Source organism: Paralichthys olivaceus, chromosome 4, assembly GCF_024713975.1.
Source record: "Paralichthys olivaceus isolate ysfri-2021 chromosome 4, ASM2471397v2, whole genome shotgun sequence".
Classification (NCBI taxonomy): domain Eukaryota; kingdom Metazoa; phylum Chordata; class Actinopteri; order Pleuronectiformes; family Paralichthyidae; genus Paralichthys; species Paralichthys olivaceus.
Window position 1 is genome coordinate 18,527,140 of NC_091096.1, and position 104,318 is coordinate 18,631,457.

At 41.1% G+C, this 104,318-nt stretch overlaps 9 protein-coding genes, 2 long non-coding RNA genes and 1 other non-coding gene across 19 annotated transcripts; 6 read left to right on the plus strand and 6 right to left on the minus strand.

Annotated features, from left to right (window-relative positions):
* Positions 1-737: 737 nt before the first annotated feature.
* On the minus strand, positions 738-8,829 carry zfand5a (zinc finger, AN1-type domain 5a). 2 transcript variants are annotated; one of them, XM_020093948.2, is made up of 6 exons: positions 8,438-8,829; positions 4,956-5,117; positions 3,758-3,860; positions 3,545-3,630; positions 2,899-3,021; positions 738-2,723 (listed from the first exon to the last, which is right to left on the minus strand). In XM_020093948.2, exons 2-6 carry the CDS (start codon positions 5,113-5,115, stop codon positions 2,575-2,577), a joined length of 621 nt encoding a protein of 206 aa, XP_019949507.1. In that variant the 5' UTR covers positions 5,116-5,117; positions 8,438-8,829; the 3' UTR covers positions 738-2,574. The 2 variants fall into 2 exon arrangements, with proteins under 2 accessions (XP_019949507.1, XP_019949509.1); XM_020093950.2 differs by having other exon boundaries at positions 8,366-8,741.
* A 7,659-nt stretch (positions 8,830-16,488) lies between these two features.
* tmc1 (transmembrane channel-like 1) lies at positions 16,489-27,086 on the plus strand. Its single transcript, XM_020093660.2, has 20 exons — positions 16,489-17,345; positions 18,889-18,912; positions 19,157-19,640; positions 19,747-19,941; positions 20,042-20,132; positions 20,225-20,306; positions 20,412-20,518; positions 21,088-21,186; positions 21,339-21,481; positions 21,564-21,708; positions 21,793-21,987; positions 22,472-22,651; positions 22,738-22,890; positions 23,585-23,713; positions 23,828-23,895; positions 24,006-24,245; positions 24,319-24,444; positions 24,572-24,650; positions 25,108-25,213; positions 25,488-27,086. The coding sequence occupies exons 1-20, from the start codon at positions 17,309-17,311 to the stop codon at positions 25,712-25,714; spliced, it is 2,910 nt and encodes a 969-aa protein (XP_019949219.2). The 5' UTR covers positions 16,489-17,308; the 3' UTR covers positions 25,715-27,086.
* Positions 27,087-28,865: 1,779 nt separating this feature from the next.
* On the plus strand, positions 28,866-38,958 carry tmc2b (transmembrane channel-like 2b). Its single transcript, XM_069524050.1, has 20 exons — positions 28,866-29,052; positions 29,166-29,207; positions 29,467-29,872; positions 31,071-31,217; positions 32,246-32,336; positions 32,443-32,524; positions 32,632-32,738; positions 32,839-32,937; positions 33,303-33,445; positions 33,537-33,684; positions 34,612-34,806; positions 34,904-35,083; positions 35,791-35,949; positions 36,088-36,216; positions 36,849-36,916; positions 37,191-37,430; positions 37,799-37,924; positions 38,257-38,335; positions 38,425-38,554; positions 38,656-38,958. Exons 1-20 carry the CDS (start codon positions 29,007-29,009, stop codon positions 38,859-38,861), a joined length of 2,823 nt encoding a protein of 940 aa, XP_069380151.1. The 5' UTR covers positions 28,866-29,006; the 3' UTR covers positions 38,862-38,958.
* Positions 34,172-34,243, plus strand: trnaa-cgc (transfer RNA alanine (anticodon CGC)). Its single transcript has one exon. It is a non-coding gene; the product is annotated as a tRNA-Ala (tRNA).
* On the minus strand, positions 38,954-49,555 carry LOC109633667 (aldehyde dehydrogenase 1A1). 4 transcript variants are annotated; one of them, XM_069524053.1, is made up of 16 exons: positions 49,489-49,555; positions 48,538-48,668; positions 45,326-45,436; positions 44,263-44,435; positions 43,416-43,520; positions 43,001-43,141; positions 42,740-42,869; positions 42,406-42,467; positions 41,880-42,008; positions 41,598-41,711; positions 41,333-41,435; positions 40,855-41,039; positions 40,599-40,763; positions 40,317-40,474; positions 40,063-40,137; positions 38,954-39,870 (listed from the first exon to the last, which is right to left on the minus strand). In XM_069524053.1, the coding sequence occupies exons 3-16, from the start codon at positions 45,384-45,386 to the stop codon at positions 39,798-39,800; spliced, it is 1,674 nt and encodes a 557-aa protein (XP_069380154.1). In that variant the 5' UTR covers positions 45,387-45,436; positions 48,538-48,668; positions 49,489-49,555; the 3' UTR covers positions 38,954-39,797. The 4 variants fall into 4 exon arrangements, with proteins under 4 accessions (XP_069380154.1, XP_069380153.1, XP_069380152.1 ...); XM_069524052.1 differs by having other exon boundaries at positions 48,510-48,668; XM_069524051.1 differs by having other exon boundaries at positions 45,326-48,399; positions 48,510-48,668.
* Positions 49,556-50,560: 1,005 nt separating this feature from the next.
* On the plus strand, positions 50,561-56,951 carry cyp1d1 (cytochrome P450, family 1, subfamily D, polypeptide 1). 3 transcript variants are annotated; one of them, XM_069524055.1, is made up of 9 exons: positions 50,561-50,757; positions 50,951-51,242; positions 51,332-51,744; positions 51,862-51,952; positions 52,812-52,935; positions 53,052-53,141; positions 54,370-54,493; positions 54,841-54,927; positions 55,037-56,951. In XM_069524055.1, exons 1-9 carry the CDS (start codon positions 50,702-50,704, stop codon positions 55,317-55,319), a joined length of 1,560 nt encoding a protein of 519 aa, XP_069380156.1. In that variant the 5' UTR covers positions 50,561-50,701; the 3' UTR covers positions 55,320-56,951. The 3 variants fall into 3 exon arrangements, with proteins under 3 accessions (XP_069380156.1, XP_069380157.1, XP_069380155.1); XM_069524056.1 differs by having other exon boundaries at positions 51,080-51,242; positions 51,332-51,952; positions 55,037-56,949; XM_069524054.1 differs by having other exon boundaries at positions 50,565-50,757; positions 51,332-51,952; positions 55,037-56,946.
* A 32-nt stretch (positions 56,952-56,983) lies between these two features.
* LOC138407496 (uncharacterized) lies at positions 56,984-62,786 on the minus strand. Its single transcript, XM_069524057.1, has 9 exons — positions 62,368-62,786; positions 61,428-61,814; positions 61,026-61,206; positions 60,681-60,918; positions 59,961-60,121; positions 59,762-59,866; positions 59,267-59,364; positions 59,096-59,174; positions 56,984-58,828 (listed from the first exon to the last, which is right to left on the minus strand). The coding sequence occupies exons 2-9, from the start codon at positions 61,631-61,633 to the stop codon at positions 58,778-58,780; spliced, it is 1,119 nt and encodes a 372-aa protein (XP_069380158.1). The 5' UTR covers positions 61,634-61,814; positions 62,368-62,786; the 3' UTR covers positions 56,984-58,777.
* A 178-nt stretch (positions 62,787-62,964) lies between these two features.
* On the minus strand, positions 62,965-63,701 carry LOC138407398 (uncharacterized). Its single transcript, XR_011240809.1, has 3 exons — positions 63,535-63,701; positions 63,218-63,381; positions 62,965-63,077 (listed from the first exon to the last, which is right to left on the minus strand). It is a non-coding gene; the product is annotated as an uncharacterized lncRNA (long non-coding RNA).
* A 305-nt stretch (positions 63,702-64,006) lies between these two features.
* Positions 64,007-64,504, minus strand: LOC138407399 (uncharacterized). The gene is made up of 3 exons (XR_011240810.1): positions 64,374-64,504; positions 64,200-64,260; positions 64,007-64,126 (listed from the first exon to the last, which is right to left on the minus strand). It is a non-coding gene; the product is annotated as an uncharacterized lncRNA (long non-coding RNA).
* A 1,714-nt stretch (positions 64,505-66,218) lies between these two features.
* kifl (kinesin family-like) lies at positions 66,219-70,847 on the minus strand. Of its 2 annotated transcripts, XM_069524058.1 has the most exons (5): positions 70,739-70,847; positions 68,214-69,745; positions 67,654-67,812; positions 66,791-66,979; positions 66,219-66,511 (listed from the first exon to the last, which is right to left on the minus strand). In XM_069524058.1, the coding sequence occupies exons 3-5, from the start codon at positions 67,754-67,756 to the stop codon at positions 66,483-66,485; spliced, it is 321 nt and encodes a 106-aa protein (XP_069380159.1). In that variant the 5' UTR covers positions 67,757-67,812; positions 68,214-69,745; positions 70,739-70,847; the 3' UTR covers positions 66,219-66,482. The 2 variants fall into 2 exon arrangements, with proteins under 2 accessions (XP_069380159.1, XP_069380160.1); XM_069524059.1 differs by lacking the exon at positions 68,214-69,745 and having other exon boundaries at positions 70,739-70,832.
* anxa1a (annexin A1a) lies at positions 70,494-76,342 on the plus strand. Its single transcript, XM_020094059.2, has 12 exons — positions 70,494-70,930; positions 71,579-71,659; positions 72,343-72,433; positions 72,829-72,923; positions 73,053-73,166; positions 73,628-73,718; positions 73,920-73,999; positions 75,039-75,183; positions 75,278-75,373; positions 75,455-75,513; positions 75,593-75,715; positions 75,851-76,342. The coding sequence occupies exons 2-12, from the start codon at positions 71,600-71,602 to the stop codon at positions 75,908-75,910; spliced, it is 1,014 nt and encodes a 337-aa protein (XP_019949618.1). The 5' UTR covers positions 70,494-70,930; positions 71,579-71,599; the 3' UTR covers positions 75,911-76,342.
* A 1,318-nt stretch (positions 76,343-77,660) lies between these two features.
* Positions 77,661-97,865, plus strand: mfsd3 (major facilitator superfamily domain containing 3). Its single transcript, XM_069524075.1, has 6 exons — positions 77,661-77,767; positions 78,274-79,102; positions 87,018-87,165; positions 91,498-91,598; positions 93,778-93,887; positions 95,877-97,865. Exons 2-6 carry the CDS (start codon positions 78,403-78,405, stop codon positions 96,081-96,083), a joined length of 1,266 nt encoding a protein of 421 aa, XP_069380176.1. The 5' UTR covers positions 77,661-77,767; positions 78,274-78,402; the 3' UTR covers positions 96,084-97,865.
* Positions 97,866-104,318: the final 6,453 nt, after the last annotated feature.

Below are 104,318 nucleotides of genomic sequence, written 5' to 3' on the forward strand. Positions count from 1 at the left end.
AGTTCGGCCAAGATAAGAGTGGAGCAGGATCGTTTTCTTCCAGGATTAACACTTCCTGCGTGACCCAGACATGGTTTGGTTTAAACGATCTCCTGAGTGAAGTTAACAGTCTGTGCTGCCAGGGCTCTGTATTAACATGAGGATGCTTAACAAGCCGGGTTAGGCTAGGTGAGGTATTATAGGGCAACGCTGAAACTCCTGACGTGTGCCTCCAACTCTATTCTTGCTCCACTGAAATTAGATCCATAGAGTTCACTCTTAACCATCTTATGCCGATTCCTCAGCGACCCGTCTTCACCAAACATTTCTGTTCATCATATTTACTATACTGAGGTGTAATGAACCAGATGACTCCATTTATTTAGAATCTAGGACAAGATGGTGAATATCCCTTGTACGTTTGAAGGTCTTCTGCACAATTTAGGTGACTAACTACCAGTAGATGTTCACAGGTGTTAGAGGCCACCAGTGGATGTAAGGGACAAAACTTTGGATGTGAACCTTAGTGTCAGCAAGTGTTTGGGCCTTTTGATCAATGATACAGGCTGAACTTGAGGGTAAACTGAGGCTAACGGCAAATCTGGCTTGTAGGGCAGTACCATGAAAGCCATGTGGCCCACTCAGTAGATCAGACATCAATACCTCTATGCCTTTTTAAACTGAATGCTTACACACACTACAACTCAACAATATTAAGAAACAGTGAACTGTGTTAATCAATACACAATGAGGCTTGATAATGTCTCTCTGTACAGTTTTATTTACATGATACTATTCTGTCGTAATGCTGGATAGCAAGATTATATGTAATACATAAATATCAACACAGTTTGCTGTTTTTTCATTTTTTGTACAAATTTGCATATAACTAAGAATCAGAAAGGAAAAAAACTCAAACGGATACATACAGTTATCTTTTAAATGAAAAAAAAATAAACACACATCCTTAGGCAGAAAAAAAGGGGGATCAACACAAGTCACAAACATACATGGGTTTCACTGTATCAGGCAGCCATGAAAACACTTTTGCACAGGTAAGTGCACGAGCCGGCGCACAAATACACACACACACACCCACACACACGCACACCTCTACGGTGCTCAATAGCAGACACACGGACTAATAGCTGTTAGACAGATGAGAAGTTACATCTAATCTTGGAATCTATTATTTTTCATAAGTCATGCTCCTGTAGTTCTGTAAACATGTGCTGATAAACCGGGTAGCTCCACAGACAAAAGGGTTGGGGAACAACACACACACACACACACACATACATACACCCCCATCCTCCCACCCACACGCAGCTCACATGAACGTTCTGTTAGCGCATTTTTAAAAAATTAAACAGAAAAGAAAATGGTTCACATACTCTAATTCCACAAATGCACCGAATACATGCGCTAACATCAGTACAATATCGATGGAAGAGGAAAAAAGGTAACATAACAGATAATTGTCGCTCAGCAAATAAAATGTCTGAAACCCTAAGTTGAGTGATACCAAATATTTTCTGAAACACAAATGCAGATGAAGTGTAAGTCATGCATTTTCCCATTCATTCATGCCCCTACAATAACGTAGCCTAAAGTCACCTACCAGGCCTGCCAGGGAAGGGTGCCATCTTTCCTCTCAGGCTACTCATCAGTACACACAGCCCTGCACCAGGCGTCTAAGATTGCAATCTGAGCTCCAGACCAGATGGGGAAACTCCTTTACCCAATATATCCACTGAAAACGTTTATACCCAGTGAAACATGGAGTCATATGTTTGTCCCTGCCTAGCGTGATACCTCCAGCCATAATGGAAACAGCCTTGTCACAGTCAAGACCTGTTTATCACGGGGTCGCCTATCAAGATGATCCGTTGCTCTGCTGGGGTCAAAGCAAATGAACACAAAGAGAAACAGGAAGACAACAAAGCTTAACACAGCAGTGGTGAGGTAGGTAAAGCTAGGAAAGACAGAGACGAAGTAACACAGTCCCTTGTGCACAGAGGGGGGACAGATGTACGGCTCTCCAAACATTGACTCCAGTAGCAACAGAGCGCGGGACCAGAAGATCAAAGGTTGAGGGACAAAACTTGTGTGGACTGTCACTGTGTAGTCTGAATGCTGTGAAAGACCCGCCAGTGTCAGACACATGGCAGGGTCCGAGCAAAATGGCTGTCTACGGTTTGGCACAAAATGGCGCCTGGTTTAGGTGAGAGGAGCACAGCTTATCCTGGACAGTTAGCCTGGGCTGCTTTTGATAAGACAATACATATTCTTTAAAAAAAAAAAGGGGACTCAACAGCAGCAAAATCACACCACAGAAAATAGGATAAAACAAACTAATGAGTTAATCAAAAAGGAGAAAAGTGATCATTCATGCATCTCCCTCGGGCAGGATGTTTTCATTTTTTACTTATTTTTTTCCCATTGTTTTCTTGAGGTTGTCATTTTGGAAATCAAGTCCTTTCAATCCCCACTTGGCCACTCGTGCCAGTGCTCATTTCAAAAGGTTCGCACTCATACTCCAGTCTTTGTCAAAGGTGTTTTTCATTGATGTCGTCGCTCCTGGTTTTGTCAAATCTATATTCTCTGGATCTTGTCAGCCACCACAACAGGGTTCTCTTTACGGATCTTGGCAGCAGCCTCGGCCTTGTAATCGTAGGGGCAGTTGTGCTTGTCGGAGTACCGGTGGATGCCACAGAACAGGTTCCCACAGCGACAGTCGAACCCTGGAAACACAGACATATGGTGGTCAACACCCAGAACAAGAAGTGAAAAAGTACACTAGAGAGGTGCTGAGAAACTCTCTTTCCTCTGTCCAGTTAAACAATTACAGCTCTCAAAATAATAAGGATAATACTGTGATTGTCAATGTGTTGAATCAGATGCCCCTCCCCCGCTCACCTGTAAGGCCCACCCTTTTGCGGCACATGAAGCATCTGTTCTTCTTGGGTTTGTCACCTTTTCCATCTTCACTGCTGGAAGAGGCTACAGGGGTAGGACTAGAAGCAGCAGGTTGGCTTACAACTACAGATAAAGACAACAGGAGGAAAGAAAAAACATATTAGTCCTGCTAGGTTTATTTATTTGTAATCTTTTACTTGTGGTAGCAGCAGATGAGTTTTTTTCAGAGATCTGTGTTACATGCAAACATGCTGGCAACTGGAATGGTGTACTTTTGTCTAATGATAATTAGAGTGCTCCTTATCTCTAAATTGCCCTCTCTTGTTCTTGGCAGAAAATAGTACATGACTCTGAGAAAGCCTCTGGCAGGCTGCATCAAATCTGAGAAAGCCCTCTGGTGTGGAGGTATTTTTAAACCGGTTTATTTATAGACGGCCTCCCTTTCTTGAAGGCAGTAAGCAAAACCAACAGTTGGGCTTAAGGTATGCAGTGAGGCATCAAACTTAAACTGTGGCTACAGAGGGTCCTACGATGTTTGTCTTAAGAAGTCTGCATGTGAGGAGTCACCTGTGTGTGTCTAATGTCTTGTGTTTCTGCTAGCCTGTCTCTTGCTTTAACTGTGTTTACGTGCGTCTGTGAGTTTTACCAGGCTCTAGGGGTTCTGGCTTGTCTTCTCTCGAGATGCTCATCTCTGTCATTTGTTGAGTTACAGGAAGAGATCCTTGAACAGTTCTGAAGGTTTACATAAAAATTAAGAAAGGGAGGAATTAGCAGGAGAAAAGCAGGTAGTCAAGCATCAGTTCAAATGTTCTCCAACTTAAAGTACTACCTCGAACGGTCAAACTCATCCAATACTGACCTAGACATGTCTGGTGAGGAGGCAGGGGAGGCATCAACCTTGGCTAGACTGGCTTCTAGTCTCTGGATGGCCGAGGCCTCTGAGGTAGGACTAGTGGCGGAGGCTGGAAGAGAAAAGAGTGAACTCTGTTATACCAAAACTCAAAGAAAACAATCAACTTTGAAATTAATACAAGATTCAAGTAAAAAAAAAAGTATGCACAATAACAGGTGGAAAAGGAGACAAATACTTAATTTGAACCTTGCACTGATAGAGGTGTAATCTACTGGGGGTTGCAACCCTCCCATAATCAACAATGGCCTGTTATTATTATCTTTTTTTATTTAGTTGTTTAGAAGACGCTTTTATCCAAACTGACTTACAAGGGAGACATAACATTCAAGCTACATAGCAACAAAGATCAGACTATACAACCACTGAAATAATCATACAGTCACACTGGATGAAAAATATTGATTGTTACAAAACATGATAAAGTACCTGGTTTTCTCAATTCAGTGTAATTTTCAGCACCATCAAATAAAACCTTTTTAACCACAATTTTATAGTTGCTACTTTGGCTACTAGCTAGTTTGTATGATGTGTAAGAATGTGTAAGTATGATGTGCTATGTGATTATTTCTAAGGTATATCAAGTGTTTTATTAGTAACAAATAATAATACAGAATATCAACCCACCCCTTGTTAAACCCAAAGTTACGCTCTTGCTGACTGTATTGATTAAAAAAAACAAAAAACAATTAGCCGAATCTACCAAAGATTAATAATCTAACAGCTTTTCATCAAACGTTAAGATTTTTTTCTCTGCTCAAAGCTGAATCCAAGGATAAACTTTTTATGCCTTTGTCTTGTTTGAAGAACAAGGGTCTAACAGGTTACCAGCATCACAGTGTGTGGGAGACTTCCATGTTTGACCTTAGAAATGTCTAAAGAAGGGAACAACCCCCCCCAAAAGCCTGAACAGTGTCCTGAAGAAAAACAGCTGTCTCTCATTACACTGGGTGGAAAAACAGAGAGGGCTGGCAGGGGGGAGGAGAGCTGAGAAAACACTGACTCGACTTGAACTCTTCCTCGAATCCCTCCTTATCTCGAGCTGGAAATATATAACTTGAACTTCATTTCTATGTTAACACCATAAACACAAGGCAGCTGTGATCAGTTTGGATTGCACAATAACAGTTTTTGTGTAGCATCTTACCCATGGGGCTAAGGGGGCTCATACGGTCGCTGCTTTGCTGCCGTGTCAGGTGTTCCTTATAACATACGGAGCACATGCCATTGGTTCTTGGGTTGCCGTAGAAACCACAGCCCATGGCACAAAGCATGGGCACCGGGCTCTGGTTCGTCTCTTGGGCCATTGCTAACAGAATGAAAGAGAAGAATGACAATGCTTATTAGACATGGTCACACAGAGACACACAGAAATACATTTCCATCGCAAAACACATTTCCCTGTGTTCCCAAAGAAACTTGTTGCAGAGTCAACAGGGCTGACAGATAACAGCAGAGTCATATTGTGGAAATATAAGTGTGCTCGTCTGTTTTGACCTGCCCTTTAGAATGAATGCTTTAGTGAGCGCTTCTCCGCAGGACGTCTGGAGAACAAACAACACTCACTGTGTTCTGTTCAGCACCTTTGGCAGAAGCTGGTCTCTGTTCTGCCCCACAGCTTTGTTCACTGTTGTGTCCCCTCCTTCCCTTCCTTTCCCTCCCTCCAGCTCTTCCACCCCCTTTCACTATTTTGTATTGTTCTTCCAAACATTTGACCCACCTCTAATTTTCGTATCTGTTTACTGTGTTTATCAGTTGTTCTCCTTTTTCATGGCTAACCACGATCTTATAATTATTTCCTCAACACCTAAAAGGTATTAATGTTACATGTGAAAGAAAATAATAAAAGCTGAAGAATGGGCTTCCTCATTACCACAAATCTTTTGACGACTAATACAACACCACTGTGTGTCATGATTATCAAAACTCCTCATCGGGCTCTAAAGGTCCTCCCTCTGGACACAAAATAACGCTCTGACTCACACGAAGCAGCTCAGCCTCAAAAGAACAAACACATCACGTAAAAAAAAACATTTGGTCTGTTCCAAATGACGACATAGTGGATGAGAATGGACAAAGTAGGTCAGCAGTTTCACAAACAGTATTCCACTCCCTGTGGTTCTTGCCACAAAAGGTATTTCAAAACTTCCTGAGTCATGGCTCCGCACACATATGGCCAGGAAAAAAAGCATGTGCAAGTGTGTGTAACTTGGAAAAGCGTGAGTAACCATGTGACGTTGTCACCCTGTTTATGCTGCAATGCAATACAACAGGAAATTGCATCACGGGAAACACTGCCTTTAAGGCAACAGATCAAGAACAACTTGCTGAATGAACAAACAGAGGGACAGGAAGTCCTAGATTAGTTGGGCAAGAGGCAACTGATACCAAACTGATACTCAAACAAAACCACACACAACCAGCATCTACCAGTGTTCACATCAACAGTATCATATTTCCCTTGTAAACAACCTTTGGCCCTGTTGTGCTATAACATGGCAGCTGCTTACTCATCTAGATTCTGGTCACGGACACAAACAGGGGGCAGGCGAGCTTAGTGTTCCAGGAGAGGCTGACAGTTGTCTCACAACGTCCTGTCAGTTCATTCGGGCTGTACTGGCCTCACCAAAACACTAAACAAGAGCCATTAAATCTTGAGCAACCCCACACCACCACCGAACCTCTCCACCCCCTCTCCTCTTACCCCTGCATGCTATCACTGTCGTGCCAACAAAGGATTTCCTTGGAAAAGCCCACAAAGACCTTCTCTCCTGTCCAGTCACGTGTTCAACTGCTGACTTCTAAAAAAATACCAGACATGAGGCCTGAACCAGAGGTTGGTATGTGCCTTGCAACTCGAAAGGAATTTTTCTTCGCAAGCTATGAGCTTTACACCCAGCTCCACCAATTTTATTATAACATTGATGTCTGCATTTGAATTTTAGATACACATCTAAACCCCACGTGCTTGACAAGGCTTCTGGGGTAACACAGTTCCTCAAAGGGAATGATATGACTGAAACTAAGACTATGTCACAAATGACACCAAAAAGAACAAAGAACGACAGACTAACCATAGCTGTTGACTTTGTCACACAGAGGAACAATGGACAGCGTGTCTCAGCTGTCACGTTTGGCCCCAGCTGTCAAGACAAACAACGGGCATCTTAACTTCACCCTCAAGACCCCTCATCCGCAGGGAGGAGGTAGACAGTAAAAAAGAGACAGAAAGGGGGGACACATACCGCCCACGAAACAACATATATTTGTTTATGTTGTCATCACCACCAGAGTACATCAATAATCATCCTCAAATAATCGAAGGTTACATTACTGATCACGTGTGAACACCAGTGTTTTGTTCCTGACATTGACAGTAAGCGGAAACAACCCAAAATATGCCAGTTGGTGTGTTGTGTATTGTAAAACACAGCCTACAGGGTAAGTCAGGGGCTTTCCAGCACAGGGCAGGTCAGCAACCAGTCATTCAACAACCTACTCTCATAAAAAAAGACTCAGCAGGATCGTGTATGATCGAAATCGTTCCTTTAGGTGTGAGGATACATTTTGAAAAACCTAGGTGTGATGAATCTCCGGCTAACGAATAAAACAAAAGAGGGATAGACTGAGCTCCTGTATCAGCCACAAGCTCAGCTCGTATTTCAGGCCCTGCTGGGCTGAAAACTACTGAGTCACAAGGAAGGACAGAGGAGGAAAAGCTCACTGTCGTTTTGTTACAAGCAGTAAATTATAGAGTTTGAAAACAGGACACAGTGTCGCATAAAATCAGAGATCACAGCGAGGGAACACCAGCACTGATGTTTGGTGAAATAAACCCACAGTCTAGACATTGTGGTCCCTGCTCCCTTTGTTTCTGCTTTATCCCTTTGTCTGCCTTCTCTCTGCTTCCTGTTTAGACATCGTCCTCCTGCTCTCGATTATCCACCAATAACCATTTCTACGTGTTTCCAACAAACAGCAGCGATTATATAACAACACTTTGGCACTTGAGGACGACTTGGTGGAGCCACACAGGTCTTTAAAGGCCGAGCAAACCCGAAACTTAAAAAAACAACCAGGGCAAAAGGCTGCGTGCTGTGCTGGCACTTCGTTTAATATTTAGACACACGTAGACGATTCATTCTCTCGCCCTGTACTCGCCCATTCCGGCTTATGAATTTTCTACTTGTGGACAGGAATTAGCTGAGACTGCCCCATCCCCCAGCGAGCAGACAAACACAGACAGCTAGCAGCCATCTCTCCATCTATCCACCTCCCTCCCTTGTTTTCCCCCACCGAGCACACGGAGTCACGTTCGAGCGCTTGTGATATTTCCATTGAAGGCGGAGGAGGAAGAAGAGGAGGAGGAGGTGGTGACAAGTTCAACCAGCGACCAGATCGAATTAAAGAAGAAGGGGAGAGAACTTGTTTTGCCTCATCACGCACACACCACCTGACCTTTCGAGCCCCTGTTAAAGGTCGCCATGACACGAGCGACCGTCGAGCTTGGTTTTCTTTGGACCCCCCCCCCCCCTCTCTCTTTTCTTTTCTTTTTACCTCCACAAGCTGAACTTCAAAACTCATCCCCGTCGTTAAGAGAAAAACAAAACAATAATCCGAGATCATCACCTGCTGAAAATCGACGAGGTTTTCTCGCGAGACGTGTGGTCGTTTGTCTTGGCAGAAGAAGAAGAAGAAAAAATAGAGTCGCGGCGGAAGGTTTCTTGTTGTTGTTGTTGTTGTTTTAGGGTCCTGGTGGTTAGGTCCTTGTGTCCTCCGTCAGACAGCCTCAGGTCGGTTCACCTCTCCCTTCCTCTGCCCTCCTGCCTCTCTCTGCCTCTCTCTCTCTTCGTCTCCTCTTCCCTCTGGATGGATGTTTGTTTCCTTCTTTAGTAAGAGGGCTGGCGGATGATGTCACGGGTGAAACGACGTGTCGCCATTGGCTGCCCGCGGAGCCCCCGAGCGCTTTGTACAGTTCCGCGAGACGAGGAGGAGGAGGGTGGTCGGGTGCGCGCGTGCGCGTAGCCAAGGGCTCGCGTTATTACCTTATTACACATCCATTCGTCATCTTCCCACAAGGACACGAATCTTTTTTATTTTTTTATTTATTTTTCTATTGAGTAATCCACCCTAGACGAATGGGTGAATGAATAATGGTGCTGACAGGACTGGGTTTCCAAAGACTAAAAAAGAATGCTGTCACCAGGAGGGTGATCAGGGGACGTCTCATCCTGTGTCTGTGGGCGAGAGGAGGAACTATTTTGTTTGGTGGAAAACAGCCTCGCCCCTCCTGCCACAGTGTGATTACTTCTGTCAGAGGAACAAAACAAGCGCACATTTAGAGCCAGATAAGATGTACCAGCCTGTTTGTTGGTGGCTGCCTCACACTTGTTGTGTTTCCAGCAGGTAACAACAGAAAACAGGTTCGGGTGATAGCATTAACACTGTTTTCAAACTGATACTCTGATAAGACCAGGGTCCCAATCACTGATAACAATACTTTTATATAATCAAAATTGTTTACCTACTATCAAATGGAAGGTAATCTAACATTGCCTATGAATGTGTAATTATCAGTTGACTACTTCAGAATATGCTTAATTACCACTGGTCTGTTTTAAATACATGTTACAACACTATGTATCTGCTTATGACTATATATATAGATCTTTTATTCAGTGAGGTATTATCATAATGGTAATTGTCTCAAGTGTTCATGTGACCAACCAATCTTTTAGTAGCAAGACTTAAGGCAAGGATTGGCAAGTCAGGAAAAGTAAGCAAGGGTAGGCTACACACATACATACCATTCCCCACCCTCGGACCCTATCGAAGACAAACTGCTTGACAGATGAAGCAAAGATTTCCGTCGCTCATGTATGTTGATTAAAATGAAATGGTTGGTTGTGTTTATTACAGTCCTGAGGATCACAGGACACCATCTTTTTTTCCTTTTGTCTGCAGAAGACATTATTTATTGAAGGCTACCAGGATCATGTGAAGAGGATTTCAACAAATTAGATAAAATGTTTTTCAGAAACAACAACAACCAACCCTACCTTGAAATAAAGACGTTTCATTTGTAGTTTCAATACTAAAGGTACGCCCACCCGAGGACCCTTATTTACATAATGCATAGCCCCTGGCCCCCATTCTTAGCCAAAACCATCACAGTTGTTAAACCTATTACCTTTAGAACAAGCTTAATTCTTCCTCCAAATCCAAATCTTAGCCCTTAAACAATTTTATGGAAGAACTGGTCCAAGTGTGGCCAAAATGTCTTTTCTTTGGAAAAAAAACATTCTCAGCGTATCTCAAATATGTCCTCACAAATATAAATATGCACCACAAGTGCACACAAACATGCTTGTGTTGCTGCTGAGAGAGCAAACATGTCTTGTGGGACGTCACAAAAAACAAGAACTGAACAGCGTCTATAAATCGGGTTATATTGTAAGAAGAAAATGGTTGTGAAATCAATTTACGTCTCTGAAGGGAGCTGTTGTGGCAAACAGTGTCCTAACTACCACTGAGGGCACTTGAGGTCTTGTGCTTAGTGTTGTTTCAGGGAACATGGGGAGAGGGTGGATATCATTTGCAATCAGATATTCAAAAGTCTCAAATTCGACAGTTTTATGTCAAAAATATGAATAAAAATGAGGGACATTTCCTGAAGAATTCTTTGCCTAGTTTTCTACTACTGGCTTTGAGAGACATTTAGACTCAGTTGTGTTGGTAGATCAAATTTGCTTAATACATATTTAACTGTGAAATGAATAAACAAAAACTGGGAGAGATTTTTGTAGTCACTCAAAAAATGTAATGGGGGCACTGGATGAAACTGGGGACTCTGGCCTCAGTATGTCTAAAATCTGGTGTTGAACATATTTCTTGTGAAAGACTTAAACAAATCTTTTGGGCACTTATTCTTTATAAAGTATTACGTAGCCCCCCCATTTCTAACACCATCGGCCACCAGAGCATATCATGCGTTGGTCATATAGCTGAGAAGTATGAAAACGTGTAACTCGCAGTGAGTCATGGAGCTGTATGGTTCATCCTGCAGATCTAACAAGTCCCAGCGTATTCCACCACCTCGTCAGTGTAGTGACACACACAACCCCAGGCACTGCAGGCCACGCTCAGCAGAAAACAAATACTTGGGGTGGGGTGTTGTGTTTGTGTGCGAGTGTGTTTGAGGGAACATGTTGTCATCTGCCAGTGAGGGGATTCTTGGAAAGACGAGTACAGTCTGGAAGCCACTGGCTAACACAACCTGTTTTGCTCCAGTTTAAACCAGAGTGAAACTGAAAAAGCGAAGACAAGCAAAAGTAAAAGCAGGAACTACTGCTTATCTTCAACCGTCACAGCTTTATAGGGGAATGTATTTTTATTGTTTCAAATGTTTTATCATGAAGCATCATCTCAAAAATGACAAAACGTAGCGTTCTTAAAGTCAAACACACACATACACACATACGTTACAATTACATTCACATACATTAAATTCATGGAGACTAGTCTCACATGAATTATATTTATGACCTAACCCTAACTCATACCTTAACCTAACCCATATCAAACTGTAAAGCATGTCTTCACCTTAAATTGTAATTATTTTTATTTTGGGGACTTGCCCTTAGTCCCCATAAAGAAGTCAAATCCCCATAATATGACTATGTAAGCACATTTAGGTAATACCTGGACCACACCTGAGTAATACCTGGACCACACACCCACATATTTTAGGGGAATATATTCATCATAATATGTTATATTTGTTATCTTTATAAAATAAAGGAAACTGGTCAATAAAAGGTATAAAATGTGAAACACACATTGAGCGAGTGGAGGAGACCTGGCAACTGAACAAAAGTAAACTCATGGGGGATATTTGCTTAGAAACAAACTGATCAGGTTTGGTCGGATTGTTAATCTCTGATAACTGTTAAGACAGCTGGTGATTGGCATTTAAAAGGCATATACAGTCGGTGTTTCTTTCTAGTGTTGCATGAACAAAAGAGAAAAAGAGACACTCCCATACATTTCAGCAAATTAATCAGTAGCACATGATGGTAATATATTGTCTTCTTTGATAAGAGTGAGGTCATTTGCATACAATTTACTGCCAGTGTATCAAGGGTGGGGGGGTCTTAAAAAACAAGGAGCATTATTCTCTGATTAAGGAGACAATTTAATCAAACACAGGTAAACAATTTTTGAATATTGCTCATAAAAACTCATCATGTGGCCTCGTTGAGCAAAGTATCTTCCGAGGATCACCTACAGTAATCATGGGGTTCAGTTACAGGCATGAGCTGAAAAGCTTTTTCATATGTGAGTAAAGAAAACACAGGGAAGGGAGGGAGGGAGGGAGAATCTAGTCTGTGTTTTACACTGAGGCCTTTGTGTGTGTGTGTGTGTGTTGTGTTAACGCAGCCCTGTACTTAGCAGAAAAGAAGGAGTGTGTGAAATGTATGTCTGTTTAGTATGTGAAGGTTCATGGGTTTCACTGAGGGAGGGGGCAGCTGAGGAGAGAGTGGGAGGTGTTGAGTATCATTACCCATCCCCCCCGCTGTCATAGCTTGGCTTCCATATATATGTGTGCGTGTGTGTTTGTAGGTTTTGGTACCACTGAGTGTGTGTGTGTGTGGGGGTGGTTATGGTGCTGATGGTTGCATGGGAGGTGGAGACTGAGAAGGAGGGGGGGGGGGGACATTTTTCCTTTTACAAAAGTTGATGGACAAGTGAGCAGGTGATGTTGCCATCACAACAGATGCATACAATTTGTATTTCTTTTTTGTTGTTGTGTCGTGGGCTGTATGTGTGTGAGAGAGAGGGAGGGTGTGTGTGTGTGAGAGAGAGAGAGTGAGAGGGTGTATGTGTGTTTGTGAGAGAGAGAAATAGTGTGTGTGTGTGTATGGGGGTGCAAGGATTATTTCTGTGAATCTGGAACAGCCTGTCTGTAGTTACTAGGCAGATATTGGCCCACCCGACACACACGCACACACACAGACACACAGACACACAGACACACACGTGCAGGCACAGCTTGCCAGTGTCTGGCGTCAGTGTGGTGAGACACTGTTGATAAAGGGGCTAGTGGTGGAAATGGCAGCTTATCCATTTACATAAGCTGTGTGTGGGGCTTGATAAGCTCTGTACCAAGGTTGACTAAAACCATTGCTTCAAAACTTGATCCCCCGCCCTGCTCTGACAAAATTAAAGTTCACGTGCAGCCCCTTATTTGGCAAGTGACGACATATGTGTGTGTCTTTGTGTGTTGACATAAGTAAAGAGAAGCATTTTCTTGAACAGAGGGTGTCTGTCTGTGGTTCAGGGGAGAAGAGGGAGAGCTTTGTTGCGATTCCTCGATACTTTCAGTTCCATTCACACTGTTGTTGCTGTAATTGTTGAGGAGATGAAACACTGGAGGAAAGGTGAAACAAATTAAACACACAGAGTGATAGAGATATGAATAGAGGGCAAAAGAAACGGGTTTGATTCACTGTGATGTGCTGATTCAGCAGCCACTGACCATTCAGCCCCTCACTTGTGCTGCTACACGACTCCTCTCTCGACTCGTCTCGTGAATGTGTTTCTTGTTATTTCTGACCAGGGAGGAGTCCCCCCCTGAAACTTTCCCAGCTCACGCTCTCTGTCTAAGCTCTCTCCTTCTTCCTTTCTCCTCCCTTTTTCACACACACAGACACACAAACTTCACCCTACATGGGCATCTGGGTGATTGCTGGACTAACACATTGTGTGAAAAAAGTGTGTGTTTGTGCAAATGTGGCTCTTGTGTAAAGTTGCAGGAAAAGTAATGCTTATGCTTTTACCAAGGTGCTCATGTGTGTTTACAGGCTGTCCTGTGTGGGTTTGTCCTCTGCAGCCGATATATGACACTGCATGGTCGCTTGCGTGCCTGTGTGTGGCGAACAAATGTGAACCCCTGCATGTGAGTGTGTGTGCGTGTGCATGTGTGAAGGGGAGACAGAGTGAGTGCGTGTACATGTGTGTGCAGCAGATGTCCTGTGTTCTCCTCCTCAGACTGGCTGCTCTTTGTTGCTGCTCCCTCGTGCAGACGGGCCTAGCCACGTGCTTCTCTGTCTGTGAGGACAAGCCACGCCCCCGTCTGTATAATCTGTCAATTGCAGCAGCAAAACCCCGCCCTTTGGACGACCCACAGTGGGACAGGGACCGCCCCCCTGCTCGATGACGCGGTTTTACTCACGCATACTGACCATGCTCTATCTCTCTTTGCTCCCCCTCTCTCACACCTACACACTGTCTATCTGTGGCAGCGTCAGAGCACGGGGTGTAAAATGTCTCTCCTGCACTTGATTTCTTGCAGATTTCTTACTTCTCGACTTACACCACAACAGTCAGCTCTCTGCGGAAACACTAGAAACAGGAAGGAGGAACTGAGTAAAGGGGAAAATAAGAGAAGATAAAAAAAAAAGTCCAGCAATGGGCCCTTTGTTTCCAAGTAAAGACACGTGGCTGTTTTAATTTACCACTGTTATTTTCATTTTAATAACTTATCATAAACTTTATCAAAATTCAAAGATGTCTATTTTTTAACCTCTCCCCAATCAATCAGCAGTCTTCCAGATAAGCAGCCTGTATCACAGTGAGAATGTACACGATACACTGGGCTGTGGACGTCTTTCATGAAAGGTCCCACTGATTGCTCCACTTTGAATTCTTCTGGCAGAAATGTGTTTGTTTGAGTGTGTTTACTGAGTAACGTGTATAACTCAAACTCTCTTCTCACCTTCCTTCTCCCTCCTTCGCTCTGACAAAAACAAGCCAGGTATTAACCCTCGAGGCCACAACTCCCTGCTGCTTTGCATTTAACGTCACTAGTAGTTGGAGCCAAGGAGACGTTGCAGAGCTGCTGTTTGACTCGTTACAGTACATTCAGTCACTTTGCAGGGCTCACTAGCCTTTTGTCACTCCAACAGATGGATGAATCACTGTCTATCGCCTGCACACTGATAGCTCTAAAGTATTTTAGTGTTTCAACAGACAGACAAAAAAAAAGTACAGACAAACTATGCTGTGTATGCACAGCAATACACTCCTATCACTTCTAGCCCAGAAAACCATATGTACTCTAAAACACATTCATCTGAACAGACCTGGACAAAATGCACATTCAAACACATAACATTTGACATAACAACGGTCAATAAGGCCACATCACCTGTACAACTCCTCTTCAATGTTCTGGCTGATCATTCAAGTTTATAAAGGATACAAGAGTTTTCCCAATTAACCCCTTTCGTAGGTGAATACATTTCAGTTCACTTTTGCCAGAGTGCTAAGTAGATTAAATGAAAACGTTTTTGTGGATAATGCTGACAAAGCAGGTTGTTCTTAAAAAAACACACAAAATAGAGTCCTAACTTATGTTTTTAAGAGGGAAACACCTAAAATACAGTGACCATCCCTTAACATGGAGGAGGTGGAATTAATGTCCTAAACTGCAGCCAGCCACCGGGGGGGCGATTGAGACGCTTTGGCTTCACTTTTGGGGGGCTGTCATGTCTTCTATCTTTATCATCTATGAACTTCAGAAATCTGCACAAAAGGTAAATTTCTATTTGTGTTCTTCACTAACTGAGTGGATCAATATTTTAAAAAAATATAGTTTTATCTGTATCAGTTGTAAAATATCCTGTTGCTTCTTTGAAATGTTTTGTAGTCTGGCGTTAATCCTGATATATTATGTGCTGCATTGCCATATCCATTTCCAGTCACATGCATCTTGCAGTTGCTGCAGTTTGTTTCAATGCTACTCTGCTCAGATGGCCTTGATGACCTCCATCACCTCTGCGTTCAATGATTCCTCGAAATTGCAGCCAACTTTAGCACCAGGACACTGATATGTCTCCTGCTCTTTTCCGTCCACAAGCACACGAGTTCATACACATATAGACAAACAGACAGACATGATAGACTTTCTCCACATGTGCCAGCACAAACATACACAGACTCAGACACACATGCAGAAAACAAGTAGGTTTAGGATAAAAATAATCTTTCACAAGGCAGAGGTGTCTTTTTCTACTTATAGTATTGAACAACACTGCCCTCTGCAGGTTCATGGGCTTTGTGGGTTCATGCACAGCTTGTTGGCCAATGTCCTGTCAGTATGACCCCATACTCAAATACATTTTCAGGTAAAATTTGAAATATTTTGAATTTTATCATTAACTGTTGTTTTACTGATGGGACAGGGTTTAAACATGAAACAGGGAGAGAGAGCAGGGAAGACAAAGGACCAGGTTGGAACTGAATGTATTTAACATTGGAGTTAACCTTATACCAACCTTATCAACCCTTAAAATATCCTTAATCAATCCTTACACTAACCTTAAACCTAAAATGTATTAGTTCTCTAATGTGACTTTTTTTTTTACCATAGTTATTATACAACTACATATAAAAAAGCACACATTCAGATGTGTCATATGACTGCACTGATCCAGAAACCTACATAACCACACAAGTCTAAGACAAGACAATTTCTTCATCACACACAACTCACAGATGAATAGTTAGCATTATACTTTAAAAATAAGAGAAACAGACTGACTGATGCCTTTGAGCCTTTTTATTTATTAATATATACAATTTTTAATTAATTTACTTAAAGGAAGTATATGCAGTAAATGTTCCAGCTGGCAAAGTGTTGAATCGTGCACCTGCAGCTCTGGTGGTATGTACCCTGACTATTCGACTATCAGGTCACCCCTTCTTATTGAGATACAGTACAAACCTCTAATGAAAGCAAATTTTTAAAAAGCAAATTCAAATAAATAGTTGTTCAAGGACCAGTATCATGGTCTAGATGAATTTAGCTATTTTATTCACTGCCGCTGATTCAGATATGATGGGGATGTGGGTGTGACTGTACACTGATAACAGTCCCTAGATAGACAATGTCCTTATTTCATGAAGAAAAGCAGATTGTGGATCACAAGCACATTCAGCTACGTAAGGTGAATGTGACTGTTGAATATCTCCTGTTAGTGAACAGCTGAGTCATTTGTTATGATAGTATTAAGACAAAAGAGCCATGACCCACATTTAGGCCTACTGCTCTCACAGCCTTTGTGTTTTTTTTATTTGTCTCACACACATACTCACACTCAAAACATTCACAGACACACATTCACAGCTGCATAAAGGCTGTCATAACTGATCTGAATAATTGATTGCCAGTGAAATTGCGTGGCTCTAGGGTTTCCATGCCGTCTTTGTCCCTGTTTCGGGTCGATGGGTGGTGAGGAAAAAGTGAACTTCTCATGCGAGTTGCTCATCATTGTTCCAGCCCCTTGACACACACACACACACACACACACGCTGGCACACGCACACACACACACACACACACACACACTGTAAAGATGCAGCAGGTAGAAGACCACCTCATATGCCCACTGGATGCTGGAATGACTGTTGTAGGAGACACAGCACCATGAGAGGAAGATGCCTCGGGACGGTCTGATCACCGCTGAGAACGAGAGTAAGATATAACATATTCAAATTTAAAAAGACAATTTCTGCTCTGCTGTGCATATTTTTATAATGCTGTATGGTTTTTAATGGAGGATGTTCATTATGTGTACATGTTCAGATAAAACACGTCATAGATTTACCTGCCATTATCTGCTATATGTTTTGTTTATTTTTGTAGTTTGTGCCAACATGTTCATAAGGAGAATATACAGTATTTCAGATTATCAAAAATAAACAAGTCCGTTTAGTTTTATACGTATCTATTGATTTGTTTATTTCCCAGAGATAATTCAGAGAAACAGGAACTTGATACTCATGTACTGCATGCAGGATTTCTAGCCGGGGCTAAGTCCCTGTCCCTGCTCAGACCTTTCTAATTTTAAAAAGGTCCCAATTTTTTTAAATTTCTGTTGTTGTTACAACAGAAATAAAAGTTTAAAAAAGATGTTCGTAAATGATCGGTCTCTGAGTGTGCAGTGTGTGTTTTCGATATAGATATATTTTGTACTATATCTATTGTGTTTAGTGGAGCCTTAAGTTCAGTTAGAACATACAAGTGAAAAATGGTAAAGCTACTCCTTGAGTTTCTAAGTTCAATGATTGATAAAAAGCAATCCGTCCTCCACCACTAACACACATATACACTACTTTCTTGCATCCTCCTTCTTTCCCTGCATATTTGGGAGCTGGCCTCTGGCCCTTGTGTTTCCTCTGTCCTTGTGGGCTTAGCCGACCCGTCTCCCTTCATTAGACCATTGTTTGTCTCTTTTGTGCCGCTCTACTGCACATGGCCGTAATGACCCGGGTGCTTGCCACTCCGGTTACACTAAGGACACACATCAAAGGGCCAACTACATAAATATCTGTTCAGTCTGTCAGTGGTCCTTTTTGTTGTCCTCTTCATCCCCTTTAATGCAGTACAATAGTGCCAGGTACACAATGAGTCAGACTATGAACTCTGCCAGTGAAAGGGGTCATGACTGTTTTTATAGACATAATAAATGGACTGGATTTATGAAGTTGAGTTCATCAGAGCAGGCAGTTTTTGGTAATCCCATGGAGAAAGTTGCATATATATTTAATCATTAAAAATGCTAATAATACCAACAATAGGTTTTTTCGTACATTACAAAGTTCAAAACAAAGTCGCTTGCTTTACAGAAATATGATATAAATCATCTAAAATTAGAATATAAAATCGTACTAAAAGATTATGAATCATAATGAAAAAACATACAAAAAGGAAACAATATGAACCATGATGATGAGGTTATGATCACCTCATTTAACTGAACTGTTTAGAGTCTGACCAGAATGCTGCAGAAGATGCACTGATTTACTGTAATGCTATGACACATGAGGCATCTGTATCAGGTTTGGAAGTCTGAGACTAAATGTTAAAACTCTGAAGACAAAAGAAAAGTTGTGGCAGCATAAAATAGCAAATTGATTCCAATTCGTCACAAGATGAGAGAAGTGAAAATTAAAAGGTTTTGCAAATCACTTTTCCCTTTTTCAATTTTCCCATTGACATTGTGTTTATTTTACAGGTGACATTGAACTGGAATTTACAGGTGAGTTTTTTTTTTTTACATCATAACATAAATCACTGCTGCCACCATGTGCTTAATATTGCTTCATCACCTGGGACTCTACTTTTTCAATAGATACAATCCTATTTGCCCTTCTGTCATGACCTGTGTCCACCTGTGTATGAATGGGTGAATGTGGCTTCTACTGGTCGATAAGACAATTTATAATACACTCCAGTAATGTGTGCAGCATACTGAATAACTCAACATTCACGTTTTACTGCAGGTGTTGAGGATGAAGTTTCCACTCTTCAAGAGGAGCTTGACAGGGGACGACACAGAGGGAAAAGAAGGGATGGTGACAGAGAGAAAAAGAAGAGGGGGAATAGGAGGAGGAAAGGCGCATCTAAAGAAACGGTAGAAGGGGAAGAAGAATTGCAGAACAGGCTTGACAAAAGAGAAAGGAGGAGAAAGAGAGCAAAACGCGATCAAGAAGCAAAAGGACGAGAGAGGGATGAGGAGGAGCAGGCCAAAACAAAAAGTGGTAAGAAGGCAAAAACAAGGAAGAATGTCAAAAATGAGAAAACAAGAAAAATGGAGGAAAAGGAGGAGGAGGAACAAGGAGAGGCTGAAGAAAGAAAAACCAAGGGAAAAAGGAAGCATGGAGGTGCCATAAATGAAGAGAAAGAAGAAGATGGAGGTAAACACACAGTAAAGGAGAAAGCACAGGAAGTTAAGAAGAAAAAGCACAAGAAAGTAGTTGAAACAAGGTAAAGTATCATCTCACAATACCTGCAGTTTCCTGTACTGAAGAAACTAGTGGATCATGCTCATGTGGAGCTGCAACCTTAAACACATTACTCTCATGTGTCTCAGTTCAGAGCAGGAGATGAGTGAGGAAGCCAATGAAGAAGATGAGGAGGAGAATGTTGAGGAGAAGGAGTTGAGGCCAGAGTCTCTGTCGCCGGAGGAGCTGGAGAAACTGAAGGAGGCTGTGGACGAGAGGAAGAAACTGATCCAAAGTCTGAGGGGAAAACCCTGGCGAATGAAAAAGAAACTCATCACTTTGCGGTACTTTACTTTGTAGTATGACAAAAGTGGGACTGCCCCCCCAACTGCAATTCAAGATACCACCTGTAAATCTTTCAATCATTCGCCTGCTCTCTTACAGAGAGTCTCAGGAGTTTGTGGAGAAATATGAGGGAGCTCTGGGAAAAGGGAAAGGCAGAAGGCTCTATGCTTACAAGGTCATGATGACCAAGGCAAGGAATCACTGACTTTTATATACAATATAATTTAGATCATATTTTAAAGGAATCCAAGATGCATTTTCATTTGATTTATTTTTTATTAGAAATGGATGAAGTTTCAACGGGACTTTGAAAACTTCAAAACTGTTTGCATTCCATGGGAGATGAAAATAAAGGAGATTGAAAGTGGGTTTGTTTGTATATACATACATATAGAGTGAGTTTCCAATTTAAAGTGTTGAAGTTATTAGTGTAATGATCATCATTACTTTTATTCCCTCTGCCTGTCAGGTCATTTTGGCTCCTCAGTTGCTTCTTACTTTATCTTCCTGAGGTGGATGTATGGCATCAACATGATTCTGTTTGGTCTGACCTTTGGCCTGGTGATGGTTCCAGAGGTATGGTGCCATTTGTCATCAAAACTTCCTTATTATTAGTTTTGTCTCTCAGTCAGACATTATTCTGGTGGTCTTTGTAACTTACTTTTTCTCATTCTATATCCTTCCTTTTGGACACATAACCATATCTTCTTGTCAACCTTTCTGGCTATTGAAGTTTAGTTGTTAATTAAAAAACACTGCTTTCAGTATAGTAGGTATTGGATGTCTTGTAAATCTCCTTAACAGGGATGAGAGTACCCCAAGGACAAGGGCTTATTTTGTCCTGTTTTTATCAGTTTAGAATCAGTCCAACTCTCATCACACTGTTGATTGGTTGTAACTAAAATCAAATAATTTCTCTCTGCTACTGAGAGGGTTAGTCATGATTTATTTCATCATGTCTGGATTGCTGCAATTCTTTAAATTCCACCCAAGTAAACATGAATACAATGCCTCTTGAGGAGAAACCTCTTATTTAAAAATAATTTTATTGTCTTCACATACTGTTCAGTTCAAAATAATTTGTTTCCCTTTAAAGAGGGGACAACATTACATTAGTGTTGTTGTTGTTGTTGTTGTTGTTACAGGCATTGATGGGTAGGCCCTATGGCAGCATCTCAAGAAAAACTGTCCCCAGGGCAGAGGAGGCCAGTGCCATGGACTTTGCTGTCTTATGGGACTGTGGGGTAAGTTGACATCATGCTAACCTCACCCACTTTAAACAGTGTTGTATGTTGCCTTGTTACATATATCTGATTGGCAGTTCAAAAAAAAGAGGTTTGGCAGCTACAAATTTGAAAATCTGTGATATTACGGTGACAGAAATTTGTATTCACAGGGTTATGCTCAGTATTCCGTCCTTTTCTATGGTTACTACAACAACCAGCGTGCCATTGGCTGGCTTAAGTTCCGTATGCCTCTGTCATACTTCCTGGTCGGTGTGGGAACTGTGGCCTATAGCTACATGGTGGTCATAAGAACGTAAGTTTATTATGACTACAAACAATGAACTGATCTCTCTGAGGCTGTGTTCTGCTCAACCTGTGATGATCTCTTATCAAAGGATGGCCCGTAATTCAAACGAGTCAGGGGTTGGAGACGATAACAGCTTTAATTTCAGCTGGAAGATGTTCACCAGTTGGGACTACCTGATAGGAAACCCTGAAACTGCAGACAACAAGTTTGCCTCCATCACCACCAGTTTCAAGGTCAGTGCAGTGTTACTGTTTTTGTCTTTTTAAGTAAGTGTTGCCATTTCTGATACAATCAAAAACGTCCTCCTTCCTCTAAAGGAGGCCATCTTAGAGGAACAGGAGAGCCACAAGGACGATAACATCCACCTGACACGTTTTCTGCGGGTGCTGGCCAACTTCCTGGTCTTGTGTTGTTTGGCAGGAAGTGGATACCTCATCTACTTTGTAGTGCGTCGCTCTCAGAAGTTTGCCCTAGACGGACTGGATAATCACACCTGGTGGGAAAGGAATGAGGTAGAAATGAAAGATGGAGAAACAGGGAATCATTTACACTGTGTGGTGTGATTGTCTTTTTTAAAGCATTACCACAACAGAATCATTTTGAAAATTGCTGTGTCCTTTCCTTAGTGCATCACTTTGTGGTGGAATAGTTCTCTTGAGTAACACTCCAAAATCCTAACATCTTAGTATGTACGATCATTTATTTTGCTACTTTTCCAATAGTAAATAATAACAACTAACGCTAAATATGCTCAGTATCTGTTTTTATATATGTTTGGGACACAGCCACTGCGCTGTGTACTGGGAGTTATGGAGCTAAACCCATCCATAGGATTCTAGTATAAAGCCTGAGCCATAAAAATCAAATAGTGAAAATGTTTATATTGTCTATAACATGACTAGAAACATAACAATATACAGACCATAAAGTCCTCTATGCTGTCTATTTGTGTTCCCACATGTGATATGAGGTTTCTGAGAGCCATGTGTTTCTCAGGTAAACATGGTCATGTCTCTACTGGGGATGTTCTGCCCCATGCTGTTTGACGTCATCAGCGCCCTGGAGAACTACCACCCGCGTGTCGCCCTGCAGTGGCAGCTGGGTCGCATATTTGCCCTCTTCCTGGGAAACCTCTACACCTTCATCATCGCATTGATGGACGAGATCAACCTCAAAGTGAGAATGCGTTTGGACGTGTGAGATACTTTTGTAATGTCACATTTTGATTGATGGGAAAGCGTGTGTGTGTATTTCTGTCTCAGAGGGAGGAGGAAAAGATCATAAAGTATAATATAACCATGTGGGAAGTCAGTCTTTACAACAGCTCAGTATCAGAAAACAGCACTGCTCCTCCCGTCACTATCCAACCTGCTGATGTCCCCAGAGGGCCCTGCTGGGAGACCATGGTGGGACAGGTCAGTGTGACTACATGATTATATGACTGAGTACAAAGCAAAGTCAGCTAACATTTCCCCACACCATTTTCCCAATAACAATTTTATCTCATTTCAGTTCATAATTGTTTTTCTCTGTCATCAGCACTAAAGTGGCAAAGACAGTTTCTATGTAACTTTTCTAGTTGAGACAGCTTTTACTTTACTGGTCTTAAAACCTATACATTATGTCACAATTTTAATTTATTTTTTATTTTAACAACAATGATTTCTGATGGAAATATAAAATAAGATCTTATCACTTTTAGAAATCAAAAATCAGAAAAATACAAACTTCTTTTCAGTCTGAATGAAATGATTTGCTGTGTTTATTAGAATCCTGCGAGGGCCAGGCCAAGTCAGACGACTTTATTTATTGATGGCTAAAGTTACCAAACTATTACTGGCCTTCCCTTTAAATGAAATACAATGTATTTTGTATTGGGTTGGACATAAACTTAGTTTCACTGTGTCCTTAGAAGTAAACATTTACAATAAACACTGCAAACATGTTAACATAAATGTTACGTATTACCACTGTAACCTCAGGGGATTGTTGTGAGACAAACAGCTATTCTAGCTTTAATATTACAATTGCAATCAAATGTTACCAAATATTACAAATATGTTACCAATGTTATCAAATATATTGATCGTCATGTTTCATCCTCTGCAGGAGTTTGTCCGGCTGATCATATCTGATACCATGACAACCTACATCACGCTGCTCATTGGTGATTTCCTGAGAGCTGTGCTCGTTCGTTTTCTCAACTACTGCTGGTGTTGGGACCTGGAGGCAGGATTTGTGAGTCATCTTTTATAACTGATGACTGCGCACATGTTCAAGATCATTTTAGTGCACCTGGCTATGAGTCACAGCAGAGGGTTATCTTTGTCTCATTTGTGTTGTTTGTGAAAGCCTTCCTACTCAGAGTTTGATGTCAGTGGGAACGTCCTGAGCCTGATCTTCAATCAAGGAATGATATGGTAAAAAAATGAATGTCTCGTTTCTGTGCCTTAACCAGTGTGATATAATACTGTGATTGACAGCAACACTTGAGGCTTCTCCTCCAGTCCCTCTTTTCCTTGTCCTCCAGGATGGGTGCGTTCTATGCCCCCTGTCTCCCTGCCTTGAACGTCCTCCGGCTCCATGTGTCCATGTACCTGCAGTGCTGGGCGGTGATGTGCTGTAACGTGCCACAGGAAAGAGTCTTCAAGGCCTCCGGATCCAATAACTTTTACATGGCCATGTTGTTGGTCATCCTCTTCCTGTCCACCCTTCCAGCCATTTACACCATCGTTACCATTCCTCCTTCCTTTGACTGTGGACCCTTCAGGTAATTGGGCTCCTTCATGGGATGTGGATTTTACAGTGAGATGACTTTGATTCAATCATTCTCCTCTCCTCAGTGGGAAAAAACGTATGTTTGATGTCATCCAGGAGACGCTGGAGTCCGACTTCCCTGCCTGGTTTGGTAAAGTGTTCAGCTATGCTTCTAACCCTGGACTGGTGCTGCCCTTCATACTGCTCATGGTGTGAGTCAGCAAACACCCAGCAGCAGACGTCATGAACATACGTTATATCTTTAACACATTTTCTTTTAGTCGTATAGCTGCAGGTTTGATAATATGATGACAATATTAATGTTATTTTATATTTTAGACTAGCCATCTATTACTTGCAATCCACATCCAAGAGCTACAAAGAAGTTAATATGGAATTGAAGAAAAAACTACAAACGGTAACCAAAACTATATTGATTATTATAAAGTGATTTATGTTCTTTTGAATACGTCTGACACATGACAGTCACAATTTAGGTGAAGAGGGTGGAAAGATTTGTTCACGAAAAAACATAATTTCTAAATATAGAAGGGACATTTAACTTCTAGACAAGTAAAGGTAAAAAATTGCAGGAGCTTTCTTGTTTGTTATTTTATTTACCACATTTACTTTTCCAATACATTTTTTTAGCAGCGGTTTAAAAAATCAAACAAAATGCTCTGTGTGGTGTCTGGCTAACTGCTGTAGGTGTATTAGTATCATTGCTCCAGCAGAGGGCAGCAGAGTAACTGACAGTGCATCACTCATCAGTGTGTCACGAGCTGAATAAAACTCATCCGAGGACTAATGTATACTTTCTGAAACTTGTTTCTACATTTATTAACTAAAATAATTGATTGCGTGTCTCTTTCAAGCAAAATGAGGAAAACAAGAAGAAGAACAAAAGAGCAGCACTGAAAGCACAAATGGACCTGGAGGAGGCCCGAGGTGCAACATCAGAGACTGCACAGCAACAAGAGAGTGAGACTTCCCTTCTGTTCTTTTCTAATGAAATATAACATCAAATTACATCATTTGTCATTTCAATACTAATTTTATCCTAATTTACAAACTTTGTCTCTCGTCTCAAATCACAAAGGCCTGAAACTGACAACATGTAGAATAAAGATTTTTGAACAGTCTAAACTCTAGTTGAATACATCTGTTATTAATTCTTCCAGTGTACTTTTCCTGAGCTGCGTTATTATTTCCTACCAACGTCTGAAATGCCTCCTATCTTGACTTTCGCTTTCAGCAGATGGAGACGAACAACATGGCAGCAGTCACAAGCCGCATCATGGTAAGAACGGACGCAACCCTCAGCCTCCTATTGGAGACCAAGAACGCCAACCTCTGGCCACCAGGGCTCCTGTCTCCAGGCCCTATCACCACGACAACCACGGCACTCCCGGGTACCTGCCTGGGTTCTCTCTGCAAAGTGAACCGAGGGTGAACAGGGTGTCAAGCCTGCAGAGACACTGAGCTGTGAAAACAGCATGGCAGTGACAGAGACAGAAAACAAAGCACTTTACTGACAATTGGTGTTCAACTGCAAACAGTGAACTGAGAGGAATGAGACTTGAAATATTAATTTTTGTGAAAGGATCTATTCACAATTTAAAGAGACATGAGTGTTTAGATGAGATTAATTTAACTTTTTCCTCAAATGTTGCACAATGGTTCTTATGTCTGTCAGTGTTGTTTGAAAACACTAATCAGTAGTGAATTAAAACTGCAGTATTATTTTGAAATATGTAAAATGCATGTCTTTAAGCTACATTGGTCAAATGTGGGTGTGCTCTCCATTGTCACAGAAAATACAGAGATCAGTCCTGCTTGATTTAATCAGAGCAGCTCAATACAACAAAGCTATTATTACCTCTGCCAAGGAGGTTATGTTGTTGTCTGCATTTGTTTGTTTATCAACAGCATTATGGGGAAACTCCGGGACAGAAATTAAAAATTAAAGGTTTGGTGCTGATATGGATCAGAGGGCAGATCTAGGAATTAAAAACTAAAAAAACTAAAAAACATTTCTGTTGATTTCTCAGAGACTAATTGAACGATCCAGGGGAGTGATATTTACGAGTGTGTCGAATTTGGTGTGGATCCAAATAAAATCTGGATCTGGTGAATTTAAATGTGGTTTCACAAGGGGACAGTCGGGCCTAGGCGCAGTGATGAACTCTACCGAGTGACATTCTAGTTTTTTGGACTGCATACATTTTTCTGCATACTCCATTTTTGTCTTTAGAGACATATAGGATAATATTTTATTTGGTTTAAATTTCCTAATCATGTCAGTTATATTACAAACTATAATCATTTTAAACTACACAGACAAATCCTTTTCTTGTGGCTTCATGGAAATGCAATCTGTGACTGATAAGATCAATCACTCATCTCTGAATGGACTGACTGAAGTCTGTTATTTAGCTGTGAACATGTATATGACTCACTCAGACCTGGACACACTTACAGAGCGACACATTATCCTTCATTTGGATTCTAATTTAAATGTCACGTGTAAATCTGTTCACTGGTCTCCCATGACCCATATCATGTAGCTTGGTCGTCTAAAGTAAAAGCTGGATGACCATTGGCGTTCCAGTAGCTGATCTGCACTTGTACACTGAGTGGTCCTGTCAGTCAACCTGTCATCTAGCTCAGCTGTCAGTCTACGTGGTGCTGTGTCATTAGTCAGACTTTATCAACCGGAAATTCAATATATTGATGGTCATTGAAAAGTCTTGCTCGTATTTAATTGAAATTGAAGCTCCACACAATGTAAGGGTTACCTCTGAGGAGTAAGTGCTGGGTCTAAATCATTAAAGACAACACGTTGATAAGCCCATAATGCCACTGACATTAAATCACAGAGCCAATCAGATCCACTTCCATTGAGGCTCATGATCAATTCATGGCAACTAAGCATTAAATATTCATTCTGCAGTTATTTGAGATCATCATGATGATTTATTCTTTTACAAAGAGCCAAGGATTGTCAGTCACATTATTAAATGAGGACAGAGAGACACTATTAGGAGATAAGTAAATGTCCATCTACTCTGTAAATTGGAGACTCTTTTATAAATGTTCTCACTCTTATTTGTCCAGGTATGACCAACCACCTGCCCGCTGTTTCACCCCATTACTGGATTCGTTTTTTGGCTCTGTCCCAGTTTCCCTCCTTGTTGGTACAATGTGACAGAAAACTGAGCCCTGACAGGATGCACCTGACCGGATATCTCAATGTCAACTGTACCACAACGGGCATCTCTGGTTCACCAACACTACGGAAGGGCGAGGTGGGACATTGTGGGACTACAAGAGCCGATTTAACTCTTCGGATTGTGTTGTGTTTTGCTTATGAGAGCAAAGATTAACACTTAGGGTGGAAAGTTGGAATGTGTCTTGAGACTAAATGCATCCAGGCCTTCTTTAAGCCTACGTCCAGTACAGTGAGGAGGAGGCATGAAGAGTGTATGAATGCAGGAAGTGGAGGGGCACAATCAGGAGGAGGAGCTAAATGAGGAGGACGTGAAAAGCTTGTCTCTCAGGTACAAGCCCTCAAGCCAGCATTCGTATAACCCTCGCAAGTGTGGTGCTCTTTGTGTCAGCGTCCCTGCGTCTCCTATTTCCTCCTGCATTATTCAGGAGGGTCAGATCTGACATTTGACCATAACCGCCCAGGTAGTAGCTGCAGCTTTATGCATTAGAGCTGGAAACCCATCATGTTGACAATTCAGTCTACATCCTTCAGTCATTTCTGTTGTCCCCTTCCAGCACTGGTCTTTAAAAACACATTTTTTATATCTGTCTTAAAACAAAGATAAACATGGGTTCACAGGTTTGGACTATAAATTCTGAGTTAGTCAAATCTAGTGGCTTTATTCAAAAGTTATTGTCTTTTCATTGCAAAGTTTCCTATTTGTGTTTTCCATTTTTAATACAGCCATACCAAAAGTCTCAACATTTAATGTAACTTAGTCGGTCTAATAAAGCCTCATATATCCCCAACTAGGATCAATAAAGTTCATCTATCTCTCTATCTATCTATCTCTCTATCTATCTCTCTATCTATGTATCTATCAGCTTCAGCTGAACATTTTTTAATACACAGAATCACTATTTTGGATCCTGTTCCACATTACTTCATTGAAGTACAGTATAGCTTTAACAGGGCACTGTGGGCTGTATTTAAATACAGTGACATGTTTCACTTTGCTCTCAGAATTACTTAAGCTTCCATCCAACTTTAATGAGACCTGACCTTTATGTCTACATTTGCTCTGGTGTCTTGTTTCTGGGACACAGCTGAATGATTGCAAAAGTCCACCGTCCAAAGTCCAAAGTCCGACCGACTCAAAGTTATTTCCTTGTAAAATCACAAACATTAAATGATGGGACAGGTTGAATTTGAATAAATGTTGGGATTAAGCATGTGAAGTGTGTATGTGATCTTGTTGCTCCACTCAAATATTGATTAGCCGTTTGATTGACAAGTCCATTGTCTGACTGTTTCCTCGCCTGGCTCCTGATTATCATCCAATGATCGGAGTCTCTTTGACTGTTGTCAAGGAGCCAGGGCATTGAACAGCCTACGCCTGTGTGCATGTGTGTGTGTGTGTGTGTGTGTGTGTGTGTGTATGCATCCTGGCTTATTGACATGATACCCTCACAGGTGTATCAGCTGCTTACACTCAGTGCCTCATGGAGGGAGAGTCTGAAGTGAGCAGAAGAGGACAGAGAGAACTGAAGGAGAAACAGAAGGATGCCTCCAAAGAGGAAAAACAATGCAGTGATCAACGTTGAAGATGGTGAGAATTTATGTATTTATTTCAGCTTTAAATATTTACCTTAGTGCCTGATAATGATTTGGAAAAAATATTTTTTGAAATTGGGTTTTTATGTTTTTGTTCACATGTTCCAGTTGGGATGGAGGTTGATGCTGTGTCAGACAATGGAAGTGAAGGTGAGATTTGTAAAACATTTAACACAATGTGATGGTGCAAATTACTGCTGGGTTTAGTTCCTATGTCTTTTCTTCAAACCATTTGCATAATTTTCCCTATTATGATAGCTGAACTAAATGACTTTAGTATATTTTTACAACCCTTTCTAAATATTCTTTGTACTTATTATACAATAGAAATTTAGTATAAATGGTATTATCAGTGGGTAAAAGCTTCTGCCATTTGTGCACAAATGCAAACTGTGTATTTGTGTCTCAGATGAGGCCCGAAAGAGAAGTAAAAACAGAAGAGTCAAGCCACAACGTAGAGCCAAACAGGTCAGTGATGATGAGGATGACGAGGAGGATGAGGATGAGGATGAGGCACCACGGAAAAAAGGACGAAAGAAGAAGGCCAAGCCCAGAGACAGCGACGAAGATGACGAGGAAGACAACCGCAGTGTGAAAAGAAAAGGATCAAAGGCCTCCAGGAGGAGAGCTGCTAAGGAGGAGAGTGACGAGGAGAGTGAAGATGACAGACAGAAGAAAAAAAAGGGAGGAAGAGCGGTGACCAAAAAGGATAAAGAGGAGCAGAATAAGGGGAAGAAGGGGAATGTTAAAAAGAAAGAAGGGAAGGATAAAGATGGTGAGAAGGACAAGAAAAAGAAGAATGGGAAGTTGAACAGGTGCAGTATTCTCTGAGAGCTGCCTCTCACATACCTGCACGCTCCTCACACCTGTATTTACAGGCTTTCTCCACGCACCCATCCACATGCCTGACAGACTCTGCTTACATGAAGCTTATGTATGTGCCATTTAATAAGGAATAATGAATAATGAAATACTGTTAACTACATCAATATACAGAATACACAGTTCTTTCCCTGAATATATGATTTTTACAATATAACTGGTTGATTTTTTTTAAAGTACTGTAAAACTTCTTAGAGCTCAGGTGTCTATCAATTTATTTTTCAGTCATTTATATATCAATAGAGCATTAAGTTTATTATTCTTCATGTCAGTATGAAATGATTATGTCATCATCCAAAACATATGAAAGTCAGTTATGGTGGAAATATTTAGGTGGTGAAGATTTTAGGCTGTAATCCTCATCCATTACTTACTGCTGCCTTGAAACTAAAGCAATGGGACAAAACATTGGCTGCACTTTGAATGGTGGCAAACTACCAGTTCTGACTATACAGTGAAGATTTGAACATAACTCACAGGACAATATGCATCACAATTATTGATATAATAATGTAATTTGGGTAAAACATTTTGGGTAAAACATTTAGAAATGCCCCTGTGGCAGACAGCAGAATACATGCTGCCATTGCGGAAATTGGATAAACTAATTGTTTAAAACCTTTAATACGTTTTTGTTGAGGCCACTCTGGGGCAGTGGAAAAAAGCAGTAAAGACAACAATCACTTTACATGCACACCATTTTTCTGATACTAACCCGATTAAGACAATAGTCTGGATAAGACGCTGCAATGAAAACAGCATTTTCTGATCAACTTACCAAAAATAAGATCATAATTGGAATAAGTAATAACCGAATTAAAACATGTGGAGCACTCTGACCCAAGAGACATTATGTAGACATGTATCTAAACACCACAATCAAAATCTCTTATTCTGAATTAGATCAATAGTTGGAACATTAGTGCCATTTTGAATTCTGTTTTTGTTCTCTACCACATCCTGAGGGAAATATCCAGCCTCTTATCTGCTAAATGCACGACTTCACTCACTAGACGTTAATTGTGTGGTCCAGATTTTAGTTTCTATAATTTTGTACAGTTGTTCTCATACAGATAAGTTGTGATTCTGATGCAGTGCCTCGTCAAAGTGACAGCTCTCTCCCTTCAGCAGCTCCTCTTCTTCCTCTGATTCCGATGATGAATCGCTCTCGGAGGGAGAGATGGCAGCCCTGAAGGAACAGGTGGAGGAGAAGAAAAAACTGATCGCCACATTAAGGAACAAACCGTGGCGCATGAAGAGGAGGCTCGTACTGCTCAAGTAAAAACAAATATAAAAACAGAGGCCAACTGTGACTCACACGCTTGTGATAACTGTAATTTCTGGTTGTTGTTGTTGCACCTGCATTTTGTTCTTATTTTATTTTGGTGTTCTTCTTGTTTCTGATTCATTTGTTTCCACCTTTCTCAGTGTCTACCATCACTCATGTCATGTACATGTGATGTTGATCATTATTAAAACTTTGATTCATTGACTTTAGGTGTTTGATACTTCTCATTGTCAGTGCTTGTTTTTTTTAATTTTTTTATCAGAGATGTTTAAGAGAGAGGTCAGAGAAGGTTTCTCACGACCCTGGTTTGTCGTAACACAACTCAATAGTTTGAGGAAACTAGCTACAGGCAGTGAGCATGGTGGAGGGGACATGGCCTGATTAATCACAGTATCTCAGATGAACCTAATTCTGCACAGAAATAACTCATCAGACTTTAAAATCCTAAAAGAACCTGAGAAAGTGATTAGATCCAGGCAGATATTTGACAGGTTTTAAATTTAAATGTCATGTTCTCTCCACTGTGAGATGCACAATACAAACATCTATCAATCTCAGGAAAACACACAGACGCACACATGACTGCCTGTGGTTCAGCCTGTTAGACACCTTCAGTGTGACAAGGCTCTGAACAGTTCAGGCCACCTTGCTCAGGTCAAGGAGTTGTAGCTCAGTGTGTATGTGTGTGTGTGTGTGTGTGTGTGTGTGTGTGTGTGTGTGTGTGTGTGTGTGTGTGTGTGTGTGTGTGTGTGTGTGTGTGTGTGTGCGGTGTATGTTTCTCTATGTAAGCAAGGTTCTGGGAAGGGAACCCGATAAGTGTGCTGCATTCGTTTTTTCATGAGCTTGACACTGTTTAGTGCATGCAGTGAGCCACTGAGTTGCCAAGTCTTTGTAGTGTATCATCAATCAGTGAATTACACTACACCCTTCTGTTTTAACATCCTGTTACCACAGACTAATGCATTCATTGGTTGAAGAAGTCATGGTTTTCTATGATGTCTTCTGATTGGTCACACAGGGAGGCCCAAGACTTTGTTGAAAAGTTTGAAGGTGCTCTTGGGAAAGGAAAAGGCCGGAAGCTGTATGCATACAAAGTCATGATGACAAAGGTAATCTGTTCGTGTTATAACCTCGTTGACACCTAAAAATACAAAACTGCTAATTTCATTAATTTAAAATGTTGAAATAACCATTTCAAACTTTAACCCCCCCCAGAAACTGATCAAGTTTAAACGTGACTTTGAAAACTTCAAAACAGCCTGTATACCCTGGGAGAGGAAAATAAAAGATGTAGAAAGTTGGTATCACAACAACTTTATCTGAAAAAGAATCACTGAGATATGATCTTACTCTTTCTACTAACCGTCCTTATAATTCTGAATCAAGTTCTCTGTCTAATCCTAGGTCACTTTGGGTCATCAGTGGCTTCCTACTTTATTTTCCTGAGGTGGATGTATGGTCTGAACTTGGTTCTCTTTGGGTTAATGTTTGGCCTGGTGGTGCTGCCTGAGGTACAAACGTTGTCAGAATACACACTAACAGATGATACCTGATGTAGCAGACATTGTACATGTTTCCTCATATACACCACCCCCTCTCCTCTGTGTTTAGATCCTCATGGGTCTGCCCTATGGCTCCATTCCCAGGAAAACTGTGCCCCGAGAGGAGCAGCCCACAGCCATGGACTACTCTGTGCTCTTTGAATTTAGTGTGAGGATCTCAGCTCCATTTATCGGTTTATTTATCCTGCCTGACTCAACCTATGAAAACAAATCTAATTGATAGAAAAGACAATGTATGAAAACTGCATTTTAAATACCTGGCGTGGGTAAAGTGATGGCAAATAGTCCCTCACTTTTGATCCAGGCTTAGTATCGCTGTAGTGCTGACATAACTTTGTGGAGCCATTAGCCTGGTTTTAGCTTGGCTTTGTCTTCATCAAAATGTAATGTCACTATTGTGTTTCTTAACATTTTCTTAGTTTTGTTTAACCAAATGGTAAAGTTGCTTTGTACCTGCTTGAACGACTGTGATGTGTATCTGTAAGAATGGATATTTCTTTACCTCATCAACAGGGATACTGCAAGTACTCCTTTTTGTTCTACGGATTCTACAACAGCGAGCGAACCATCGGAGTGCTGCAGTTCAGACTCCCTCTTTCCTACCTGCTTGTGGGTGTTGGCATCTTTGGATACAGCCTGATGGTTGTCATTAGAACGTAGGCAAGATGAACACCAGCAAGAATTCAGATGTATAATGAATATACACAAATAGTTGATTTTTTTTGTTTGGTGTGTTTTGGTTTTCAGAATGGCTCGTAACTCAAATGAAGGAGGAGACGGGGCAGAGGAAGGAGAGTTCACCTTCAGCTGGAAGATGTTCACCAGCTGGGACTACCTGATAGGAAATCCTGAGACAGCAGACAATAAGTACGCCTCCATTACCACCAGCTTCAAGGTTAGCAGGTGTGTGTGTGTGTATTTGTGTTTGGAGGTTGATAATTTTTTGTCCATTGGTCTGTCCTGTTTTTGTGAACATAACACCTCATGAACACTTTGAGGGAATTTCTTCACATTTGGTACTTAAAATCTATTACATTACTTACTCATCAAACTTTTTTTATTTTTATTATTTGTCGGCTAGGGAATTCAAGGCCAACACTAACCCATTTTTGCTCTATTTTTGGTCTCTACCACATCCAATCACCAATTGTGTCATCCAGAATCTAGATTCCTCTATTTTGTATAGTATTGTATAGTATTCCTCTCATACAGATAAACTGAGTTTGTTTGAATTAGCTGATGTTGGTGTTGCTGCTGCAGTCTGATGTAGTGCCTTGTCAAAGTGACAGCTCTCTCCCTTCACACTTGAGTCCGTTTTATGAACGTTTTCTTAAAATTTGGCACAAACCTTCAACTTCACACACATACATTAGGTATATTGTGGGGATGTAGCTCAGTGGTAGAGCGCATGCTTCGCATGTATGAGGTCCTGGGTTCAATCCCCAGCATCTCCAGTCTTGTTAATGTGTCTGAGGTCAGCATGTGAGAAGAAACTGATATTGTTATCTTGATCAAATGTGAATGATGTCTCGCGGCTCAAGTGGTGTCCTATGGATGCACTGTATGAATGGGTTAATGACAAAAATAAAAGAGAAATGTAACATACTGTGAGTGATAATTCAACACTGGTTATATGCTATACAAATACAGACTTACTTATTTGAGCAGAATATATTAAAGTCTGCCTCTGGGGAATAAACCGATTAAGTGCAGTATTCATTTGAATATGAAATTATTTGAAACATGTCAAGTGCAAAATGATACACAAAACAGGTTTGAACCTTAATTTTATATATACATATTTATATTGTCCCTCCTGTAGGAATCCATAGTGGATGAACAGGAGAACCAGAAAGACGAGAACATTCATCTGCGAAGGTTCCTCCGGGTTCTCGCAAACGTTATGATCCTGTGCTGCCTGGGAGGCAGTGGATACCTCATCTACTTTGTGGTGAAACGTTCTCAGGAGTTTGCTAATATGAAGACAGATAATCTCTCATGGCTTGAAAAGAACGAGGTAGCTTGACACTAAACTTTGAAATTTGCTGGAAATGTGGCAGATCTGAGGCTTGATGATGAGATCGTGTCCCCTCCTCTCTTGTCCGATGTATCAGGTGGAGTTTGTGATGTCTCTACTGGGGCTGGTGTGTCCTCCTCTCTTTGAAACCATTGCAGAGTTGGAAGATTATCACCCTCGTATCGCTCTGAAGTGGCAGCTGGGTCGAATCTTTGCCCTCTTCCTGGGAAACCTTTACACCTTCCTCTTTGCCCTGTTTGATGAGGTCAATGCCAAGGTATGACCTGTGATCATAGGGTATTTATATGAAATTGGCCTGATATTGCCCATCTAAATTGGACGCTGTCTCACTTAAAATGAATTATTGTAAATTACAATTTAAGATTTTATAATCTGCATTTCTGACCTATTTTAAAATAATGCATTGACCCACAGTTATGTTGGGACAGCTATACAGCTGAGACATTGCCTAAATCTAAAGGAGACATATGCATTTTAATTTCTCCCTATCCTCTGTTGTGTTATATAGATTTTCTTGTTTGTAAAAAAGTAAATATTTTCCAGTTATAACCCTACTTCAAATTATAAACCTGAATATGAGCAGAAGATGGTTCCTTTCAATTGTGAGGTATTTGACAATATGGTTATTTGTTTGCTGGTGGTAAGCAAGAGAGAAGATTGATAATACTTATTTATTGGCTTTATATGTAAAGCTACAGTCACTAGCAGGTTACCAAAGGAAACAGGGACCAGTGTGGCTTTGTCTGAAAGTAGCAAGTTTCCTGTGTATGAGCAAATGAGTTAGCCGACTGTAGCTGTATTTAACAGACAGATATATAAACCATATTGATCTCATCTAACTCTCATCTGGAAAGTGATTAGAACTTCTCAATGCCCAACCATGCTGTACATAGTGTATTTGTTCAACATAAATAAGGTTTGCATGGCCTTGATTTTGTTGTTGATATATTTTCTGTTCTTTAGTTGGAGAGTGAGAAGTTAATCAAGAATGAGACTGAATGGCTTTTGAATCAGTACTATGCAAACTACAGCCTCCACTTCAACACGACAGACGTGCCTCCTCCGACTGTGGACCCAGCCGACGTCATCAGAGGACCCTGCTGGGAGACTGGAGTGGGAATAGTGAGTAACGGTAGAGTATAGAACTGCTGTCCAATGAGGGTGCAGACCTTTGCTTGATTTGCAGCATCATATCTCTACCTTACCCTCCTCAAACAGATGCCAAATTGATCTTATTTCTTTGCTTCTTTATCTGTGTAGGAATTTGTGAAGCTGATTGTGTCAGACATGCAAGTGACCTATATCACGATCCTGATTGGTGACTTCGTTCGAGCCGTTGTTGTGCGCTTCCTCAACTACTGCTGGTGCTGGGACCTGGAGGCTGGATTTGTGAGTACTTGTCAGTGTGTGTCAATAGATCACGTTGTCTCCTTGAGTATTACCTAAGCCAGGCATAATAAAGGAAATAAGAAAGATATTTCTTCCTTTGTGCATAAAGTGGAAATGTTGATCAATTCAAACTCAATCAAAAGGAAGAATTGTTTGCATTTGAGAATAGAAAAGAAGAAATGTCAAGCGACTGTGATTCCTCCTTCTTAACAGACCGTTGTCGGCTACACTCTCTTTAAATACCTAAAACTGATCACCACACTGTGTTTGTGTGCTAACGCAGACAGAATATCCTTGTTACTAAAACCAGTTCTTAAGCACAGCATCACCAATTCATCTACACAAGGCATCCAAGCCTTGCGTACCTACAGTTTTACAGCTGAAGTGTTTGTATTTGTTTTTATCATCGTTGTACTACGACCACGTCATTCAACTATAGCTGAACACTCACACTACAGCGCAGCTTGTATTGGTTTCAAGTCAACCTGATACCATACAATGACATCTGGCAGGACAGGTGATCCCTAACATGGAGCGAAAGAAGACACTGCATTGAGAAGTTAATTACAGAGAGAGAGAAATGCAAAGTGTATCAACTTGGCTTTACCATCATGTCTTTGTGTTTACACCAGCCTTCATATGGAGAGTTCGACATCAGTGGAAATGTCCTTGGACTTGTTTTCAATCAAGGAATGATTTGGTGAATCACTCTTTATTTTATGTCTCTTATAAATATGTCTACACTTCTGCTCTAAAGGCAGGGATTCTCAAATGGGTGACTCTAAGCTGCCCTCTAATGAAAAATGCTCATGTTTCTTGTTGCCTGCCTCCACTTTGTATATAATTATCAGAATATAAAGTAAAATCAAAAACATTAGATCACTAAATAGACAAGTCAGTATATTCATATACAGTATACTATGATTAGCTGAACACTGGCTGATGATTCTGTATTTTTGACTGGTTTTCCTCAGGATGGGGGCGTTCTATGCTCCAGGTCTAGTGGGTCTGAACGTGTTGCGTCTGCTTACCTCGATGTACTACCAGTGCTGGGCCGTGATGTCCTGTAACGTTCCTCACGAGCGAGTTTTCAAGGCCTCGCGCTCCAACAACTTCTACATGGGCCTGCTGCTGCTCGTGCTGTTCCTCAGTCTGCTGCCAGTCGTCTACACTATCATGACCCTGCCCCCTTCCTTCGACTGTGGACCGTTCAGGTCAGTATCACTGACAAAGGTAGTGACCATTGATGATGAAATTTGATTTAATATCTCAATTAGAATAGAATGATAGTTCACGGTGAGTTCTTCTTCAAGTATTTTATTGTCTACCTGAAAAGTTTTAGAACATCTAAAGTGAATTCATACAAATTTACTGGTGGTCTAGGCTCCTGAGTATTTGACACTAAACCACTCTGAGAAAACAAACATTTGGTTTCAAGAATCAATAAAGAAAGTTTTCATCTGCTGCCATTTATGCTCAAATATAATAACAACATCTTGTCTTACATATGTACTTTAGTGGACTGTTTTTTTCATCCAGTGATTTTATGCAACAACGTACTGTTTTTGACTCTTTCCTCCAGTGGTCAGGAGAAGATGTATGACGTGGTCATGGAGACGATAGAACAGGATCTACCCGCCTTCATAGGGAACATTTTTACGTACGCCACCAACCCTGGACTCATCATGCCTGCTGTCCTCCTCATGGTGTATGTATCATTTGTACAGGGGGTGAAATACTGTGCTATGTCTGTAAGAAAAGTAAATAGGGGATGAAATGCCAGTCCATGTACTGTAGAGGAAGGGAAATGTATCAAGGCATTACATGATAGCCTCTGAAATTCAGCTGTCAAAATGTCCCTGAGAATGTACAGGTTTTTTTCACATTGTTTGTATTTTTTTAGTTTTACATTTATAATTCTGTTAACTGACTTCACACATTTAGACACACACATTTAGAAACTGATAATCTTTGAAAATAAGATGCTGACTGGTTTACAATGGCTTTCACCTAAAAGAATGTTGTGTAATTCTATCACAGATTGGCTCTCTACTACCTGAACGCAGTATCAAAAGGATACCAACAAGCCAACAATGACCTTAAAAGGAAGATGCAAATGGTCAGTCCCCTCTGTTTCTCGATTTTTTCCAAATTTCCTTTGAGGAAGATTCAGTAAAAAACCGTCTGCTTTATGGACGGACACTTTAGGCTCGAGACGAGGAGAAGAACCGCAGGAACAACAAGGACAGCACTAATCAAGTGATGAAGGACCTGGAGGACTTGCTGCCGGACAAGTCTCTCATACCGCCTTCAGTCGAGGAGGAGCCACCCCCACCTGGTACTCTCACACACTCACACATTCCTTCATTGCACATGCTATCAGCCAGTTTGCACCTGACTATACTCGCCACTGTTTTTGTTCTCAATCTGTCTTCTCAGAAGTCGTAATTGAGAAGGGAGGCAAGTCTCCTAAAACGAAGCCAGGTGCAGCAGGGAAAGGGGTAAATCTGCAAAAAGAAGTGTCACTGGCTGCCCCCAACCCCAGAGGGCCAGTGACCCGTGCACCAGGGCCGAGAGGGGGGCCCCCTGGAAATGCCAGGGGGCCTCACCCAGGCAGAGGGAGGGGTCGGGGTGGGCCAAGGTAATAAGAGACATGGGTCATAGACCAAAACTCATATGATATATGATGATATGGAGGATGGAAGGACCACTGGGACGATGGAATAATAACAATGGATAATGTTTCACTAATTTATTATATTATTATAGTTATTTTACTGCATATATGAGAGGCATTGAAGTATTAGTATTATAAACATGCATTCACTATTGTACAGCTGAAAAAGTATATAGTTGCTGAAGTGTAAAGACAGAAATTATTGCTTTATGTTAAATACTATTAGAGCAAAAATGTTATGACACAGTACCAGGTTGTAATCATACAGACTGTATATAAAGATGGACAACTGGTCTCTACTTCCTCCCACAATTCAAAAATCCCATTCATTAATACAGAGGAGGCAGGATTTATGACCTATACTGCAACCAGCCGACAGGTGGCGATCAAGAAACTTCAGCTTCACTTTTGGGGAGCATTCATGTCCATCTTTATATACAGACATGGTTGTAATACTGATATACAGCATGGAGTGCGCATTGAAATCAGTGTAAAGTTTACCGGTTATCAAGATGGCTGAAGTTTTATTGATTTCATTTTGAAATCCCTGTAAATAGTTTGTTAAATGTCATTTGTCTATTTTTTGTATGAGGCCAATTAAAATGATTGTATAAGTGCTATTTAAGTTGTAACTTCAGAAAACAAAAAACAGGCTCACTACAGTGTTACAACTGGAAAAAACATACTCTCCACACAACTGTTAAGGTAAAATATCTCAGAAAATACAGGAGTAATTGGGGAAAAATAGGAAACATCTCAGCAGAAATGTGAAGAATAAATCTTCATGAAGTGACACAGATTCAATAATGGCTTCGAAACACACTTGTGAAAACGCCCCGCGGAAAGTCTGAAGCCATCAAGAATTTATAAGACAGAATAGAGTCAGTCCTGTGATATGATGATGTTACGAGTTCTTCTGTGAGATTTTGATGGTGACTGCCTTGACCTCTGTGTACTCCTGAAGAGCATATTCTCCCCTACAATAAAACAAACAAATGATTACATTGAGTTGTCATGACGTTTCCTCACATTACATGAGCAACATCTACCAGTCAAGTTGTAAAGTCACATGTAGCAAAGAACCGACCTACTACATGTGGTGGACATACTGTAAATACAGTGAGAATAAAGGGCTACTGCATGACAGATTAAACAGGGGTGACACTCACAGTTCCCTCCCATTGCCAGACATTTTGAAGCCACCAAACGGACACTGAGCACTCATGGCATTGTAGCAGTTCACCCTGGAAAAAAAGGCAACATTAGACTGACACTCATTTACCAAATGTATTCATTATTATGTACTAATATCATAAGTAATATTACAAAGTGTAATAAAACTTGAAGGAAAGTGTCTGTGATGATTTGCTGTGCAGATCCTACAGATCAGCTAAAAGCTGAACTGTAGAGATTCGATCCGTACCAGACCACGCCAGCCTGCAGCGCAGAAGAGACTGTCAGGGCTTTGTCGATGTCGTTGGTGAACACGCCTGCTGCCAGGCCGTAGTGTGTGCTGTTGGCTCTCTGGATGACTTCATGGATGCTACGGAAACACATGATCTGCTGCACTGGACCAAAAATCTGGATAAGAGTGTAAGAATTTCAGAGCACAGCGTTAAAATGAGGATGCAAATAATGTGGGTGCTTGTCATGTGCACCATGAATCATGGTTGCATATGTGCAGACGTGCATTAAAGCAGGGTACCTCTTCTTTGGCAATGCGCATATCATCTGTGACATCTGAGAAGATGGTGGGTTGGATAAAAAGTCCCTGCTGACCCCACGCGGATCCCCCACATTCCAGTGTGGCTCCCTCCCTCTTGCCGCTCTCTATCAGCTCCATTATCTTATCAAACTGCTTCTGGTCAATCTGCAGAAAACAGGATCAGTATTAGACAAGAGTTTTACTTCCTGACCAGCGAAACAACATCAGTTCTCACATAAATACGGTCCCTGTGTACCTGTGGCCCGTGATCCACCCCTGGCAGCAGGGGGTTTCCCAGGATTTTGGATGTGGCCCTCTCGACGCTGCGACGGACAAACTCCTCGTAGATCGGTTCCTCTACAAACACCCTGGATCCAGCCAGACAGCACTGGCCCTGGTTGAAGAACAGACCACTGTGGGCCTGCTCCACTGCGTACTCCACTGCAAGACAGACATGTTCACACTCAAGTCTGAACGGCTGTAGGTATATTGTTGCCATGAAGTAAGAAAGGTTGAACAGTATCATCAGTGTTTATTTGTGTGTATTTTATGTTCATGTTGACAACCTGCATATGAGTAATTTCAAAGAATCTAGCTCTCTTTAACAGTGCAGAGAAAAAGGCAACCCCTTCAATAGTGTTCAGTATGTTAATGCTGTAGCACATACTGAAGGTACAGCAAGATAACTACATTTTAAAAAAACTACCGTAAACTTAACAAGTATAAATACTCACAGTCACAGTCTGCAAAGACAATATTTGGATTTTTGCCGCCGAGTTCCAGTGTAACTCTCTTCAGATTGCTGTCGCCTGCAGCCTTCTGAATGAGTTTCCCAACCTAGCAGCCAAGATACACAGTTACTCCTCTACACAGGAGAGGAGAGGAGAGGAGAGGAGAGGAGAGGAGAGGAGAGGAGAGGAGAGGAGAGGAGAGGAGAGGAGAGGAGAGGAGAGGAGAGGAGAGCAGAGGAACTGTTTCTCGTGTCAGTAGAATACTTACAGCGGTAGATCCAGTGAAGGCGACTTTGTCTATGTCCATGTGATGAGAAATGGCACAGCCGGCTGTCTGACCGTAGCCCGGCACCACATTAACCACACCTGGAGGAAACCCGACCTGAACCCGGAGAATTGGAGGGAGCGATATAACAAACAGGCACCACACATGCACATGATCAGCTCATAATCTCAGAGCAGCTACGCAGGTCTCAACAATGTCTAAGTGAAAGTTTATAGCCGTTGTTAACATGTTCTTTGCTCTTACAAACAGTAATAATCCCAGTACCTCTTTTATGAGTGCAGCCATGTGCAGGGCTGATAATGGGGTCTGTTCAGCAGGTTTGATGACAACAGTGTTCCCACAGCACAGAGCAGGAGCAATCTTCCATGCAAACATCATCAGTGGGAAGTTCCACTGTCGTCCAATTTGCACACACATGTTCAGATGCAACAACATAAAGAGTTTCAATGAGTATAATTGATTTTAAGAAGCATTCAAATACAGGAGGATGTGGCATTAGCCAGACTCCGACAACAGCTACACTGATGTCAGGTAAAACAAGTTCAAACATATTGCCAGACTCAATATTCTATGCTGTAAAATTGTGTACAGATTACATTATTGTGTTGCATTGTTTGTAAGTGCTGTACAGATAAATACAATACACAAATACATATACAAATGTGAAACTTGATGAATATAGTTTAATGCCTAAGACTAAATATTCTTAACGGAATGTAAATATTTCAATGCTTTGCCTAAACTACATTCTTAAAGTGCTGCATATGACAGAATTGTTCTTTCTACTCACAGGAATGATCTGGCCACACACTCCAATGGGCTCATGTCGAGTGTAAGTAAAGTACTCTCCATCTAAAATATATATATGTGTATGGTTAACTCACTTTGAATAAACTGTGACATAAATGTCAGAATTGTTAAACATGGCTGTATACAGTATATAGAGAGTAGTAGTCAGAGTAGTTGATAAGTAAGTAAAGATACAAGATACAATATACAAACAATTAAATATTAAAAATTAATGTATACGATGTAAATAGAATACATATATGTAACAGTATTACACACACACTGAAAATATCTGTCTATAATCTTTATCTATAATTTAAACGACAACAACTCACCTACTGGGATGGTTTTGCCATGAACCTTGTCGGCCCAGCCTCCATAATATCTCAAAGTTTTGATTGTTGCCATCAGATCTACAAAATACGCCATGAGAAAAACTTTGCCGGAGTCCAGAGCCTCCAGGGTCTACAAACACAAAACACAAGAATCAATTAAAAAAGGAAGCCATTGTTTCATTGTATTGGTCTTTATTTTTTAAATCCAAATTGTATATATATGTTTGTGTGTGTGTGTGGGTGTGTCTGTGTGTTTCTCACTGCCAGTAGAAGCCGATCTCTCTCCACTAAGTCAGCAAGTCTATTAAGTAGATGACCTCGGTCTGAGGCGTCCATGGATCGCCATGGTGACCCCATCTGGAAGGCGGCTCGGGCGCTCCTCACCGCCTTGTCAACATCTTCCTAAAAGAGATTCAGTTTGAGTCAAGTCAAGTCTGTTTCTGGGCTCTAAAGCCCAAAATCCCAAATGACAAATCCAACAATTTGTGAAGCATAAAGCCTCTATCTTTAGAAACTGAATACGGATAAGGAAAAAACTCCCCATAAATGTATAATAAACAGGAAGAGTAACAGAGTAGGGATCCCTCCTGCAGGACAGAACACTCTACAGACACATTTGTACAAAAGGCAATGAACTGAGATAAGAATCACTTCTAATTGAACTGGTGATACTTACTGCATCAGCCTCCTCCACGTCACACAGCAGCTCTCCTGTGGCGGGATTATACACAGGAATCTTTTTCCCGCTGCATGACTCATGCCACTCGTTGTTGATGAACAACTGAGACACCAGAGGAGAATCAGAAAGAAATAACACACGCAGAAACAAATGATCAAGTTCCTTTTTCTTCCTCCTTTAAGTGGGGTCTCCCCGTCTTGTTGTCTCGGAGCAGATCAAAGTGGTTAACACACAGTGAAGTATATCAGCTCCTCTGATAAAACTAATAACAGGCTCGCTGGATTTAGAGGGAGGTGTTCTCCCTGATCTTTATTATGTGGTGCATCTGCATGCTGTAAATCATGTAGAGTATATTCAGGAAGCAGCTTTCATCAGTAAACCTACTGATAAAGGGCCAATAAAAAAAGTTTCCCTTAGTCATCTTGTTAAATCCACATTTCCATTCTCCTCTAATTACAAACAGACACAGCATATTTATTGTTTTCATTTTGGAAACAAACCAAATATAGTCAAATACTACACATCACTGTATTAAAGGGCAACTGAACCTCTGCATTATTCAGGCAAGAGGTGGAGAAATCGGGTGAAGGAAGTGATGTATTAACTTCACAGCTGAGATCATGTGATTTTCTTAAAAATACCCAGACACCAGGTAAAATATTTTTTCAATCAAAACTTGACATCTGAATGTAAAAGACCCACAAAGATCTGGCTGCAGTGGATGTGTCTGTGCACAGTGCTAATAATAATAGCTGGGAAAGATGAATCCACCATTTACTTACAGTGGTTGATTTACATATCCTTGTAAGATTATACGTGTGCTGCTTTAGCTCGTTTATCTTACCTTAGTGTGTTGAATTGTGGGCTCTGGGACTGGCATGGGCAGGGCCTGCATCTCAGGTCTGTCTACGCTCTGCGGACTGTGATTCTGGTTTGGAACCTGGTGGTTGCACCCGTTGCCAGACTGCTGCTGGTGGTCGTTGTCAGGCTGGGAGTTCATGTTTGCATGTTTTCCCTCTGAAAAACAGACACAAATGGAAGCCTGTGTCCAAAACCGAGCGTGTTTGTGTGCGTGCGTGTGTGCTTTCCAATGTACTGTAACGCATGTTGGTGTGACCCCTTGATTGTGAAAGTTAATCTTGTTATCTTGTTCACTGGGTGAGAATAGTTCCTTTCGTGTTGGCACAAGATGCCCTACCAACCCAGTGGAGTAACAGAGCCTGTGCCAAATTAGGTACTGGCATTGTCGGCAGGGTAACACCACAAGGGTCAGGGGTTACGACTGGCACCATAAAGTCGGGCTGGCTCTGAGCGGTGGACTGGACTGACCTCATTTGGACGAAGGGGATCAGAGAACAGCAGGATGCTGCTGAATACTACAGAGGTGTGCTTCATCAAATCCCCCCCCCCAAAAAACAAAGCTGTGATCAGAAATTAAGAATATTTCACCTGTCCTATTGTTTCCCCTCAATTTATATTTTCAATTTATGAAGCACAACAACTGTGTTTTTAACAGGTGCTATATACATTTATTTAAATTTAAGTTTATAATTATTACCATTACTTTTATTAGTAGTATTACATACACAGACACTCAAAACTACATTTAATCCATGCACACAGACAGAAAGAAAACAATGTATTGCCCCTTATCAAAGTTTTTTTGTGTCTCATCTTCTGTATTGATTAGTATTGAATACAAACAAATATTGGACTTAGATTTGCCTTGTTAAGGAGATTAAACACATAATTGGAGAAGAAGTATCAAGATTTAGTAGAATCAGTAAATCTTAACTTTAACCATCATTAATGAAGTAGCTTGTTGATCTTATCATAAGATGAACTGGGCCACAGTCGTTCACTGTAAAACACGAGAGGTTGCAAGAGTCTGTGTGAGGAGTCGTTACCTGTGGGAGAAGCTGATGAGGAGGCTCCAGCCTGGTAGATCCCCGCTCCGGTCACCGGCATGTTGCGGCTGCTCCTCTCTTCCTCTCACCGGCGGCGGAGCGGAGCCTCGTCTTTATAAGAAGAGGAGGAGACCGCATCATCCTTCACGTCTTTATAAGAGGAGGAGGAGGAGGAGGCAGTATCATCCATCACCCCCCCCCGTCTGATCACCGTTCACACTGAACCAATCCCACTTCACCCCACGTGTCCCCCCGCGAGGCAGACACCGCGCAGAAGACGTGTCGGTTAAAGCAGCGTGGCGTTCGGTGTGAGTTACACATTTGAAATATTATTAAAAAACATGTGAGCAATGATCAGGTCTCAGCTCATTTTACTGTGGTGGAGTTTAACCATCAGCAATTAGTTAAACTTGAGTCTTTCCATTAAATGCAACTTTAAAGCATACTGATCCTCACACTGTTTATATCACAGATAGACCTGCTGGTTACTTTGCTGATTGTGATTCTGCAAACAAATTACAAATACAATTTAATAAGGTGCATTCCAGTGGTGGATCCAGGATTTTTTTAATTGAGTTGCTCCAGTTTTAACAAAGGGGCAAATTATATGTCCAACATCCATGCACAAGTCCTAATTCAGTAAGGTGCACATTTAAAGGGATAGTTCACTGCAGTAACTGCAGCAGTAAGCAGTAGTGATGACACCACAGGAGCAGTATAGAAGCATTTTATGTTTTTTTTTACGTTTTAAGATGTGGTCGCCACTTATTTCAATTGGATTTGGTCGCAATTCTGTTTACCCCTGAAACTCCAAAGCTGTTTGGTGGACTCAAACACGCCATAGTGGTGAGGAGATAATGAGTGGATTTTCATATTTGGGTGAACTATCCCTTTAAGTGATTCATCGTTTACTGTTCTGCTCTATAGCTTTGAGGAATGCAACACAGTGTGAACTTAACATTTAAAAATATATTTATTGTTATGTTACAAGTGACATGTCTAGACTTTTAAAAACATGAACTTCAAACAACCACAAGCTGCTTTCGGTCAATTGTTACATTACTTCTGTTGTCCATGAATCATTTCAGCCCGACAGCCTGGACAGGCCCATCTACAAGGCAGCAAACATAATTGGGAAGATGCTTGCTTTGATAAGGGGCCTCCTGCTGCTTCACTGTCTCCCGCGAACAATGTGATCACATAACTTTGTCTGATGTGCCTATTTTGATCTAGAAATACACACATCGCTTTGAGAAATATCCCCTGGGACAACTCAACCTCTGTAATTAACCCTTGTTTAACAATGAAATGATCAGCAGAACTGCATTCAGGGAGTGTTGCAAAACACAGAGGAAACTGTCTTCACATACCGATGTGTATTGCTCTATTTTGTTGCCTTAAAACTTGTGCTATAAAGGCAAAGTTTTAAGCCTGAACGAGGATTATAACTCGTATTTAATCTTGATTTGCCTGCAGGTGTTTTGAGTCATGTACAGGTATGTTAAATCAGTAATTCTGCTCTAATGTCTGACTGTAAGCAACATGTTCTTCTTCTAGACATTTCAGCATCTAGTCCGTCTCCACAAAGTCTCTGTCTGCCAGAGTTAATGACAAGACCAGACTGCCTCAGCCTCGAGAGGACGTGGACCACTGGGTCAAAGGAGCTGTCGCTCGGCCTGACAGCACCGGGTGTCCCACGTTTGAGCCTGAGCCGAATCGACGGTTCGATGGAGAGTGAGAAAGAAAGGAGAATGAAAGGAATGAAAGATGGAGAGGGAGAGATAGTGAGAGAGCTCGGGAGGAAGAAGTAATACATGCATGTGTGAAAGGAGGGAAAAGGAGGGATGAAGGGTGCAAGAAGGAAGAGCAACAAAGGGCTTTGCTAATCAGTGAAAGGCAACAAGGTAAACATAGCAAATGATGAAAACTAAAAAGATGGCTGCTTGAATGAGAGGGACCTGGATCTGTCAGGTATTATATAGGTAGCTGTGGTTTTATGATGGTGATCCACATTGTCCCACACATTGTTCTTATATATTTCTTGGAGAGATGTTTTTATTAACCAGGTGCTGGATCTTACAGAGCAGGGCCGGTGTTGCTGAGGTCTGTCTGCCTGTCATGTCTATGGGCACGCAGCTCTCAGCAGTCACACCAACCTGCACTCACTGTGCATGGTGCACATTGCATGCATGTTCACAGAGCATTATCACATCATAATATAGTTAGCATTGTCTGACTGGGGTACAACATTTTCTCAGTATATGCATCACTCCTACAATGCTTTTCACACTATAGCCTGCACTCACTGTTACACTCAAGTGTTACAAGTACACATAGCAGGTCACTGACTTTACGGCAAAGTCTTCACTATTACATTTTCTCTGATTGGCAAGTTACATGAAGATGTTAAGGTGCCTTGATAAATCTGAAAACATTCAGGTGCTTTTCCATGTGCACAGTGGAAAAGCACTGCAGTATGACCAGATGCAGCTGATATTAGGAGACAGCCTCAACCCCTGATTAAAAACATAAAAGCTTTGGATATAAGTGTCCGTCTTTCTACAACAATGCAAGCATGGTTTGCAATTCACTACTACTACAACCCTGTATGAGGCTTATGTTGGGTTCTTGTTTATATAGGAGTGTGGGAATCATTTGGAATAAAACTGAGGATCCTGGTTTGAGTGTGGGAATAAATCTGTCTTGACACATTTGCACATCAGAAACAGAGCAGCTGCTGCCATGTTGTAAAAAAGCATGATTTAAGAAATTCAAGTCTCACCAGTGGGTATAATATATCCTGGCTCCAACACACACTGCTGGAAGGGATGGGCAATGGACGATTGGTAGGCAGATTAATCAAAGTGATCATCTGTTTGTAAAGATGTGCTTTTCTGTGACTGCAGGGTGATACTTAAGCAGTGGTACCCATGTGATTGCAAGCTGTAAGTAGCATGCGTAGGACATCTTGAAACGCACATGCATACGGGTCTGTTTGCCCCTCTAGAGATAACCAGAATTAATGTTTGACTGGGACACTTTCCTCTAAATCATGGAGAGCCACATGAATATATCTGTGGAAAAGAAAAAAGAGAAACTCTTTATAAATATATGTGTGTGTGTGTGTGTGTATGTATTTCTTTGCATACAGTGCATATCTCTATACTACACTAGTTCAATCTACCAGCAGTCTGAGACCGGTGTGGTCCTACTTAGCTTGGCAAAGAGAGACAGCTCATCCGAGTCCCCTTGAGCCTGAACTGAGGAGGACCAATGCGTGAAGATCCAGGTGAAGATCTGAGGTAATGCTGCTCCACTGGTAGCATCTCCACATGTCCACAGTCTGGAAGACAAACAGGATCAGATTTAATAGACAATGGATTAAACGAGAAATTGCAAAATTTCTATATAAATGATTTTTTTTAAACAAGCAACAAATACACAACCCATGTTTAGGTTCAGCATCGCACACAGTGCCGCAACTACATCAAATAGAAGTATTCATATATATTTTTGACTCAGACGTTTGCAAATTAGAATTGGATTTTATCACAACTGATGCTAGATACTGTCTAGCATCAGTTGTGATAAAGGACTTTTTTGCTTATTTAAGATCTGTGTCCTCAGTTATAGACACAAACAACTACAGTAAACACAATGATCACTTATAATAAATACAGATACAGATACAGATGCAGATGCACACCATACCATTAAATATTAGCTGTATAATCCCTAAAGAATGAAATGTACATTTACCATGTGGTCTTCAGTATGAGATAAAGGGCAGACACAGTTTAAGGGCACTAAATAATGCATTGTATGCATGATTGCAGGATGTGACATTTCAAAGACAGTGTGCAGTGTAAAGTGTTTTAAGATAAGATAAGATAATCCTGTATTAGACTTCATGACTATCTGAACCAAACAAACTCACGAGGACTGTCACTTGTTACCTTCCACTGCAAATAACACGATGCGTAACATTAGGAAACTTATGATCACACTAGTACGGCTAGCACCTGCTAGCTAACTAGTTAGCTACACCAACGTATTTGTAGCGGATTGAGCATCATTTATTAGAAACCACAGAAATGACCTGAACGCAGATAACCAGAAACAGTCCGTTCTTTACAACTCTCTTTAACTTTGTCAGAACTCACCATCAGTCTCTCAAGAGGACGCGTCTTCCGCTGTATCCTGGAGACCAGTCTTCTTCTGTGGTTTATCTGGACATCTAAGTGCTTTTACCGCCACCTAGCGTGCTGAGTTATAATTCGTTTTCAACGATGAGGGAAATATAAAGATACAGTCTATGGTTTGCAGACTGCATCAGGGTGATCACGAGGAGTCAGGGGGTGACAGGGACAGTTTGGAGAGCGGCAAGTGTGTCAAAGACATTAAAGTTAGATTCAAACATGGATACAAGAGAATAGCAGAGCACTGGGGGCAACACAACCAAAGGCCAAAAAAGAAGATGTCAGCAGAGACATTGATGTTCTGACAAACACAACATGCCTGATCCTGAGGGCTTGTGGATGTGATGATGAACTGTTTGTGTGTGAAATCACATCAGCACTATCACTATGGGGATCTGTAGCCTGAAAGCACAACCACAGTCAAACTGCAGGGGACATGAAGTCGAGCCAAACAGATAGAGAGCGTCCCCTTGTGGCACAATGTGAAAATTACACTGTTCATAAAACTGATGGGGTCTGTGACCCTGTGATGGAGTAATACTCAGATCCTTTCATTGTGTAAAATCATTATGTTCCATATTCAAGTTTTACTTACACCTAAGATGTCAAAGGTGGTGTAAGACTGAACTAATACAGCAATAGAAATATAAAAGCATTTTCATCATAACCATATATTTAACAATGTGTTATTGTTCCTCAAAAACAAGAATTTAAAAGCAAGCTGTAAAAACATACTTGCATTTAAGCTACACGTGTCCTTCCTTCAAAATGTATTATTTCTTAATATCAGTAAATCATTGTGGTGCACTTATGCTCCCAGGCAACCCTGTTTATTCTAAATCACATTTCTTAATATTTAAGGCCTTAAAAAAACATTTTATATTGTGCAACAAACAGCCTCCCCCGCTATAAGGGGCTATAGAACAGGAGAGGAGGGGCTCCTGTTATGAATGATTCCAGTCTGCGGTAAATGGGTCGATGCGGTCACTGGCTGACCTGAGGCCTGAGCCAAGTTTCTCGCCATGTCTGCCTCTCTATTGTGAGCGGGCAGCAGCTCCCTCTGCAGGGGGCCCGATTGCTGCTCAAAGGGACGTCCCGGACTGTGAGCCACTCTCACTAACACTGACAGGTTCCCCAGGATCAGACCTGAGACTCCTGCCTGTCTCTGCTTTGCTCTATGTTGTCTGGTTCTGACTCCTCGCTTTACACCAAAGTTACAGAGGAGCCTACATGGTGAGTTTTATTACAAAATTGATTCCCATATTTCTCTCTTTCTACCTTTGTCTATTTGTTTGGTTTTCATCCTTCTTTCCATTGCATACTTTTTACTTTTTGTAGAAAGATTCTCTCTACATTTTCAAACTAATTGAATGTTGGTCTCTTTTCTCTCTGAAACATAACTTTTCACTTCCTTTCTATGTCTCAGTATTTGCAGTTTACCAAGCAAGATGAAACTGACGTTTGGGACTCTGCCCATCAAAGAGAACCCATGCACTTCTATGTCTAGTGTCACTGTCGGTCTGTGTCTTCTCACCTTCCTCCTGATGGCCCTCAGGGGCCGAAAGAACTACCAACACACCTCCCAGGGGGACCACACTAAATATCCTCCTCTTCCTGGCCCCACACCGTGGCCCCTTGTCGGTAACCTGCTCCAGATGGGGGACCAGATTCATCTTTCTCTAACACATCTGAGGCTCCGCTACGGTGATGTTTTCAAGGTATATGAAATTAAATGTGTGAAACATTTAAGATGGTCTAATGATGAGGTATTTGCTCATTCTATCATGTGATCATTCCTGTACCTCAGATGCATCTGGGCTCTTTGACTGTTGTGGTCCTGAGTGGATACTCCACCATCAGACAGGCACTGGTCCGACAGGGGGATGCTTTTGCAGGGCGGCCTGACCTTTTCACCTTTTCTGCTGTGGCCAACGGGACCAGTATGACCTTCAGTGAGAAGTACGGACCGGCCTGGATGCTCCATAAGAAGCTATGCAAAAATGCCCTCAGGTCTTTCTCCCAGGCTGAGCCCAGGGGATCTGGTGCCACCTGCCTGCTGGAGGAGCATGTCTGTGCTGAGGCTGCTGAGATGGTGGAGGTGATTCGGGAGCAGGTTGCTGCTAAAAGGGAAATGGGCCAAGATGTGATGGGCATAGATCCAGTGATACCCTTGGTAACCTCAGTGGCAAATGTTGTATGTGCCCTCTGTTTTGGGAAAAGGTATGACTACAATGATAAGGAGTTTCTCACTATTGTCCACATCAACAACGAGGTCCTGAGGATCTTTGCAGCAGGGAACCTGGCTGATTTTTTCCCTGTGTTTCGTTACTTTCCGAGTCCATCTCTGAGGAAGATGGTGCAGCACATCCACAGGATGAATGGATTCATGGAGAGGAGCATTGAGGAGCACATCAACACCTTTGATAGGGTAAGGAGGCCAGTAGATTCACTGGTAGACCGGAATTTATATCAGTTAAGTGGGAGGACAATGCAAAAGAAAAGCATAATTACATGCAGCTACAGCAAAAATGAAATCACTATTGTTTTGCAGTCTATTTCTTGAAGAACAAAATCATCTTCTCAGTGTTTCAGGACCTGAGTACATCACATATTTTAAATCTAATGTATGACTGTTGGGCACTATACAGAAAAATACATGAGCAAAGCCGAAATTTAAAGTTTTGAAGGACACACAACAGAAAATTTATATTTCAAAGAAAAGTACAAACATATCTCATTAGTATCATGACATCACCATAATGAGTGGTGGTTTGGATGGTTTATATCTTGACTCTTGTCAATCTATTGCAAGGTGATCACAAAATACAAACATTATATATTAAGGACGGTCCCTTGTGGTGGATCACGTAACACAAAGTGTCATTTTCTATAGATCTGTCGCACTAATTTGCTGTCCATTATTCATCTGACATTGCACTCATGCAGTAGTAGTTGTGAGTGCGACTGTAGCCAAAAAATAACAAACAAGTTCCCTGGGAGGGACCTTTGTTCTTGTGCAGAGTGGATAAAATGTTCGCACACACTCTAATTAGGAATTGGCAACCCAGTGGAAGACACGCGTCGTACCATAACTGATTATACTGTCTCTTCTCTAATTATTGCTTTTAAATTTTGAACCACCATTTCAACACAATCACAAATCACCCTGTTGTTGACAAATATAGCTTAATGCTTAGGTGATGATGATGTCATCGGGGACTTAAGAAAGTCGAATGTTATAGTTCCTGTCATATTGTGTATGTGTGTGAATGTGTGTGTGATTGCAGAACTGTATCCGGGATATTACAGACGCTCTGATTGCACTTTGTGAGGACAGGGAGGAAAATAAGGAAACGTCTGTGCTCTCCAACTCTCAGATCATTCACACGGTCGTAGACATCTTTGGAGCAGGTTAGAAACAACACATTCTTGGATGACCAATAATGATAATGACTTGGAACTGATCATACTGATCGAAACCATTGATCTCTTTTCATTGCAGTCGTGTTCTTTGTTATTTTCTGAAGGATTTGACACCATCATTGCTGGTTTACAGTGGAGCCTGTTGTACCTCGTCAAGTTTCCTGACGTCCAGGACAGAATCCAGCAGGAGATAGGTACTGTCTTGTGTTTTAATATTATAATATAACATTATTTTTACATAACTAATGAGAAAATATTGTGGCTGTAGTTTATCGGTGATAGAAAACTAGTAGACATGTGAAAATGCATCTCTTTCTAAATAGTGTATGATCACAGGAGGAGCCAGGCACAGAAGTCTAGTATGAAGTGTCAGACATCAGAATTTTAGGCAAAATCACATTCAAAAAAACCCAACAATGTGCAGACCCCGGTGCCCTCCCCGCACAGACAAAATCTGACAGCCACGAGAGAAACCCACAAAAGATCAATCCAATTTGCTGATGCCAGAGCTACTTTTGAAGTCTGCTGACAGAAGTGCTGCTGTCTTCTGTTCCGAGGCACGTTGCATTTTTCACAGAGGGGAGGTGGGATGGGTTGGAGGGGGGGCACACTTAGAGAAGACACTGGCTGAATCAGGAAAAGAGGGAGAGAGAGAGAGAGAGAAGGGGGGCATGAACAGACAGAGAAAGACAGACAGAAAGGTCAGAGAGTTGATCCAGACCGACACAAAGACGGTAACACGCAAGGCATTGAACACATATGTAGATTAACACTCTTCACCTACTGTACGCATCACTTGAATCAGGGTTAAATTAATACAGTGAATTGACTGAGAAGCTTTTCATTCCATTCTGTAAAGCAGGTTCTCCACTTTAATGGAAACCTATTAGTGAACGAGCACGAGCAATTGATTTGAAAGACGAGCATATGTGCGAAAAGTTAGAAACTCAAAGAAGACAAAACACCTTTCTGTTTGTGTTGAGCTGAGCTGCAGCTAAAGTCTACATACGAGAATTTGTGAGCCAATGAAACTTATGATCATGTGGTTTCATGAGATATAAAATAATTAGCTATAGAGTGATTTGATACCATTGCAGACTCCAGCTTCAATAAATCTGAACCTGCATCATAGCTGAGGGGTTGTAACGTGTCTAGTTTGTGTGGTAACTCAAAGAAATATATCTCCAAATGTATCATTGTTCATCCTTATCCATGCATATACATAAGATTACTCATTACAATGTATATTACTAGTTTAAAAAAGCACTCTGTCTTGCAGTGAAATATTTAATTGCGATGTTTCATTGCTCAACATTCACCTACAGTGCTCAACAATGCCTCAGAAACATATTGTTTGAAAGTTTGTGCAAACACTCGCCAGATCCTTACATTTGGAACTTTGGTGTGTTTATTCTCTTGCAGATGACCACATAGGAGCAGCCAGACTGCCCAGGTTTTCAGATAAGACCAAGATGCCTTTCACGGAGGCGTTCATATATGAAGTGTTTCGTCATGCTTCCTACATCCCTTTCACCATACCTCACTGGTAAGACTGTCTTGTGTACAGTAAAGGTCTATATATCTCTGAAGCATGTTATGTTTGTTATTTAGCAGGATTACACAAAACCTACTCTACTGGCTTCTGTAAAAGTTTGTGGAGGAAGGGAGGACATGTTCAGTTTTCATATGGGTCTAAATCAGGGGCAGATCCAGGAATGTTTTTCTTTAACATTATGAGATTTCCGTTGATTTCTCAGAGAATAATCACTGGATCTTGAGTGTGTGCAATTTAGTGCGGATCCAAATAAAAATCAGGATCTAATGAATTTACGGCATCATCCTAAGGGATCTGATGAGTGCTGTTCTAATCATTCAGGCTTTCCTCTCTTTTAGCACCACAAGAAACATCACCCTGAATGGATATTTCATTCCTAAAGACACATGTGTCTTCATCAATCAGTATCAAGTCAATCATGATGTGTGAGTAGCCACAAGCATTCATCACTAATTGTGACTTTGGACAGTGTATAGTGTGAATTATAAGAATTGGTGCACATCATTGGTCTTCATGTTTTTCTCTCTGTCCCAGTGATCAATGGGGCGACCCAGACACATTTCGCCCTGAGCGATTCCTGGGTCCATCAGGACTCCTCAACAAGGAGCTCATGGAGAAGGTTCTCATCTTTGGCATGGGGAAGAGACGCTGTCTTGGAGATGGATTTGCACGCTTGGAGATGTTTGTGTTTCTCACCACGCTGCTCCACGGGCTGCGGATTGAAAATGTCCCCGGGCAGGAGCTAGACCTCAGCACTGACTTTGGTCTGACGATGAAACCGCGTCCATACAATATCACCATCTCCTCTAGGTTTTAGAGCTTCAAAACCCCAAATGATGCTCTGTGTGGATGTTTTAGAAAATCACAAATCACAAATACTAATAACTTTTTATTCGCCACTGTCTTTGGCTAACCGTTATAACACCACAGAGATACAGTACCTCTCTTTGTTCGTAGAATATTTACTTAGGCAAATGTGGTCAAAACCATCAGCACACACACGAACAACATAAGACAACATATGCTTTATATATCAATTCGTATGTAAGTCATTGAAAAATAGATGTTAATATCATTGAATATCAACTAACTTCATGTTTGGATTGAGGGTCATTTAAAGTGCCTCTGTGCCTATATTTTGAAAGGGTGGGTAAAGTCCCCCTGCCTTCCTGTCCCACCACATTAAAAATGAAACTAGCTGAAAACAGACCATTAAAAGTCTTTATCTTCAGATATTAGTTCCAGTTAAACACTGAGGGAGGGAGAAAGAGGCTGTTTCAGATTGATGATCATCGCTCCAGGCCTCAAACTGTGTTCACGCAGGGTTCATCCTCACTGTCACTGGCCCTCGTCCTCCCTTCCTCGCCTCAACTTTTTTCCATCTCCTCATCACTTGCATTCCCTTTCATCTCCTCATCCCCCTCATGTCCTCGTCTTGGTCCCTTCTTCACCCCCATCCCTTCACTGGCTCCTCCTTTTAAATGTCGCTTGGAGGGACGCACTGCTGAGCTAACTCGTCCCACCTCCATAGTCTCCTCCAGCGGCTCCCTGCGGAACCACGCAAAAGTGTATATTTAGACATTTTTAACCTCCTCCTCCTCCTCTCCCATCAGCACTGTGACCTCCCACACACTCAGATTAGATACAGTCCCAGACGTCTTTGAGCGAAGTAAAGAGGACAGTGAAGCGTGAAATTACACGGTTCTATTTTCATGAGATAAATGTAAAGAAGCATGGCAGTTTGAACAAAAGGGGTTGTTGGGCAAAATCCTTGTGGTGAACTTTTGTTACTTTATCCTATAAAATGTTGAAAGTTAAGTCCACAACAACTCTGTTTTAAACTTTTGGCGAAGTCTACTGAGCTTTCATATACTTTTCCAACAGATTCATACCTGTAAACTGACAAAGACCATAAGAGCACTCAAGCAATAGTCTAGAAGATTCAAACTGGCAACCCTCTTATCTTCATTAACCTCTATAGCCAGGAAAAGGTCTTAAATTGATGAAATTAAATTAAAGTAACTATAAAAGGAGTAATTGGATGTGTGACCTTTACTGTACAGTGACCTGTTTGCAGAATCTGACTGTATAGCTATAGAACAATAATCTCATATTTATAGATTCAGGGTGTTTGAATTAGAGAGAGTAGAGAGAATTTAATTTCAACACACATTCATTGCAAGGACCAATTGATTTGGTGTGTGCTATCATAACTTATACTCATAATTTATAACTGCAAACATGTTGAATGACCTCTTGACAAGATGAACTTTCACAGCAACTGCTTCTCCTCATTAATGTTGATAAGGACAAGGTACTTTTATAATGTATTTTACAAAAGGAAAACAAGGAAAAGAGTAAAATAAATGGGAATCATAAGTTATATATAAGGAGTTATATGTACACTAAAACAGTATAGACTGCCTCTAACAATGTATTTTAATGATACACATTTTCTGTAGAAAAACATGTAACTTGAAAATAAAAAATAAAATGGTTAACCTCTTTGTTGTAATATTTCTATTTCAAAGGTAACTGTCATCTTACTATGAAGTAGTTCTCAGATTGTTAACAAAAGCAGTGGTGGAAGTGTTACCGAAATGTACTCAAATGAAAGTAGAATTACCACATTAACCCTTATACTTGAGTTAAAGTAAATTAGTACTTATACTTTCAACCATACCTTATGTAGATTTAGATTTAGTGAATCTAATCCTAAATCTAAATGTACTTTTAGCTATATGTAAGGTATAAAAGTAACAGTAGTTCCCTAATACAACAGTCTACTACTATCATTATGACTGAGTCTCGACTGAGGCCTTTTCCAAATCCAATATTAAGTGATTATTCTTCACCAGTGATGCTGCAGGAGACGGGGTCCATTGTTACTGCTCTGATTGGATCAATTCTCCTATGGTTACTTAAGAGCAGATATTTGCTGTAGTGGAGTAAAAATGAAAACTACCTGAAAATAAATCTATAAGTCAAGTAAAACTACATAAAAAATATGTATTTAATAAAAAAATATTAAGTAAAAGTACTTTACAAAAGCATCCTGTCACAGTTGGGGCATCAAACACAGCTGAGCTGTGGGTGGTCATGTTTGTGAACCATTGACGGTGAATTGGTTCGTGTGGATTGATTAAACAAACACAACAACACGATGAGACCTCGGCCTCAGTCCTCCATGTGCTTACTGCAGCACTCTGCGTCTTTGTCCCTCACTTTGTTCTCATCCACAGTATGATTTAAACTATCACCCCCATTAAAGAATAACAAATCACATGAGAACATGCACTGCATGTCCTCTGATCTAAAGCACCCAATAAAACACAGCAGACAAAGCTATAGGAATCATGGCTCTAACGTGGCGTAACAAAAAGAAGCACTTGTGGGGCCCGCGGAATAGATTAAAAGTGCTGAACAATTAAGATTGGGCCCAAGAGCAGACAAAAGACAGCCTACTTATAGAAACTGTTATCCCTCATCAGGGCTGAAGTGCCATCCTGGCTCAAACACTTTCTGTTTGAAGCCTTGTATTTGCTCTGACAGTTTTAGTCAGACACAAGGCGTCTAGTGTGAGAAAAACAAACCAGTTAGCGGCAAAATAAATCATCTTTCTATGACTTCTCAATTATATAATTGCCTTCTTGTTATATAAAAAAAACAGTAGCATATACACAAATGCTTGGCGGCCTGACCTACTTCCTTTAATATAGTAATGCAATGCAATAATGTAATGATAAAAAAATGTCCTGTTATTGTTGGCACATTTTAAGCAGCGTTTACCTTTTGTCATAAGGTTCTAATTTTAGTTAACCAGTAAAAGAAAGCAACAACATAACAAGGCCTTTGCGTGTGTGTCCATTCCCAGCCAGGATCTGACCCTGCAACAGTATAGGGACAGGTCACGGGCCCTGGAAACTTAACCTCTCAGGTTCTAATGGGCTCCACACTCATTGCAGTTTACAGCACACAATAGAAGGCACACTGAATGACCAACTGACTTCCTATTTGCCTATTCAGTTACACTTGGGGCCCCATATTGTGGGGGCCTCATTCTACAGACCCAGGCAGCCAGCACCCATTAACAAACTGCACGCAATCCCCTGAATGTGCCCCGATAGTGATGTCACCCATCCCTCCACGTAAGTAAATATAATATCAAAATTACTCTAAGTGCGTTCTCCCTCATAAGAAGCAATGCATAAAAGAAACAAGAAGGCTCCAAACAATCCAATCGAACCGCTTTACTGCACTGTTGTCGTGCACAGCTTAGACGTCCTCCTCCTCCACAGTCTGTCCTGACCTCAGCTTCATGATCACCTGTCAGAAACGGAATGGAAAAAGAAAACAGAGAGGAATTCAAAATGTATTTGTGCATTGCCAAGAAGTGCATAGCCATTTTGTGGAAATCTGTTTCCCATCTCCCCATGACTAAATGTTTTTTTTTCAGTTACACGTGGGGCCCCATATTGTGGGGGCCACATTAAGTCTTTTTTTTTCTTCCATTTTACTTTGATTAATACCTGCTCCCATGTTATGGTTCTGTGTGTCTTGTTAAGCTGAAAATGTGAAAAAAACACACTATACCTCTTTCAGCTGGGCGATCTCTTTGCTCTCCATGTTTCTCTGAGCATTGTTGGTTATTGCCTTCACTCTCGTTGCGTAACTGGAAGGTTCAGGAGGTTTAGGTGTTATTTGGGAGTTTTTTTAACATGACAGATAAATGACAGGGAGAACCTCTCTCTCTGTGCTTCTTACATGAGGGATGTGAGGGTCTCGTCGAGGTTGCACTCTGAGGGAGAAATGTTGACGATCATGAGGGTTTTGGCATTACCGCCCAGCGAGTCCTGCATCACCTGAGGGAGACGACGTTGATTAAGCAACTTAATGTTCACTGCTACAGTAATTTGTCTGATGACAGCTAAGTGTTCACTCAAAACTGAATCCAACTGGATCATCAGAGTGAGGGGCTAGTAATTAGGCCAGAAATGACATCAAGATATACATTTTCAAATCACTTAATATCAATAATTATCACTTTAAATGTCACATTATTATGTTTTGAGAGTTTTTTGCTCCTTACAAGTGTGTACTGTATACACCTCCTCACTATTTGTGCATAAACAACATATTGATGTTGAACTGATGATTGAACTTTCATTATATTGCTATTAATGAAAATTATATAAGGATAATTATTCATGTCATTTTGTCGCCCAGCCCTGGTCTGAATTCATTATTGTTTGTGATAACCTGTGTCAGCTTGCTGTTCCTGTATGGTACATGGGGCAGCTCCGCAGACAAGGCTGAGATCACATCACCCAGGGCGCTCAGAGACTTGTTAATGGAGTTGGCCTCCTGAAGAGGAGTCGAGAATGTAGAGAGAGCATTAGAAATACTGTATCGGATCAGTTTGAACAGTCATTTGTTGGGACATAACGTTTGAGAGAACCTTCAGCTGGTGGTCCTTGGCGCCAGTCTTGGCTGCTCTCTCACTGCCTGCCAGGTCCACTAGGCTCAGCTTCCCAGTGCTCATGCTCCCATTGGTCAGATTCCTGCTCTCCACCATAATGCCAACAATGAGATGGGAGCGAGAACTCTCCACATTCATTTCTTGGAAAACATAAACCATAAAAAAGGTGTATGGATTATTAGAGAATCCAACTACCAATTATTTCCAATTAATAATTATTCTTCACAATTTATTTGATAGATTTTTTTCTATAAAATATTTTTAAATGCTTCCTGAAATGTCCTGTTTTTTCTTGATCAATTACAGATCAACACGCAAACTGTCAACATTACGAATCAATTCGTCTAATCATGTCAGCTAAAATCAAGTTTCTGTTGAAAGACAGAAAATTACATAATTACAGATAAATACATGTAATTCTTATACTTATTTCTTCCTAAGTACTTCTAAGTGTGTGAGCCTTATAGAAACCTGTCAGTTTCCACTGTCAATAAACTGTATTTGTAATTGTTATTGATAACGTTATAACTCTTGATCGTGGATTTACAGTTCTGTTGCTCTGCCACTCAACGTCCAGTCCAGTAATGATGTACCGAGCTGATGTTCCCCTCACACTGACTGTAACTAACACGATTAATCCAAACCATTTAGCAGGGCCCTGTTTGAACTAGGCAGCATGGCACGGTACAGAGAACTCACTGGTGGCAGAGATGTGTCGGTTGGCGCAGGCCTGCTGGAACAGAGCATAGAGCTCCTGGGCACTGGAAGCCTCCTTTGTCTCTGCTCCTTGGGCGAACACAACCCCCTTTCTGTTCCTCTTGATTTCCACCCGCCTGGCCTGGCCATGGGACTGGGGCTGTGCATGGGCCTCACCAGCCAGGCTCACAAAGAGGTCCTGCAGCCTGTCGTTGTAGAGCTCGAGCATATAGGCTGAAACCTAAGGTATAAGGAAGCACAGGAAGGAGGAGGAGGGCGTGGACAGAGAGTAAAAGATGATGTGGGGTTCTTTAAAATCTTTTCTCCCAGTGAGATCCTGTCTGTCACCTTGAAGTCAAACTTGGTGCTGTTCTCCCTGATGATATCAAACATGGCATGAAAGGATCTCGGCAAGATCCCGGGGTTCTTCTGCTCCTTGTCGCCCACCATGGTGAAGGTCTTCCCTGAGCCCGTCTGGCCATACGCAAAGATACAGACGTTGTAACCATCGATGGCTGACTGGATTAATCTGTGGGGGAAAATAATCTGAACTATTTAGCTGAGGGATTACACGCCTCTCCGGGGGGCTTCCATTAATCTGCTTCATTAATATTACATTTATTTCATGATCAATTTGAGTTTTTAAAAAGTTGTTCATGGAGAAACACATTTTGTTCCCCCTACATGTGTGGAATTAAAAATGTGTGAACTGCATTGGTTCCCTGCTTTCGAAGTAATCTCTCCCCTCACCTGTTGGTATCATGAAACAAGTCTTCCTGAGAGGTTTCAGCACAGAACACCTTGTCAAACTGAAACTCCCTCGGCCCACGAGCGGTTTCCACCTTCACAGAGTACTCATCTATTTTCTCCACAACCACAGCCCCACCCTGTGCATCCTCGATGCGGCTCGGTGGCCGAATCCGACACAACACTCGGATTTTACCTGGGAGGGTCATGAATCCTTAATAACTTTAAAATTTGGAGGCTTTTTGTATTGAAATTCCATGCATTAACATTTAATGCTGGCTATTGTGTACCTTTCATATCTTCCACCATATTGTAATACTTCTTCCTCATTGTCCTTTCTGATGTGTAGTTCTCGATTATCTTCTTATTCTCTTCTTTCATTTGCTTTAGCTTCGGAAAAGAGAATATGAAAATAGGCATGAAAATGAAAAGATTACAAACATTTCTCGATAAAACATTTTAGCTAATTCATCTGGAACTTAAAAAAATAAACATTGGAAGAGTCAGTGGCTTTCTTCAGTGTACTCAAAGTGTTGATTCACAGACAATGTGACTGACACTCAAGTGCACCTCTGCCAAGGCCCAACAGTCCTCTAATGAAACCACATTTAAATTCACTAGATCCAGAATCTTTATTTGGATCTGCAGTAAATTATATGCACTGATAAATACTAGTCACCTAAGAATGCCTTATCTTTTCATCAAAATCCATGAAATACGCTCTGAAAATGTTGAAAAACAGCTTATCTCACATGTCAAAGTAAAAAAATTGAGATGAAAACATAAAAAAGAATCCAGTATATGATAGAAACCATTAAATCAGAGAGGTATGATGCTTCATTAATCAAGACTGTTGTTGTGTATCCTAGCTGCAATGATGCAGTGGAGGCCCTGAGGTCTGATCTGAGCAGAGACACTGACTTGAGTTTAAAAAAACAGCAACCTGATCCTGCATCAAGAGAAGCTGCTGACCGACACTCTTCACTTCCTCTGTGGTTTGGATCGTCCCTTGTCCCAAGATGTCCTCCAGCTCTGAGACCGCATTGCAATCTGGGTAAAAAGGTTTTTTTAACTTTAAGCCATTGATAGAAGAGATGTACCTTATACTCTGTAACATAAATCTAATGCACAAACATACAGCTGTAGCAGGTGATGCATTACATAACTGTGCATGTTGACATGCTTCGATCCCTGTAAAGAGATTTGAGGGAATTAAGCAGGAATGTGCCCCCTTACCCAAAATAGAAGCATAAAGAAACATATGATGCCAAACCACATCATTTCAATCTCTAAAATCACTTTTAGTATCCAAATGTAAACAAAGGCCTTACTGTGCAGACACATAACAGTAAAGTAGTGAAGTTGTACAAACCTCAATCACTATAGCAGGCACTTCACACACACTGTGGACTAATGTCATCAGCTGTCCCTGAGGGGCCCCCTCTCAGTTTGAGGCCCCAGACGACTGCCTGCTTTGCTTACTCTTACGTACCTGGAGGTATTGAGTAACATTTCCAGGGGATTGAAGATGTTTATTTACCATTTGTTCCTGGGCTCTCTCCAGTTCTGATGCAGTCTAAAGCCATTTGAGAGACCTCGTACTCCCTCACTCTGTCTTGGAGCAAAGACAAACTTGACTCATATTCACATGACCTGAAATGTGGAAGAAAATAATCCTAATGATAATTATGTTTCAGACAATGAAAGGAATAAAGAAAACATAAAAGTTGTACTGGCTTTGGTTATTCCAACTACCAAGAATCAATATATTATTTGCTCCCATGAGATCTAACCGCTTTTGGTCAGCGGTCTTATCCTCTCTGTTATTACTGTCTTCTCGAGTCATTTGTAGATGGTCCAGTTTGTCTCTGGCTTCAACCAGAGCAACCCGGTTCTCCTCAATCATCTGGTCCAGAAGAGCTCTGGTCTCAATCACTGCACTGCAGATTACATGAGCCTTGAAAGACAAAACAAAGCAGTTGTTGGGTACCAGCAGAAGAAAGTCACCAAACTGATGACTAAGAGAACAGAATGAAGTTCACACTTGAGCAATGCAGAGAATGTCATGTTGAGAAGAGCTCAATGTGCAGGTTCACAGTTGTGTATGTACCTTGTGTATGAGAGTGGGGAGCAGAACACTGCATGGTGGCTGAGGAAGAGGAGGGCCGGGGCTCCTCTCTGCCTCCAGCAGCTCAGTGATCTCTCTCTCCCTCTGGTACAAACTCTCCTTTAACTCCTCCAGACGGGCTTTAGCCCCCTCCAGTGGCACATCTGACTTACTGCAATCCTGCAAATACAAGCAGTGCAAAGGGTCAGAACACCCAAGTCACAAAAACATATTTATCCCCACTGAGGAGGTCATGTTTTCACCTGCGTCTGTCTGTTTGTTGGTTTGTTTGGCTGGGTTTAGGAAGAACCCAATGGATTTAACCAAACCCCTGGGTATATTTCAAATAATAGTTTATTTTTCAAAAAATATGATGCTGGCTAATCATTTTCACAGAAATACCATATGTTTCTAATCTTTTCTGAGATATAAACAGATTGTCATTGTAACTAACCCCAACCCACCTCAGTCTGTTGTACTTTGTTCTCTGAGCTTGCACCTTCCTCTTTGGCTTCCTGCTGCTCCTGGGATGATGCCATCAACATTTCTTGGACTTTGCCTATTTCCTGTCGGGCCATTTGCAGTTCCTGTAGTGCTGTTCAGTGTCACAGAGCATTAATAAAGGGTGTAATATGGTTACACATGCTTATGAATACATGCAAACTCACTGGAGGTCTGGTGGCTGTGCAGGGCGTCCAGCCTGGTGGAGAACAGTTCCAGCATTTTGCTCTAACGAAAAAGAAAGGCAGCGACTGTGTAATAAATATGAAATGAAGCGGAACAGCATGACTGTTACAGTCACTGTATTATGGCCAGAAGAGGGTGCTCCATTCCTATTCTACCTTTTCTCTGTGCCACTGCAGAGCCTCCTCTTTACTCCTCCTCTTCTCAGCTCTCTGCTCCTCCAGCAGCTGCTCCTTCTGAGCAGTCAGGGCCTGCAGCAGACACAGAAATCCCAAAATTACTGTTTGATATTCCCTCTAAAATGACTGCAGTGTGCATTGAAGCATCGCTGAGGAATAAATTTTGAAAAAGAAAGAGTTTGATTGATTACTGTGTATGTCAAGGGTATGTCCAGGAAGAACAGTGTACCACAAGAGAGCTGCAGGAGTTGAGCCAGATATTTGTGTAACAGGGAGAGAAGAACATGACGTTGGTTTGAGTCTTGAGACTTAAGTAAGAGAGACATTAAAGGAGAGATGGACAGCGACACTGACCACAACTCGCTTGTCCCACTCAGAGTTCTTCTTCTCCACCTTCTCCTGGTACAGGCCCAGGATTCTCCGCAGGGTGTTTAATTTGTTCTGGAAATGAGATCTGACCTTCTGCACTGTCCATTCCTGATAACACAGCATCATTTCCATCACTGTCATGCACGCAGACACACACACACACACACACACACACACACACACACACACACACACACACACACACACACACACACACACACACACACCTGATTCTCTCGTGCTGTGATCTGGAAGTTCTCCTCCAGCTCTTTCACCATGTCCAAGTGTCTTCTCTTCATTGCTTCCATGTCCCCGGCTATCTGAGGGTGAACACAGAATGCATGAACCTCACATACACAAAATACGTCCTGGTACTGTTCAGATGCCTTCAGGGCTGTGGTTGCAGCATCAGTGCATGTGAGTGTGAGCGAGAACACAACAACAACTTCACTGTGTGTCTGCATGCCCTCTCACTGAACAACTAGACAGAGCCTGTAATCACATGTCTGACTAACATTTCTACTTTCACAAGATGAAATACTTGTTATTTTATCTGCTCTCAGTATTTTGTTGGGTAAATTTCAGATGCTTAGCTAAATTTTTCAGATGACATAATGTAATATTAATAAATTGATTCTACTCTTAATATAAATACACTGATGTGTGGGACAGTATTTGTTGTGTGATCTTTAGTTCACCTGAGTGATGCAGAGTTCAGCTGACTCATACGGGATGTACATCTTGATATGTGGTGATCTCTCAGCTTCTGTTGCCTGACGCACATCACTGCTGTCTGACAGCTGAGAGTCTGAGGAGCCTGGAGAAATAACCATTCACTGCACAACCATGGAAATTAACTATAGTGTAGAAAGGTTATACTTTAATACTATTACAAAAAGTATTGTCTGGTTGGGGCCCTCATCATGTTCCAGTCTCTGCCCATTTTATCAAACATTTTTTAAGATGAAGAAGATTTAGTAGACACATTATTTTACACCACCTTGGTTGACCTCTTCTCGAGGGTGTTTCCGTCGATCTATGCTGATCCAGCGCCTGAATGCAGCCCACCTCTTCATCCACAGAGGTTTGTCAAGAGCAACAGCTTGAACATTTAAGCAAACGTTGGTGGACAGATTCTGTTATTATGTACAATGTTATAAATGTTCTGTGTGATAATACATTTTACATCATACTCATGAGTAATAAAAACTTGTAGAGCTCTATATCAATTTAACAAATGTGTCATGTGTGTGTGTCATGTGTGTGTGTCAGATCATCGCTGCTTATTATCTAAAGTCAACTAAGCAATTTTTAAAACTGATTCCATCAAGTGTTTCAACTTGCTTCATTCAGTTTTTCCTCTAAAAAACTTAATTTATAATGTTTTTAAAATCAGTTTATTGCACTAGGACATATGCATTGATTGCAAACAATAAAGCACATATACTTCAGTAAAACAGTTAACATTTTATTTATTAGATTTATAACAGGTTTTACATCCTTTATTTTTTAAGATACATTCATTCAAATAATCAAATAATGTCAGTAGTTCAATTATTTAGTATTATTTAGGCCCTGTTTATTTTCATTTTCAAATGAATCCATCCCTGTTCGTAAGTTTTTCGGAAATCCCAGCATGGTGTCTGAATATTTCATAACTCTTTTGTCTTATCCCGCCCTCACCCCCGTGTTTCGTCATACAGGAATGAGGGTGTGTTGTCATGCTGTTACTTTCCTCCCAGAAACACCTTTCAGTGGAGAGATAGAAATCACATCAGGAATTAAAGAGAAGACATGGTTGAATAATAAAAAAGAAAACATTCAGGTTATCTGCTGCACAAGCTCAAGAGCAGGTAGAGTGTCACTGGAAACATAGTTGAAACTTTATGACGTTTAATGAAGGGTTTATTAATCAGAGGATTGGTTGTAATCATTGGCTCATTTATTTTGAGTAAGAGATGCAAGCTTCAGTTTATGTCTCAGTGTTTGCATGAATGTGTGCGTGAGAACGGCGGTGCAGGCCTGACCTGCTGTGTTGTCATCATACTGGTTCAACTGTGTGTTTTGGATTAAAGGACATGGCCTCTCGTCCTTCAGCTCTGGTACGCTGCCTGGTAAAACCTCCAGCACATGTGGGGCCACTGGGACCTGTGTAGGCCGCCAGGACACCAGAGGGTCCTCAGGACCGGTGGACGTGTTTGTTGTCTCCCAGGCACCTGAGAGAGGAAAAATTACTTTCAGATGATGAACATGATGTGAAAAATCAAAATCTAATATCCAGACAGACAAAGATATTAGGAACTGGGGATGATCTTTAAACAGCTTGATGGAGGACAGATAACTTTCAGGCAACAAAAACATCTGGATGGAAGATGGTAGACCTCACAGTGACATAACCGAGGCCTGAAGCCAGTCTTCCCATATAGAAACCCACTGACCTCTGCATGCAGACCATGCGACTACAAATGCATGTATGGAAAGTCTTATATCACAGAAAACATTTCCAATTGATTCTTCTGCAATTGAAGAAAAGGGTGAAATATTGTAGTTATCTAACATGTGTTTGAAGGTGTGTTGGAGTCTGGTCCTGACAGGCCATCATGTCCAGATCTCACACCAGACGCTGCCAAGAACTGTGTGGTGTGTTGGTTCTGATACACTCACTGCTCCACTGCTTCACAAGAGAGGCAGCCATGCAGCTGAAATATTTAAGCCTGGTCTAACTTCACCTGTCTGCCTGCAACACATTCATCACACAGAGCAGCTCCAGCTAAACAAAGTCCAATATCTGCTGCAGAAATGAACACAAGAATGTCAACACCATCCTGCAGATGAACCCATTGCTGATGTGTGAGGTGTTTGTAAGATGTTAGTTGTGTCTCACACTCACGTTGCTTGCCTGCAGGAGCCACAGAGTGATGTCTCCCGACTTTCTTTCCCAGGAAGGTCAGTGAACATGATCCACTCTCAGCTCCAGGAGAGTTCAGGTACATTGTGTGTATAATTGTGCTTCCCCTGTCACTACTTTTCTCGTGTCTGCTATTTGAATCTGCAGGAGGAAATATAATTAATATTGGTTTGAAGCCAAACAGATCAAAGATAGATGAATACAATTGAAAATCCCAGAATATTTTCTTCTATATCATGAACTCTTGCTCAACCCTCAAACTGTTTGCAGATGTCAGAAAGCTCACACAGCAGATTCGTTCAGGGAGTGTCATCTTTTTGTCAGAACCAAGCTAAAATAAGCTATGAGCTTCACTACAGGAAATACTGAAAATCCCAAAGTTCCTCTGATTTCACTGTGCTATAAAGAACAAATCTTACATGTTTGTATGATCTGGCACAATGCCACAGTAAAGTTATTTCAATTGCCTGGAAAATGAGCAGAAATATATGAAACCATCAGAAAACACATGAGAGAAGTAAACTGGGCAGTAAAAGAGTTACCTGGCCTTGGAACAGATCAGGTCCCTCCTGTGTGATTCAGTGCAGTTGGAGTGCTGCTATGCTGACGAGGACACGTCGGTCCTGATCTCTAAGGGGAACCAAACTCTCAACCGTCTTTAAATATTAAACCTGTGCAGATGGAGTTTCACCAGGTACAAGCTTAAACCCCACGTAGCCTGCTAGCAAAGAGATGCCCCAAACAGTCCTCAGGTTTCCCATGTGTAAGATAGAGATTGTAACTAGATGCTTACTCATACATACTGACACACGCGTGCTGGTCACACACACTCATTTCACCCAGTCTGTTTGTTTACCTGGGCACCCCACACTTTCCTCAACTGCTCTGGTGAAGGGTATGAGCCTGAAATAGGTCAACAACATTCAAACGTATTGGGATATTGCTTATATGTGAGTTTGTTGTTGTCATAATTGGATACCTTGGCCCATAAAAGATAAAAACCAAACACAAGTCTACTCAAAAGTACTGCTCACAAAACAGGATATTAACTCAATCAACTGACCTTAAAAAATGAGACAACAGGGAGACATATAAACTGGCTGATCAAACCATTTGGAAATCATAGGCAGGAAACAAAATAGACAACAACTTCAACTTCATATAAAGAAACCCCATTCTGCCCCCTTGAAATGCAACACTTGGTTTGACCCATTTAATGGGGCCTCTGTATTTAAACAGACTCCACCCTCAGACACTTTTTTGTCCAAACCAGGAAGGAGGACAGGCACATCATTAAAACCAAAAAAAATGTTTATTAACTGATGTGACTACAAAGAAAATAATAAAACTTGTGATAATGATGTGAATGTGTGAGACCATCAACCTAAATTAAATCCAATGTAATGAGTGGGATAACAGAATGAATTTTACATTGTATTTAACATGTGTGGCTGTAATACGACCATCGCAGTTGGAGAAGAAACCATCTGGTTTATAGATAGAATAGATTTGCTACAGTGGTAGGTCCATATACATCCTAAAAAATCTATTTCATGGTCTTAAATGTAAGCTACTCTCTGTCCTCTTGTTCTTGGCCAAGCACCTCTGAGAATTGACTTTCTCTTTTCTTAGACTAGGATACTCATTTGGAACATTTGGCTGAGCACCTTGCTTAAAGATAAATCCAGATATGATGCCACTTTAATGAAAATACAGCTTTGCCTCCTCCTTCCTTTTTCAAATCCAAATGTGCCCTGACAGTATAGTAGTGTCACATTCAAATTCTGCAAGCTCTGCGAATAAAAAATGACGCAATTACAAACAAATGCACAAGTTGCAACAGGTAAAAGTGTGTCTTAATTTTGGAAGTCCGTAACACCATCTTCAGTCAAATGTGTCATCATCCTGGCTGTTAATCTCAGCCACACACTCACATGAGCTCAGTCTGCAGATGGCGTCAGGCCCTGGCTGTAGAGTCATGACATCATGCCACACCTTGGAGAAAGTCATTACCTGCCCACACTAAAACTACACTCTTCTCAGGAATGTTCAGGCGTTCTATGTGTACTTCCTCCTACAGGACAGATAACAGATGGATATACAATGAGCTATGGATTGATTTGAGGCCTCGCCCCCTGATGACAATTTTGCAAAGGGAGAAACACTGCAGCAGAAATGTCAAACGAACAATACACATACTTCACTCTTTCTTCTGTCAACATGAAACTGTTGATTATGCTGTGGACACATAATCCATCCCAGCAGTGAACACATAACCTGTGGAACAGATGAAAACACCTGCATGTGTGTTCTCACTGTCCAGAACTGTACGTTTAGAGAGTTACTTTACATTTCTGCTTTACTGTCCATTATATCATAACCCTAGACACAGGCCTTTCTGTAAAGAGTCTGCAGAAGGTCTGATGACTGTAGGATTCACATCCTGTTTAAGTGTTTACTGGTTTTGTGTGAAGTGATACCAACAGTATAGGAAGCTCTTACACATTGGATTTGTTTCAGGCACAACCAGGGCCAAAGTTAAGTTTCATGTGTTTAATGTCCACGGAAAATGATTGTGCTTTAATTTTGGTGGTTGTGACAGTCTGGCGTAGATGAAGGTGTATCTGTACTTCTGCTGTGATCAATAATAAACTAAGAACTAAAAGAATAAACTACTACTTCTCCTACGAATATCTTAACTATTGGCTTATGCTAAAATTGTTAGAATAGCAAAATTATGCATTAGTTAAAAGACACCTTGTAATTTTACTACTAACAAGAATTTTAACTTCTTGTACAATGTTAAAATGTTGAGAGAGTTGTCTTAAATGTAAAAATGAAAGAATGGATTATAATAACGAGAGAAAATGCATCAGTCTAATAACTAATGCAGCATTAAAACCCAAGCTAAGTGCACGAGTACATTTCAGTGAATCACCCGAACACACTGCTTCCTCATATCTATTAGAGTCTACACGTGATCTCAGTTTATATAAAACATCTTGCACTCAGTCAGCATGTGTTTCCAACTAAGCTGCAGGACTGTTCTGCTGGAGGTTCTGCTCACCGTACTTTACGCACGGCGGTGCGCTGTGGACTCTGTGGCTGCGGTTCAGTCCAATCCCCGCTGCTGAGAGCAGTGTGTGGGCTGGACCGGTCTCTAGGTGTGGTTTCTGCTGTGTATAAATACGCTCCCTCTGTCGCTACAACACCTCCTCAACCTCAGTCACACATTCCTCCTCCTCTCCAAGGCGTAGCGGTAAGTCATTCTCCTACCATGAAACTAAAATAATCAGATCTCCAACTTTTAATGTTTGAGAGTTTGGTGAATTATGAAGCCAGATGTTTTATTCAATAATACGTATCATCCTCAAAGTAACGATTACACCCATGAGGGTGTGGTCTGTAAAATAGCAGAAATGTTTTGTTTTTATTTACGCAGTGTTGAGCTGGTTTTGATTACGCATTGATGTCAGTGTGAGTGTAATCATAAAGAAGACTGTATGTGTAACGTTGCCTGAACCAAAGTGTAATGTACAGTATGTCTGTGTTAAGGGTGAACGTGGGTGTGGTCAGACAGTCTTTAAATATTTGCGCTCATGCAAAACTCCAATATAGAAACCTACAGTAAATATAAGTATATTTACTCTCCAGCAGTGGATTCACATACTTTCCTCCTGTCTTTGTTTAACTTGAGAAAACTTTTCTAAAGTAGAGTCAAGAAGGAGTGGTGACAGCTTCTCCTTCGAATACAGGGAATTCACTGTGTTGACTTATCTTCAGATCATCTGCTCTGTCTCACAATAGACTTGCAGATTAATAGATCATTACATGTTGGATTAGGTAATCATATTAAGATTACATCAGTGCTGATCATTTTCTCCTCTCTTCTCCTCTCCTCCTGCAGACAGACTCCAGCAGTCCCACCATGTCTTTCATCCAAGCCCTAATGCAGCAGACAATCTATCTGGGCATGCCCGATGACTCAGTACGTAGCTCTGTGGTTCTTGTTCCAGTTGCTAAGGCCAACCACTCAGTTTTTTCCTTTTTGTCCTCGCCCCCTCTCATCCTGTGGTATGCTGGGGTGGAAAAATTTAGAGTTTAGAACGAGGGGAGGGAGAGAAGCATAGAGGATATAGAGGGAAAAGAGTGAGGTGTTGGGACGGATGGAAGGGAAAGGAGTGGTACAGAATGATAAGAGGACTGTTATTAAAGTGAAAGGGGAGTCTCGATGATAAAACATTATGTGCAATAAGAAAGATGACCAAACTTAGTCTTGTGAGTGTGTGACTCATAGAGACCGGAATTGGTGCCCCTCCCTTTATAAACTCACAAGCAGAACAAAATGCTTCTGATTTCTTAAAGTGAACGTTTGTGAAAGTTGTGTAAGATTACCCTTCATGATTTCAGTCTGCCCTGCTGGTATTGTTCAGTTCAGTCCAACAGGGGTGTGCACAGGCACTTTACAGGAAACAGTTGTGGTTTTTAGAGACAAATCTGTCTCACATTTCCTTTTTTATGTCCTGTGAATGTCTAAAGCTGGAATAAAGATGCAGGCAATGTGTAAAAGGATAAAACCTGCTACTTGACTTTCTCAAAGAGCACTTTTATGACCTGCCCCACGCACAAGTCAAGTATTTACCAAACACAATAATCTGTTATGTTGCTCAGGTCCTAAGGAATGAAGGAACAGTGACCGCAGCACCTAACTTCAGCCCCAACGGAGACGCAGCAGTCCTGGATAAGGCCATCAAGGCAAAAGGTGAAGCTGAAATGATGCACACAGGAAAGCGCTTGCAGCGTGTGTGAACATGTTGTGGATTTTCACAATGTTGCTTTACCTCAAGTATGGTGGGCTAGCTTCTGTAGTGAAAACCTTAATGCCCTCTGCTGGCCAACATGCAGCATTACTTCAAACATTGTCATCTAGCAGAAAGATACCTCACAGCTCCACGAGGGCTCTCACAGTAAAGAAAATAAAAGGGTTGAATCGATAGAGATAGAATTAAGGGTTTGGTGGCCATGGCTCTTTGAGTGGTGATCAAGACTAGAGAAGCATTTACCATTTATAATATAAGCTGAATTACTCATTTGTCTCTGTAACACATTATATGCACAATGATCAGGATTCTAATCAATATCCTGTCATTTTTGCAGGCGTGGATGAAAACACCATCATTGAAATTCTGGTGAAAAGGAGCAACGAGCAGAGGCAGCAGATTAAAGAGGCTTACCAGCAGTCCAGTGGCAAGGTAGTGAGAGTTACACAAAGATGGTAACAGCAAGAACACAGAACACCTTTTCATATAAATATATATATATATATTGTTCCAGCACTGTTATGCACATGATCATCAATAACACTGGCTATTCCCTCCTAGCCTCTGGAATCAGCGCTGAAGAGCGCCCTGAAGGGAGATCTGGAGGATGTGGTGTTGGCCTTGCTGAAAACACCAGCCCAGTACGACGCCCAGCAGCTGAAACTGGCCATGAAGGTACATAAATGCAAAAAGTTGAAAAGTCACATCCTTCTGCTAAATCTGTCATCATGTTCTTCTGTCATTCAGTTTTCTCCATAACTGCACATCTGATCGATTTCAAAACAATTGCTTTGAGTGAGCGATTGTCGAGAACACAAACTTAATCCCAACTCTCCAACTTTGATGATGGGGTAACATCACAGTAACATTTCAGCTTTGTGAGTTTTTACTCCCTTCAGGCTATTTTTATTTGTGACAATGCCATGCAGCAACAGGCTCATTTATCACTGTTAAATATAAAAACTTCCCAAACCTTCAGAAACCAAAGATACTGCAACACACCTGCTTATTTTTAACGCACAGTTATATCTTCTGCATATTCATGTATTGTTTTCTGCAACATCAGGGAATTTCCTGGTGAAGTGTAATTTGTATTTCTCTGCATCACTTTATCTATCCATGCATCCCTGTCTCAGGGTCTGGGCACAGACGAGAACACCCTCATTGAGATTCTGGCGTCCCGGAACAACAAAGAGATCCTGGATATAAAGAAAGTCTACAAAGAGGGTAAGTTCCAACAAATTTTAAAGTAAAAAGCTTCAGTTTCACTAAGCAAGTGTTTGGAAATGACAGGAGTTAGTGGGAAATTGGAGCCTTAGGATTAGTAAAGAAGGTGAGCACATCAGAAATTAACTCGCTGAAACATAATTTTATATTTGGAGCATTAATTTTGTAACTTTTCCCTTCATGCTTTCTGTGTTTCTTAAGAATACAAGAAGGATCTGGAGGATGACATCAGGTCTGACACCGGTGGAGAATTCAGGGCTGCTCTCCTTGCACTCTGCAAGGTGTGTGTGTGTGTGTGTGTGTGTGGCATTTGCTTTTTGCCTTACACTGTGTGTTTCATTCGGACACAAGTAGCACAAACAATTATCCAGTCACAGTACCAGGATGTCCTTATGTTCTGAGACAACATAACACTCCCTTCAAAAGCTAGTAGTTCATAGAAAATAAACATCTCACTCCCTCTTTACACACATACATTCCAACACAATGGGTTTTTTCCCGTACCAAACAGAGATGTAAACTTCACTGACGTCCCCTCAGCATGGAACGTCGTTCCACAGTTTACAGACCTTGACTCCTCGAGCACAGGGAGGTTGTTGCACTTAGTTTGGAGCTTGTTGATTTGATTCTAAGTGATTTCGTGTCATAGGTTGTCAGGCAAATCAGCTGCTTCCAAATTTAATAGCTTAACTAATATGAACAGATCATTGTGTTTACATTTCACTTCCTGAAGCTTTTCGTCAAATGCCTGAAGAAGTTGATTAAACTAACCTGCATGTTCAGATGTACAAGTTTAGTTCTTGCCGAGTAGTAAAACAAACTGTTTGCACACAGTGCTCAATTCTTCTTTATCTGGTTAGAGCTGTGCTGCAGTAGCAACAAGGCTCCTTCCCAAATACTCAGTTCCAATGAGATTTCATCTTCTTAGCTGTTATCTCACTCACCACATAATTTGGTCTCTTTTGAAATGTGGCTTTGTGATAACTGCTTTAAGCTTGGGACTTTAATTTTATTAAAAAAACAGTTTCTCTATTTCTCTTGAAAATCTAAAAAGATCATCTGTTTTTATATTCTTGAAAGTCGCCATAATACATGTCAGTGATGACATGTAACCATTATGAGGCAACCACCCTGGAGGACATTTTTATCAATTATTATATCCAATTTGTATTTATAGCAGAAAAGAGATTTTCAAATAAGCTAGTGTCACACAGCAAACTAAAGTGCAGGGTCATCCCAAGCCCCCCTTCCTTAATAATACCAGACATTGTTTTAATTGGATTCACTACAGTGAAGTTGCTCTGTCTCTGCTCATCACAGGCCGGCAGGACTGAAGGAGTTAGCGAGCAACTGGTCGACAGCGATGCCAGATCTCTGTACGAGGCTGGCGAGGGGAGGAAGGGCAAAGACTGCTCTGTGTTCATTGAAATCCTAACCACCAGGAGTGCCCCTCATCTCCGCAGAGGTTCGCTGGCAAACTGCCTCATTTCTAACCTTTGACGTTTTCCTGTTTCCTCCTGTTTGGTTCTAACGCTCTTCATCTTCATCCTCTGCTTCAGTGTTTGAGAGATACTCAAAGTACAGCAAAGTGGACGTGGCCAAGGCTATCGACCTGGAGATGAAAGGAGATATTGAAAGCTGTCTCACTGCAGTAGGTAAAGGCATAAACCTCTACTGTAACTTTAACACTGAAATATTTATTCATTGAATGTAACCTATTCTTTAAATGACCACAGTGAAGTGTGCTGGAAGTAGGCCTATGTTCTTTGCTGAGAAGCTCTACTTGGCCATGAAGGTACAGCATGTAAAGAATACTCACAAAATAAATTACAGAGATAAATGACTCTGCTGACGGACTCTTTTCTGTCCATCAGGGTAGCGGTACCCGCAAGCACACCCTGACTCGCATCATGGTGAGCCGCTCTGAACTGGACATGAAACTGATCAAGATCGAGTACAAGAAAAACTACAGCAAATCACTGTACCAGGATATCCTGGTGAGCAAACTTCTGATCACAGATGATACCAATAAACCCGTGCTCAGTGTTATGAATTGTTCATACATATGGCAATCCACAATACAATAAACAGCTTCTTTATTTACCGACTTTTTTCTTTCTTTTGTTTTTCAGGATGACACTAAAGGAGACTACGAGAAGATTCTGCTCGCTCTCTGCGGGGGTGAAAACTAAACACCAATCAATGGTATTAAATCTCATGTGACCAAAGATCCACCACCAGCGGTGGAAAATGACCTTTAACTTCTTGACACATATTGTGCCCTATGTTCTTGTGGAGACCTTACAAAACTCTCTTTTCTCTTAGTGACTGTCATAAGATTTAGAAGATAATAACAACAACGAGCAAAGTTTAGCATGGAGTCTGCGCTGCCCTGCCTCTTCTAGTTATTCCTCCCCTCCCAGCGGTGTTATAATGGACATATGATCTGTCATTCTCATAGCTGATGCTAGAAAGGAAGCTAAAGTCATGTTGCAGCTGATAACATGTAAACTATAATGTCTATGATGTGCACAGATTCCCCTGTGTCTGTTACAGTCAGTAGTAGAAGTCAACTTGAAGGACCTTGGATATTCTGAAAATAAAACCTTTGGTATGAAGGCTTATTCCTGCTGTCTCTGTTTTGAAACTCACACAATGTCACACTGTCCACATGCAATACATATCAGACAGACACAAGCCAACAAGCTAGAGAATGAAACGTGTAGCAGACTAATTTAGTATTCTCCTATTTTTATAATATACAAATGAAGTTCATTATTAATATTACTAAAGTACATCTTTCATGCATCTGTACTTTACTCAAGTAGATTTAGTAGGTACTTTTCTCTTTCCCACCATTACATCTAACACAGATTCTAAACCATTACATTTTTTTTACAGTGCACTGCTCTACATCTTCACATTGACAATTTAAGTAATCAATCAACAAGAGGTGAATTGATCCACTGATCCAATCAGAGGGCAGGTAACATTTTGACCCCCCCCCCCCCCTCCTTCACAAAGAAAAACTTGCAGAGGTCACTGCAAAGATTGTTTAAGATAAGAGGCTACACTGTGCACATACTTTTACTATTCACACTTTTAGAAGCAAGTACTTACTTTTACTCAATAATGAAAATTCACTCATTATCTACTCACCACTATGCCATTGGAGGGGTGGGTGAAGTCTTTGAGTCCGAAATTTCAAATTAGATCTCGAAACAGCATAATTAACTCTATATTTTGAGCCTAAATATCCGCTGTTATCCTCCCAGCCCAGAGCTGCATTACATTCTCGTGCACACACCGCACAAGCTCTCTCACCAGGGGCATGAGACGATTTCAATGAGAACTTGTGAGAGCTGCAGTAGAGAGAGCTTAGAGGATGTTGACGCTTAAAACATGGTGTAAATAATGCCATTACGAGTGGAATTTGAATGTTGGGGTTTACAACACTTGGATGAAACCACAGGAGCCATATGGAGGCATTTCAATTAAATTTAAATGTTTGAAGAAGTGGTTCCATTTACTTTGATTGTATTGGATTCGACTGCAATGCTCTTTACCCTGAGTGTTTTGTGGACTCAAACACTTAACCCACCCCTCCATTTGCACAGTGGTGAGTAGAATATTGATTTTTGGGTGAACTATCCCATTAATATGTTAGGGTACTTTTACTTTTACTTGAGTACATTATTGTGTATTTATGTGTACTTTTACTTGAATATAATGTTTGAGTACTTGCTCCACCACTAGTATTTGGTGGGTCACAGTCAAACTCAATTACATATCACACCAGCTAGAGTGTATAGCTGGACAAGGGTTGCCAGGTTGGTTAATAAAATAGATTTAAATGCACTGGCATGTAAATGATTGAAAGTTTAAGAAACAAAACATGCAGCACTTAGTCTTTTAACCCAGTGAACAGAAAACATACGCTCTCTGCTCCCTTGATTTTCCATCTGCAGAATACGGATTACTGACGCCGCACCTGGCAACCCCATAGCTCATTCAGACCTCAACTATAAACAAGCGGAACACTCTCTCAGGTTAGCTGCTGCTAAGCTAACAACTTTATATCGCAGCATGTGTTAATGCTTCTCTTGATGCGGGATTCGTTTTGTCATTGTAAAAATAATCCTTAAATAATTCTGACATGTTGTACTAACGTGTTATAAAGCAGCTCCTCACTACGGAAGCATGACAGCATGCGAGCTAGCTAACCTCAGCTAAACAGCCAGTGCTAAGACTAGCTCAGCTGTCAGACGTGTCAGTGGGATGTCAGCGATGTAAAGTCACGTTTGTGTTTGAATTTGATGATGAAATGAAGTGTGGTCGCCTCAGTATTGATCCTATCTGTGTACATTAGTGGTTTGACTTTGAGCAGGCCAACGTTAGCCAGGAACAGGAACCTGAGCTGGACAGAGAAGTAGCAAACCATCCTGAGCAGACAGGAGCTATAATGACAGGGTTTATCCACCCTGCGTCTTCATCATCAGTATTATAGGTTGAACATTTGTGTCCCTGAACCTCACACTCTCTCTTCTCATTCCAGGTCAGTCAGTTCATCTGGGTCAGTCAGTCCATCTGAGGTTCTCCCCTTACATCAGTGTGATGACGGTGACCTGACCCATGGACCTCAGCAGTGTCAGCACAGTGAGAGAGTCACGTCTGGAGCTAGATCATGAATGACAAACTAGTGTTTTTGGGCCTGCTGTACTTTGTCCAGGGAATCCCCTACGGCCTCCAGTCTTCACTGCTCCCTGTCTACCTGCGTGGAGCTGGTCACTCCCTCACCCGCATCGGCTTCACCAAGATCCTCTACTTCCCCTGGGTCCTCAAGGTGCTCTGGGCTCCACTGGTGGACCGGTTTAGCACAAAGCGTCACTGGCTGGTGGGGACAGTGTCTGGCCTGGCTCTGACATGCCTCTCCAGTGCTGCCTTGGCCCCAGAAGCGCATATCTGGGGAGTAGCAGGAACCCTGTTGGCCATGAACACCCTGGCCTCTGTCCAGGACATTGCTGTAGATGGAGCAGCGGTGGGGTTGCTGAAAGGCCGTGGGGAGCTGGGGCTGGGCAATACGGCTCAGGTCGTGGGCTACAAAGCTGGGTCGGTGTTCGCTGGCGGTGGACTGCTGGCGGTGATTGACGTGGCTGGATGGAGCTGGATGTTTATGCTGCTGACGTTTGTGTACGCAGGGGTGGCTCTGTTTGTGTGGGGGACCCCTGTGCTGGATGATGAGACTTTGAGGGGCCAGCAGGCTGAAGCCAGCAGAAGGGGAGGGCAGGGAATTGATGCTATGAAGCCATGGAGGGTGTGGAGGAAGATGCTGGCAGTGCCTGGCACGCCATGGACAGTCCTGTATGTCCTGACATACAAACTGGGTGAGTCTGAGTTTTGCAAACAACTATATGGTTAAATTATACTATAATTTCTTCACTTATTAGACCTAAAATTGATACTAATAGTTTTTCTGAACCGTTTCCAATGAAAATACATTTTATTCGTTGGGCTAAAGCAGATAATGATTTTTATCCTCAATTAATGTGGCAAAAATGTATAATTAACTTTTAATAGTCTGACCTATTCAGTCAAAAGATTTTATGTTTATAATGATCCTCACATTGGAGAGGCTACAAACAAAAAAGCGGTTTGGGTTTTTCTTGATAAATGACTAAAACAATGAATACATTATTATCTTTTGTTTTAATTAATTGTGCAATCAGATAATTGTTGCAGGTCGTATCATTTTCAGGTTGAACAATCATCACAGGAACCCAGTAAGAAAGAAAGTGCAAGAAATAGCATTTTATTTATTTCCTCTTTACAAACTAGGCAGCAAAAGAAAACAACTTCCTATAAGCAATGGCAAGTTATACTTCCTGAAATGCTCTTTGTCCTATTGCGAACCTCAGTTGTAGTGTAGGGCCCAGACATCACCACTAGATGTCTCTGTTGACTCACCAATGAAGGCTGAAGTCATGAGCGAGCGCATGAAACGGGATTGTGGGGTAATTGTTGTAAGGCAGTTTATCTTGTTTTAACAGGTCCTGTGTGCACGTTGAAAAGTACAGAGCCATCTTAGATGAAACTGTTGTTTTAATGTCACATAAAGTGTAAACCTATGATGAGAAGAAGTTTGAACTAATTAACTCTAGAAAGAATGAATTAGACTCTCTCCTTGCAATTGAAAAGTCGAATTCAAGCAATAAAACCAACCCATATTCATTTGAATGTACTCAGGGGCTTTTGATGCTACACCCTCACTTGCCCTCTGAGCTTATAGCTATTAGCTATGTTTGCAAACTGCCCATAGATGTTCATGGGCTATGGAGTTAGTTTTCTGACTTGTTCAACTCGTCTCTACTTGTGCTACTGTAACACGCCGTTCAAATATTCACCACTGTGCTGCTGTGGCCACTTGCGGCCTCTTGGGGCCTCAGTCAGAAAAAGTTAGAAACTACCTTTAAGTTCATGCAGACATTTTTTTAAGTCAGTCTGTTAATGCCAGTAAGAAAGTAAAAAAAAAAAAAATGAAGGAGTTTTCAAACAGTCAGGCTTGTGTGTGGGAGAGAGAGTTGATATGACCAGAGTTTGGTGTTTGGTAGCAGAAGGGGATTATTTAAGGATTAGTGTCTTTGTGTCTGTGGCGTTCAGAAACTGAAATGAAAGACGGCGCATCATGCTGATGTGTGTTTATGTGTACGTGGGTGGTGGGAATATAATTGTCTGCTCACATTTGCATAGTCTTTATTTGTGTATGTCCACAAATGTATATGTCTTTGTTTTTAAATTGTGTGTGTGTGTGTGTGTGTGTGTGTGTGTGTGTGTGTGTGTGTGTGTGTGTGTGTGTTTTGAGAGAGTGTTAAGGGTGGCTTAGTAATCGGATGAGCCACAGCAGACGACACTACTAGACAAAATGTGAAGGCTGGCTGGACCCCTTAATCTGTCTAGGGAGCAGCCCCCCAGCACTCTCTCTGTCACACGAGCACACACGCTATCGGCTGATGCTCATGATTACAACAATAATTACTCCCAGTGTTTTCAGTGATTGAGCTCTTGAGATAGATTGACGGCCTTGTCGCTAGTTAGCATTTCCTGTTGTAGTCCTCAAAATATTTCCCACCTTTGTAGAAAGAGAGGATTGTGTAATATTTTAGATTATGCCTGGATGTGCCAGCATAATTGTCAATGTGAGACAGTATTGTTTTTGTTCAAGGGGGTGCGTGGGTATGTTTGTGTGAGACTGTGATCTGCCTGTCTGAACCCCCCCTCTTTCTGCCCCACACACACTCACCAAGCTCAGACCCCTCTCCCTCACCAATCGCTAATGAACTCTGAGTTTGTGCCGCATCCAATGCTGTGGCCAATCATTGAGGGCCCTCTGAGAGATGGACAGAGAATGTGAGGGGGACGGAAGGAGACACTGGTGAGAAAGAAAGTATTGAGGGAAAAAGATACAGAAGGAAGCTCAAAAGTGAAATATTGAGTTGTGAATAAGCTCCAACAGAAATATTTTAGTGTGGTTGTTGTTATATGGGGAAACAAATTGCAGTTCTTATTATCTTAAGTGCAAACTCAAGTGTTATTACTTTCAATTTGACAATTTGAGGAAGATAATTATCTATATCTACCTAAGTTATTTTTTCATCTATACTAGTTTATTGCCCTCTATAAATATGATTATATTTAGTATATTATTTTATGGCCATATCTAAATTATTTGTGATAAACCACAAATCACTAGTGTAGTTCATGATATAGTGGTGCAAACATCAGTACTAGTACCTTTTAGAAGTAGGGACCCTGTATGTCTGACAAGAAATGTAAATTATAGTGAGAAGAGGTGGTGGCTTTCTCTGGGAACTGTGCAGGTGGATGGAGAGATGGGTGGATGAACAGAAAAAAGAGAAAAGATTTGATCAAATACTCGGCTTTAACCTTAACCTCCAAAATAAAAGCTAGAAGAGTTAATGATAACATTAGAATATGCTCTCATTAAATAGAGAGATGTAAATATCCTCTTCGACATAAATGTAGTAAACAAAATAATAGAAACATATCTCAGAATGAGGCAATGCAGCTCAATAGCGCCATCAGCTACAGCCTTTGAAATAACACATGGTCGCAATGGTTTCATCAAAGACTGATAAAACCTTTATGAAGTTAAGATTTCCTGCAGGACTGTTGTAGTGGGCAGCATCATGATGAAAGTGGGGGGTACATGTAGACATGTTCAATAAAAGAGGACAGTGGAACAGTACTAAAATCATTAACTGCATATTAAACTGTAAGTTGAAAGACTTAACAGATGACAGCAAGTGGGTAGAGTTGATGGAGTTCTGAGAGCTGGAGTGGTGGTGGAAGAGTGGGAATGAGACAAGACACAAACTTACAGAAGGGGGTGCAGAGGGCAAAAGAGGGACTGCACAGAGGGAGGCTGAAGGAGGGGATGAATTAATGAACAACCACCACATGGTGCCCTGAGAGAGACGAAGAGCAAAATGGCTGTAGAAGTAAACATATTTATGCATGCTGACACAAACAGGTGCAAGATCAATCAACACGTTCTCTTTAACACATAATGAGCTCAATCCAAATGCAGGGTTTTCAGTTTTGTTTGACTTAACGATCCATGCTCAGCAGTAGTGCTTTCGGGTAAGAAAAACATTTTGACATTTACCAGGGAATAAAGCATGGATCTTGATGAATCTTGATGAAAGAATCTGGGATATTTAGGGGACATCTATATGATGAATTTGGTGCACCTTGGGTGAGTTTAAGGGGACTGTCGGGCCCCAGGGTGGGTATGCACTCCACTGGGTGCCATTCTAGTTTTCTTTAATGGTTTGAATAATCCTAAATGGATAAATTGTCAAGTTTTGCCATCAATCTACACTCAATAATCCACAATAAAGTGTCTGTAATAGTATTCAGGCCCTTTTCTGTGGTGCTATAGTGGTCAGATGCATCCTTGAGATGTGTCGATGGTTACAATGAGAGTAGATTGGTTTTAAAAAATGGCAATTTTATATTCTGAAAATTTAATCTGCAACAATAAAGTGCCAAAACTAAAGGGATGTGAATATTTTCTGAAGCCACTGTGTCTTTTTTATCATGCAATATCTAAAACATTGTATTTGCTGTAAGACCGTGAATGGATATTTCTCAAAATAATAAACACAGACAACAATCGACCCTGTAATCTTAACAAGATTGGGATCGGCGGAGAGAGATAGTGGGAATTTTAGCTTTCACCGAGTTGCAGAGTGAATTTTCCAATGTTCATGAGCCCTGAGGGCCAAATAGTACATCTTGACACTTGCATTGATCTGGAGGGACTCCTAGTGTTTGTGTGTGTGTGTGCGTGTGAGTGTGCGCGTGCACGTGTGTGTGCGTGCGTGCATGTGCGTGTATGTACAATGCAGTATGTATAAACCTACCTCTGTTTGCCATGCTCGCAGCAGGGAGTGGTAATGTTGTGCAGGGTGACTGTGTGTCCTCAGTGATCTCTCCTGCTCCGCCGGCTCTTTTGTCTAAGCTGGAGCAAGGAGGTCGTGATATGACCCCACTGTCCTTGTTGACCTCTCGCCCTCATCTAACCCCTGGCCTCCAGACTAACTCTTTCCACTAGTAGCGCTGGTGCTCCTTAAGTAAGTAAGTAAAGAGAACCAGCACAAAATGTAGGCTCACTATTTACGACATGCAAAGCAACACATTCATATTTTTCCCATCTTAATAAACAATTAACAGAATGCAGAAATGTGCTGTTTTATTTTGATGTCACAAAGTGAAGTAGTGCTTTAAGAGGTGCTTCAAGTGCGGAGAAACAACTCCTGAAACGATAAGTGAGATGCCTAACATGAGAGATACTGTGACAAACTACCATTTGTTAAAGAACTGAATTGATGTTATTAGCATCAAGGTGTTGCTTCTTTTCTTTGTGTCTTTGGTTTTGCTGTAAAAACTGACCAGTATCTTAAAACAATCTTTTCACCCAGTGTATTACTTATTGAGACGCCTGTTTTTAACAACTGGCACTAGTTCTGTTTGTATTCAGATCTCTGTCTATTTTGTGCAATCAAAGATGTGAAGCAAAGAAATCAATGTCACCAAACCTGGACTCAAGTATTAGCTATACTAAGAGAGTAACGGTCAATAACTCTGTCTCATCAGGATGACATGATTGTGATCATTGTGATCATCCATCCCGTGATCACTGCCACACAGACAAATATGCAAGAGGGCAGCGTTTTTATTTGTGGATAGTGGAGACATCGTCCATCTTTAAATACAGTCTATAATTTATTTCTCTCTCCTCTCTTCATGTCTTTGTGTCAGATGTCTTAGACCCTACTTCGTGCTTCCAAGTCAATGTTGGAAGAAGCACCTTTGAATAAGTGGGAACAATAAAACAACTTTGTCCTGTCTCTTTCTGTCACTCCCTCTCTCATAATGGTAAATTGCTTTGTCTCTCTGAGCTCAATGTAAACATAAACACAGACTTTTCTTTGAGGCTGCCACCTCGCCTCTGTTTCCTCTTCACTAACCTCCAAACAATGTCTCTGTTCATCTGCCCCCCTCCCTTCCCTCTGTCTTCAGCTGTCTCCTTCCCTGGCTGCTCTCCTATCTCTCCAGTCATGTTTAACTTACATCTTCTTCTTTTTTTTTTTCTCAAAATAAATACATTATGATTGTCATTTCCAGCACCACGTCTCTCTTCTCTTCCCCCTCTTCTCGCCTACTGCCCTCTGCCCTTTCTTTCTTTTTTGTCTCGATATCACTTGCTTTCCTCCTTTTCTGTCTTTCTCCCTTGCTCTTTCACTCTTATCCTCTCCCCTCCTCTCTTGTTTTACCCTTTCCTCCTTCCCCTTCTCTCTGCTTGTTTAATCTTTGCGGATGTTTAATGAAATCCCTGCTGAAATGGACAATTGTTGCTTTGAGAATATTTATAGAAAGGAATAATCAGCCTGGTGTGTGTGTGTGTGTGTGTGTTTTTGTGTGTGTGTGTGTGTGTGTGTGTGTGTAACCCCCCATCCCCTCCCCCACTTTAAAGAAATAATTAGTTGAAGCCAGGACTGTGAAAGCTCTGAGCTAAACAACAGGCAGCAGACAGGCACAGGAGCACAGAACCATGGGTAAACAACCCAGGCATCATGGGTACTGCTGTTGCCAATGTTGACTTTATTATGACTAATATGGTTCCTGCGCAGTTGATGCAGCTCCGAACAGTTCAGTGCAGAGGATGACAGATTACAATGTGAATAATGCACAGGGAGGGTATACGGGTATCAGTGCAGCTCCCGCTGGGTGTGTGGAGTGATGCTAATGTCTTATATTGGGATGATCGACTAATAATTAAAGTGAAATCTAAATACGTAGCTCCCGGCGCTTTTGTTCTACAAATTTAAATGATGTGTCATGCTCAGTATTTTTGGACTCAACAATATGTATATATTTAAGGTCTGTATATTCTGCAGGGCTGCAAGTAGTGATCATTTTCAATCAAAAATCAATAACCTGGACTATATAACATGTCAGAAAGAAATGAAAAATGCCAAACAGAAGTGTTTTTGTATTCTTTTAATCTCACCCACTATAGTATTGTAACATATTTTATTAATACATCAGTGTGTGACCTTTTTTCCTCAGTTAACAATTACAGCTAGAGCACATAGTCTGTCTGTACTGGACTGTGCCTTCAATAAAAGGTTGACCTCGTGTTTATACATCAATGCTTATTGTTGTTATTCTCAGTCTGTGATTGCGTCTGTACAAAACTGTAGTGAATCAACTTGGATGAGAGATTTATTTGTGTTCCACTTGGAGGTTTTTGTCTGCGTTTATTTGTACGTTAGCAGGATTATGCAAAAACTGCTCAACCAATTCTAAGACATTTTATGGAGGGGTGATCCAAGGAAGAACCCATTCAATTTTGGTGCAAATCCTGATCACAGGTCAGATCCAGTATTTATTTTTTCACTATCTTTAACATTGCAAAATATGGCTTTTTACTTGTGCAGTTTTAGTGCAGAGCCAAATAAAAATCTGGATCTTGTGAGTTTAAATGTGGCTTTATAAGGGGACTGTTGGGCCTCGATGGAGGTATGAACTCTTTTGGTAAATTTGGTTTATTGTCTTGATTCTGTGACATAAAGGAAGTCTGTAAACTCACAGCATTGGTTGATCTTTGTCTCCATATTTCTCTTTCCCCGTCTTCTCTCATTCGCTCATGACCCGACTATCTAAAAAGCAAACAATCACATTTGTAAGTCAGACAGGTAGATATGTTTAGGATCAGTAAGCACGTGCTTTTCTGATTGGTTAATTTTACTTTAACCACCTAATTTGCCATCAGTGAAACATGCGTGACAGAAGTGAGAATCCACATTTCCTTCCCCACCTCTCTGCTTGGTTTTACAGCGGTGACACTCTCGTTCTGCTGCCTGCTGCACTCCCTATCACTGGGAGCTTCTCAGCTTTCTCTTATTATTATTTTCTTTCAGTCTTTCATGTCTTTTTTTCTCTTTCTCTATTTTTGTTTGTCTCCTGGCTGACTGAGTGTGTGAGTCGTCAGTTGTGTTGCGTCGTCTTTGACAGCAGTCTGGGAGCCAAGCTGTCACTCACACAGCTCCTTGGTCCCACTGTCTTTCTGAAGTCAGTCTCCATTAATATAATAATGGCGTATAGTCAGTGCCACTGAATATTTTACTGTAGTGTTCAGCAGAACATTACCACCACACTCATCGCCACGCAGAGAAAGTCTGACTGCCTGACAGAAACTTTTTATTTTGACTGAAAGGTCTTTGTGAGGTCTATTTCATCTGCGGAAGTTTTTGTGTTTTTGTTGTGTTTTCCTTTTTGTGCTTTAGGAAAAGTGCTAGGCCCCCGTTTGATAAAGTGACTGAGGGTATTCTTTTTCTTGTCAGGCATCTATTATTGACACTTTCTAGGAATAGGTGCGCCGCGTGTCAGTGTGCTGTATTTGATTCTGCAATCGTCATCTCAGGAAAACCGTGTTTCAGTCTTGCAGGCTAAACAGTTTGGTTCAACATGCTCATCGTATTTGACTGTGATTGGAACAGGCGTGTGTACTCAGGAGATGTCTCACAGACTGTATGTGGAAAATGATAATGTTTGGTCAGAAACAGACAGCATATAACACATGGTGTATTAATTGCACATTTTACTCTGCAGCAACTCTATCATCACTACATTTGACAGAATATCTCATTCAAGTCCTTCCCTTTTTCCCCTTCTTGTCCTTCTCTCTGTCGCTTTTTTTCCCTCCTGTCACAGGTGAGCAGGGTGCAGTTACCATGTTTCCTCTTTTCCTGTTGGATCACCACATGACCGCCAGGGAGCTTGGTTTCTGGAACGGCGTCATTGCCATGGGCTTCTCCATCGGCGGGTCGTCCCTGGGAGGCCTGCTGCTCTCTCAGTTCAGGTAGCGTTCATCAACATTATCGCTTTCACCGACTCTTTTGGTCAACACTGACATCAACATGGTGGATTTTGTTTGGCAGTGTTATTTAGCGACTTTGCAGGCTTTTGCAGGGTTATAAAATGAATTGGGGAACGAAGTGAAATTTGTTAAGAAGATGGAAAAGACTACACAGTGTGAAAGTTCTCAACAGCAAATCCACATTTTTCTATATTCACCAACAGTTAAATGTTATTTTCTCAATAAATCAATTAATCTTTTGATACATGAAAACATAAAAAAATATGAACCTCAGAACCCAGAGGGATTCCGTCAGATGTCTCCAAAGGTTTACTATCATAGAAAACAAGCTCATATTCATTGAATAGTCTCAGCACGGAACCAAGTGCGAATGGAGAGGGAGTTTGGAGGCTGCCAATGTGTAGCAACCAAATTTTTTCCACTGGTGTGATCTCAGATAGAAGTGCTTGTTTTTTAGTTAAAGTGAAGCCCAAATTTGACAAGTCATTCAAAGTAAGTGAAATGAGCGAGCAGAGCAGCTTGATTCCAAACAGCATGAAGAGGTTAGAGGTGACCGTCTTCCAGAATCCAAACACTGGGGTGCACTCATCAACAAACTCACTCTTATCACGTTACCATCTCCATCATCTTCCTCCTCTTTCTCCCTGCTCCTCTTCTTCTCTAATTCATTCAGCTTTCTTTGCTGAGGGATGTGTGTGTGTGTGTGTATGCAGTAATTTAAGTAAACACAGCTCAGTTTGAGAGCTCAGGGACCCCCTCTGCTTGGCTTGTGGTTTGAGAACAGCATGAGCAGCAAATCCATAACACACACAGGCACACACACACACACACACACACACACACACACACACACACACACACACACACACACACACACACACACACACACATACTCGTCTGCTGAGACAAGCGACTCTGGTTGAATTTAAATCTCAGATTTACAGATGGATACTAAGATGTTAAACTCAATAAGACTTTCTGATTAATACATTCAAATGGCTGCTTTACATTGTATTAGGTCAGACATATTATATTGATTAGATGTAACCACAGTGCTAAAACACCACTATTATTTCCTAAATGTAATATTATCTCTGGTATACAGTGTTTTAAAGGCTGTTGGTTTACAAAATTACCTTTAGAAAGATTTCTATAGAAAGTTTTATTTTTTTATCTCTCTGTCTTAATCGTATGATTGAATTTACCCTTTACATTTTTTCCCCTTCAGCATATTGACACAACCTTTGTTGCATAAGTCTACGTCTGCTTACACTAGGATCACATTATAGCACAGCTCTGCCTATGGCCAGTGTGATGTAATGGAAACTATAAATAACAATGCCTTTATGGAGGATAATGTGTTAGTTTCCTCATCGGGTGTTACTGTACTCGTAAGAAAACTTCCATGATTCCTTTCTACCATCCACACCTAGAATACATTTCGCTATTTAGCTTTTAGCCCTGTTACATCAAGAGCTTATATGATTAGGGAGACACAGTTTGTCTGTTAAAAAGAGTTGTGTTTTTTGGTTCTCTGTTGGTATCTGTGTTTGTACTATGTGAGACATTGTGTGCTTGCCCGGTTGTTGACATGTATCTTGCTCTGTGCTCTGTCTGATATCAGTCTTTTAGTCTTTGTTTTGTGTTTTCAGCTCCCAGGTTTTTTTTCTTCCTGTAAAGTGACACTAGCAAACACTGAGCATTTCTCCAAAGGCAACATTTTTTTGAAGGGAGAGCACTCTCAAAAGATGTCATTGTCATATTTTGGCTTTTGATCTTTCGATCTCTCTCTCCATCTCACTTAAAAAGACTCCCTAACTTGTAAAGGCAGTAAAATGTTCACACATGGACAAAGATGGAAATATACTGTGCAGCATATTGAAAAAACATCTTCTTCTGCTAAAGATGGGGGAAATTCCGTAGGAAACCCAGGTTTAACTAAAATAGGCATTTGATGGTTGTAGATTTAAACCCAATTATAATTGTTAAATATTTACCAAAACTCTTAAGTCTGCATTAGAATGAGTTCGGATTGAACGATTCATTTAAGTTTAAAGATTTTATATGAAACAAGGAGCACTGGGTTTGGATAGTTTCTCAATCAAGTTTATGTTTCTAATTCTGTTTTGAGAATTACTTTTTTTTGAAAACTACATTTACAGACAGATATTTAATCGCACAATTGATGGAGTGATCTGAAGAGACAAATTATACAACATGTAACTGAAGCCCCTTTGGTAACTCAAGTATGTGCAATATTTCAGTTGGTGGAATTCCAGTGTAGGGGTACAAATTCAATAATTTTCCCAGGCTCAGTTAAAATCCAGGGTGAAAATAAAAAATAGAAACACTTGTTTTGTCCTCTAAATTGTTAAGAATATGAACAGTATAATAATTCCTATAATACATGTAATATTTATGACTCAGTTGTAGATGGTATTGTAAAAATCTATATTTTTGGTTATATCCGCCTTACATTGGCTGATAAACACTTTCTTTCATTACTTCTTCCCATCTCACTCTCTCTCTCACACACACACACACACACAAACACACACACACACTCACACACACACACACGCACACACACACACACACACACACACACACACACACACACACACACACACACACACACACACACACCTCTAAAAGCTCTGTTGGAAGGTTTGTCCTCCCCACCATCAGAAACGGCTGAGTGGTCAGTGAGTGACCCCCTTTACAACTGCCACTGGCAACTTGAGAGGATAGCTATTCTTATCTGGGCCCGACCCATGTGAGGTGGCAGCCAGGCAGGTTCTCTTTCTCACACACATGCACGCACACACACAAACACGTGCACACACATGCACACACACGTGCACACACATGCACGCACATACACAAACACGTGCACACACACACACATCCCTCAGCATCTCTTGAGAGTGCGTGACATGAAAGACTGTCATTGAGAAGGGAGGTAAATGAGCAGCAGAGAGAAGAATGTCTTTAGCATGTGAATGATGCAGGATTGGTTTTCTGGGTGTAGAGGGAGAGATGGTGGGAGGAGAACATATGGAGGTGAGAGAGGGGGAAAGAGAGCGAGAGAGAGAGATGTCTTGTAGAAAAATAAAAAAGTTAAATACATAAATTTCAGTTGATGTAAGGTCAGAATTACTGGATATGTGTGAAAAAAGTCAAATCAGGTGTACTCAATACTTCTCTTTGAAAGTAGTTTTCTGTAATGTTCTACAATGATCTGCAAAATAAAACACACACACACACACACACACACACACACACACACACACACATATGGGCTTGACTTTGTGGCCTCAATGTCAAAGACACTGTTTGCACTATAGAGCCGGAATAATTAGTTGGTTTACAACTATTTTGATCATTGATTGCTTGTTCAGGATTTCCACAGGTCTTAAAATGTCTACAAAATTGTTAATTACAACTCTAAACCACCCAATCAACCAGCCAATGTCAGGGACCTTTGCTGCAAGTCAGTTGTCGTCCTGATGAGCAGACAAAAGGAAATTTCCCACATTTGTATAACTCATAGTAACTTTGAATCTGATGCTTTTACCAGCCTTAGAATAAGTTAATACTGAATTAAAATAGCTGGACAGTGAGCAGTTCAACCCGGGCATACTTGGTTTCATAATGTTTATTGTCTTTACTCTAAATGAGGGTCATATTAGCATTTGGTTGACGAACATGGAACTTCTCAATCGTGCATTAAAACTTTCTTATGGTTTTACTCTTATTCGTTATCCTTCTCTGTGTTTCAGGCCCTCTCTTTCTTCCTCACAGCCTTTTTTTACACATCAATAATTACATGCAAGAACAACATTAACACACACTTAGTCCTTTGAGTGGCAGGCGTCCTCTGAGTGATTGGCATTGTTAATCCCTGATGTCACACAACAGTGCAAGCTCTTTTGTCTAAGTGTATTTGTGTGTTTGTGTGTGCATGTATGTTAACAGTGATTAATTATCATCCTCATGCTGGGGATCTCCTTAGGTTATTGATTACGTCATGAACCAAACCCACAGGGGGATGATTTTCTCGCACTAACAGGGATCAATTAGTGTCTGGGGACTTGTTTACTTCCATGTTAGCATGTTAGTGTGTGAGCACATCCGTATGTGTGTGTATATAATTATGTGTCACATGAAAAGAAACATAGAATGTCTCTAATTTTAATGATACTAGCCTGGAGTCACTGTCACCACTTATCACACTGCTCAACATTAACACTTGTTCCTAAAAGTTGGTGAGTATCTCTCTGATATTTGTCTTGTGTACTGCTCTTTCCTCAGCATCGGGGCTCTGATGCGACGTGTGTTTGTGTTGCGAACCATCAGCATGGTCTTCCAGAGCTCTCTGCTCACTGTGCTGGAACCATCACCACTCATGAAAGGTGAGAAACAGAAATACAGTCACAGACAAGACGACAAGCAACAACTGAACTGGAACCCAGTGTCAAAATGATTCTATAGTTCAGTTTGTCAGGTGATTGCATCACTGTTGCATTTACGTCTGGCGTCCACTCTACTCAGTTTTTGAGCCCCTGAAACAGAGACTTTTGGAAATGCTGCAGGTCTTGTTTTAGTTTCTATACTCCAGGGCTGCGCTTTAGTCTGGACAGACAGGACCTGAGACTTTTTAAAACCATGACACAGTCACGCTCATTGTTTTCTGATTGGATTTGGCATGATTTGATTACCAGCGGTAAATAAAAGGCATCGCTAATACTTCCGTTTTCCAATAGTCAAAAAAACAACTAACACCCACTAACATATGGGTTTTGTCTGCAATAGAGTGGACACCATTGGCATTGACTCCTGGGTCAAATGACTCTGCATTGTGTTTAAAGGAGTCAATTGTCTTTTCTTAGTAGGTTTACCCACATTAAAAAAAAAACCTCACACATACCTGCTAATTTTTATGTAAAAGACGATATGTCTGCCAGTGACTGTCCAACCTTCTTGTCAGTAACACAAAAATACATTTGTGTGAAACACAAGTACAGTCATACTGACTGAACTTAAAATAAATATTTAGATTAGGTTAACAAAGATATAAACTCTCTCAGTTGCAGTCAGAGACTCAGAATTGTTAAATGTGCTGAATAAAAATCATAATGCTCTACACTACACACAGTGAAACTGCGTTGGCAAGGAGGAGCAATTGTCACAATGATGCCTTCACCAGCAACAACTGAAAAATACAAGACAACACCTTCAGTAAAAACTGATATTCAACAACTTTTCTGCTGCATTGTGGGATTCTCTTGGGGTGTTCAGCCTCTGGATATTTGTAATATAAGGTGTGTGCTGTCCATGCCTTCTGATAGTAAGGACAGGTGCATCATTTGATATAAAGGTTAATTAACATCCACACAGCAGGATTTAACAATAGACCTACACAGTGACAGCTGTAAATCCTCCTATAGAGTTACCCTCTATCCTCAGTCACATGTGTCAAACTGATTGGATTCCATCAGTTCCCAATGGCAGTGGCTGCCAAACTGGGCTGTGGTCCCAAGAAGTTGTTGAGGGATAGGAAAATCAAGAGAGAAGAATCATTTATTTATTTATACCACATATAATAATGTCTTTTCTCTACTGTTTTCTTTTAGTTTTACCTGTACAGGCATAGAATCAGAAATCACAGCTCCATGTACAATAGCTTGTCAATGTGAAGAGGGGCAAGATGTAATAATTGTTCAAACATATGTAAAACAACACAGATTTCCAATCTGACAGAACTATGTTAAGAACGAAAGGATTTCCAAAAGTTTCTAAAATCGGGTTGTGAACCACTGGCCTGCAGTACAAGCCTTTGAGTCAGATGTTCAGCATTAATACAGCACATGAGTACATGATGCAGAGGACGTTGATAGACACATGCTGTCTTTCTCCAGAGAGCCATTCACTTGTTAATGTCTGAATGACACATCTGATTCTGTTGCACAGCCAGTCGCAAAGCATTTGGGGTTTCGAATCCGCATCATTCATCTCTGTCGGAGTTGTCTGTTCCCCTATCAAACCTCTCAGACTGAAAGTTGGGGCCTTTCCCTCCTCCACTTTCAACCCAGAACAAAGATCTCAGGAAAACTCAACTGTGAAAAACATTCAGTTTCAGATTTTTCAATATTACATGATAACCCCTCCGCTTCCCGCTCTTCCAGTGTGATCAGTCGGTGTATCTGTGTGACTCCAACAGTCTTGTGTCGCTGACTGAAGAGTCTTCGGCAAAAACTCTGGCGGCTTGAGTGAATAATTCAGTGTTAGCAGGAGCAGAGACAGATAGGCTCTGTGGTTCCTCTGTGTTTCCCCCACTAACACTGCACTGCCACTTCCCCTCAGAGGATACACTGCTTGTGTTTCGGGGACAAGGGGGAGAGGGGCTGGTGATGGGAGAGAGGAGAGGAGACGCTTCAACGTCTCACCGTTTACAACTGCTTTGCCGCTCTGCTTTGACTCGAGCAGACAACCATGTAAAATTGACAAATTTCTGCTTCTCATAGTAAAACTTACCGTAGTGTTTCTCAGTCGTGTTTTTCATTGACTGTTGGCGTGTGTCCGTCCCCTCAGGTATGGCCATCCTCAGCATGAGCGTTCAACACTTCCTGGGTGGTCTCATCACCACGCTCACCTTTACAACTATGATGCATTGCACTCAGAGGGCAGAGGAAAGCATTCAGGTAAAAAAAATACTTTTCTCACATACCTGGCTTATTCTGTAGACCCTTGTTGCTGTTATGTAATAATTCTCATGTCAGTTTATTGTGGTCTTAGGTCGTCTCTTGTGGCTTAACAAACAAACAACACAATCTTTTTTTTCTTTTCCCTTCTTCCTCCCCTTCTCTTCTCTCGTTGATCTTGGTTTAATTATGCTATTTTGTAATGTTAGATCAGGGTCCTCTGGTTTTCATAGGGAGGCAAATCATCAGCGTACAGTACCACACCTACTGTCACCTACACCTGTCAGTTCTCATCAGCTGTTTCCACCTGGAAAACCTCTAAAGTCAAAGCAGACCCAGTTTCTATTCATCGCTTCTATTCTTTTTTTGTCCCCCCCCAGTGGCATTGTCTCTTCTACCACCTCACTCTACTTCTTTGTCATTCTCTAGTCCTTTAAATGCTCTCTTTTCCACTCTGACTTTTTCCTCTCCTCTTTCGTTTTCTCCTCTTTGACATAACTCCTTTTGTCCCTGCCGTAACTGGGCCATCGCTGCCTGGAGGTGATCGTTGTTCGCACAGCCGTTCAGACGTCACTCATTCAATCTGAAGGTGACAAATTATCATTTAAATTGCTGTCACTCTCAAAATGGAGGAGGGTGGAAAAAAAAGAAATCACAGGCTGCTGCAGTACAGATATCGGCATCTTGTTGCACTTAAACTAAATAAGAGGAGAGAACCAATCACAACATATGATGATGAGAACCAGGGAGGGTTGGAGAGGTTCTCATGACACAAATACTTGTTTTTTAGTGTGTCCCTGTGTGTGAATCTGTGTGTATGTGGAGGGGAGAGCATTAGCTCACCTGTACTCTTGTACTTGTGTGTGTGTTGTTGAAGGTAGCGCTATCCAGTAACAGAAAGCTGATAGTGTGAGTGCTTGTTAACGATCCCCAGGAGAACGTAACCAAATCTGTTAAACAAGTTGCTCAGGATAAAGGCACTTCACTTAGCCGTGGTCACAGCGGCTCTCAGAGCTCTCTACTTCGGCCTGCAGACCTTCAGCGACAGCTCAAATACAGGCTCAGCTCACCACCAGTTCCTCAACTCTAATGGAAGTGGATTCATTTCATTTTCAGTCTTTGTTTTCCAGTGAGAAACCTTCTTCATGGACTCCAACTTCAGTTCGACTCATTGATTAATTGATCATCAAAAAGTTGCCAATTCCTATTTAGTCAATCTATTTACCGGCTAATTGTTGGTATTTTTCCTTTTGAGAAGGCCTTAAGCATAGTTTGTAGACAAGTAAAGAATTGCCTTGTTTAACCGGTGAGTTTAAATCAAGTATTAGTATTTCTTATATGTGTGATGGGAAGACGAATCGGCCAAATCAGAATTACTAGAGTCATTAGCGTCCATTTATGTTTTGCACTCACCTGGTGAATGTTGTTCTTTTGAAGAGAGGGAGGAGGCTCAGAGAGATTAGGTAATCACTGCCCCCCCCTCTCTCTCTTTCTCCTTCTCTCCCTCTGTTTCTCTCTCTCTTATTCCGTCTTGAAAGCCTTAAGGCTGGGATCAGATACTCTTCTACATTTGGCCGCCCTCCATCGTCTCAGGCCATGATCTCACGCAGTCTCTTTCAGGCTACCCTCTTTTTGTTTTTTGTTCAATCTTTTTTTCTTTATTATTTTTCTCTTTTACACGACCTGAAGAATTAAAATCACACATTTCCCTTGTTTTTCTGTCGGTTTAAGTAAATTATTTTGTGTTAAAGGTTTTAAAATTTGAATTAATGGATAAGTTGTGCTACAGAATAGAATAGACTTTTAACTTCTCCACCCATGTGACACTGTCCTTTTACTCACATTGTCTTTCTGTCTTTCCCAAACCCTCTCTCTCCCCCTTGTCCTGTTTATCCTCTCAATTTCATCTCCTTTACCTCCTCCTTTAAAAATGTTTTTTTTCTCATCATTCGTCCCCCCTCTTCCTCTTGGCTGACGTTCTCCCTTCAGGCGACTCACTACAGTTTCTTGGCGACACTGGAGGTGCTGGGGAAGCTGACGTTCAGCGCTCTGGCTGGAGGTGTGGTGGATTGGTTTGGGTTCCAAGTTGCCTTCCTCTTCTTCCTCACCCTTTCTGCTGGGACGGCCCTGCATGTGTGGACGGCTACTTTCACTGGTGCTCTCAGGGAACACCAGCTCAAAGAACAGCCCAAATGAGATCAGGGTGAAAGTTTGTGATACAGGGGTATATGCAGGTGCTAACGTGTAGACACCTCACAGGTCCCATTTAATATACTCCTCATGACTTTAGTAAATCATCTAAGTACAGAAGAACAAGTTAGATTTCCTTTTTTCTATGTTTAAGGAGAAATCAGCCATTTGCTCCTCTAGTACAGAGCATAACTTTGATTTATTTCACTTTAAACTGGCCTTACATTTTATGTTGCAACATCTGGAAAAGTCTTAATATTTACAGTAGGGTTAGCATGTTGTTAGCAGAGTTTTTTTGTATAGGATTCATGCAGTCAGCAGATGAACTGATGGGGTTTAATGTGCTGAGCAGTGATGTACAGTCATACTGTACGAGGGTGTTAGGAAATATAAACAGTTTTTCATGATCTGAGCCATGTTTCATGTTTTGATAAGCCAGCAATAAGACCTGTAGCCAAAAGCAATATCACGACTCTCTGATGCTTCTTCTATCATTTTGTGCTTTGTATGAATATGTGCTTCATTCCCATGAGTTCTATGGTTTACAGTTCTAAAGGTCTGAATGCACCCAAATGCATCCTGAATGTGTCCTGAGATCCAATCAATCACTCAGACCCTATTTGGAAGAGGTCTGGGACGCATGTGGCCACAGTCTTCTCGCTGTGTGAACCAAAATCCACACAAGGCCACATATGAGGGACCAGCCACTCAGCTGGCGTCTCTGACCCGCTACAGTTTAAATGTATTTTTGCTCTACTCAGTGTCCATACGTTGATTTGTTGATTTCTGCCACAATATCAACACAGATTACCACATAATGACTTGATATTTTTTCTTAGATTCGAATTTAACTTGGTTGACTTATGGTCAGATCTCTCAGGATGGATGTTAACACCGGGTCTGAACAGGGCCTTTGTTTTTTTTAGCTGGTAGCCAATGTAAATCTTCAGTTACTGTCTGTTTTACAAAAGAACATTTCAGCTGTTGAATGAAGAACACTTATTCTGTTAAACCAGTCACTGAATTTCCAGAGTAAAATCCTGCTTTATTTTACAGGTCTCACCTTTTCTAGCTTTATTAACCTGAAAATTGAGCTCGTATTTAGCTGTAAATTGTTGTTTCAAGAAAGGCTAATGCAATATATGGTGCTGATTATACAGGAGACAGAGGAAGTGTTAGTTGCCTTTGTATAAAAAAAAAAAGCTGGATTATTGCTGGAAAATATTGGAGCTGTAAACTAAAGTGTAACCAAAATCCCTTTGAACAGAGCAGGTCGACCCTGACAGTGAACTTACTTCTATTTAGGAAACCTCAGCCTTACACACTGCATGGTGCCATCTTGTCTCCGTTTTTTTACTCATTGACGAAAACAAAACAGCTCTCAAAGTATTATAAAATATACTGTAACTCTCATGGTACTGTATACTACAGAAAGTAATTTCCTTAAATTATGCTTAAAATATGAATAAAACAGCAGCACAGAATGTTTAGTTTTCACCACATTCTGGGAGAATGAAATGTAATAATTTATGCAGGTGAATGTAATAGTAGAAAATAAGTCATTAGATCTAAATTAATTGTTAATTGTGCTGACAGGAGACAGGCAGCTGAGATGAGGACAGATCGATCTGAGCAAGTTTAGTAGAATAACACAGCTGGTCACTTGCTGTCGACTACATAATAAATAAAGTGATGTCATGGTCATCCACATGTTGCAAAGCACATCTCTTGTCTCTCAGCTACTGTGTCGCCTGAGATTTGCACAAGAAAATAAAGCTGCTGAGTGAATCTAGAGTCCCTTTCTTTATGTGCATGTGTGTGTGTGTGTGTGTGATAGAGAGAGAGAGAGAGAGAGAGAGAGAGAGAGAGAGAGAGACATCTTGTCACCACATCTTTACCACACTCTGTCCTCAGGGGAGAGGTCCTGTGTGGTCTTTAAGGACTGAAAATCCACTGTGGTTTACAGCGGCTGTGAGCACCGTCTCTGCAGTGTAGTGGCTGAGGGCTACAGTGAATAGGGCCTGTGTCACAGGATCTACAACCCATACAGCTCTAATGACAACAAACGCTGTGAAGGAGGATTAGGCCAGCTTACATAGCCCCTCAATACACCTCCACTTTGCACTTTCTCACCAGGCTTCATTATCTGGGTGGACTGTTTGTTTAGTGGGATCGGCGACACACGGGCAGAGAGGGAGGGTTTGAGGAGAGAGGCTTATGTTTTATCCACACGCTGTTCTCGGAGAAGAGCGAGCGGCGAAAACGATAGGTCTGTTTAGTTTGGTGTCTTTTGAAACCACAAGTCCTTAAACCTCTCAGTGTTGTATGGAATGGGGTGGGGCGGCGGGGACTTTTCTTTACAGCTGTCTCAGCAGTGTGAGATAATTATAAAAAATTGTCATACTATTTGTATAGCACTTATCTAAACATTGTTATGAAGTGCTTCACAAAATACATGGCAAATATTGACTGAGTAGAGATTAAACTGATTTAATTTTGGATATATTTCGAATCACTGACGTGTTTTCAAATTCAGTTGGGAATCGAATGTGATCCCTAGATTTTTAGCTGTTGTTTTTATATCGGTCGCCAGGGGACCGAGAAATTGTAGTAATTTGCCTGCTAGCTGATCGGGACCAAAGATTATTATTTTTTGTTTTCTGTAAAACGGAGCAATCACCAGCTTCAGCTGACATCAATGGAGGAGAGTGGTTTCGGTTCTTTGTTCTTTGCAAAATCCAGACTGGAATATATTGAAAATGTTATGTCTGTCACACACATCTCAAAGTTGGGTTCAAGGATTTTGGACATGAATGGGGCCTATAATTCTCTTGGAGTGATTCATCAAGATTTGGCTTTTTCAGTATGATTGCTGGCTTTCCAAAATATAATCAGGGGTACAGCTGGAAGAAAGAGTGCAATTAATGGAAAAAAGAAGACACCAAACCGTCCAGAATTACCTCAGACTCACAACCAACAAGATCATCCACCTCCTCCACTCAGGAATGAGCATTTATTTACTTCCCACTAGGGATGGTGGAAAACTCCTGTAGCTGCTCTGAAAGTCTCACAACTTGATGAACTTAATGGTGAGTTTGTTTTGTCATTTGCTGTTTTCAAGATTACTAAAAATTACAATAAGACTCAAAACTCAACAGCAGCACGTCTCTCCTCTTCATGACTTTGGTTCCTCCACAGAGCTCATTGTAAACTGCTTTTCTTCTGTGGAAGGTAGTTCCTGTAAAAACAGAAAACAAATAAAAGGAGAAATGTGTTAACTGCAGGTTCATCTTCTAGGAGCCTGCAGTTTTAAGGCCTGTGCACACACGAGCATGAGCAAAGGTAGGTGGTAGGTGGTCTGAATCCTACAGTGCTGATGAGAGTGAGACCTCCCGCTGCGGTTGCCAGATTGGCAGAAACCCCCCTGTGGAGTGTCTGAGCGTGTCTCTGGGCCACCATCCCTGCCATGGTTACCATTGTGGCCACAGACCAGTAGATTTGATGTGCGTGCTCCCTCACATGTCGTCCGTTAACTTTGTTGCATAAGACCTCTAGCCAAGTGTGAGAGAAGCTGGCTCTATAGATCAGACCACGGGTACTTCGCATTTAGTGTTATCACAGTATCAGGCAATTATTTAGAGGAAGCCTCACTTTGAAAACAGCATTGCACACGACACCTTATGTTCTTCCATGTGTGAATTCCTGAGCTGTTATCATTAGAGTTAGATTCCCCAATGTGGAAGGGAAGAAAGGGGATTCTTTTATGTCCACAGCTATTCCGTTTCACTCATTAACAATCAGGCTGGGGCACAAGTCTGGTCACATCACCAACTTTATACCCGTATCACACAGGAGGCGCAGCAAAAGGATAGGCCGGCTCATTCACCCTGTGCCAAGACCCAGCTGCTAATCACTGCGTCACAAGATGCATCACAATGGCACCCAAACAATACAGCACAAAAACAATGAGGCAGATTTTATGAGAGAAAGTTCACTGGCAGTTACATCTCTGTGCCCGGTACAGTTATCCCCAGGAGAGAGGGAGGGAGAGAGGGAGGGAGAGAGGGAGGGAGGAGAGGAGGGAGGAGAGGAGGTAGAGAATGCAACATGTTTTAATCTCAGCAAACAAAGGTGTTGTATCGCTTTTTTTCCCCTCCTTTGTCTCCGAGCGCCTCAGGTGGAGAGAGGTGTTGGCTTTTTGCGCTGCTTTTGTCCCGTGGCTGGCAGAATGGCCTTCTGGGAAACATGAGTGGGCAGGTGGAGGAGCAATCAGCAGCGTCAAGTGTCACACTGTTTCCTCCACCGGTGTTTACTTTTTGTTTATTTGCAGAATGAGAGACATGGACACCCCTCTCTCTCTCCCTTTCTCTCTCATTCTCTTTCTATCTCTCTCGTTCTTCCCACAGCTTTGTCCTCTGTCTTTCATATGAAAGAAGCACTATGTTGTTTTGCGTTGTTATTTTCTCAAGGTCAGTTTTTTTGTTTAAAAAAACACAAATATTTCAGACGTCACAGTATCTAAGAAGAATTAAATTACCAACAACAACAAAAGGTAATACATCAAAAACTTAAATAAACAAGCCATTATTATATCATTTTTTAATGTTCCTGAAATAAAATGTAAATGTTTCTACCACCAGGCCATCAGGTTTCTAAACTTTAGTCAACTCATGACCAACAACCCTCTACACATGTTTCCTGCCTGTTGGAAAAATGTGAAATAAGTGATACACACATGGTGCAGTAACTATACATACACAAATAACTTATTCACACACACTCCATACAGTTAAAGTTGTATGGAGTTCAACATTGCATTTGTTGAACCTGTGTTAACTTGCACATGACAAATACAACTTGAAACTATTATTTCTGTATCATTGTTACAATTGGCTTATAAAGGTACACACACATTTTACTTTTATTTTCTGAAGTTAAGAGCTCTAATTTCACAGGTATTGGATTTTTATCATAATTTTTTTTACATTTTATTGCCACACACTTGGTTGGACCTAACAGTTATATGTTAAACATTGATTCTTTGTGGGAAAGATCATGATGCAAAACTAAATGTGGATTTAGGGAAACCTTTTCAAACAAGTAGATATTACATCTACTATTCAGTTAGTAGGAAAACTCTGGGATAAGTCTCTCAGGAAGTTATTCACATAAAACATCTTCTGTTCAAACTTTTTAAATATAATATGCAAACAAAATAAATATACATTGCAGTTTTACAGTCATTGTAATTATATTCACACTTACCCACACAGGCAAAAGACATTAAAACAGAGAAAGTAGGACAGAGAGAGAAAGTAACTCAAATCAGATATCCAGTGATTTCAGTTGTGAGTGTTTGTGAGAAATCCTCTCTGATAATGATGGAAGATCTCAGTATCATGCTACCTGAAAACACGAAAATGTGGTTTCTGTTGCACTTGCATAATGGTTTATGAAAAAAAGAGATGGACATACATCCTCAAAAGTGTGTATATGTAAAAAAAGATAGAAGTCATATTTGTGTAGCTCATGCTCCTTCCACAGGACGAGGAAAAGAAACCAGAAGCATGGTTGACCGGGGTAAATGGAGGAAGTGTAGGATCGAGGTGGCTTTAATGCAGGACGGACAGAGGAGCACTGAGGGTTCAGTTTGCTGTTAGCTAAGACACAAGGGACAAGTTGTAACTTTAGCCATCGGAGAGAGGAACGCTGGTGTATTTTCTTCCACTGCAGGCAGGCAGATATCTTTACCTGGTGCACACACACACACCCACACACACACAAACACACACACACGCACCTCTGTTTGTAGATCATGTGACCTCATCACCTCAGTGGGAACAGCTCAGACTGACTGAGCTTGATGATTTAAATATATATATATATTATCTATCTATAAAATAATTCTTGCTAAAACACTGATTCTCTCAGTTCTCTATTGCATTTTTACGGAGTTAGATGTGTTTTTGTGTCAAAAAACTCTGATGGAAAATATTAATGAGACAAAATGTCCCTGTTTTGTGTCTTAAAAATTGAAACACACACACAGAAACACAGAGAAAATTTGCTAAACGAATCCAGCATGTTATCATTTATCCCTTTCTGTTATTTCAGGGTGTCAGATAATCCGTTTGGGAAAATTTTCTTTTTGGGAATTACCAGTACTTGAATACAGTTAATTTAAAACATACACACACACACACACACATGCATGTATAATCCTCTGATCTTAATTTAGAAACAGTCGTTCCATATTGATGAGAGCCTGAGTAATATTTTCAATTAGTTTCTGCAGAAATGCCATGAGTTCACCTTAAAACAGCCTCTGAGCAATAACTAAGCATGACCCCACTGAATAACTTAACATAAGAATAACTTGTATGTTCTTTACTCATTTCATTAATAATACACAGCTAATTCTCATACAGGATCCCTGCTCCCTGCCAACATAATCATACTTGTCTATTTTTAGGTGCAGGGCTTTAATTGGCATGAATATTCCAATGAGACAAAGAAGAGCATGTTGAAGATGGCAGCGTAAACACTGAGTGATTCGTTGAGAAAAGAGAAAGTATTCTACGCACAGGAGAGTAAACAAACCTGCACAGACATGAGTTCATCTCCATCATCTCACAGTAGTTTGAGGGAGAAACTCTGGTGATATGTCAGTGGCTATAGTATGTACACATGGTAAATGGTAAATGGATTGTATTTATACAGATCTCCAACCACTCAAAGTACAAGTCACCCATTCACACACACACACACATACAGACACACGTACATAGAGCGTTCTGTATATTTTTTGGAATTCAGACTGGAGGTGAGCTGAAGGGATCAAACTACCGACCCTCTGCTCCCTCAGCCATAGCTGCTCCTGCATAAAAGTTGAGAGGAATTTTTCCTGTTAAAATGAGGAACGGTTTAAAAGGCAATTCCTGATTGTATCAGTCGTTACCAACAGAGAGTTATTTATGAGTTTTGGTCACCATTATGAAATGATTTGTTGCTGTTCTTTTTACTTCAATTTAATTCTAAACAAAGTACAGCAGAGTATAAACAACTCTACGACACTAAGTTTTTAATATCATCCATTGTTAAAATCATATAAATCCTTGCTGAGTAAATCCCTGTGTATGAAACACAGGGAGGTTTGTGATTTCTTAGTCATTGTGGATGACTGAGAAATGATTTGCAGGCAAGTGTGTTGCAAAACACAGGCTTTAGTTTTCTAATGTGATACCAATAAATAGATGAAGAGAAAAGAGAGGACAATCTCGTTGAGGCAGGCGATGAGACTCATAACCAGTGAGTAGAGGGTTAATTGTTTTTTGGTATTTGTTTGGGCATTTTGCTTTTCTTGACAGTGCAAATGTAAAATGGGGAGAGAGAATGACAGCAAGGGCCAGGGCTAAATCCATGACAACTGCAGGAGGACACTAGTCTCTGTATGTGGGGCCAGTGTCAGGTTAAATATAAGTGGACGGTTAGTGCAGCAAATATAGCTCTCTCAATTATGCCTCTCATTTAGGCTTATTCAGGAAAACAGAATTGTCGTAATTGTGACTTTGCAAAATGTGTGAGTTCATGCGACACACTTCACCAAAGTTGATGTTAAAGTGCGTCAACTGATCGGAGCCATTCTATTGAAATACATTTTTGCCACAGATTTTGCCAACATGCTGGTGTGACCGTGGCTTTATAGAGGTTTCTTAAAAGAAGGCTGATATTATCACGGCCGTGTGTGTATGTTTGAAGTTAGAGTAGCTGCTCTGTGGTGAAACAGCCTCTGTTATCTGGTCCCTCAGTGACGGGCTGGGATGTGACAAGCTGCCAGCTCATATGGTGTTGAGCCTGAGTCACTTAGCTCTGGTCTGCCTCAGTCTGCAGCCTCAGACCCCTTCAGCCCAACCCTCCCGCACCCTCACTCCCCTCAGTCACACACACACACACACACACACACACACACACACACTCACTCATCTTTTCCCCCAGCCTCATTTGGACCATTAGGGCCAAGACAGGAGAAGCCTCGTCCGTCTGCACACACCCCACTTCTTCTCTTTTATTTTCTGTCATTTATTCACTGACGCCTTCCCTCCTCCATTCCTTCATCTCGCTGGCTGCACATGCGGACGACCCATCGGGACTAGTTGTTGATGGAGGGGTTAACAGTGCAGTGTGATGGTGTTTAAAGGGTTCAAACTCTATATGGTGGTCTGTCCGTCTGACTGAGCGACT

Excerpts from the sequence above, each read along its gene's own strand:
- zfand5a (XM_020093948.2), bottom strand. The coding sequence starts at position 5,115 with ATGGCCCAAGAGACGAACCAGAGCCCGGTGCCCATGCTTTGTGCCATG. Across the intron at positions 3,022-3,544 it reads GCCAGAACCCCTAGAGCCTG|TTGTAAGCCAACCTGCTGCT; the intron begins GTAAAACTCACA and ends CTTTATCTGTAG. Across the intron at positions 2,724-2,898 it reads CAAAAGGGTGGGCCTTACAG|GGTTCGACTGTCGCTGTGGG; the intron begins GTGAGCGGGGGA and ends CTGTGTTTCCAG.
- tmc1 (XM_020093660.2), top strand. The coding sequence starts at position 17,309 with ATGCCTCGGGACGGTCTGATCACCGCTGAGAACGAGA. Across the intron at positions 18,913-19,156 it reads CATTGAACTGGAATTTACAG|GTGTTGAGGATGAAGTTTCC; the intron begins GTGAGTTTTTTT and ends GTTTTACTGCAG. Across the intron at positions 22,652-22,737 it reads TGGACGAGATCAACCTCAAA|AGGGAGGAGGAAAAGATCAT; the intron begins GTGAGAATGCGT and ends TTTCTGTCTCAG.
- tmc2b (XM_069524050.1), top strand. The coding sequence starts at position 29,007 with ATGCCTCCAAAGAGGAAAAACAATGCAGTGATCAACGTTGAAGATG. Across the intron at positions 32,337-32,442 it reads ACAAAGTCATGATGACAAAG|AAACTGATCAAGTTTAAACG; the intron begins GTAATCTGTTCG and ends AACCCCCCCCAG. Across the intron at positions 37,925-38,256 it reads CCTGCTGTCCTCCTCATGGT|ATTGGCTCTCTACTACCTGA; the intron begins GTATGTATCATT and ends ATTCTATCACAG.
- LOC109633667 (XM_069524053.1), bottom strand. The coding sequence starts at position 45,386 with ATGCCGGTGACCGGAGCGGGGATCTACCAGGCTGGAGCCTCCTCATCA. Across the intron at positions 43,142-43,415 it reads ACGTGGAGGAGGCTGATGCA|GAAGATGTTGACAAGGCGGT; the intron begins GTAAGTATCACC and ends AATCTCTTTTAG. Across the intron at positions 40,138-40,316 it reads CTGCAGGCTGGCGTGGTCTG|GGTGAACTGCTACAATGCCA; the intron begins GTACGGATCGAA and ends CTTTTTTTCCAG.
- cyp1d1 (XM_069524054.1), top strand. The coding sequence starts at position 50,702 with ATGTTGTCTGGTTCTGACTCCTCGCTTTACACCAAAGTTACAGAGGAG. Across the intron at positions 54,494-54,840 it reads CCTTTCACCATACCTCACTG|CACCACAAGAAACATCACCC; the intron begins GTAAGACTGTCT and ends CCTCTCTTTTAG. Across the intron at positions 54,928-55,036 it reads TATCAAGTCAATCATGATGT|TGATCAATGGGGCGACCCAG; the intron begins GTGAGTAGCCAC and ends TCTCTGTCCCAG.
- LOC138407496 (XM_069524057.1), bottom strand. The coding sequence starts at position 61,633 with ATGACCCTCCCAGGTAAAATCCGAGTGTTGTGTCGGATTCGGCCACCG. Across the intron at positions 59,867-59,960 it reads CCAAGGACCACCAGCTGAAG|GAGGCCAACTCCATTAACAA; the intron begins GTTCTCTCAAAC and ends ACTCCTCTTCAG. Across the intron at positions 58,829-59,095 it reads AGATCGCCCAGCTGAAAGAG|GTGATCATGAAGCTGAGGTC; the intron begins GTATAGTGTGTT and ends CGTTTCTGACAG.
- kifl (XM_069524058.1), bottom strand. The coding sequence starts at position 67,756 with ATGTACCTGAACTCTCCTGGAGCTGAGAGTGGATCATGTTCACTGACC. Across the intron at positions 66,980-67,653 it reads GGCTCCTGCAGGCAAGCAAC|GTGCCTGGGAGACAACAAAC; the intron begins GTGAGTGTGAGA and ends TTCCTCTCTCAG. Across the intron at positions 66,512-66,790 it reads GTATGATGACAACACAGCAG|GTGTTTCTGGGAGGAAAGTA; the intron begins GTCAGGCCTGCA and ends CTCCACTGAAAG.
- anxa1a (XM_020094059.2), top strand. The coding sequence starts at position 71,600 with ATGTCTTTCATCCAAGCCCTAATGCAGCAGACAATCTATCTGGGCATG. Across the intron at positions 72,434-72,828 it reads TAAGGCCATCAAGGCAAAAG|GCGTGGATGAAAACACCATC; the intron begins GTGAAGCTGAAA and ends TCATTTTTGCAG. Across the intron at positions 75,374-75,454 it reads AAGCTGTCTCACTGCAGTAG|TGAAGTGTGCTGGAAGTAGG; the intron begins GTAAAGGCATAA and ends AAATGACCACAG.
- mfsd3 (XM_069524075.1), top strand. The coding sequence starts at position 78,403 with ATGAATGACAAACTAGTGTTTTTGGGCCTGCTGTACTTTGTCCAGGGA. Across the intron at positions 87,166-91,497 it reads CTGCTGCTCTCTCAGTTCAG|CATCGGGGCTCTGATGCGAC; the intron begins GTAGCGTTCATC and ends CTCTTTCCTCAG. Across the intron at positions 91,599-93,777 it reads ACCATCACCACTCATGAAAG|GTATGGCCATCCTCAGCATG; the intron begins GTGAGAAACAGA and ends CCGTCCCCTCAG.